Source organism: Megalopta genalis, chromosome 2 (assembly GCF_051020955.1).
Source record: "Megalopta genalis isolate 19385.01 chromosome 2, iyMegGena1_principal, whole genome shotgun sequence".
In the NCBI taxonomy this organism is placed as follows: Eukaryota; Metazoa; Arthropoda; class Insecta; order Hymenoptera; family Halictidae; genus Megalopta; species Megalopta genalis.
In genome coordinates, this window is record NC_135014.1 from 34,343,756 (window position 1) to 34,487,934 (window position 144,179).

The 144,179-nt window shown below is 43.4% G+C and overlaps 1 protein-coding gene across 1 annotated transcript; it reads left to right on the top strand.

Moving 5' to 3' along the window:
* Positions 1-54,393: 54,393 nt before the first annotated feature.
* On the top strand, positions 54,394-101,399 carry LOC117225487 (uncharacterized). The gene is made up of 5 exons (XM_033479080.2): positions 54,394-54,874; positions 58,996-59,261; positions 77,674-77,868; positions 87,059-87,216; positions 95,105-101,399. The coding sequence occupies exons 1-5, from the start codon at positions 54,870-54,872 to the stop codon at positions 95,651-95,653; spliced, it is 1,173 nt and encodes a 390-aa protein (XP_033334971.1). The 5' UTR covers positions 54,394-54,869; the 3' UTR covers positions 95,654-101,399.
* The last annotated feature ends 42,780 nt before the right edge of the window (positions 101,400-144,179 follow it).

Here is a 144,179-nt window from a genome sequence, read left to right on the forward strand (position 1 = left end):
AATTAATGAAATACAAGTTCAATTAATAAAATAAAAGTTGAATTCACAAAATAAAAGTACAATTAACAAAATAGAAGATTCATTAATAAAATAGAAGTTTAATTCGCAAAATAAAAGTATAACTAATGGAATATAAGTTTAATTAATAAAATAAAAGTTGAATTCACAAAATAAAAGTATAATTAATAAAATAGAAGTTTAATTCACAAAATAAAAGTTTAATTCACAAAACAAAATTTTAATTCACGAATTAGCAGTTTAATTCGCAAAATAAAAGTATAACTAAAGAAATATAAGTTCAATTAATAAAATAAAAGTAGAATTCACAAAATAAAAGTTTAATTCACAAAATAAAAGTATAATTAATAAAATAGAAGTTTAACATCGCATCACAGAAGTTAAAAGTAAATATTCTTTGAATTTGAAGCAACCGAATGGAGACTTCGAGTGCTCCAAACGAGATCCAAGATGAACCCGAAATTCAAATTCAAGATTGAATCGTCCAGCAGAGAAGTTTCGGAACTCCGTGCACAAAGAGAAACAATGACCGTCGAAACGCCATTGCAGCCGTAAATCAACATCGTACACAGGAGAACAACGACAAAACGGCACAATGGAAAAAGTGTAGCACAGAAGCTCGGGCACAAAGCCGCGGAAACCATGAATCGCTATTAAAATCCAAATGCGCTGCACCTTCCTGACGGAATTGAACCGACCACCCCTTCGATGACCGAAAAGGGGGTCGGTTAAAAGAGATGCTAAAGAGGCCGAGCGCGTTTCAAACAGATGTATCCACGCTTCTCCAACCCTTTGCGGTCTTAGCAACTTTCGCCGTTTCGTTCCAGCTAGTCTGTTTGACCATTTTCGTGCAGACAGTTTCGCTGTAACGAACTAACGAATAACATGTTTAGGCTCGTGTGCTTGTCTTTTGATATATGTATAGCGTGACTGGATCGCGGACTTTGTGAACCAAAGTGTATAGGTTAAGGTGGACATAACCATTTTTAATTCGTTTGTATTTCTTACGAATGTTTTCACGATATTTCGGACCTCTTAAAATTATTTAAGGAATACGTACGTTTTTATTAAATTACTGTTTACTTGCAAATATTGTCAAACAATTTCGGATCTCTAAATATTGTTTAAGGAATACACATATTTTTATTTAATTTATGTTTACTTGCGAATATTGTCAAACAATTTCGGACCCCTTAAAATTATTTAAAGAAAACGTACGTTCTTATTTTATTTCTATTTCTTACAATTTACTTGAATAACTTATGTTACATAAGTATCCACAATTTAGTACCGATATTTGCTAAAATGATCTCTTGACATATTTAACATATTATTTTTTATTTATTCTTTCATTTTACAGCGCACGTTTAAGGCAACAAATAATGTTGATTTGATATGAATATACGTACTGAATCTTCCATAATTATGGAAGATTTAGTGCGTATATGGAGTACTATATGCAGCACTACATTATGCTTCATAATAATTATGAAGCAGCACTATATTATACTTCATAATAATTATGAAGCAGCACTATATTATGCTTCGTAATAATTATGAAGCAGCACTATATTATACTTCATAATAATTATGAAGCAGCACTATATTATGCTTCATAATAATTATGAAGCAGCACTATATTATACTTCATAATAATTATGAAGCAGCACTATATGTATATTATGCTTCATAATAATTATGAAGCAGCACTATATTATACTTCATAATAATTATGAAGCAGCACTATATTATGCTTCATAATAATTATGAAGCAGCACTATATTATACTTCATAATAATTATGAAGCAGCACTATATTATGCTTCATAATAATTATGAAGCAGCACTATATTATGCTTCATAATAATTATGAAGCAGCACTATATTATACTTCATAATAATTATGAAGCAGCACTATATATTATGCTTCATAATAATTATGAAGCAGCACTATATTATACTTCATAATAATTATGAAGCAGCACTATATATTATGCTTCATAATAATTATGAAGCAGCACTATATTATACTTCATAATAATTATGAAGCAGCACTATATGTATATTATGCTTCATAATAATTATGAAGCAGCACTATATTATACTTCATAATAATTATGAAGCAGCACTATATTATGCTTCATAATAATTATGAAGCAGCACTATATTATACTTCATAATAATTATGAAGCAGCACTATATTATACTTCATAATAATTATGAAGCAGCACTATATTATGCTTCATAATAATTATGAAGCATAATATAGTGCTTCAGCGTTGTTACAGGTGAAGATCGGAAAGGCTCTGATTTCCCTGCACCTAATTTCGCTAGTCCGAAGAAGACGTTCGAGTCGGAAGAATTCGTGGCGTCAGGACGAAGGGGCCAGCACACCTAACGGCGACTAGCACTTACTACGCCGGTCCCTTTTATTTCTCTTTGGCCGCGAGTGGTGGCTTCTTTTACGTGGCCGGGCCTTGTCTGTATACGTGTATCTGTGCCGGAGAGTTTAACGCTCGGCGCACGGGTCGCACAATGCCGTGTATGGACACTATGGGCATTGTGCGAAGCGAGACCGAATGAATATGCGCACGATGCATCAAAGAGTTAAGACTCAATGGCGGACCACACAGACCCCGGAATTGAGAGGACTGTCGGCTTAACGGTTAACGTATTATTGTACAGGATGCACGTTATGTCCGGCCATCGGAACGGTTATCATTGTCTATGATCCTTTCCACGGACCGGGGATACCGGACGCGTTCCTGACCTTTGCCCTCGCCAGAAGGACGACAACCGTGCTTCGAGACACCACCGCTCGATAATTAACCAACCCTTCGCGAGTTCGTCGGTCCTCGTTGCTGGCAGCTTCGCGACGCAAACGGCTTCTGATTATACTTAATCGGTGCACCGTGGATCTTCGTGCAAAATAAAAGTTCTCTGCATTGTTGCACGTAATAGGAGACATTTTGGAATTTATTTCTCTGTTCAAACATTTTCGTGGAATGAAAGCACTGTTTTGGGAAATTCTTTTGATTAAAATAGTTAGGAAATTCTGTGTAAATTGTACACAAATTGTATATTAATTATGTAAATTTGACGTAAATTTTATGCGAACTAATAATTAATTTCTGCATTTCTGACAAAAATCAGCAGATGAAATGCAAATTAACAAAAGCACTTGAACAATTCGAAAATATTACAGTATTACTAAATATAAACCCATTAAAACGATGACAAATACAGATACCTTCTGCATCAATTAACGACGAGAATGAATATTTTGTATAAAAATCCGCAATCCAGTAACGACTGTTCCGTGAAAAAAACAATTAAAAAGCAGTACCGCGGAAGTGTAGCCACCGAATTAATTCAATAAATTCTGCCTGGCCTGAATCGAAGGTTTCAAATGAAAAATCGTCGAAAAAGAAACAATCATGAGAAATTATAGTTGTAATCCACAAATCATTTTCAACTCTCCAGCTGACAATTAATACGTCGACGATCGCTGACCCAGTTACCATCGATCCGGGACGTCCTTTGATCGCGGCGTTCACGCGCGATCAGCCATTCGTGCTCCGAAAGACAGTTTTTATTCGCAGGGACGTGCACGGAGAACAACGGGTTTCGGTGGCAGGGGCGGTCGAGGAATCGGAACAATTTCCGGGGCGCGGGCGGCGTGCGATTCCGCGGTGAAAAGTGTTCAGTGGCACGTAATGGGCGGCCTTATCGGTAATGAGATCCCGGGCCGGGGCCCCGTTGTCGACATGCATTATTCCTTTGAGGCCGCAACGTGAATTAACGAGGCATCGTTGTCGCGCCGCTGCCAGCATTCTTCCACGCCGATGAAAAATGAATGGGCGTCTTCCACTGCCGACGTCGGGCGTCGCGGCGCAACCGACGGCCCGCCGGACATGATTTTCCGGATATTAACGATCCGAGGTTCCGGGCCATCGACCACCGGCGCCGCTTCTGCAAAACGGCCCTCCCCCGTCCTCTCCTCTCCTCTCCTATCCGCCCGCTGTTTCCAATTTACTGGAACTTATGCCCGGATAATGCCGGCTTTTCGTCCAGTCACTTCCGCCGTTGTTCCTCCCCGCCATCCTGCCACAAAACCCTCTTTTCGAACGGCTCTTTTTTTACCCCCGACATCGTGCTACATTCGTTTTAAATGAAAATGGAAAATAATGGCCACGGGACGGTCGACGGTGGACGGGACCGGGGAGGTCCCGCGGCTTTATGGAGTCACTCCGCAACCTTGGGCAAGTTTTCTGCTTGAAATTACAGTCGGCGGGGTTGCCAGTGATCTCTCTCGGCTGGTGTTAATTGGTTCGTCGAGTGGAAACGGTGGGGGACATTCTGATTCCGTGACGAAGCATCTTGAGTCGACGGTAACACGTTCTCGGATTGGTACACACTCGTGTGATTTGTTGTGTTTACTGCTACCGATATACGAGGATCTCAAGATTGCGGATTGTTGCACTTATTGTGTGCGTTTTAGTGCGAGATGAGAGTATAAAGATTTTTAAATTGAAAGGTTTTGATTAAGTTGCTCATTCTTTTTTAATTCCGTGTAAATAATATCGGCGAGTATTAAGAAACTTTACACATCGTTAATATTATTGTAAAATCTTTCATATTTTCATATTAACATATTATAGCAAAACGTATATCACATTGTTTATTCTGCAATATTGTAATATTTAGTGCATACGTCGAATAAATCAAAATAATGAAAATAAAAAGAAATTTAAAAGATGAAGTAAAAATAGAAAGTTTAAGAAAAATAAAACTAATATACAATACAATACAATACAAAGTACCCTATGTCAAGGTTTACTACCCCAAAAAATATGCATCTCTGTAACACGTTTCTTAACTTTTGTCGGTAAATGTACGTACGCCGGTAAATGCAGTTAAACAGCAAAAATGCATGTCATTCTTCTAAATTAGTTTCATTTACACCGGATTGATTTTCACAAACGTCGGGAATCAGCCAATAATCCTAACAGTTAGTTTCCTTTTAAAATTTTTGCTGACAATAAGATAAAACGCAGCTCATAATCATTTTCTACTCAGTGATCGTTTGCGCTTTCGTTCGAAATCCCTTTTCCGCAGCTCTTTGGGACGATTATCACGTCCGTGTTATTTAACGAATAGAGATAGGCTTTGTCGGATTGACTCCGCTATCTACTTCTCATTTTCACGAGAATTGATTCGTTAGACAGGACCAGAAAGCCGCCGCATTCTCCGGCGCGTTCAGCAGATAGCGGGCATTAGACCCTTATCTTCCGGTAGCCGGACGTTTATGGCACGTTTTTAGGACTTTACAGACGAATCAGATTCGAAATTAGTCACTTCCGTCGGCACACGGGAGATTGAAGCACGTTTGAGTGCGTCGGAGCGATAAAATTCCTTCTGCTGCTTAATTGATGGAAGATTCCTGCGTTCGTGATTTTTATACTTTCTATTTTCGTGGATCCGAAGAGATTCCACTAAAACGATGGAGATATAGTGGAACTACCTACTCTGGTACGCGACTACCAGATTCCTATTTCATTAAACAATATTATATCCTTGCTAACGAATTTCAAAATTGCTATAGGTTTCTACTCTTTCCGATGATTATAAATCGCTTTTGTTACGATGAAACCATCAAAATAAACGTTAAAATCATGAAATATAAAGTTACCAAATTTCCTAGTAAATTAAAGATATCAAACTTTCAAAAATCGAGATTTTAAACAGTGAGAAGATTAAACGAATTTCAGAACACCATCACATCTTCGAACTACAGTAAAGTTTCTCTAATTGGCGCCCAGCTTTTATACAAAAATAGACAATTTGGGGTGAGGAAATGCGATTGTTCGAGCGTTGTAACTCGTTTTTATAGTAACCGATTGTAAATAACTATAAAAACGAGTCGCAAGGCCGGGATAATCGTACCTCCTCTTCCCAAATTATTCATTTTTGTTCCCAAGCTGAGCGTCAATTAGGGAGAATTTACTGTATTAGAATCGTTAACAAAAGAAAGAAAATTCTATGCAGCTACTGTATCTTGCAAGAGATTTTGCGCTTTTATTTCGCATGAAGATCCGCGGTCTAATTATAAAGCAGTCCTGCAAATTATCTCGATCCCGTGTAACAACAAAAACCGCTAAGAAATCCCCATCGAAGCGGATCGAAACTGCCCGGCTAAACCAAACACGGCGTAACCTGCTGCTCGAAATTCCGGCCACCTTCCGTCGCTCGCTATCTCCTCTCGATCGTCCCTCGGCAATCTCCCGAGCAGTCACTTCCAATCGTTGCCCCCCACTGAAAACGAGAGGCAAGAAGAAGAAGACGAAGAAGAAGAAGATGCAGCAGCAGCAGCAGAGAAAGAAGAAGAAGAAGAAGCAGAAGAACAAGCAGAAGAAGAAGAAGCAGAAGAAGAAGAAGAAGAAGAAGAAGAAGAAGAAAAACAGCCCTCGGGAATCGGTTAGCCGGTCTTCTCTGGCCCGGCATATCGATGTCGAACTCTTTGTTGGTCCTCCGCGATCGTTGAATAGCAGTTACAGGGAAACAATGTGCCTCAACGTCGATTATAACGGCGGCGGTCTATGGGAGTAGGGGTTGCGCGAACCTCTTCCGAGCGAGTAAGCATTCTGTATGCCGTAGCACGAGGTGGATCTTAATCCAGACTCAAAGGCGTCCGAGATGGACTCGGCGAGAAGGAAACTGGCCGCGGGTCTCGATAAAAGAGGGACGGAAAACCGGACACGGGGATGTGTTTCGGACAACAAGCACACGGTTTGGCGCGTTCCCAAAGCCGGCGCGTCCCGGCGCGGCAGGGCCCCGGTCCCTCCGCGATTTCCCCGCGATTCTGATGCAAATCGGGGTCAGTTATGGCGATACCCCGAAGCCCCCATTGAAATAACATTAATCTAGTGTGGCACCGAGCGCGCCGCACGGTTGCCACGTTCGATTATTCCGGAGGCCCTTTTTCTCTCTCGCCTCTGCCCGAGGAGACCAAAGTCTCCGTCAATGGACCGGCCACCCTTCGCCCTCTCCCCGCTCTCCTCCCCGCCCTCCTTTTTCGCCGACCTCATTGTCACTCGTATGCGCCCCCTTCGACCTGGCATACATTATTCTCTCCCGCCGCGGAAAATCGACCGGCGTTGGACCCGACCGAAGCGTCTCAAGACGGTTCCTCGAGGATGCTGAAGGGGTGCAAGGTCGAAGATTCGTACACAGAGGAGATACGCGACGGTCCGAGCCGCGGTCACCCTCGGATAGGGCGATCCGTTCGATGAACTGCCGGCAGGTTTCCGTTCATTCCTGGCGACCCGCTATTCTCGGGCCGAGGGACAACCACCTGGCCCCGGCTCGCTTTGTACGTGTTAATTTGAGCAAAATTTATGTGGATCAGAAGTCAGAGGTGTCACTGCGAAAGAAGCTATGGGACTCGGTCGACGGATCAGGTCAGCGGATGCTTCGACCATTTTTATGTGTGCCTATTGTAGACACGACTTCGGATAGTCTGCCTGAAGCAAAGACGAGATCATCTACGTGACGTCACAGTGAACCAGATGTATTAGATACGCTTGTGTGATATATCGGCAATTTCGAAACAGTGACACACACCGATGTACCAAACGTGTTTTTCTTTTTTTTTATTGAATGCTGTGTGACACTATACAGGATTATTAGCAATGATTAATACATTTGAGGTATTTAACTAAATTAAGAATACCCGAGAACAACAATGTGTACGAAAATATGTGTAACAAATTACATTAAACGTGTCGAACTGTTTTAGTATTCGACATTAATGAATATACGGCCAAGAATAGACGTAATTTTTTTTTGGAAACGACGAAGTTGGTGGACTCTCTTGCAACTACATTTATCCAAACCTCGACAAACTCGTCCACCATATCGAAACGTCGCCAAATTCCTGCCAGAAAGTCATCGCCAAATTGTAACCAACTTGGACCTCATCAGCCGCACTAATTAATTGCCTGGATCGTCCACAATGGCTTCGAATTTCTTTTGCAAACAGATCCAGAGGACTCTTCCACAAGCGCCAAGCTTGCCCAAACCTCGACAAACACGTCCACCATATCGAAACGCCGCCAAATTCCTGCCAGAAAGTCATCGCCAAATCGTAACCAACTTGGACCTCATCAGCCGCACTAATTAATTGCCTGGCTCGTCCACGATGGCTTCGAGTTTCTTTTGCAAACAGATCCAGAGGACTCTTCCACAAGCGCCAAGCTTGCCCAAACCTCGACAAACTCGTCCACCATATCGAAACGTCGCCAAATTCCTGCCAGAAAGTCATCGCCAAATTGTAACCAACTTGGACCTCATCAACTGCGCAACTAATTAGCGCCTCGGTCGCCGAACAGCCGCCATTTTCTTTCGGGAACGGAGCCGTACGATTCCGCGAAGCCGGCGCGTTGTCAGCCGCACGCGTGCACACGTCGAAACACGGTAACGCGGGTAAAAACGGTTAAGTGGAATTTATTGCGTTCTCGACAGGCTGGCACGCTGCCAGTATTGTGCTGGCCCGGCAAAGTGGGCACGTGTATGTAGATGAATACAGGCACGCGGTCGCACGCACATGCGACGCACACACGTGGGCGTTAGATACGGGCTCGCGTCGCGCCGCGCCGCGCCGGGTCCAGATGATTTACACGTTTTCCGTCGTAACTCGTGGCGGACCATAAAACCGAATTAATCGCTCGAAAACGGCCCGTAGCCGCGGGGCCTCCCGCGAATAAAATCGCCGCGTCGCGTCGCGCCGCGCCGCGTCGGCCATCTCGTCGGCACGAATCCCGCAACACCGTCTCCTCTTCGTCCTTTTCTTCGTGGTTCGATCTCCTTTTCAACGGACACCATCTTTTCCCTCGAACCGGACACGCATGAACATTTATGCGGCCACCAACCCTCCTCCTCCCCCCGCCACTCATTTTCTGCCTTTTCTCGCGGTGAATGGAACGCGGACGGTTCGTTTCTCGGCTGCTGCTCCTTTTTCAGGCGAATAGAATACATTATCGCGCGTGTTAGCGATGGCCTTCGCACGATTTCCATGGTATAGGATATCCGTGGTTTGCTTTCAGGGGGTTGTTCTATCTTCTAGACGAAAATGTCTGGGAGAGTCGTGCAAGTCACTTGAAATGGTCTAACGTGTTTCTCATAGGAATTTGATTGTAGTTTTTAATTATATCAGGGTTTGATGGAGCTTGGACGTGTGAATTAGTGTGAGGGGAATTCGTGGAGTCTGTTTGCAGATGAAAGTGGCGGATGCAGGGTGAATTGGCTGATTTTTACGGAGTCGATGTAATTCAGGCTGCTCGAAGTAATTGAGTTTCTGATAGGAATTTGACAATGTTTTATTATTAAAGAGGTGTTTGTTTGAGTTTGACCAAGTATAATAGTTCTAGATACGAGTTTGACGTCGATCAAAGTTGTTTGGAATAATTGTATTGCATTGCCTTTTTTCTCTCTCTCTTGCACAATCCTCAAATTCTAAATGGAGACCTTGATTTCTATATTTCTGACAGGAGTTTGACAATGTGTGACAGCGAGTTTGACGTCGTCTCGGGTAAAATTGCACTGGTTTTTCACGCAATTCTAAAACTCTAATCGAAGAACATGATTCATAGACTGATAAACACACAACAGTCCAAAGAACCCATGCCATCTGCACAATCCCAAAAATTGTTCGTTTTCCAATGGTTACCGCAAGCCCCTAACCGAGGCAAGAAAGAGTCTCTCCTGAATTTCTGAAACGTGCGTAACCCCTTTACGTAGCCCAGTTTCTCATGGCCGATCGAATGGATTTCGGTGAAAGGGCAGAAAAATAAAAAGCACCGAAGGGTTACCTGGCAGTTTTCACACGGATCGGGAAATAAAAAAAAGGGTAAGAATTTGCAGGTGATCGCGCAGTGACCGTTGCCGTGGGATTTAGTCGACTTTTCCCTCTTTTTTTCTCTCCCTTTCTCTTTCTCTCTCTTTCTCGATGGCAGAATGGAGGGCGATTTCCAAGGGCTGAGACGACGCCGAACCCTTTCACCCCTTCGCGCGAGGAAACGCGGAACAGTCGGCGACAGTCGGTGGCTGGTGGCTGCGCGCCGTTTATAAGGAAATTCGGGGAAAGCCTTCGACACTGTTGCCCCCGACAGATGGAACGGGGGATTATTGTTGAAAAGCGGCCAACGGATATCGAAGTTTTGTGAAACGAGAGCGTCGATTCGATGACGCGCGGCGCCAGTTCCGTGGCGGACACGACACGACGCGACGCGACGCGACGCTCTATTTGATCACGTTAGAGGCTGGAGAGGGCTCTCCGATTGCTTCGGTTGCTTGCCTGCTTGCTTGCTTTGCTTGCTTTGCCTGCCGCCGGTTACGCGATCCGTGTCGCCGTTGAGAAAATATTGCGGAATTGAATTACTTTGTTGTAACGGAACCTGGTCCGCCAACGGAAATCCCGACAGTCCGCTTTCCGCGGAGAAATTCACCGGCAGATATGGTAACGTGGGAAAAATTCTGACGTCGCTCTTGTTGGAGCAAATTCAACCACTCGTTCGCGAAAAGTTCGGAACGTAAAGCTTCTTCCATGCTGTATCCTCCATATCTGATGACAAAGTGACCAAGAAATTGGGTTTCTTATGTCGTTAATGCTTTAGACCTTTCCTTGAATTTGCTTTCCTTAGACCGCGGATCTCCATGCATTTATGACTCGTGCAAATCTTAAAAACGCAAGGAAACGTATAAATTAACAAGGACCAATCAGTATTCTGACTTTATTTTCACGACAAGTAATCTTTTAGTTTTGTAATACTAATACTAATTTTTGTAAAATAACGTCTGAAAATCAAAAATTTGCATTAAAGATCCGTAGTCTACTTATAACATTTCTATCCTATATTTACTATACTGAAATCTGAGAATATAAATCTGAATGAGTACAAATGGTCCCTTTCTTTCATCCCCCCCCCCCCCCGATCATTCTTTCTCAGTTTATCTCTTTCGCTATAAAAATGCGACGATTACGGATGTTCGTGCAAAATAAAAATCGTCTACTTCAGTTGCAAATAAACAGGAGTAAAGTAGGAATTAATCTCTTCTTTCAATCATTCGAACAGGTCGCAAATATCGCAGCACTGATCTTGAGTTCTTCTCGCGTTTCTTCTGCTCTACGTTTCACCTGCTCATTATCATTCTAAGCACACTTTATAAAAGTAAAGTTTTAGAATTTCTAATTAGCATTAATACCCTCCCGACGATAGTGTGTTAACCAATTCCAAAGTGTCCAGTTTCCAACGAATCCGGCCGACTCAGCGAGGAGAGCAAGGACACGCGATGCCTACGAGGTCCGGCACCGGGAAACTGTGGGATCCGGCATTCCCCTCATTACACCATGGCGCAGCAATCATCCTGGGTGACTGGTGTCTTTTTGCGGCGGTGTCGCGGCGGTTCACCCTCCGCCGTGGGCCGTAAACCCTTTAACGCCTCGAAAGTTGAAAGTGAAATAGTTTAGTGGCGCGCGAGCAAAGGGCCCCTCTGACAAAGGAGCGTTCCTTCTATCGGGTGTCCGGGTTTGAACAAAAAAAGAAAGCGAAATAAAAGCTGAAGAAGAAGAAGAAGAAGAAGAAGAAGCGAGAGAACGCGTCGACGTCGCCGCTCGTAAACTATGAACCCGGGTCTCCCCATTGAAAGCAGTCCAGCCGTGATATTTCAGGCCGCGGACGTTCCGCGGCGCGCGTGTACGCACGTACTCGCTCTTGCTCCGCTCCATTCCGCTCGGCTCCGCGCCGCTCCGCTCTGCCCCCCACCCCTTATAGGATTCATATTATGCAAAACAGCGCGGAACGTATCGTCTGTTGCGAATCGCGCTCCTCCATACGCCCGGCTATTTATCCTTTCGGTCAAAGGACATATATCCCGGCCTAATTGCCGTGACGCTGGGACACGAGGTACCCTTTTCTGGTCGAGTGCGACTCGGGTCACGGAGGAAATGGATCGGCGCGCAGGTAGAAATTATTTGCAATGTTTACGGCCGTTGTAGCTGCGATTTTATTTATATCGAGCTGCCTGTCGATAGAATTCTTGTGATCGATGGAGAATCTCGTGACTTTCTACGCACCCCTGCAACGTGTAAGAGAGTTGCTTGAGGGTTGTTAGAAAGGGATAATGTTTATTGCAGATCTGCATTAGGACGTCTGTGGATTGGTTTTAGGGATCAGTTTCTCTTTTCGGACAACAAGGTTTGAAAGAGCCTCGAAAGTAACCTTTGAGGGTGTAGGAGGTTTGCTTAGGGGTTTCATTTTCCTTCTATTATCATTAATTGCAGAACTGGGATTAAAGGGAAATTTATTTTTTAAAGGGGTAGTTTTCTCTATATATATCGTTAGAAGCAGATATATTTTCTGTGTCTGTAAGATTTTGTATTATAAATACAGACAGATTTTGCTTGCGGCTGTTTTTAGGATAGCTAGGGGGTTGCGCGTATTTTAATGTTGCAACATATTTCTCCAGAGAAAACGTTATACATTGAATATAATAATATACATTTAACTAATAAGCACTCATACATTTATTTTTTTTTTTATAACAAGAATAGAGTAAATAATGTACCCTTATAATAAAGAACTAGACTCAACTGTATATCACAAATATTATTTTCGTTAATTACAGTTTAGAGTCCGGACACAATTTTCACAATGTCTACACGCTCTTTTTAATACATTAAGTGCCGAATATTAGCTCGAAAAATTTACACAATATCAGAATCATTTAATTAATGACACCGAAACTAGAAAGTGAGAATTTACCGCAGGAAATATTGGTACAGCTATTTTGTATTCTACAAATCCTAATAACATTCAATTTGTTCAATATGTTATAATAAAAATTAATTTCAAAAACCTAGTTAAAAATTAGTGTCGCATTCAACGTGGACGCTTACTCGATGTCCTCTAATTAAGCAACTAACTGATGATTTAAAGTTTCGAAAAATATTTGTGTTTTATATATACTCGATTCTTGTACACATATATAGTTATTGTATTGTATACGTAGTTATTGTTAGGAATAGATACGATTCTCGAACGATGCACGTAATTTCATCTGCGGGATCATGTCCGTCGGCCAGACCTCGATACCGAATCGGAGAACGTATTATGCGATCTCATCTCTATTTTCCACGGATTTCACGGAATCTCCCATTCGGATGATACTTTCCCATTAGCCGGCGAACACTCGGGACATTGTCCAGGTCCGAGGGAAATTCGGAGGACAAATGCGGAACGTGACTATTTATTTTCGCACCCCCGTGTCCGAGCGACTCGGCGAATCGGAAACGAAATTACAGGAATTCGTGGTACATCGAATTACTTCTCCTCGCTCGATTTTCACGGACCTGTTCCGCGGGCGTCACGATCGAGCAAGATTTACGCTGTCGATCCATCAATCACGCCGGCTCCTTCGTGTTCCGAATGTTTGCTCGCAGATCGGCGGTGCATAAATCGTGCGATCTACATAATTTACTGGTCTATGAATCACTCTAAAGACCGGGCCAGGAGCAGAAACGCGTGCACACGTTGCGAACGTCGCGTTTCAATTGAATTACGCGGGCAGCCTGCGAGTTTTATGAGTTTATAAATTAACGATCTGAATGCGATTCGCGTGATCTCGCACGGAATGCCTCGACCAGGAGAATAAGAAGACGCTTATCGCGTACTTATCGCGCGCGACTAGTGCTCGCACGAGAATCGACAGGATAATCGCGGAGGATACGGGTGCTTAATCAAATTTCGGACGAACGATTCAGAAATAATGAAATATTATTTATTACAGTTTAAATGTCATTGCTTTTCAGAAAATGCATTAAAATATTGCCTACATCGATTGGAAAACACTGGAGCTGCATAATAAGTCATACTTTCATTGTAAGAAGCAAAGAATGTTATTGTTCACTGATATGTTTATCGTTCACTGATCAAGTTTATTATTAAGACGATTTAGGATCAAGTTAATCACTATGATTCTAACTCACTCATACAGGACATAGAGATCATCGACTTTGGATAGCTACCAAGGCTATCAAGCTTCGATAAATGAATTTCCAGATACCAATTCAGTCGTCCGGGGCCTTCTTGGGCAACCGGCGATCAAAATTAGGAGATCTCGCGATAGTGACCGTGATCGAGGAAATAGCCGGCGATTGCCGCGCGAAAATCGCGTGGGTGTAACCGGAAGGAAATAAGTTATCTCGTTGGAAAGCTCTCCGCGGAATAATGGATCGACGCCCTCGGCCGGCGCACTACTCGAGCCCTTTGATAAGGAGCACAATCGAGGATTCCATTAGAAGGTATTGGGTACACGGGAAAAAGATAGAGGCGAAAGGGAGAGGAACGACATAGAGTGGGAAAAAGAGAGGCAAAGAGAGAGAGAGAGAGAGAGAGAGAGAGAGAGAGAGAGAGAGAGTGGCCGGGTATCGGTGAATTCGGACACGGGCTATCCATTACGAATCCACTGGCAGAATTCAGTCCTATCAATCTTTGCAAACGCCACGTTTCACCCTTCCTACCCTTTCTCCGTCTCTGTCCGGCCGCTGGAGCCACCCCTGTCCTCCTCCTTTTCTCTCCGGGCTATCTATAGCCATTGGGTATTCGTCGGATGTTCGATGTCCGAAGGCACGAATCAGCCGTTAATGCATACCATCGACGGCCAAGTGCCAGCGGAGAAATTAATAGTCATCCCCGGTCGCCTTCTTTCTCACGTTCCCAACCCCCTCCGCTGCCGCTGCCGTCCCCCCGCGTGCTCCGCAACTGCGATTCGAAAACGCCAGCGCGTGGAAAAATAACGTTTGCGGTCGAAATGGACGCGGACCAGCTGAGAGCTGCTTTTTCTCTCATCTCGTTTTTCAGCGCGGAATGGACACCCGGTTCCCCATCGGCGATTTTGGTAATCGTGATGCTGCCTGTTGTCTGGCTCAATTTTTAGGGGGGTTGTTCGGTGATCTGCGGATGCGATTCGATTAAGTGTTTGTTAGCATTTTGCGGAATCATTTTTATACCTTTTATAGAGATTTTATCACTAATGTTTTACTGGGTTCATAAGTGATAAGTTGTCAACGATGAGCTTGAAAATTATCTATAGTATAATGTATCAATTTTAAGATGAGTATTGCGAAGCACGAAGCTCACATGTCTAGATCCTAAATTTTGCTTTTGTGATTTTATTAACCCCTTGTCGTACTTTGACGAGTGACGAATATTTCTATTAGTAATTCATTGATTATAAATGTTATTCTGTCTTTTAAAATTGGTATAAAATTCTAATCTCTTGTCATCAATATTTAAGCATTCAAGTAAATTTAGGCACACACAATAATAATAATACTTTCTCTTTCCCTTCTAAGAAACACAGTGACCAATGAGAGGCGGGATTAACTGGCGCGTGGCGGCCGAGCCAATGAGCGAAACTGGGCTCGGCTGCTTCGCGCCAGCCGATCTCGCCTCTCATTGGTCACTGTTTTTCGTTAATAACTCGCAAACAAAGCCGCGTATTGCATTTTCGCAAAGGAAAAAGTTACTTCGAATGACCTCGGGAACCTCTTATTTCTCGCTGATACAATAATTTTGGGACACTTTGTATTCTAGAACAGAATTTTTCCAAAATCATAAGTTTGGAAAATGCATCGTCCAGTAGCGGTACCCGAAACGAATGCACGAAAACGACCAAAGGGTTGCACCACCCCCCGAAAGCTCGAGAAAGACGGAGAGGGGTGTCCCGTCGGGTGGCAGAGGGCGTGATAGGGTGGCGAAGGGCGGCTGCGAGTAGAGGCGGGTAGAAACTTTCGCGAGGAATAGGAAAGATATTCATGGATCCGCGCGCGGTCTAATTATGAGTTCGCGGGATAAAGCTGGCATTATATGAGCGCGCTCGTGCATCGGGCATTCGTCGGTTTTGAACGGGCTGCGCGGGTGTAGCCGAGAGCAATGGAGCGGGAGCGCAAGGAGAGCGGCCCGCGGAGAGCGAGACGGCGAGAGGAGAGAGCAAGCTTTTGCCTGGTGCGGCAGTATAGAAACCAGAGAGAGACTTGGAATTTCTGCGTATCCAGCCGCGCGGACGGATGGATAGGCGACGCGGCAACGGTCGGATGGATGGTTAGGAAGAGTCGGCGAATATATAGACGGCGGCCATTGTGCCGGCACATATGAACGGTTAGGCGATGCCTCTCTCTATCGCGGCCGGGGGTGGCTAGGAAAGAAAGGCAGCCGGCGCGACAAAACCCAAATGTTATTCGTAATATTCATCAGCGGCGCGGCTCCATGGGCGCGCGGATAATACGACGCGTATATACGTCGCCGGCGTTAATGCGATAATGCCGGTAATGCCCGTATATATCGTAATTATAGCGAAGTCTCCACCTGCTATAGGCCGTTCAGAGACGGGATACGAATGCCAACCCCGTTTTCTTTCGGCCCCAGCTCCGACGGCCCCTTTCTCTCTCTCTCTCTCTCTCTCTCTTCCTCTCTTTCTTTCTCTGTGTTCTCTCTGTCCTCGTCTCCGTCTCTCAGCTTCCGTCTCTGTCCCTCCGCCCTCTGCCCCTCCCTCCCGGCTTTCCTCCGCTGTTCCGAGGTCGTTTGTTCGGCGCTTTTTTTTCGCGTGGTTCACGCGCCCTTGCGCGACCCGACGATACGCTTTCGCCGCTTTCGTCTCTGACGCCGAACCGGGGACAAAGGGCCGCGACATCGCGCGATCCTCTCTGTCCTCTCTGTCCTTAGCGGCGCGCGTTCCGCGGACGAGCGACTAACGAGAGAGACCCGCCGCAGAAAGGGCAACCCTGCGCGGAATCCGAAAAGGGCAACGTCGCGCGCCACCGCCGACGCTGACAGACCAATAGAAAACGTTAGATTCGCTTCAATATTCGCTTTGTCCTCCCTCTGTCGCCGGCAGCCCGCGTGCCGCCCGCTTCCTCGTCCGCCAACCTTCCTTTTCGCGACCGACGCGCGTTTTTTGTGCCCGATCCCACGCTAATTTCTTGTCTCACCTCGCCCTCGTTCCACTCCGACCTCTCTCACCACGCCGTCTCTCCGGCTCTCGCAATGCTCGACAGCCGCGCTCCCTCATTGACGATTCGCGATTATTTATAATAAACGAGCCCTTTCGGGGCGCTGTCTGTCGGTTTCACCACGGGTTTCATCGTAATTAGGAACAATCTCTTTCGCCGACGGTTTTCACGCCCGCCTTTTTCCCGCCACCGACGCTCAGCCGCGGATTCAGGACCCGCTTGGATTCGACGTTTCACCGATCTGAAATCATGCGGCGCGTTCTGCGATCCTCTCTGTTCGCGCTGTCGGGCCTCTGATGTGCATTTTGGAAGCGCGCGCGTTTTCAATCTTTTCGCGATTGTGCGCTTCCTTTCGCGATCTCTCGCGATTGATCAACGACCTGGATGATTCTCCAGTCCGTTGCGAGCGGGGGGACATTCGATGACGACGATGCTTCTTGTCCGGAAGAGGCTTTTTTCACACGGTCTGATTATCAATTCGTATTTGTACTGACAGTCTTTTTTTATTGCAGAGAATGGATTTTTATGGCGAAGAAGCTAAAACAGCACGAAGAATTCGTGTTAGTTATATTGCAAGCATTTCTGAAAATTTTCGTGAACGCTTTAGGTGTTTGTTTTTGTTATGATACAGTCTGAAAAGAATGAATAGGAGACAATTCATTTGAAAAAATCAATTTCTAGTATTTGAATATACAATCTATAAATATATTGTATGAGTTTTAAGAGACTCGTATATATCGACAGCTACAAATAATTGCCATCAACCTGTGGATCTTTATACAACTGAAACGTGTACAATTAGACTGAGACGTCATTAACCCTTCGCAATGGAAGCCATTTTAACTCTAAATCCAAAATAGTTTTCCTGATTTGTCGTTTCTAAATAGAAATAAATTCGATAATTTTCAAATTATTTTGAAACTCCGTATGATTTACACTATAATATATACTTCAATAAAGAAGTATGCCTAACAATTTCTCCTAGAAATATTTTTATAATATAAGGAACTGTAAAAGAAAAAATCAGAAACCATTCATTTTGACTGATTTGGTAGTTCTAGTACTAAAAATATGTCAGCATCGCGTTATCCAGATAATACTATTTGGTCGGGACTTTGTAAAACTACGCTATTTTATAAAATAATAGAATATGTACAAATCATATTCTTCCAAAATGTCTCAGTATTGTATCATAACAGCGACGCTGTAACGCAGACAGCGAACGCGTCAATGCCACCCCTAATGGATCTCCTTAATTTCCAGGACACTTCAGGAATATCGTGTCACCGGCTCGCGGTCCAGTTCCCAAAAGGAAGAAACTAAGACAATATGGGGAAGCAAGGATGTCAGGACGCGAGGAACGGCGGCAGCGAACAATTTCCAATCACCGGGCAAATCGTCCCGTCATTCATAAATTACCCGTTCGTTATCGATAACCCGATCCACGGTCAATCGTGATTCCTTCAGCAGTGATTACCACGTCGAAGAATCGGCTGGCTGCGATGACGTGGAGGCAAAGGGGCCACACAGGCTCTCCCGAAGGTGTCGGCTCGACACGTTTCGGAACTGTTGCCACGCTAACGAACGCCTATAAATAATAACGTTCCGCAGGCCGCCGTGGCCCCACGTGGAAAGGTGCCGGTTGATTTATTACGGCGGCCTCTCGCCGGACGACCGAGCTGATTGGTGCTGCTCTCGCAGGTGTTGCTGCTCGCCGCGAACGATGCCACGGCACCGTCGCACGTCAACGTGTTCCGTCCTGTCATCCGAATCATCGGCTCCGTGACCCCCCGCGATACTTCCAGCTCGCCTCCGCGCGGGCCCCGCCGCTCTTCGTAATTCGCGGCACTCGAAAACGTCGCCGGTATTACGGTTCCGGCAGACTTTCGGACTTGTTGCATTGTGCCAGATAATTACATTGTGCAAGATAATTCCATCGGGCAAGACGTTGCAGAGTTTGTCGAAAGGTGAGGCTACAACAAGAAGAGAAAGTGTACAGTGATCATATGTTCGCGAGGAGTTTACGGATGTTCGCTCGGTCTCGAAAGGTCGTGGATTGCGCGATGAAACGTGGAGTTGGACAGACTTTTCTTTATTTGTCACATCGAGTTTGTAATCGAACATTGGGATGTTCGATTTTATTTTAGGATTTGCTTCAATGAATTTGTTCTTTTATTCTTGGGTGACGCTCTGGGTGGAATTTTATCCAACGTGGATTTTAGTACGAGTTTAGTGAACGCGATTGTCTTAGGAGAATGTTTCTTGATGGTTTCCGACAACTGGAACTGAATTGGTCTTTTTCTGTTGGTTTCTCAAGATATATCGTAGATCTTGAATTTTATACGTTGTCGCGTGTTTATTCTCTTCATAAAGTTGTCGTCGAACAGCAATTTCAAATCACGAGAATGTTGTGTAAAGTCAACTTTTCTAGGACACAGTTTCGCGAATTAAATCGAATAAACAGATTTCACGATTTTTATTTATAGCCCTCAAATTTCGAACCTGAGAGGAAAAATTCAATTACCACGATCTTTTATGCACTAAAATTGCTCTCATTTCTTGCAGTTCCTAAATTTACATTTTAAACCTCCAACTTCCCACCGTATCAATTGTTTATACTCTGCACACAGTCATCTTCAAACTGCGACTTTCTTCGATCGACAAAGTAGAAACATCATCGTACAAAAATAAGTTAGATCGACGAATATTTTCTAAAATCAATTTTCCTAACACGAAGATTCAAGAATCCAACTAAACATATACATTCCAAGGTATTATCTTTGTCGGAGGTCCTCAAATTTCGAACCTGTTCCGAGCGTACATCTTTTTGTACATTTTAAAGAGTACAGTAAATTTGGTCGCCGCATCTGGCCAGGGTATAAGACCCTAAACGTGCGCGTCCAGGGTCAGTTTGATGGTTCCTCCAGCTGTCAGATACGTCAGGATAGCCATCCGATCCGATCTGGCCGCGGGGAAACGATAGTTGCTAATGTACGTCCCTGTGAACAAGAGGAGCCACCCAACGTGCCCGATAGGAAACGTCTTTGGTCCGGCAACTCCGGCCATTGCGTGGACCGTTCTACCAAGACGATCACCGTGGAACGCACGTCTATCTAGTTAAAGGTACCTACCCGACACGGCGATTTCTGTCGAGCTGTCCGTCCATCGACGCGATGCGAACGATTCCTCCTCTAATCACGATGATTAGCCCGATACGGCGTGTCGGGGAGCAATGGTACTCGAGTTTCCATTGTGTTTAGTGTAAATAGAGGCGGGTCGGGTGCTCATGTCATCTTGGAAAGATCGCCGGGATCGATGGTTACTTTGGTTTCTTGTTTGGACGTGTTTGCACAAACCTGGGGCGTTTGTTTAATCAATCTTGTGTGTGTAAGTATTACTATACTACAGCAAAGTCTCCCTAATTTTCCTTCAGATTGTAAAGAAATTTTGGAAGAGAGAGAGAGCAGATACGATTATTCGAGCCTCATTTTTATAGTTGCAAAATTCACATGAAATCGATACTTATTACGATTAATAATTCCTTCCACTCTATTCGTAAATTTCTATTTCAATTTTAAGTGTACTTACATACTTAAAATTTTATATATTATAATCATAATTAATATTATATATTATATTATATCTACTATATCTATCATATCGACTTTAAAGCTTCCTTCAATTTTTAACTATACGCAGTTCTATCACAGCATCCACAACGATTCTCAAACTTTCCCTAATTAATAATTGCAGTTCGATCGGAAATATCACAGCTCATTTTCCTCTCCCCCTGCGACATCGACCGTATCGATCGTCGTGCACCCCGATTCCGTCCCATAATTCCTCTCGCGTACACGATTTCGATCATTGTCGTGCTCCGGCGTTGCCATAACTTCGCTCCGGGTCCAACTTCTTTTGCGAGCATCTTCCAGAAACGTTGGCACCCTCGGTGTACCTTTCCTTTCGTTCGTCGATGTCCTTTTTTTTCACCTCGATGTCCTCATCCAGATTGAAATAACATATCGACCTTTCCGGGGCCCGGGGGCCACGAGTCCCGCAGTAAAAGGGCCCCGGCCACGGATTCTGCAATAGGAATTCCATACAATGCTAATTAAGGAAAAGGGTTTATTCCCAGCGAAAGGGCACGAAAGGGAATTTGTAACACACGTGGGTCACAATGAGAGCGTTTACGGGGCTCGTACACCACCCCTTTTGGCCCCACGGCCACCTTTTCCGATCTTCGTCCACCGGCCGACAGACTCGGGGCTCATTCTTGCCGCGACAATGCGACTTCTTCGTCGCGGCCCATTGTGCACGCCGAGCCGATCTCGTAACGGATACGCGCAGGTGAACGGCACCGCGGTTGATTGGCTTGATTATTAGAAAATATTATTTTTGCATAATCGATCGGCGATCGTCCGCGGCCAGGCAGATGTCGATATCGGCGGGAACCACCGCGACAATGGGCGCAAGGAAGATTGGTTATTGGATCACCGCGTGTGGACCGCGGTGTCGTGTTACCGTTCCGCTACCCGACAATCGTGAGAACGATTGTACATTTTCCAAATACCATTGATGCCAATGGAGAACGGTATTGGTCGGTCCTTTAATTGATATTCGGAGTCGAGGTCGAGATCTTTCCCGAGATTCTGTTATATTCGTTTCGCGACATAGAACGACATGGAATTGTTTTGTTAAGGATTTTTAGGAAGCCGATTGAAAGGCGAATTCGATGCGTTTCAGCTTGTTGCGTTTGTATGAAAACGAATGAGCAGAATTCAGACATTAGAATAAGTTTAAAAAATCATTGTAGTATCGCCGATGCATTGAAAGCTGTAATTCAAAGTTTCCAATCTAAAATAATTCAAAACTATTCCAGGGAAGAAACAAATATTTATTCGTGCATTCCAATTCCGTTCTAATAATGTTCCTCAAAATAACAAATATTTAATGTTCCTACAATTAGAATTGTAGGAATGTATTGAATTGTATTCATTAAAAAATAGACCGAAGAATGAAGCACAACTGGTCGAATCAAAGTGCAATTAAAAAGTGGACAAAACTTCATAAAAGAATAAGTCGTGCATCCATTTCTGAAAATCGTAGAAGATCGCACTAATTTATTCTTCAGTATTCATTCATTTTCTGTTTGTAAAAATAGCAAATCTTTAACGTGCTAACGAATATGTACTCCAGCGTATTCGTTTCAATACGATACAAAGATGCATTTATTTTCGAGAATGGTACTCGAATGAACGAAGAATAAAGTTTCAGGCCCGATTCTCAGAGCGGAAATCACCCTTAGAGATTGCGAGTCTACCTAAATATAGGTAGAGTCGTGCATCCATTTCTGAAAATATCGTACAAGATCGCACTAATTTATTCTTCAGTATTCATTCATTTTCTGTTTGTAAAAATAGCAAATCTTTAACATGCTAACGAATGTGTACTCCAGCGTATTCGTTTTAATACGATACAAAGATGCATTTATTTTCGAGAATGGTACTCGAATGGTTCTCACAGTGGAAATCATCCTTAGAGATTGCGAGTCTACCTAAATATTTAGTTGGATGGTCGTACAATAGACACGAAAATTGTTGAAGGAGCCTCGGTGACCATGATCGCGAACGAAATCGAGTCTCCGCGAGCATCCCTGAAAGAGCCCACCCCCGGCCGTGCACAGTGCTCGGTAAGAGCGTCTCAATCGTCTAGTAACGTTTCCAGTGGTGTACACAATTCGGGGCCGATTCCGCGGCGAAGAAACGAGAGAAAGAGGAACGTCTGTCAGGGCCATCATTCCGCGAAGAAAGCCGGGGAAAAAGCGAGGTGAAATAAGGGTGTCGAAAGTCTCGAGGCAGCCGGCCGCCCCTAGACGTCGCTGTACACGTATATACTATATAATAGATACACGTACACGTGTACACGTGCATGTATGGCGTGCACGCGGTGCTACGCCAGTATACAAGTGTCAAGAACACGTGTCACCGCGGTGCTCCCGTACTCGAGCGCTACTTTAAAGATGTCACCGCGCCGAAATTGGTCCGGATACGCGCGTCCTCTATTCCTCTGGTATCCGTTTGCTAATCGCACCCTCCGAGAATGCCGCTCTCCGTTTCCACTTTTCCACGAAAATCTAATCTTGACTCTGTTCGGACTTCACCCGTTGCTTTTTTGGCCGTGGTGCTGCGGACAATTAACCCTTTGCACGAGCATTTCTTTTATGACTGCTTCGATTGGCACGCTTCTTCGTTCTGAATTAATTCCACGATTACAAAGAGACAATTTTTATTTTATAGTCTTTTTATTTTTTTAGTAGATTATGTATGAAATATTCATCGTAAGTTCGACTCGTTCTTATAGCTCGAGAGGTTAATAATTTCACTGTAAAAAATTTAGTGCAAGAGGTTAATAGAAAAATTGACTATATTGTGAATAATTGTGATGAACTTCAGTTTCTGTAGTTCAAGCAATTGTTCTAGATCGGATGAAAGTTTTTCGCACGCTGAAATTCTGGTTTCCAGAACCAAAATATTTAATATTTTATTTCGACGTCTCACAGTTTGTCTGTTATTTTCACAACGTCAGCTTCCTATTTTCTTGTTAACATTTCTTTCCAAGTTAAATTAAACAATACAGGCAAGAATTTCATTTCGTTCAACGATGATAATACATCGTTCTAGACAACTTCGCAAGAAAAGCTGCTCACAGTATGACCGATAAAATGCATACAAAATTGCACATAAAAATCGCCACAGCAAAAAGATAAACAAAATGACATTGTTGTTCAATTTCCAACTCGATGAATTAATTTATTAGACGTTTCATCGATCGTATTACAGTGTCAGCTCGGCCGAGGAAAATTCAATAATTTCCTGTAAAAGAATCTTTATAACCAGAACAATTTTAATATCGAAACCGCGAAACGGATCGAAAGTGCTCCGAATAGACCAGACCCAGAAATCCCGCAGAAACGATGACCCAGCCGGAGCAGATTGCCAACCCCTTTTTCTTCCGGTTGCCAAACAGCGTTCCCGAAATCTTGCACGAAGAATTTCCTTCGAGGATATCCCGGTGGCGGCGTGAATGGGCTTGCTGTAGGAAAGACAAAGTGCGGCCGCGATTTAAGTATCGGCGCAAACAACGGTTTAAATTAAATCGGTGTCCGGGCCGGGCCGCGCCGCGTCGCCCGGGCTATCCGTCATTGTCGCCGGGCCGGATATGTAAATAGCGCGCCGGGATTCCGGGGATAATTATCCGTTTTTCCAGCCGCGATTTGTTTGTCGGCCACTCGTGGCCCGGAGCCGCCCCCGAAAACCGTCGCCGATCACTTTTATCGGCGGATTGGATCGGTCCACCCCGTGGGGTAGCTTCCGCGGCATTGATTAAGATATTCTCGGAGCCACCCTCTCTCTCTCTCTCTCTCTCTCACTCTCTCTATGGCTGTCCCCGTTATGCCGGTTTATTTTCCACCCCTCCGGCCGCCATCTTCCCCGATTGTCCGACGTCCTCGTCGCCGACGCCGCCGCGAATTTGCATTCCGGATTGATTGAACCTGCCGAACGAAAGAACCCGAAGAAGAGGCCAGGGGGTTGGGAGCGTGATCGTCTCCGCCAAACAGATCCTTCTTCTTCTGCTTCTTCTTCTTCTTCAGAGGGTGGTTGCCGCGATATAAATCGCCTAAACTCGACGTTTAATTTACCCTCGATGGGTATCGTCGAGCGCGACACCGATTACCGACGCCAACAGATCCGGCGCCACTCGAGGGACCAGAGTGATTCGATTCCTCGACATCACCAATCCGGTGAACAATCGTCGAATAATCTGCGATCGGTGAACGAGGGGCGCGAGATCCTGGGCCACGATCCCGCGATCTACGAGCCGTCTGATCGGCGCGCCGTTTGATGGAAACAAGAATTTGTTTACCGGAACGGGGAATCGCGTTCCTTTGTGCCGACTGATCGACGATCCGGCCACGACGATGACGTCTATTCGAGTGGCTCGCCGGTTTATGAAATCGAATCGTTTCGACAGCTTTTCTCTCCCCGCTCTCTTGGCTCGTGATGTCCTCGTTACCGGAGGATCACAGGCGATTTCATTCCAGTTTTATTGGGTTTATCACCGTCGAACTGATTCGAATTTTATTGGTTTTTAGATACGTCGATTTCACTGGAATTTTATTGGTTTTGGATACGACGATTTCATTCGAATTTTAATGGCTTTGGATGCGTCGATTTCATTCGGATTCTAATGGTTTTTGATACGTCGATTTCAGTCGAATTTTATTGGTTTTTGTTACGTCGATTTCATTCGAATTTTATTGGTTTTGGATACGTCGATTTCATTCGAATTTTAATAGAATGATATAAAATGAAAATACTATACTATATTACAATGTACTGTAATATACTATACTACGCTGTACTATACTATATTACAATATCCTACTTTTTAAGTTAAAATAGCTTCGACCGCAAAGGATTAGTAGCATAATGTCAAAATCGAGCCTGCACGAAATTGCGAAAGAAAAACGGGACAATTAATTACAAAAATGGTCTTCTCGTCACGCGGTGTCGGTTGTTTTACCAGTTAACAAATCAGGCGACAACTCGCCCCGTGTAATAAACGGGAAAGGAGGCTGGCGAACAAGAGGCGTACGTGAAATTTATCATAAAACTCGCGCGAGATCGAACGCGTTGTTTCGCGCGCATAAAACCGAGCGGATTGTGGTCCTGCGGCAAAAGTGCGCGCGGTGTGCGAGCGCTAATTGAAACGTTTGTTTGGCTCGTTTCACGAGGCTGCCAGCTTTTCGGAGGAATTTAATGGCGAGCAACAAAAACAACATCGCGCACGGCGTGGCCCGATACACGGCACAATGCCGTCGCGACCATGTGCAATTGCATTTTGAAAATCGGAGGCCCGCTGCCAGCCCGACCGTCCGATTTCACGAGTTAAGGCAAATCGCCGTCGGCCAACAATGAAGGAACACCGCGGATCGTTGCAATATTAAGTCCGCTGGAATGCGTAATTAGTAGACTGTGCGCATTCACTGCGTCCACGGCTGTCTGAATTATAGTACAGCCGCTGATTTCATAATGACTAACGAGATTTTCTGGATGGCATTGTTTAACGTCGTTTGGCGAACGGAAGTGGACAAGACAGATTTTCTGGAATATAATTAATTGGCACGAAAGTTCAATTTCGATTCCATTTTTTTATGTTGCACTTTTCGAACGATCTCGTGTTACAAATTCATTAGAGGTCATTTTTGAACGTAGTTAAGGTAAACAATAAATTATTTTGTTTTATTTACAGTATTGCACCGAACTAAAAATATAGAAGAAATTTAACAAGTATTACACTGTGTAAAATCGAGTCTTTCGTGTAGACAGTGCAAACTTATTGTCATCAATTTAGTATAAAACAAAAAATTACAAATGAGCTATACTTTCTGATATCCACTTTACCAATAAATTCACTAATATTACGATCTTGAATTTTTTTCATAAAAGAACCTCCCAGCTGCACCAAAATACGTATAAACAACTGGCCTAAGGAGACGCAGCACCAGTTAAAAACTTGTCAACTCCGAAGCGTTCCAAGAAATTTTGTTTACCTTACAAATTCCACAAGAATTTATTCGCAACCAATTTCACTTGGATAAACTGCGCGTGAAAATAACCCACGGGTCCCGCTCCTAATGATAATCCGTGAAACATGTTTGCAAACTACGTCCTTTGAACCGGAGCGAGCCCTCCGCAAGGAAAACTCGTGCTCGCCTCCATTGACGCGAAGATTTTCGGGAAAATGTCAGCAGAAAAATTTGCATGTGTTCGAAGGACGTGCATGGCTCGCCGTGCTGGGTCATCCATGAAGGGACGGAAAGCTGGTCGTCTCCCAAGGGGACGTGTCCTTTAATAAGCTGTCCGCCATTCATCCCGGATCTCCCTTTTTCAATTTTCATTGACGCTCGTGTGGTGCGTGTCACGGGCCATTAGCGCCGTAAATCCATTGATGGATTTTCCTCCTTGAAGAAAAGAAAAAGGGAGACCGGCCCCGGCGGCCGCGATAATCTCGCACCTGCACTTTTCGCATACACCCCGTGCACCTGATCTGTGCATTTTTAATACGTCACCCGGGGACGCGGATTTGCATAGGCACGTCCATCCTGAGCGCGTTGCGTCTGCTTGTCGCGTGTTAACCGACTGTCTTGATCTGCGTACAATGATTAGAGCTTCTCGATTTTTATTGTACAACCCCTTGAGGTATCATTGTCTTCTCAGTTAGGATGATTAGGATTTTTACGATTGTTGAGAAGATAGGATTTATATTTATATTATTAGTATATAGTTTTATATTTATCGTCTGCTCATATTTACTCGAATGATTAGAGCTTCTCGATTTTTATTGTACAACCCCTTGAGGTATCATTGTCTTCTCAGTTAGGATGATTAGGATTTTTACAATTGATGAGGAGACAGGATTTATATTTATATTATTAGTATATAATTTTTTATATTTATCGTGTCTCTGCTCATATTTACTCGAATGCTTAAATATTGATGACGAGAGAGCAGAATTCTATATCAATTTTTTTCATTTGAATTATTAATTTTAAATCGAAGACGTTCATAAAAAAAACCATTCACGTTTAAATCAGTTCGTGATTATAATTTATTGTTGAAATCAGTGATGACTTATTACAGGAATGTTGACAAAAGTAATTGGTGTATTATCCAAACACCAATTCTTTATTCATTAATTCTGCTGTGTTTATATTAACTTTACATTTATTTTAATTCTTAAGCGATCGTATTTAATTTTGAAAAAGATTGATAACATTCTGATTTTACAGATTTTGCTTGAAAATCATGTGACTGGTATTTAAGATCTTCACGATATTAATTTGTTTATATTTTAAAAACTGTTAAAGATGCAATTATTGCACGAGTCATAATATTCAATTTCTTATATATAAAATACACCTAAGTCACACAAAATGAAAATACCGTAAATCAGAGAAACTATTTCCAATTCAGAGTTAAAATGGCGTCGACTGCAAGGGGTTAATTGTATATTCAACGTGTATTACGCACTTACGTGGGTCGCTAATGATCCTGTAAAGTGTTTACAGCACTCAATAAAAAAAGAAAAGAAAAGAAACCTCTGATATATGTGACTGAATTTTAAACACACACACACAAACTAGGAAAACAGTAACCCAGACCCGCAGTAACCCATTCAGAGAGGCCAGTGATCAGTGTCGAATTCTCAAGGAACCCGGACACCTGGCCCCGAAAACAGAAACATACCCGCGAAGAGAAAATATTAGCCAGCCATGGGTGTCTCAACACCGAGGCTCTGTTCATCGGCAAATATTTCTCTACCTAATTTCCAAAAGCGATCCAACCACCAGCCCGGGTCGGATCACCGAACGCGAAGGTTAGTAAGCCTGGTTCCCACAGTGCTCGTTTCCTGTGCGGACCGCCGCGGCGGCCCACCACTTGACTTCCATCCCGGGACTTCCAGGATGACTTTCGAAAACCCTGTGTCCCTGGGTTTTTGTCTCGGCGGGTCCCTGGTACGAGGAGAAGGATGGTCGGTCGCCGATAACTAGGTGCACACGTGACAAAAAGCTGTTTTCTCCCCGGGGCTTATTCAGCTCATTGTGCGGGAGGGGGCCGTTGTTGCGGGCCGCGCGACGAATTCCTGAAAACGTCGGCCGTTCGTGGGTGGAGAACCGGCCGACATTGTTGCGCGTCTTGTTACGAGGAAGCCGACAATGCCGGAAGAAGCGGGCCCGGGGCTGGCTGGAGCGAGCGGGACCGAGATGATTCCTCGAGGAGGTAAGGTAACGGCCGAGCCGAAGTCGAAGGATGCGCTCGCTGTGAGCATCGGTGACGAAATCGTCCTGGCTCGGGACTCCGGACCGTGATCCTCCATTCATGCCAGCACGGACGGGAAACGGTGAATGGGGACGGCAGAATGGGAACGGGACGAGTAATAATTTCGCGTTTCTGACTCTCCCGCTGTTGGAGCTGTTGGTCTTTTCTGGCCTCTCCGCCGTAATATCCTTTTTTCGGGCGCACCGAGATTGCCTTCTTAGCGGGCCGCCCCTACCCGGCCGGCGACGACTCGGTGCTCGTCTCCTCGACCGTCGAGGACTTCCCTTTTATCTGCGAATTTATGAACAACTGAAATGCGGAATAACGCCGCCGAGGCATTGTCGGAGACGCTGACGGAACCATCGGGATTTTCTGGTTTTCGAGATTTTGTATGCGAAAATGGCGCCGCACGGATTACTGTGTTGCCGGCATCGGGGATTTGGACGGTTATGCGGAGGCTTGAATTGCTTCTCTCTGGTTCGACGATGGTTTTTAGGTCTTTCGGAGATGGTTTGATCGGTCTGCGGTTTCTGGAGATGAAGGCGAGAGTGGATATTCAAAATGCGATACCGATCTTGTTTCGAATGATTGAGAGCAGAGCTTGTAGACTTTTGAGAGCGAGGACTTTCATTTTGCTTGGTCATTGCGGGTACAGTAATGTCTCTCTAATTGACGCTCAGATTGTCCACTAACATGAACAATTTAGGTAGAGGAGATACGATTATTCGATCCTTGCGATTCATTTTTATAGTTACGAATTGTCAACAACTATAAGAACGAGCTGCAAGGCTCGAATAATCGTATCTCCTCTTCTCAAATTGTCCATTTTTCTGCACAATCCGAGCGTCAGTTAGGGAGACATTACTGTAGTCTTGAGGAAAGTCGTGAAGTTTTATGTTTTGTTCGTAAAGGAACAGTTTTATTCATCGTTTATAATGGAATATTTTATTGTTAATTTCGAATGCTTTTATATTTTTATTGCTGTATTTAAAATGGAACAGTTTCATTCCTCATTTAGAATGATACAGTTTTGTTTCCGGCTTGTTAAAGTCGGTCAGTTTTACTCTCCAAACAAAGTCGAACAGTTTTATTCCTTAAACAACGTTAAATCCTTTTCTTTATCAATCTTCATTGGTATAATTTGTGTTCACTTTACGTATATTCGTCTGTTGAAATAATCGAATGTTATTCACAACAGGAGTTTCTAATCTGTTAAAGTGGAGCCACCCTTTCACCTCCACGAAAAAATAAAATTGATCTAGTTCTGTTCAAAGACCGTCCAAGTCTGAAAATACTCAAGCCAAGAACGACTTGCTCCTTCTCCATCTAATCGTCGATGCAAAAATTGTACAAAGAATTCTAGTTCTGAAATATACGTCTCGCTGTTTCCAATTATGCAAAATTGCCATTGTCGCAATGTATCCAGCAAGTATTATGCTTCGAGAATGGGACCGGCAAGAAATTCAAAAGGAATATAATTTTCTGAAGCTGTCAAAGCGGAGCCGCCCTTCGACCCGCGTCAAAAAATAAAATTAGCCTAGTTCTGCTCTGCGAAACCAATGCAATCGTAACAGGCGCCGTATGCGAACCAATACGGAATCGATTCTCTCCTGTAGGGCAACAGTCATCCTGCAGGATTGAATCGGCGCCCGAATTAATTCGACAGCTTTGCCAATGCGAATCGGGATCAATTTCCTCTGGCTGCCGAGAGGCTTGCCAGCCGGTGTTATTAATACATGCATTAATAATCGGAGAAATTCATATCCGCGTATCGAGCCCAGACGGTAACATCTGTTTGACACGATTGGTATGCGAGCCGATAAAAAATTCATAACCGATCGGGCATTTATCGAGAATTAAGTTGCGAGCGTAGGGTTCGGCGGGGCGACGGGTTCACGGCTCAATCGATCTCCGGGACCCGCGAAACACGCCTACCGATAAATAATCGTTTATTAGCTCGTCGCCGACTCGAGAGATCTAACCCTCCCGTGGCCACGCCTCTGGAAATCGTCTCGCGCGATCCATCGGGATCGATCCGAGCATTCACTGTCGGCCAATAAATCGCTGCGGATCGCCGCCCATCGAGCCGCCGTCGTCGCGGCGACGAATTCGAATGTTAATTTATTTATTTCCACGGCTCCACGGATCCCGGTCGCAAATAAATAAGTCGCCGGCGACATTGAATTTCAATGAAAGCAATTTTTCTCGCGAGCGAGACCAGTCGCGGCCGGCATTGTGCACGCGCATCCGATGGTCCTGGGACCGTTTCGGGAGAAATGTAACGTAAAATTCGGTCGAGCAGCATGCGATATTATGTGCATGCGTGATACACTGTTTGCTGGCTCGCTTTCTGCTGGAGCACCGTGTTGAATGAGTTTATAAGGTGTCGCTATCCGCGGGTGCATTTTTAGTGAGTTATGATTGGCAGTCTTTTATGTGCGTGTCTGCCGACGGGCTCCGAAAGCTTTTCGGGCAGGAATTTCTATTCGGCAGTTGGATGTCGATTTTGAAGCTTTCGGGACATCCTGAAGACAGAGATCTTATGATTTTTCTTAACGTTGAATGAAACTGCTTGTGGATACTGTTAAAAACATCGAAAAATTCATCGAATAATTGTTTTCTCGTAGTGATTGTATAATTTAGAATTAAATTATTGAACGTCCTATTAATTACCATCATTTGTCACTAAAATATTTAAATATTAGATCGTGTCAGAATTTAGTATAATATAGTTCACATAATATTGAAAGGAGTTTAAAGCGTCATTTCTTCTTTTTCCAACTTATTTATAAAATATAGATATTTAAATTTTGCAATACTTGATCATCCCCATGAAAACATGCTACATTTGTATATTTTTATTTTCGAACAAATTTATCGAATTAGGATATAGAAGACTCAATCTATTATTTCTAAGATCAATTTTATATATAAAAAATATATTAAATATATCCAATACATATATTTAATTTATTCAATAAATATATACTTAATATATTTAATAAATATATTTAATATTGTATTTAATGAATACATAATCGAAAAATTTACTTATTACGATCCTGTAGGGATTCGATCAGTTGCTTCCAAGATGAATTTTATAGTCTCGAGAAAATTATAAATACACGAGCGAAAAATATATTTGTTACGATCGTGCGGTTATGATACCGATACAGGGACCATTCCTCGAGCAAGTTTGATCCGTGAAAAGAATTTAAGGAGCCCGAGAAGAAAGCAAAATGATCGGTGCATGAATTATATCCTGACGTGTTCCATTGATTCGATCTCTGTATCAGTTTCGCTCTTTGTCCTGGCGAGGCTACAGGATTATTGTCAGATTTATGTTAAGCCGAACGTGGCACCGGATTTGCTGCACGATACGCGCGTGTAATGAAGGTATTTTACAATTAGGTACGGTGTATTATGCTTTCGAGCTGTATAGTGCAGTGTTAATGTCGCGTACGCTGTTGAAACCGAGTTACCGGTGTTACCTGTGCACCTTGTAAAATATTTACACAATGTTCCCGTAAAATTGAACATTGACGCTGCTGTATGACACTGTTGACAATAATATCTTTGAACTCAACATCGAAAATTGTCTTAGTTCAAAATTCCTAGTTAAAAACTATTTAGTACAGAATATTCGATAATACTTTTACAGATACTTTTCTTAAATTATTAAGAAAAGAAATATGTTTTTATTCATTGTTTTGCGACTAATGCAAATCATTTTCAGTTCAAAGAATTCCATTTAAAAGATTGTTCACTTACAAGTGCTGTTGCAAATGCGACATTTTTCTCTATGAACTTAAACAACCTGTGAAATGCAAAATGAATGAGCAATTAATAAAAATTCTCCAGAAAACGTATCAGAAATGGTCATACAAAAACTTCTTGTTAAATTAAACTTCTATTATCATCATGTACTTTTTAAACAACTGCTATTGTATATTATATTTATTATAATAAATAAATAAACTTTGCAACAACAGCGTTGATACTTATAAATTCAGTATAACCTTTGCTGTGTATTCGTCCTCACATATCTCCTCTTTCCTTTTATTCCAATAATCTCGCAGAATGGAATAAAACACGATCACAATTAAAGCAAAAAGTGCCATTTTACCAAAATTCTTCAGAAACATTGCACCCGGAAATTAGCATAAACCGTTCAATTCCATTTCGATCATCGCTCAAGATTCGTCGTTGGAGGCATACAGTGGCAAAAATGGCCCCTTCGACGGGAAAACGTGTAATCCCCGCAAAGGGGGTCGGCCATTCTTCGGCGTCGCCGTTAAAACTCGATTGGTGAATAAAAGTCTGCGACTTGCTCTCGAGGAAAGTGACACGAATTCCGAATCGCCGCGAAAAGAGCAAAATAAGGGGCGTGAAACGGCACACGCGGCGTTCCTCGTAACCGTTCGTACGGCAACGGCCGATTAGAAAATTATTCATACGGTGTTCCCGGTCGTAATGCCACGGCGTCGGTCGTAAGCGTGCGCGTTACCTGCTTCCGCATGCGTGAATTCAAATATCGCGGGATGGCCCCTTATTTTTTTCTCTCGCTCTCCGCACAGTTCCTCGCGGGCCTCTCTCGCCCCATTGTCCGCGCTCCGGGCAAGTGCCATATGGAGCCCGGGGGTATTTTCGTCACAGAAGAAAGTCGTGTTCGATGCGTGTGCGAGGCGACAGGGGAGCCACCGGGGAAAAATAGATTAAAACCGGGGAGGTGGGCCGAGGAAAGATCGATGCATATGCATTAGAGAAACACGGCCGGAAACATCGATTCGACCCGATTCGATTCCGAGCCAATCGAATCGTGATTCGAGATTCGTGTCGCGGTTTTGCATGACAGTGGCCCCGGGGCCCCTGTAAGCGACGCCGAGATGCGACACGCAGCGCCGATCCACAGAATAGACGATGTCAAATCGCTCGAACCGCGCCAATTTCCCGCCGATTTTACACTCGCGCCGGGAACCATTGTTCGGGGATCGCAGGGCTTCGGGGACGATTAGCTGGCGCGATTACGGGACCATGGTTCAGCCGGCGAAGACGAATCTCGGGCGTGTCTGAGCCGCACAGTGCGGCCGATTGAAAAAATTGCGCCGAAATCGAGGAACTTTTGAGTGAAACGTTGATGCTGAAATGTTGTAGAATAAAGGAAAAATAGAGAGATTTCATTTTTGAACCTTGATTTTTGAACCTTGATAATTTATGTTAAAGCATTCCAACGTGAAATTGTGATTTATCCAATGCCATGCGTATTTGGATTTTTTTATTAAATGTTGCACATTACACTTGTCGCAGATTTTGACACGCTGATTTGAAATCCGGTCGCAAAATTTATCCGTTACTTCGGGATTTTGGCGGATTATCAAATCATTTCAACGAAGAAATCACGATTTTTGTTAGTTGTTTTCACTTAAATCGATTTGATTTAAAATTCTTCTCGGTTCGATTCTTGTTCTTAACGCACTTTCATGAGCGAATGCATCCATCGTAACCGTTCTTATTCCATTTTATTATTATTCTATTATTGGTCTTATTATTGTTATCATTATTATCACCGCGGATCTTTATACAAAGTAAAAAGTTAATGGTAAGAATCGCATGTGAGATGAAAATGTGTTTCGTCTTTTACTACTTGCGATAAGTTAAATACAGTAATGTCTCCCTTACTGACGCTCAGATTGTCCATTTTTGTGGTCAATCTGGGCGTCAATTAGAGAGACATTACTGTATAATGTAACAATAGTCTCAACATTTTTCCAGTGCCTTTACAGTTTTTTATTTGACCTGTTCATTTCTCTCATAAATACACGAAATCTGCAGTCTAATTATTACTATTGTTATTATTGATATTATTATTGTAATTATTATTATTATCATTATTACTATCATTATATATATTGAATATTGAATATTGTAGAGAAATTAAAAGAACTCTTAGTCAGTCGATGCTAAGTACATAAATAAATAAATAAATAAAATCCTCGGATGTGTGTGTGTGCAGAGGATTGACTAATGACTTCTCTTGTCCCTGAAGTCCAAATATCGATGACATGATTCCGAAAGATAACCATCTGCGGCGAGAGATCTGACGTCGAAGTGGAACGAGCAGCGATTCGTGAGTTTCGAGGCGAATTCGTGAAAGAAAGTTTCCGAGCTGAAAAAAACTGTCGGCTAGGAGAAGAGATGAGAGGAGAGGAGAGAAGAGGAGAGATTTCCGCAGGAGAGGTAGGAGGGAAACGGCGAGCAACAGAAGGAGTGACAATGCCGGTAGCAGCAGGTAACAATACTTAAGCTTGCTTCCTACAATAAATGCTGCAAAGGGGCCGCCCTCTATATCCTCGTTCATCCGCGCCTTTGTGCCCGCGGCTCGGAATCTCTCTTCTCGCCGGCAATGGGATTTATTAACAGCACGACGAATTTATTGTTGGCCCGTTATACGAAACGAAATCTCTGTTCTTCCCATTCGAGCGCGGAGAGACGATTCCCGGCTTCCTCCATTTTTACTACTGCCGCTTGTCTCCTACCATTCTGTGCACGCCCTCTCACCTGTTTACCTGGTAAACTAGATTTTAATTGTGCTAACGTGTTCGCTTCGCCCGGGGAACTGCCGCTGTTCCTGACAAAAATTCGTGCAACACGATTCACGGATTAGCGCGAGATAAATGGAGCGGCTCGCGAGCCGAGGCAGGCGGTTTTTATTAATCTCTTGCACTCGACGCCGTTTTAACTCTAAGTCCGAGATCGTTCTTCTGACCTGCGATGTTAAAGCTTCGAATAAATGCAATCTTGTTATTCTTAACAATGGATTTACGGAGCACTGGAAGCAGCAGTTTTATATTAGTTTATAAAAGTAACAATAAAACATTTATTCTGATTTTGAACAAGTATTATTGTAATATTTGAATAATTGTGAACAATCTGAACAATCTGAACAATTTGAATAATTGTGAATTAAAAAATTAGTGGCCCGTCATTTTCACGGGTTCCGTAAACCTAGTGTTAAAAAAAAGCGCATTAGTTACTTTTCGAGCAAGACAAGTAAAAATAATTTATTATAACCAGACTGCGAATTTTTATGCGAAATAAAACTTATCTTCATTGATTGCGACAAACGTTAACCGAATAGATATTTTTTTCTTCCTTTCTTTAATAATTTCAGTGGGTCGAAAATAATACATAGAATATAATACATACATAGAAAATAATACATACAATCTTTAAATCCTTTCAACATTCTCATTGTTTGAAATTTCACATATATGTATATTTTTATTAAAAACGCATGAAATCCGCAGTCTAACCATCCCTGCATTTTAAGAATACATACACGGTGTCCAGGAAGGTTGAGACCAAACTTATACTATCTATTACTAAGGACAAACAGATTAAACAAGCAATTTTAAATAAACTGTTCACCTAAACTACTGATTCGCTGAATCACTGTCAGTCTTGATGCGATACGTATCGTAAAAATCAAGTGTTTACCCATATATATAAATAAATTAAATTAAATTAAATTAAATAAACGTTCAAAATATATCTAAGCGTTGCTGTATAAAAATACAATAGAAACAGGAGACCAATTTTGAGAACATATATAAAAAAAAAAATGCACTTACCGTTTTTTCCAATACAGATGGAATATTCGAAAGAGTTCTACGATGAATTATAAATATCATTAAAAGCTTCTATCTTTTCAGTAAATCATTTCCGAGCATTCTACATATTGCTAATTATCACAGTGAAATATATATTCAATCTAGAGCATCCTAGAAAATGGGAATCAATGGAAATCATCGCGAAGAAAATTCGAAGGAATAAAAAAAATCCATGGACTCGTAGGAGCGGAGGGGATCAAGTCGAAAACAGTGCTGGAATTAATCGACGGATCGTGTCCAGGTTAAATTAATAAAAAAAAGACCTGGTTTCCAGGTCTAGGAGAAAGGCGTCGGGACGCTGACTAACACCTGCCCTCTCGACGTGTCACGGAACGCCTTTTCATTGTGTCAGACTCTTTCGATCTACCTGCCACGAAATCCTCTCTCTCTCTCTCTCTCTATCTCATCCCTTGGTCGCACGTTAGTTCCAAGATTTCAGTCGGAGAGATAGAGATAGAGATAGACAGATAGATAGATAGAGAGAGAGAGAGAGAGAGAGAGAGGGAGGGAGAGAGAGAGAGAGAGGGAGGGAGAGAGAGAGAGAGAGAGGGAGGGAGAGAGAGAGAAAGAGAGAGGGAGAGAGAGAGAGAGAGAGAGAGAGAAAGAAAGAGAGGGCGAGAGAAGGAGAGAGAGAGAGAGAGAGAGAAGGCGTCAAGTTTCATTGAGGGTGGCTGGTCCATCGAGACCAGTCCGTGGGTAGAAACGGCCTAATGGCCTGAAAATCCAAACCCACGCGCATTCCGGATTCCATCGGTCGCTCGGCCAGACCGCTGGGCGCCTTCGGGATCGCCTCCTCTTCTTCGTCATTCTCTCCCTCCCTCTCTCTCTCTCTCTCCCTCTCTCGCTCTCTCTTTCTCTCCCTTTTTCGTTTCTTTTCTTTCGCTTTTGGCGGGAACGCCGCGCGGCCCGGCATTCTGTCGGCCATTCAGCCAGCGCGGCCGATTGTTAACGCCTCGATGGAGCAGGTATTTCTATCGGTTCGCCGGGGGATTCTACGAACGTTCCCCGTGATCGCTGATGGAATTTCGAGTGGCTGACTTCGGCCGATCGATCCCAAGTTTTTTCCAAATCGAAATCGGACTTGCTCCGCTTCCACGGCGAGCTCGGTCGTCTGACTACCGTCGGTCACGCTGCCGACGTTCATTCTGTCGCCGACTTTCGATTCTGAATCGTAGTTTCGAACACGCTGTAGTGTCTCGAGGTCTGTGACGACTGGACTGCGAATTTTATGCATTTATGGCAAAAATGAATTGGTTAGATACAAAATTGAGAAGACTTTAGAAGCGTTTAAGGATATTGTTACATTATTTTCAATTCAATAAAATTATCCAAAAAGAGGAATACATTTTTGTTTGACTAATGTTTTATACAATTTTTGCAGACGATTTCTATTTCAGTTTTTATTTCATGCATTCATGATAAAAATTATCTATTTTTAGGTCAAATACAAAACTGAGAAGACGTTAGAAGAACTTGAGGGTTCTGTTACATTATTTTCAACTTGTCGCGATTGTTACAAGAGAAAAGACATCTTTCCTCAATTTATATTTCTTGCAATTAACTTAAATAATTTCTATTTTGCATAGATAATATTTTTAGGTCAAATACAAAACTGAGAAGACGTTAGAAGAATTGAAGGATTATGTTACATTATTTTCAACTTATCGCGATTGTCATAAGAGAAAAGGCATCTTCCCTGAATTTATATTTCTTGCAATTAACTTAAATAATTTATCTTTTGCATAAAAGTCCGCAATCTAATATGTTATATCTGGTCTAGTGAATAGACTGCGGATCTCCATGTGAATCAAAAATGTTCAGAGACGATTCCAAGAAACAGAAATTCAATAATAACAAATTGTCTTAACTCTAGAACAAAATACGTTCGAAGACACTCAAAAAACTACATCATCGCAGAATACCGTTATATTGGAATAGAAATACCAGTGATTCCGGTAATAATGTATCGATCTAAACGAAAGCAAAAAAAGGTAGTATTTCCGTAAAAGAGAGAGAGAGAGGGGGGGTGAGTGCGGAATCGATGGCCACGTAATCCGGGCAAATAAAATTAGAGAACTCGAGTGGAGGGTCGAAGGATCCAGTAAACGACGCCACAAAGGGCCGCCGCAAAAGAGAAGACTTTACCGGGTCGTTGCACGCTTTTCCGCGAGGATCGGGCCAGATAAGAGATCTAGAGAATAACTTCCCCTTTGTGGCGGGTCGAACGACCGTGCCCGGGGGCTGCTTATGCCCCCGTGTTCACGATTTAAAGTTACACGTACGGCGAAACGTATGTACGGGCCCGGATAATCCGATCGCGGCCGCCATTGTCGCCGGATCCGCCGGACGCCCGTCGTCGTTCTTCGCGTAAACTTTGCTGGACGATTCTACCTACCCTCCTCTCCCCCTCTCGCTCTCTCTCTCTCTCTCTCCCGCTTTCCACTTCGATCTCTCTCGCGCTTTTTAATCGATGGACCTAACGTGTCCACGGGTTAACGTTCGAGATCCGATCGTAATCCCCTTACTTCCGCGGATTTGAACGACCGATTCACGATACGCCGTTTCGCGGACGCTTTATTCGCGTTTAACTAACCGTGACCGTCCGCGAAGCAGTTTTTTGCCGCCTCGATTTATGTAGTCAGCATTGAGAATCGATAATGTGATCCGTATACAATGTTTTGTTCGCTCGGGCCGCGGCTTTTTATTGGCCGCTTGCGGAACCATTTCTCCTCTAAAGTGATTAGAACATCGCGATCGTGATCATTTCTTTCTAACGCACCGATGCGAGTGACAATGTTTTAAAAAGCGTGTAAGGGTAGTGGAGCCGGTTACTGTGCGTTGGCCAATTGCATTTGCCTTTGGTTTATTTATCGAATAGAAAACTTTCGCGCGTAGCTGGCATATTTTAAGGTCGCTGCATCACTTTACAAAAATGGATGAACTTATAAAATATCAGAATTATAGTTTTGGGTTAGTTAAGGTTATTAAATTTAAGTTATATTAATTATAGTTAATATAATTAATATAATTAATATAATAATTAATTAGTTAATATAATTTAAGTTATATTAATTATTATATTAAGTTAGTTATTAAATTTATTAAATTTTGACTATTTTTAATTTTCCGGTTTTTCACAGGCAATCAGGAAAACGACTATTATTAAAAAATCTTATATTAAAATCTTGATAATTTCAACGATTTGAAAATAGAAAACGTAAGACCGGTTTTTCGACCGGCGACGGTGGGTTCGGTGTGAAATAACGTGAAAACGGAGCGAAAATAAAAGGAAAGAATACAGTACGAGACCGTTCGAACAAACAAAATAGGTACGATACAAGCCGCTCAGGATCGATCAGCGAATATTCTCCCAAGACAATCTCGATCCCCGATCGCAGCTGCATCCCGTCGGTAATCGCATCTCGCTAAATACCTCTCGGAGATCTTGCCTCCCAGCGCTCCGCGTTGGATCCTCGAATTACGATAGGGGGGGGGGGGTAAGGAAGCAGTGGCCCCGATTTCCACGAATAAAGCCAAGACACCGTGTACATCCCGGCCGGTCTCTAAGCAATCTTCCTAATCTGGAAGATGGGCCGATAACGTCAGTCAATTGGCGATCGACTGACTCGGCTTGACTCCCCCTTTTCTCGGCGGCGTGCACGGGGCACCCTCGTCTCCTTTTGTGGGAAAAAAGAGAGAGAAAGGAAGCGACAGCGAGAGAGAGAGAGAGAGAGAAAGAGAGAGAGAGAGAGAGAGAGAGAGAAAGGGAGAGTCCGAAGGAAGGGGAAGAGAATGCGGCAAACAATCGGATAGCAGACGGGCCGGGCATTGTGCCGGGCCAAATGACAGTGGGAGATCCTTCGGCTACCGCGATGCGGATCTCTCGGTGGCTTCGACTTCCTTTCTTCGAGCGTAATGAGATGTCCCGTGATGCGTCGCAGGATCCGCGTGGATCCCGCGCGCCCGCGGATCCGATTTTCCGCGGAGAAAGGAAACGAGAACCGGGCGAATACGGGATGAAAACCGCGGGGGTGGGACCGCGCTAGCTAGTCCCCGTTGTATTCGGATGGAAAAGTTGCGTCCGAGCCGGGATCCGTGTCTCGCTGTCTACCAGGATATTTTTCGGATCGGCATTGTGCCGACGGGAAAATTTCGGTTTGTAATTCGAGGCTCTGCCGACCCGCGGACGCCATTTATCGGCGGTTCCGCCGCCGCTGCCGGCTCGCTACCCGCAATTATTCAGCTGGTGTTGGTGCACGTCGATGTTTAAACATTCCGGAAATCGTCGCCGGTGAATGGATCCGCTATGCCGTTTTCCCTAGTTCGTCGGCCAGGCTCTCGCGGCACTCTCTCCCGCGGGTAAACTAACAAATAGATACGCATTGTTCGCTCCGGGATTATGGCAGCTCATAATGGATTCAATGTGGCGCGTGGAACGCGGAAAGAGTTCTTCTTTGGGGTCATTGATCTTTTGCGGCGAGCGAAAATGAAAATTGTGGGGATGCGTGATCCGAGTGGAGTTTCAGTGGAGGAGATTTTATTGTCGCAATGGTGTACTTTATTTTATGAGACACGCCGGGGGCGGGTTTCAGTTCAGAAGTTCACGGAGAACTGTGTCGGTTTTATTCTAATTTTAACGTTTGTACGCAACGATTGTTAAGGTAAGTTTTTAATATATTTGTTTCACATCTCTAATACGACTGGAGGAAACGTATGCATGTTTAAGAAAACATGTGTGTGTGTACGTATTTCAGAAAATTTAGATTTTAAAATCATATGGGAGTAGCCTTGATTTTTATCAAATTTAAAGACAACGATGCTTAATGAAATTTCTGAATATAATTGGATCATTTCAAATACAATTTTAGATCATATAAACTAAAATACTATGTATATAGTGTAATTTATAAAAAGTGCGTATATATATTTAAGGAAATTGATAAAAATTGATGCACATCTTTATTCCATTATATGATCTAAATAGAACGATTCTTAATGTAATCTCAAATGTACTTGAATCATATCAAACCCAGTTTTAGATCGTGTAAACTTGCATACTATCGTATACTGTAACATAAAAAAAAAATAGAAAAGAACATATATGTTCAAGAAAATTGATAAAAATTAATCCTACCTCCATTTTGCTTTGAAATTGGGGTACAAGGATTTTTAATATAATTTCAAACATGCTTAAGTCATATTAAATACAATTTTCGTTGATTTAGATTGAAACACACGGTTTAAGAACCAAATGGAAAATACAAACTTACGTTCGTGAAATTCCATTTGCTTTAATTTACATAATCCTCGACGACCAACCGCAGCTTCTAAAATATCGTTCCTATTTTTACCCAGCACTGCCAAATACAGAATCAACCACAATGGCCACTCGATGAACGAGATAATGATCGCAGTCCACTTTCCACTGTTCCATGGAGCGATCAATCGAACGAACGGGGAATAGGCAGGACCGTGATTCGATGCCACGCACGGTTGCGTGCATTCGTGAATAGAAAACCGGCGATTTCCCTATCGAAGCAGGTGTACTCTAGCCCAGAAACGCGCGCGAGCCAAGGAAGAAATCCCGGATAAGCCGGGAATTCGGGATCCCTCGTTCGTCCATCGGTCAGTGAATCCCGCGTGTGTCCGTCTTTTTGTGCCGCGACGGTTTTCCGAGGGCTCACCGGCGAAATTAAGCTGATATCCGACGGGATCCTCTTACACGACATTATCGAGGCCCGCGACGCTTGGACTCGACGCCTTGTTCGTCGAATCTCCTGCGGACCTTTGCCCCGGCACACTGCGAGCTTCTTTGTCGAGGTGACTGGGCTCGAGTAGGATTCTTTCTTTGAATCGGGTCTTTTCTGTCCGGCCGCCCATTTCAGGCAACGGTGTCCGCCGGTTCGATTTGCCGTGGTTTTCTGCGAGGGTGTTAATTGCCGTGAGAAGGAGATCGATATTGGTGAGATGATTTCGAAATCGGATGGGAAATCAGAGACGTTTAGGATGAAGCTAGATGAAAATGTTGTTAACGGTGCCATTAAAAATTGTTATATCGCGTTTCAAAATAATTTTAGCGTTATCATATTTCTTTATATTTAAGAAACTGTTTAAGCGAGAACTATCGAGCTTTAAATGTAATTAAAATGTAAAGTTTGACTCTGTGTGTGTGTGTGTGTGTGTGTGTGTGTGTGTGTGTGTGTGTGTGTGTGTGTGTGTGTGTGTGTGTGTGCTTTGGTAGTTCTAGCATTAAAAGTGCAACTGTCGCATGAGTCACAAAGTTCAATTTCATACGTACAAAATGCACTAGATTATGTAAAATGGAAATGCTATGAATTGGAAAAACTATTTCGTTTTCCGTCTTAATCCCTCGCACTACAATTTATTTCACAACTGCGTTGATGGTTACTTTTTCGATCTTAATCATTTCCCTGACATAACGCGACTTTCATGAAGAACAAAACAATGTTTCTATTTAGAAAAAAGAAAACGAATGACGTTGATATTTAATGAACGAAATCATTTACAGTGCAAGGGGATAAAATGATTCTGATTGCAAAAGGTTTATACGTCATACAGTACGTGCCGCATTAATTCCCATTAGAAGAAATTCGCGAATAAATTCGCGCATCCAGTAAAAGGCTGACGGACAATCGCGCGACTGTTGCGACGAGAAGACGCAGCGAAAACTGTGGATCGGAAGGTTCGCCGAGGCAGAAACTCCGGAGGTGTGCGGAGCGTTTTTCTCCGTGTAAAATTCGTCGGACCGACGGCTCCCGTCGCCTCGGCGTACACAAATGTGGAATTCTTCTCGAGTAGGCGGCACACGTCAGGCCCGCAAGGTGTCAGGACTCGTCGCGGTTCTCGTCGGTGTTGCGGGGGCGGTCCGCGGGGTGGGACGCGTGGGTGTCGGAGCCGAAGAGAAGAGAGACGGGAATTTATCCACGAATGTCGCCTCCTTGGAACCCGTGATTTATTTGCCCGGGCTAAAAGCTTGAGAGAGCCGGCGTGTATTCCGCGCTGGGAATACCAAGCTGCGGCGTATTCTGTATTCGTGTCGTCGTATTCTCATCCATCAATTCCACGTATCGCGGAAAGGATGCGACGGAAGAGGCGGCGGTGGAGGGCCGCGCGCGTCGCGGGGGGTGCCAGTCGAAGATTTTTTTTCGCGGCATTGTAGCCCGCCGTTGTCGTCGCTCGTCGTCGCCATTCGTCTGGTTTATTCGCGGCGTCATTGTGTTTCCCGCGATGTAAGCACGGCCCTTTTCTTCGCGCGCCGTACCGCGAAAATAGGTGAACTTCCACCGCCCCCCTCGCGCCACCCGTTTCCGCGCGGTCCCCTTCCACGTCGCCACCCCTTTCCCCTATCCGCGTCGCCGGCCGATGTTCGGGAAAATGGAACCGATGAGGGGAGACGGGAAATTTCTTTGCCAGCCTCGACCCTGCCTCGTTAATGCGAGATGCTTTTTATCGACGCGGACCCGGAAAGCCGCGATTCCTTTCGGCTAATCCTAGCGCCGGATCCTCTTTCTCTCTCGCTTTCGATCGACGCGGCTTTTTATTAACCCTTGTCCTTTGAAGCGTACGAAATTTAAATAAATCCAACGTTGTTATTGTTATAAAACTTGAAGTACGTTAGTCGCGTTCAGAGCTCGGTATTCTTAGAGTTGAACGATTAGGGGCAGTTTATCCTGCGACAAGAGTGACCGATAACGAGAACATATTGTTCGTCCACTCAGAAATGCCACAAATTAAATTTATATCAAGTTCGACGATCATTTCTGAGCTACTTTCTAGCTATCTTTCGTACATCATTTTAAAAACTTCGAGGGTTGTTTTCATCCTTTAAATATGAAAGCATATCGACACAAAAAAACACGCATCTGTTATTTTTTGGTCCTTTATGGAACAGGATTCACCGAAAAATTTGCATCAGCTGCAGAACGGTGAGGTTAAGAATGCTTTCTAAAAGAGACCGAGAGACCCCATAACTCTCTCCGCGCAGCCCTTTGACTAGAATCTCAGCAAGGTGCTCCGAAAACCACCATTATATATAGTTCCCGTTGCAGAATTAATTGGAGGTGGTCCAAGCATAATGGGTGACAGTTATCTTCCGGCTGATTGACCTCTTTAACGACGCGCAGAGAGCAGAGCGCGGCGCTGCGGCGTACTCGAGAAAAACCGAGCGAAGTTTGCCCGGGGGCCGAAGCTTTTGTCGGTGCAGATTCGCATGTAAGTAGGTGGCAGGAACGATTCAACGGGATCCGGAGGACCCGGTCGGTTGCTTTTAAAGGGCTTAGCACGGGCATTAGCCCGGCATTAGCCTTCCCGCTCGGTTTTGTTCCAGCGTGATGCCTACACGCCGCTGCGCCGGCTCGCCCGGATTTGTCGCTCGACTGTTATTAATTATTTGCGGTCGAGCCCGGCCTGGGCCACGAGCCCCGAACACCTGTAGGCCACGAGGAGCCCGATTGTTGTCGCTATGCTGGACAACGGCTCAACCAGTTCCATGGACAATGAGGTGATTTTGTGCAAACACCGTGCCACGGGCCGGTCTTTCAACTCGGCCACATTGCGCCGATGGATCGCCGATCGTCCACGATCACCTACGATCGCGAATTACCGACGGATACGGCCCTTTGATAATACGCCATTTTCGACGGCGATCTCTTCGGCTCGCTGCAGTTGCAATACATAGGTTCACCGTTGGCGGACGATCTTGGGAATCGCTGATCTGGCTGCACGATGTTTAACTCTTTGTGGGGCACAGAATTTCAAAGAATAAAATAGACCCACGTTGCACGGAAATTTCATCGCGTTCCAAATTAAACGAAATTGATATATTTTTATTAGGAAAGGAATCGCATAATGTTAAAGCATAAAAAAATAATAAGAATTCGATTCAATTTGTTGTTATAGGCTGGGAATTCGAATAGTTCCACCGTGCATCACCGCGCATCAAAAAGATTGGACGTTTTTAATCCCATCGTGCCTCAAAGAGTTAACGCTAACACACACCTAAACCTTAATAATAAACCTTAATACCAGCACTAAACCTATCGAGCCGGTTAAAACGACCCGTTTCATACACTTATAACAAAAATGATTAGGTCAATTAGAAACCAATAAGAACATTGAAAGAATTTAGCAAAAAGACCGATGAATTATTTTCGACTGAGTAAAATGATTAAAAAACGAAATAGATGTTTGTGTGGCTCATAAATCTTGCAATTAGCGCGGACAATTTTTATTTTGCATAAAAATCCGCAGTAGAACGACGACTCACCTAACGTTCATCGATTTATAACAGTATTTAGTACGAACATAAACTATGAGCATTGTACCCTTGTTTCTCATTCAATTCACCTACTCCTGCCATAAACGCATAAAGTCAGGTACCTAGACGTGTCAGGTACCGCAACAAAGCGTTCTACCGATCGCAAGACCCGAGTATCGGTCGAGAGAAATCGAAAGCTCGAAGGAGTTCCCCGAACGGACGTAACTGGTCCGAGCGAGTTCCCGGGTCTATTCGCAGAGATCGTCGGGAAACCGCTGATTTTTATTAAACTATTACTGCCGAGTTACTTGACAGAAGCCTTGTGAAAGGCGGAAACAAGCAAGCCACCGGTCGACAATCGGGCAAAAATGGACGGCCTGCTGAGCGCCGACAATTCCTGCGCAGCCTTTCGGCCGAGACCTAAGTTTTACCGGTGGCCGGCCTTTGTTGTCATTCTCTCGCCATCTTTCACGACACCTGCTCCTCCACAAAACAGTAAGATAATGCTGAAAGGCGAGACCGGAGGGCCGGCACGACCGTGGACGTTCTCCAACTCAGAGATCAGCTGCAAGGACCCGGTCGCCGGTTCCCGCGGGAGTTCCCGGTTCCGGGCCCTCGAAATCGCCACCTGGGGGCAAATAAAATTTCTTTCATTTCCCTTAAACAGCCTCTTCCTTCTTTTATACCGGTATCCTCGACCTTAGCCGGCCCGTTTAAACAGATCAGAGATGACCTGCTGCAAAAGCTGGTGGCCGCCTTTTGTCGCCCAGCAGGCTCGCATTAACCATCCGACTCATCGCCACAAAACTGCGGGATCCTTTCGAGACAATCGGCTCGGATCACACGGCTGTCCTCCCTCGTTCCTCCAGGCAACGCTTCGCCAAATAACAGACACCTTTGAAAGAAGATGCTAGGACCTGCACGCGTCACAAGTTTATTATATTATTTGGCAGGTATAATCTCATTTTCTACAGTCAAACTGCTCTGACGCTGATTGCGAGTTAGTTTGTCGATTACTGCAAAATTCTTGTAAGAAGATCAGGTTTGTTAATTTAGCTTATTTTAGCAGATGATTGCTTTCATGATTCGCTCTGATAATGGTGATCTATTGTGTTGAACTCGATGGGAGGGGCTACTGGGTGAAATTGATCACGAAAGTAGCCAAGTTAAATTAAGAAACTGTTCGAATTTCTGTTATGATTTTTGAAAGAGGTTCGATAAAGATTTGTTAAGATATGTTTTAAATCTTGTTTGCATTTTGGAACACTGTATTTTAACATAAAAGTATCACAGAGGAATTAATTTCTAATAACTTCTGTGACTTTCAGTTGATACAGAATATTTATATTTTACACGAAGATCCACAGATTAATGATTACTTAATACGTTTGGTTTTTAAACCTTCAAAAAATTTCTATTCTTCAGAAAAATATCTGTTCGAAGGACATATTTCCACCTTCGTGATATCGTCGCTTAAAATTCTGAACCCTAACTCTTCGTAATAATGTTATTTTAAATTACATTATTTTTTTGAACTTATAAAATTTGTTTCTACGATTTTTGTCATAATACAAATTTTTATCCTGATAAATATGTAAAAAATTGTTATCCCAGTAAGTACATAATACATTTATATCTTAATAAATACGTAACAAATTCTTATCCTAACAAATACATAATAGATCCATAATATAGATTTGTAATTAACATAACAGATCGCATAACGGATTTGTGATTACCGCATAAATCTAAATGTTTCGAACTCCGACACGCAGCGGTCCTTCTTCCAGATATACTTTAAAATGATTAAAGTCGAGGGCTAGAGCATCGTCGTGGAGTAGTCGCGTTCGTGGCAATGGTGCGACAGGAGGAATCCGCGCGGCAATAAATTAGATTCTTCGACTTCCATCGGGGGCCATTAATAAGAGGGATCATCTCCTCCAACGATCCGTCGACATGTTCAATTTCACTCGACGGCCGACAAGCTGGAGAGGCTGCGGTCTGCCCTGATTTGCCCGAAAGTTATTATCGCCTCTCATCATATCGGCGTGTACAGCGTGAGATTTACACTTAGGGCGGTTATTCAACGTCGAGGATCCCGAAGGGAGAGAGCCCCGGGGTCTGGTTCGCAAGCGAGCCAGCCACGGCGACGGCTCTCTCGACCCCTCATCGAGGGTGGTGCCGGGACCCGGCCGGCCCCCTCCCGAAACAAAACATATTGTCCGAATTTAATTGTGGATGGGGTGCATTAGATATTCATACGTTACATGTTCCACGACGCGTACAACAATATCGACGCACCCGGCGCCGCGCCGCGCCGCGCTCGGGGAGTCAGCACGTGCGACGCCGCTTCTGAGGGGAAATAAATCTCCAGGCCGATAAACACTGCCACTGAATCGTCGTCCAGCGGTCTCCTCTATCACCAGGATTTTCGCGAGTGCTTGATTATTCGCCGGCCAACACGAATCGACGCGACGATTTCATACGAAGTTGCGTTTTCGTCGCGGTCGTACCAACGACGTTCTACAATTTTTTCTGAAGAAACTGACCGAGTTGTTGATCTGAGATATCTTGGACGTTGTTGTCGGTCCTCGTTGACGTTATTCAAATTCGTCCAGTTCCGTTTACCTGAGGACACGGCCATATCAGCTGTTCGCGTTGGACCATTAACTTTCACTTTCCCGGCCATAAAAGTGACAACGTTCTAGAATTTCTTGTAAACGAACTGTCAAATTTGATCGATCTAAACTTTATACCTGTTTTTATTACCGTTGTGACACTTTCGAGAAAATCGTCAGTTCCAGAAATTTTCTCATTTCCGTTTACTACAAAATTTCGTTCACGCCGACGGTTGACTTAAGACACCTCGCGCAATTCTGTCTTCAGAGATTGAACATTCGAATTAGGCACGTTTCATACGGTTATTCTTGCCGGAGGCAGGACAGAAAAGGTGATCCACTGTCCCCTTCGTCAACCGCAATGACATTCGAAAAACAAAATGGTGTTACGGCCAATTTCCTCGCTGACCGCGCAACTTTAAATGGCCCGCGAGCGGCGCAGGGACGATTCCATGGTTTCCGCGCGCCGAAAAGGTTCAATCGATGTTGCGCGGTGACAAAAGAATTCATAGACCGTCGGTTTTCTCTGTAGACACTCGATTCCACCCTCTCTGGTCCATCGATTCCCTCTTGTTTATTCTCAAGTGGCGATGAAGGGCGGTCGAAAAGGGGGGCGCCCGGCGGCCGGCCGGTCGATCTGATAATTTCCCGCGAGCCCGGTCGTTTTCCGTGCCGTTCGAACCGTCCCGTTCGAATTCGCGCAATTTGCACGGTCACGCGAATCGAGGACGCTTTTATTTCGAGCGAATCACCGCGCCCGCGGCCGACGGATTTCGACGCATTAAACGCGATGAGTTTGCGGATCCGCGACGCACCGAGTTAGCCAATATGCTCTTTGTACGGGGCGACGACGCTCGCTTGTTCGTCGCTCATTGTGCACCGAGCCCCGTAAAAACACAATTTGTGTGTAATTCTCGCGGAAAATTGTCGCGCGCCGCCGCTGCCTGGGCGACGGGCATTAGCGCCGGTCATTGAATTGTTCGCCGCGCCGAGGAATAATTGCGAAGCGCGTGCGTGCGCTTTGCGTGTTTGCATTCTTCGTCTTTGTTCGCGCGAATATACGGGACAGGTGTACGAACGGATTTTGTCACAGGCTTCGAACGTGTTCGAACCATTGCGCCATGTTCTGTAGATATTATTGAATCAGCTCGAAGCATTTCCGCGCTCGCCGTTCCCGAGCGAAGATATTAAAATGTCACCCGAAATTTACAGCGACAAGCTAAAGGAACGAGAGTGTTCGGCGCATTCCGTGGATTCTTTAACTTAACCACAAATCATCCCCGGGAAGATTTTCTTGGATGCTTGAGTTATGGCGAGAAAGGGGCGCGGATAGTTTCAAACGAACACGTCGAAATTTCGTCCCGTGATCGACCTTCATTCGAAACATCCAGGAAAGAGATTCGAACTTAGAAAATGGTTGCTAATAGTAGGGTAATCAAAGACTGGACACCTGGAACAGTTTCTTGTGGTTTCTATCTTTCTAACTTGGTCGAAAAGAAAATTTTATTATAGAACTGCTACGTTCTTCGAAAACGCGACGTCCATCATTCTGGAGCACATACAAATATTTCTTGTAAAAAAATACGATACCGTGCAACCGTCGTCGACGCGATTGGAACTTATTACGAAATCTAATAATATCTACTCCAAATAAATAAATAAATAAATAATACCATACTTCTTACTCACAATAAACTACATTAACCCCTCTCCTTCTGATAGAACGAGACAATTTTTATTTCTTGTACGTTTTTATTGACTTTCAATCGTAGACTTCGATAACAGAAGAATCAATTTCTGTTTCGTTTTCGAAGAAATAAATGGTCATTCATATTTAATAGGTGATGTACGAGAACTTCGTCAACTGGGCATTAAAACCACCCTTAAAATCCGTCTCAACCGTCTCCCAGAATCATCGCCATAATCAAGCATTCGAGATATCCGCGGCAAAACCTACCGGCAACAGCTCCACGGTATCGGTGCCGATTACCCGCGGGGGTGGTGACCGATAAAAAATGTGTTCGGCCGAGAAGAGCCGTAGAATGAGGTACCATTTTGCGGGCCGCGTCGCGGATGAAGCGCGAAGGTGTCCTCCGGTCGGAGGGAGCAAGAAAAGGAGCCTATCCTCGGCGGGCGGAAGGAGGGGTTGCGGTGGCAGGAGGTGGAGGCACGGCGAGTGGTATCGAAGAGAGAAGAAGTCACTTTCTTATTTCCATTCTCAGCAGCGTTCTTTCGAGTTCGACTCGGCGATAGCGGCGGCCACCATCTCGCAGCGTGTCCCACCTTCCTTCCACGTCGAGCCAGGCCCCCACCACGCATGGGCTGGAACAGTTGGTGGCCGGCGGTGGTGGTGGTGGCAGCAGCGGTGGTAGCAGCAGCTCTCTACCTGGCTGTAGCTATCGCCCACCCCCGCGTTTCTCCTCTTTCTTTCGTTCGGTCCGGTTGTTTCCCGACTCCTTCCAGGAGGCGCGACCCACCCCCGCGGCACACGGCCGCGCAGCGATGCTGTATTACGTGGACGCAAACAGGTCTCCATTATTGGTGGGAAGCAGAAATTATTGCTGAGAAATTCTTCGCGAGCCGCCTCTCACCCTCTCTCTCTCTCTCTCTCTCTCTCTCTCTCTCTCTCTCTCTCTCTCTCTCTCTCTCGTCGAGCTTTAAATCTTCGGGGTTGAATCTCACCTTCTTTTATTGATTCCCGACGGTTGTACCCGATTCCGCGCCTGGGAATCGATAAACTCCTGTTCTTAACACCTGACAGGGCCGTTAGGCTAGGAACTTATGTCTGCACACCGTTACTTGATCCTTCTGCCGCGGAAAATAATTTGTTGCTGGGTGACTCTTTCTGTTTTTCAATATAGTGCACGTTTTATGCTTCATTAGTCGATAGGTTCCTCTGTACAAATTTCGGATTTTTACTTTTATTTCTTTTTTTTTTATTTTAACATAGTTTATGTTTGTCTACGTTACGTTTGTCTATGTTACGTTGTGCTGTTCTTTGCGACGTATTTTGCCAAAGGAATTTCTTGAAAATGAGTACGAATTCTGGGGACATTCGTGTATCCTTTTTATGAGCCGAGTTTATTCGTCCAAAAGGCCAGATCTTCTTTAAAAAATGACATTTATATATCCATACGTTAAAACTCGTGGGAAAAAGTGTATCGTAGGAAATAGGTCAACTTTCCATTAGATAGACATCCTTCGAAAAAAGATACGGAGTTTTCGCCATTCAATTAATAATCCAACCTGATAGATATGATCGTCGATAATCGAAGTGTAGATATTGGTGTTTGTTTTTCGAATTCTTGGCTTCGCGTCGAATTGATACGGTGATTCATCAACATGATGGATAGATGAATAATTGATTTCGCGGATTTCTTCGCTGAATGTGAAAAGTTGAAATAAGACGTGATAAGTTGACAGAACGATTTTACACAGTGTTTCTGAATCTTTATGCAGAGAATGAACATCTTGTTTATTGCTCCTGTTGTCTGCTGTTTCGGATTTCGTTGATCGACATTCGTGTTACCATAAAAGCGTGAAATCCGCAGTCCACTTACCGATAACGTGTGCACAGCATGTTTATTTAATAGGAATCCATATGAAATGTGGCAAAATTGAGAAGAAAACTAGACGAAGAATTTTAAAATAGAAGAACGTATTTATGACGGGTGATCAAAGAACCTCATCGAATCGTTGAATGATTTATGCTCACGTTCCGCTGACGTTTCCAATGCGGACAGCAATATTACCCCGGCGACCACATCGTTACCATCATAGAAGAGCTAATTTCTGCTTATCTCGGAGGAGATAGAGGGTTGTAAATTCACCGGGGCGTGAAGAATAACTCATTGAAGCGGTCGGGGGACCATCAACACCTTGTCGTTTATTCTTCGCGTAATCCGACACCCACTACCGTTTTCGGTAGCCGAAACAAGGATATCAAGTTTCGGGACACTTGAGCGTGTCCCGTGGACCACGCTGTATCGCTTTCAGAGATTGTTCACCGACGTGAAGTGTTAAACGGACGCGAACAGATCGGTCTTCATTAGAAGTGAAAGTCGAAGTATCAAACTGACCGTAGAAATTCTATCGATTATTCCGCGAACAACGGCGAATTCAATTTGATGCAAACACTGTAGACAGCGTGCAGACTGTTCAATGCCTATTGTAATTTCTTCGTTTCCGATACCTTTGCTGTCTGAAATTTATACATCGATGTTCCGTGCCTGACGTTGAACAGAAAACAAAAAGTCGCAATCGTCAGTAAAATAAAATAAAACAGAGTAAAATAAAGTAGAACGAATTAAAACAAAGTAAAGCAACGTAAAACAGAGTAAAACAAAGTACAACAAAGAAAATAAAGTAAAATAAAGTAGAACAAATTAAAACAAAGTAAAGCAACGTAAAACAAAGTAAAACAAAGTACAACAAAGAAAATAAAGTAAAATAAAGTAGAACAAATTAAAACAAAGTAAAACAAAGTAAAACAAAGTAAAACAAAGTAAACAAAATAAAACAAAGTAAAACAAAGTAAACAAAATAAAACAAAGTGAAACAAAGTGAAACAAAGTGAAACAAAGTGAAACAAAGTGAAACAAAGTGAAACAAAGTGAAACAAAGTGAAACAAAGTGAAACAAAGTGAAACAAAGTGAAACAAAGTGAAACAAAGTGAAACAAAGTGAAACAAAGTGAAACAAAGTGAAACAAAGTGAAACAAAGTGAAACAAAGTGAAACAAAGTGAAACAAAGTGAAACAAAGTGAAACAAAGTGAAACAAAGTGAAACAAAGTGAAACAAAGTGAAACAAAGTGAAACAAAGTGAAACAAAGTGAAACAAAGTGAAACAAAGTGAAACAAAGTGAAACAAAGTGAAACAAAGTGAAACAAAGTGAAACAAAGTGAAACAAAGTGAAACAAAGTGAAACAAAGTGAAACAAAATAAAACAAAGTAAAACAAAAAGTAAAACAAAGTAAAATAACGTAAAACAAAGTGAATCAAAGTAAAACAGTTCCGTGTAAATTAAGATCATTGCGCTCCAACAAGCAAATCGTCTTAATGAATAAACATAGTCTAAACGACTGCCGACACATTTTATATCTCCAAGAAATTTCGGTTGCTAGGAACTAATTCGTTCGAAATCTTTTTTCACAAATGTCTGCAATGTAGCATCGTCTTCCTGAAAACCAGTGCATACCGGATCGCACACAGTTTCGTCGCATAACATTTTAATTCATAGCACCAAAATCAATCGCCTTTCACCATTTTCTATCGTCGGACTTGTTTCTACACTCCGCAATCTTATTCTACCCCGACGTTCCGCGAAAGCCCGCGAAGAATATTCCGACATTGAATTCCTGAACTTCTCCCATACGTTAAACCATTTTCCGGCCGAGCCATCGCCATTTTTAACGAGCCCCTCAGGTGCATCGCTGCAAAGCGGCGCCGATCGGACCTCCATTTCTCGGATTTCGCGACCGGCTGCCAAAAATTCGGGAAGGACCCGAGGCGAGCGTGTACCAATCGCGGCAAGTAGTTGCGGTGTTGGCGAATTCGCGGAAAGAACTTTGAAACAAGGGAACGTCGGGAGAGGGTGGACCGGGCCACGGGACCGGGAGGGTATCTATCTCGCGATCCTCGTCGAGAGGGCCCCCCACCCTCGGGTCGCAGGAAACGCGGGTCGGGTTCGTTATCGACGGCCTCGCGGCGGCGGCCAATCGTGCGCCCGAGCGATACCGCGTTTACCAACGAGGCTCCGCCCCTCGGCGTTCCCGATTCGCTCGCTCGACCTTTTTCCGCTCGGCCGCCGGTGGTGGGGAGGGCACGACTGGTTGAAGGGACACAGTGGACCGGCTCCGGGCGACGGGTCGTGCGTGCACACTCCCAAAACTATCGTCCGCAGAGGCACATTGAACGCCGCGCGATTCTGTGTCTCGTCCTCGTGCTTCGTCGCAGAACGCGATTACTACACCATCTTCTGTCTCGCCAGTTCCCATGCGGAGCAGCTAATCGCTAACAGTTGACCGAAACCGGAAGCGAGCAGGATGCCGACGTAACCGACCCGCGCGTCGCGACACGTCGCTAACACGCAGTGATAGCGTAACAGTGAATCAGAATCTTCCTCTCGGACATCGATAGTGGAACGCCTTCTGATATGACAGTGCAGTGACTCGACCGATCTTGTTGTTTATTTGTTCGTTAAACGCCTTTCGACGGACGCGTTTCAATTCACCGGGCTCGTTGCCGATCGTTGGGGACGAGTCGGTGAGGCCCAGAGTCTCAACCACGGCACCAAAATTGAGCTGGACTTGCACCAACGGGCCGCCGGCCACTTTATGAGGTGAGTTTCGCCGGTGATTCTTGGGATTGTGTGCGGGGAACGCGTTCCGGGAGAACGTATGCGAATCTCTCGTGATTTGGTGCGGAAATGAAGTGATTATCGTAATTCAGGGGATGTTTCGCTAGGCGTTTCCAGATATTCTGTGGAGTTCTCGATCGGAGGGATCGAATTGCGAAATTTTTGAGACACTGAGTACAGTGGTAATAATTTGAAATATTGATTTGGAGAATTTTAGAGCTGCGGGTGTGTTTAAATTAGCTTCGAAGGGAGTTTGAAACTACCCTTTGCTCCAGTATCTCGCTTGTTGAATTTAGAGAGACTGATTTCTAGTAGAAGTTATGAATCAGAGTTTTATATTTGTTTAGCTGCCTGTGAGACTGTATTTTCTGTAGCAATTATTCCCAAAATTCAACAATTTGTTCAAAGTACGCAAATTTTGTAATGTTGGAGTTTAGAATCGACGTAAATATTTGCATCGGTGACACTTCTTCGGTGCTAAATAATTTTGCAACAGCTTCCAGAGACAAGGAATGTAGGTACACCTTTTCGCGAGGATATTGTTTACTGGCAAAAATTTATAAACGAGCGATTATTACGTTCAAATAAATCGAATACAGTCTTCTTCTTCTTCTTTGCGATTTCGTCGCTTGAAAAATGACCATTGCACGAATTATCAGCGACCAAATTCGCGAGTGAGGATATATAAACACAGTTTCACTAGTGCTGATCAACGCCGACAGTGACCCAATTGTTACACATACTGTTTGATACTTCTCAGTTTAGATTCGCAAAACGAAGTATTGAAGAATGCGCTATAATTACAAAGCGAGGATTAGACTAAATTTATTCCACAATAATGTTTGCAGTAACGTGTTTCCTTTTCATAAAAGTGCGTTCTGTTGTTGGCTCGAGTTAACCAGACCAGTTTTCTATTACTCCGTCTGGAGCGTTGTTTTTTCATTGTTGTATGTGTCCAATGTAATCGTACAAATTTCCATATTATTTTATTCCATTAAATGGAATAAAAATTTCATGAATATTCATTAATATCCTCGTTCATATTCAACTGATAAACCCACCCCTGAAAACGTCACTCATTTTCAATAACTTCAATTAATTTTCCAAGCACACAATATCTAGATATTAACGTATCTGTATACGTTGATAAAAATTCACTTTATAGCTGATCCGATGAAAAATCCTGAACCAATGTTCCCCGATTGATCGAATTAAATCAGCCCCGCGTCTCGCCTCGCGTCGCCGCCTTCAAATCGGCCGGATCCACTCCTCGGATCCTTTAAAAATCCTCCGCAAGGATCTCGATCACTCTACTCCCGTCGCGAATACAGATTCCCTCATAGAGAGCAATAAATTGCTGCGTGTGGGTTCGTGGGTCGTTCGAGCCGGGATCTAAACATTCAATTAGCACTTCCTAATCCCCCGTCGCTCGTTGTCAACAGCCATTACTTCCAGCATCTTCTCTCTCCCCGTTGTGCCACCCCCGAGCACCCTTGGGCTCTCTCGCAAGCAACCGCTGGTGCTTCCACCCCCTGCCACCCCCTTTTTCTCTCTCGCTCGTTCCCTCGCACCCTTGCAACCTCGCTAACCAACGTATCTATTAATCCGAGCTGAATGACACTCGAGGGTGGTCCTGGCCGAGGGGTGGTTCTAACCCTACAAAATCGTAACTACCGCCCCCGGGTTAACTCCCTCAACCACTACAGGTTTTTTTTCTTAATGAATGCTCAAGGAGATCCGCGTGTAATTGTATTAGTTCGAGAGGAGAACGAGAGAGAGAGAGAGAGAGAGAGAAAGAGAGGGAAGGAGAGGATCGTAGGAGTCGCAGACGGAAAAGAGGGACTGTTGGAGCGAGGCGTGCAGAACGAAGGGTGACATTTAGGGTAAAAAGACGGCGGAGAGAGGCAACGCGGCGAGATTGGTTAATGGCTTTGATACGAGGAAAGGATAAGATTAATTTGCTTGTGAATCAAAGAGCAAACGAATAAGCAATTACCAGGACCGTGAGGAGTGGCTGCACGAGTGCCCTCGCTCGGTTCTTCTGCGTGTCGGTGGCGCACAATTAAAAGCCACCAGGCTGGAATGCCAGCGTTTTCAGGGAAATCGTCGTGACCGGTTCAAATCCGCTTTAAACGCACGCTTTGCTACCCGGTTAGCCGGTCTAAGGATAATCTAGGTTTTGCGAGGGCTAATTGCGTGAATAACAGAACACAATTCACGGAATTTCTAGAACCACAGAAATAAAATCCTTTGTGCGAACTGGATACAAAATTATTTTAATAACATAGTGTGCAACTTTTTATTTGGTGTTTGCATTCTCTAATCACAGGTTTGTATCCATTTAATCCTGCAATGTTCTGCGGAGTTCGAGAAATTTCGATTTTCAGACAATAAATAGTTCAGACAATAAAAAGACACCAGGCTTACAATACTATACAATACTATACAATAGGCTTAAACAATAGATTCTACTGACTACATTTTCATCGTAAAATACACCCTAAAATTGATTATAATATTCTACAAATACAATTGAAAAAATATTCAGAATTTGCATACATTTATATTTTCATTAAGCAGAGTTTCTCTGGAGTTTGATTTAAAAAAAGAAAAACAAATTGAGGAGAATTTCTTTCGAGTTCGATGCATTTGTACTTATATTGAAGAGAGTTTCTTTGTGGATGTTGATACATTTATAATTTCATCGAGGAGAATTTCTTTGCAGTTCGACACAATAATATTTTCATTAAGAAGGATTTCTTTGCAGTTCGACGCATTTATAATTTCATTAAAAAGAATTAGCAGCATTTTTATCTTGTTTGAGTTACAACGAGCTCCATCGTCGACGAAACAATTCTGATTTTTACAAAATAGTGAAAATACAGATCTACAATCCGCTGAAATACGTGTTCCCTTTTTATTAATATTATTTCGATTCAACTGAGAATCGTTACTAGACTGCGGATTTTATGCATTTATGACAAAAATGAGTAGATACAATTTGTGACAATGGAAATACTGACAGAACTTAGAATCAGCTACATCGGTATTATTTTCGACTCACTGAAATTATTCAAGAAATAAATGTAACAATTGCTGGAGAAATGAATTTTGTTTCGCATAAAAATTCAGTCTAATTATAAGAGTTTCAAAAAAAGGAACAGGCGAGCTGTTCCTTCATTACTTTGCGCGTTACAAACAATAACCTAATATTTGAAATATCCAATAAACGTTTAGAGTAACCAAAGTATTAACACAAAACTAACCGAACATTAAAAGCGACTAATGTGTGCTGTTCTACGAATAAGACAAGACTGAATTTATTTCATACTCCTCACTACTTTAATTACAATGGATATCGAATTAACAAATTGATTGCAGAACAAGTTTCGCACAGAAGAGTCTTTGTAACTTCAACGATTTTAAAATACATCATATGAAAGCGGTGATTTTGACCGGCATGGTGGGTTCAGCGATACAATTTGTCTCACAATATAAATGTGTCCGACTACTTAAGAACTATTGCAGCAAGAATTACCACGGTTCTCTTTGCAAAGATACCTATCACATCCGCGTCATTTAAAGATCGTTCTTCATCTTCAACCCCTAAATCTCTGCCAAGCATTTGAAAGATCGGTCATCGCAAGTTCCCAAAATCGTGCTAATCGCCATAAACAATCTAAATCCCGATCTGGTCGGTCGGTGTATCAGTGTCCAAGACGCATCAAGAGGCTAAGTATGCAAGATAACGTCGTCGAGATCGTAAATCAGATGGGGACGACGTTTGTCTCCGACGGAGAGCGTCGGTCGGACCCGGTGTCGAAACAATGGACACTCCACGATGCCCTCGGGTCCCTCTCTCTCTCTCTCTCTCTCTCTCTCTCTCTCTCTCTCGCTTTCTCTCTCTCTCTCTCTTGCTTTCTCTCTCTCTCTCTTGCTTTCTCTCTCTCTCGCTTTCTCTCTGACCATCTCTCTATCTTTCCCGGTCTCTCCGTTGATCCTCGGTCACTCGGACTCGAGGTCGTCGGTGGCTGTTTTCACGTAGGCGTGTCCCATTAACGTGCCCGCTGGGGTTACTAATTGGTGGCTGCGTTTAATTACAGAGCCGGCGGCAACATGTGCGACGGCTCCTTCACGGAGACCCTGCGCGGTATGCAGGGTATGCCGAGTACGTCGCCACCCGGTGGCGCGGGTGTCGGCCCCATGGGGGTTGGCCTCGGCAGCCCCCTCGGCCCGACCACGAAGAAGACGCAGGTGGAGCACATTAAGAGGCCGATGAACGCGTTTATGGTCTGGTCACGGCTCCAGCGACGGAAGATCGCGCAGGAGAACCCCAAGATGCACAACAGCGAGATCTCCAAGAGATTAGGTTAGTATTTACGACTTATCGATACTCGAATCACGCAGCTTTCGAGATAACTCGATCGAACTCGTTCACACGGCTTCCGTCGAGACTAATGTCCATACTGTATTGTCTTGTCTCAAAAAATCGAGACAGTATCAAGAGATTCCACGTCCAGTGAAATCGTATGATAACGCGCGATATCGTAGGAAACATGATACAGTAGAACTTCGATGATTACGAATTCAAAATTGATAGTAAACACGTATCGATTCTGCTGTAATCTAAAGTGTATACGTTCTGAAGTGTGTTAAATATATTACATCATTCGAACTAAAAATACAACGAGAACAGCTAATTCTGATATCTCAGAACGACCGTGCAATGAAACTGATTAGTAGACGGCGGATTTATGTGCAAAATACAAATTGTCTGCATTAGTTGCAAGAAACAGAAACTAAATACAGTAAATTCTTAGCGAGTAAAAAGTTAAGTTAAATTGACGCGAGTAAATTCTTCGTAATTGCACAAAGAATAGACAATTTGAGCCTTGCCACTCGTTTTTATAGTATAGATTGTCAACAATTATAAAAAACGAACCGCAAAGCTCGAATAATCGGATCTCCTCTTCCCAAAATGTCCATTTTTGTGTACAATCCGAGTTAAGTTAATCTTACCTTAATCGCTTGAACAGATTAAAAATCAGACATTCACGTTTTAAAATTCTCTGAATCTTTCTTCTATTTTAAATTGCAACCACCTAATTTTGTCATGAATGCAGAAAATCTGCAGTCTAGTGATTGATTTGTGGTGCCTTTTCAAAACAGCAATACTGCGTTTGCGAAATATACCTGAACAAATAAACGTATTCAGCGATTACTATACTGCGGAATTTATGCATTTATAATAAAACCGAGTAGGGCGAATACAACACATTAAACGCAAGATAAAAATTGAACCACGCCGTTCGATTATTTTCAACTGATTAAAGAAAAAGTTACGGATAAAAATAAATGTTTATTTAACTTCTGTTTGTTGCAATGGAGGTAGGGAATTTTTATTCTGCATAAAGATCCGCGGTGTAGTGATTATCCACGAAAACGACGTATCAATCGGAAGAATTATAAGATATACATTTGGAATTCATCATTTTGACCGATTTGGTAGTTCCAGTGTTAATGACGCGCCATTTCTGTTGAACACTGCCGAAACAAGGACCGACAAGCAGACTATTTCCGCAAGATAATCTGTGTGTCGATACAAAACGGAAGTCCTAGCACGTGAAATAAAGATTATGGAATTGGAATTTCCGCGAGATTCTTTCGAAATTGATTTCAAACGAAACTTTACGAAACCGAGCGCAGTCTCCGTCAAATGGTCGCGTACCATAAATCACCTAACAGAACAATTCCGGCCGAAAACATCTATGTCATCGCCGCGACAACATTCATCGGCGGACAAAACCCGGCGAAACGCAAAGAGAACCCGTCGCACAGAGCGTTCGTTCTTCCAGCCCCGAAAGCAATTAGCGAATCCAAACGGGCGCGGCAAACGGAGCGCGGTTCAAAAAAATCTTCCCCCGAAACAATCGTTCAAAGCTCATCCGTCGAAATAGCGAGCTAGCGCGTGAGCGAGGTGCGAGGGCCCAAAAGAGAAAGCACGCGCGCGCGATAGCGAGAGAGAGAGAGATAGAGAGCGAGAGAAAGAGAAGAAAAAAAAAGGTATACAGAAGCGAGGAAGGAACGCGTCGCGTCGCCGCGAACACAGCAGCGTTAATCGCATTTTCGAGATTCAAACACGACGGATTGGTTCGAACGCGCGGCGCTCGGCAGTCTATTCGAACGCGGCAGTTCCTCCCCGCGATTCATCCCTTTCAGGATTCCTTGCTTTGCGTGTCGACGGTCCAGCGCGACTCTGCTCTGCTTCATCGACACACGCTCGAATTATTCGTCGCCGTCGACACACGGTTCCCGTGTGCTCGCGCGGGGGAAAGCGCGCGGGGTGAACCGACGGGAAAAGAAAGGGAGATAAAGACGAACGGGGACGAAGGTATTCCGGTTGGTATTTCCGTTAAATACCCGGGAATCGACAAAGCCCAGTTCCCGCGGCTCCCCTCGAAGCTTCTTTATCCGTCATTTTCTTCCTCGCCTCGGTTCTTCTACCCCCATTTTTCGTTCCCCCGGCGACGGCGAATAAGGGAAGTGCCTGCTCCTCGGCAAAAATGATGCGCGCACGCTCGAACCACCTCCCTCCGCTGATATTCCACCCCTTCTCTCTCTCTCTCTCTCTCTCTCTCTCTCTCTCTTTCTCTCTCACTCACTCACTCCTCTCCTCCCTTCGATCCTCTTCTGCCTCCTCCGAGCCGCCCTCGCCCCTTTCTCTTCTCCAGCTTGCACCCTTTGTCGAAGCGACACTTTTTCGTCGCTCTTTTACCGCCATGTCCCCGGCGCGCTGCGTACATTTCTGCTTGATATACAACCCCACCTGAACGCCCGCCGCCTCCGCGCCTTCTCTCACCCTCTCCGCACCCCCGCCGATCCCTCTCCGCAGCCCCGCCGTGTCCGCGCTACCCGCGATGGCTTGTCGGAGCATTTGCAAATTTCATCCTGCAGCCGCCCGCTTCCCTTCGCCGCCCACGCCTCCCCGGCCCTCCTCTCCCGGCCGCCCGTTCTACCCCCGGCCCGCCCTCCGACCCTCTCCAGGCGCCGAAAGAGCGCCGCGACGACGACAAAAGAGATCCGAGGAACCGATGCGCCTCTCCGCCCGAGAGAGCACTCTTCGCGTGAACGCTGGAATCTCGCGAGGAATGCTTCGGCTTGCTTCTCTTCCTTTTCGTCGTCGTCTTCTTCGTGTTCTTCTTCTTCGTCTTCTTCTTCTTATTCCTCTTCTCAACCGACTCTCGCGGTTTCCGGGGAAAATGGTAACTCGTTTGGTGGCTTCCGGTCAGGGGAGGGGCAGCCGGTGCCACGCATTGTCCTGCAAATGGACACTCGATCGCAGACCGTTTTCGGGATTGTGTTTCAAGGTTTTCGCTCTCTTTGCACGTGCGACGCTGATGCTGCTGCGGTTTCGGCTGGATCGGTTGATGCGGCGAAAATTCGTCCTACAACCCGCGGGACGAAAAAATAGCACGCTTTAAAATCAATTTTTTCTTCGTGTAATATGCAACCAAGGTTTTGTTTCTATAGAAATTTGCAAGATTCCAGTATAAACGTACACAGCGGATGAAGTAAAATTGGACTTCGTCAGTCGAAAGAATTTTGTTCGATGAAAAGAGAATTTTTAAAAATTGTTTGCACTGGCGAAATTCAATTTTATTTTATATGCGACTGGCAACAACGCGAACCGATTTCGATAGAATTCTCGGCACGCGTACAAGTTATGCAAGAAAGTCGCAAGAGAGCCCCTTGAAATTTGTGACTGATAAGAAACCTGGCATTTTATATACCACGCGACAAATTTCATTATACAATCGCTTTGACGATTGTTACTCGAAGCGTACAATTCTTTGATGATCACGCACGATCGATTACGCAAGACTTTCTACTTCGCTGTAATCGACAGTCCGAACAATCACATTGTAAACATAATTATTCCTGTTGCAGCGAAAAAATAACTCGTAAGATAACTTGTGAATTGTTTCAACAATTGAATCGTATAATCTAAACTGTAGAGATATATTTCCAGCATTTTCAATTCAGTGTTAACACAACGAACCCTCTGGTTCGCATAGAAAACCTCATTTCACTCTCCGAGGAAGCAACAATATAAAGAAATTACATAGATAACCGTGATTCGATAACGAGCCAAATATTTCCACGTTTCGTTATCGCTGTCGCACTTAACTCGGTTATCCGGTCCCATCTAAACGTGCAAGAAATCCGAAATTCACACTCGCGCGGTCGTCGCGCCGACACCGAGAATATTTTAATCGAATCGTATCGCGTTCGTAAATTCGCGAAACAAGCCCGTCTTGAATGAAACTATGTAGATCTCGAGTAAACACTTTTCCCGCACGATTGCCTAAACGATTTGCCGGGGAAATCGGCTCCACGGTCGATAAATCGGTTACTTTACGGTCGCCGCGAGAACTGTACAGAGTTCTAATAACAATAAAATTTCTGCGGCAGAATCTTGGCGGGCAAGGAAACCTGGTCAAGCTTTCCACCATGGTGATATTTCCATTCCGGCACGGTTTCGGAGCGAGCTCGGCCGGGTTCGTTTGCCCAGGCTCGACAAACACCATCGACTTTTAGTTGGCGGACTGTTCAGTTGGAGCACGCGAACACGCGAAACCGCCGCGCCGCGTGTTAGATAGTTGGCCGACTGAAAAGTTTGCACTCTGTTGCAAACCGTACTCGACTAAACTATATAAACGGCTGGTCAACCGCGATCGTGCACGCCTACGCGGGTAAATAATTGAGTGCCTTGCCTATTTCGCTGTCTATGGTTTCCGTGTACCGGTCTGCACTCGTTGCTAATTGGAATAGACAGGCCATTGTTCCCCGAAAAACATTTTGGTTCGTACGGAATAGCTGTTCGGTTGTCCACGATGTAATTTCGTTTCGTCGAGATGTTGGAAAAATCCGAATTCAGCATATTTTGCCGATTAAAACGAAACAGCAGAAGATTTCGAATCTACCGAAAAAGTCGAAATGTTACAGAACATTAAATCTAGAATTATGAATATAGAATTAAATGTAGAATTAAATGCAGAACATTAAAAGTTTTAGAAGAATAGATCATCGAACGAAATTACATTCCGAATAATAGTTTATCATTGAATTCTGGATATTATTGTTCGATCGAATAGAGATAATAATTTTCGTAGAAATTAGTAAGCGATTAAATAAATGCTATGGAAACGAAAGTGGGACGAAAATATTCAAAATTCTTGAATGGACGCACTTCGTGCATGTAAATTGTTGTCGTTAATTTTCGCTTGCGACTCGAAACCCAACTTCTATTAACACATATTTAGTCGCTGTTATCGATAATTGGTGCTCGAACGAGCGATAAGACTAATAGCGAATTATCGAATGTATTTGCGTCGAGTATCTTTTTAAATTTAGTTGAAGAGACGGAGATCGGCCGAACAAATGTGTCGCGCAATTAGCCGCCCGCGACGCTGTAATTAACAGTGCAAATAGGCCGATACCGGTGTCTCGCTAACAATAAGCAAACGTGTTCCCCGTCATCGTGCAAACAATTACACGCGAAGCCAGCGACTCGAGCGGCGCACTGTGGAAAAAAAAATCGTAGAACTTTTGATGGGATTAAGACAGAGTGGTGAAACTTTTTTCAAATTGAAGGCGGAACGATGTAGGATGCGAGAAAAGTAAGGATAATGTGTGGCGAATTAATTTTTAACTCGGGAACAACCGTCGAAATTGACGTTTCTGTGAATATTTAACGTTTGCTCACTTTTGCTACAAAATCGTAGAACTTTTGATCAAATGAAGCTAGACTGATGGAACCTTTTTTTAAATAAAAGCTGAATTGTTGTAGAATACGAGAAAAATAAGAACGAAAGGTGACAAATAAATTTTTCAGTTGAAAACAATTATTGAACTTGGCATTTCGACAAATCAGCCTTTGGAAATTGTACGTTCGGTCACTTTTTCTACGAAATCGCAGAGCTCCCAATAAAATTAAGTTAGCATAACGAAACCCGATTCAAATAAATGCAGAAATGTTATAAAATTTGAGAGAAATAAGTGTAAGAATTAACGGGCCAGTTTGGGCCTTAAAATTATTTATAGAAATCGAGCTATCAAACTAAATTTTGATTCATCGAAAGATGAACTTTGCTAAATATTTCCAAAGCGAAACCCTATCCTTCGCTCTTCCTACTTATTTTTCTCTCATTCCGCAACATTTCAACTTCAATTTAAAAAAAGTTCCATCGCCCTACCACAATTCCACCAAAAGTTCTACGACTTCGTCGCAAAAATGTCCCAACATCTCCGCTGCATAAACACAGACTCCGCCGCGTTCGCGAAACGTCGTCACCGATAGTCGACTGCCAATTTTACGACGTCGATTAGCAGATGACCATCCCCGTTTATCTTTCGACCGGGCAGTTCGACACGTTTCACGATCCTCGGGGCGCAAAACTGTACCGGAACCGAGATTGAGGGTGCGACCTGGACGTTTCGTCGAGTGGAGGAGATCGCTCCATTGGGAAATAGCCGAAGCTAATCTGGTTATTGGACTCTCCCGCGATCGTGTTTCTGCCGCGAAACTTCCAGGTCCTCGCACTGCCAGCCATCCTTTCTCTGCTCGTCCGCGGGTTCTCCTTCTTTGAATTTGATTCGATGAAACTGTCCCCGGCGTGGTTACTCGGTCTCTTTGGTTAGCAATTTAGGGGACGCTGATGAGAATCGATGGGATTGAGAGACGCACACAATCAACAGATTGACTGTCTTATCACGCTTCACCAATTTGGCTTAATTGCGTCGACTGAATCGAAGCCTTTTTACCATTCCTTTTTACCATGTGTTGCGTAAAACTTTGCATAACTTGCATCTCGATTTTATTACGTAGACGTATGGAGATTGTGCATCGTTTTTTTAATTTGTTCGTTGAATGACTTAGGGAGTGTGTTTCTGTGAATCATCGATTTAGGCGCAATTGAGGGCATTTATCTTAAATGTTAATATTAGTTAGCATCGTTAGAATTTGATTCCTAACGAACGGCTACTAGATTGTCACGCATGTGGAAAATGGGGAACATCGAACACAATGAAGAAAATAAATTAATAAATTCGTACTAGACTTTGGTTTTTTAAAAATCTCCTGCAATATGTTTGCAGTTAAACATTCTATTGTACAATATGTTCAGACATTTCTCAAATACTTTATTTACATCTGATTGCATCGGATATTGATACATTCATTCGATCCAAGAAAGTAAAATCTGTGAAGAAGCTAAATTCGCTAAAAATAGTGAAGAAGCTTGTTTTTTAAGCATCGCTTGAAATTCAGTGGATCCTATCGGAGGGCTAAAGGCGCAGGGGTTAACGAGACACCACGGAAAGGTCGAACCAATTTTAAGCCAGTCAGAAAGTCGCTGGAAGAAGGGAAATCGAGTCGCTCTCGGGAAGCGTAGAAAACGCAGCGACTCCGCTCGACTCGAAGGGTTAAATAGGGTTGTCCTTCGGCGCGCGGGAGGATGAATGTCCCCTTTCCTCCCCTCTTTCTCTCTCTCTCTCTCTCTCTCTCTCTCTCTCTCTCTCTCTTTCTGTCGCTCGCAGCCCGGTGGCCCTCTATTCGCTTCAACGTCGATGAGCGCGCAAAACCGACAAGTCGTTTCTTTAACGCACGCGAAAGAACTCGGAGGACGAAGAGAGAGGCTACGGGAACCGACAGAAATACTTCATTACGATGAAAGCTTTGCCTCCAACCTTCTCGAGTCTCCTCTTCCCTCCCCTCCTATCTCCTCCCGGAGCTTTTCACTCTCTCTTTCTTTCTGGCCAGGTCCCTCCGCCCCCTCGCGCCATCCTTGTTCCCGTGTTTGTACACACCGCGCTCTATCCACTGCATCCACACACCACCTTCCCTCTTTGTCAACTTTCTTTCCCACCCCTGCGTGCCTCCTCCCTCCTTCTTCCTTTTTTTCTTCGCTCGTCCGTTCGCGTTCGCGTTTGTGTGCACGCGCGTCCGCGCGTGGATTCGCCTATGCGTTTGCACGAACGTGCGTTCTCTCTCTCTCTCTCTCTCTCTCTCTCTCTCTCTCTCGTGCTCCCTTGTATTGTAATAGTGCGTGGCGTTCTCCGTGCGTTTTTACCGGACGACAATAGGCCCGGGTATTTTAGACGATGGGCGAGAAGAAGGAAAGCAAGGACGACACGCGAAGGGGAATTACCGGGATCGATGCCGCGGTGGGACGACGACTGTATATCGCCGTTTCGTCTGGCCGCGTCCTCAGCTCCTGAGTAATTCGGTCCGAATGATGTCGCGAGAATATGGCAGAGCCGTTTTAGGGTGATCTCGAAGACCGGGTTCGGTTTGGTACAATGAATAGCGGCGAGGTTCTACGTTATTGTTCGGCGATCTTTTTGGGGGTGCTGTCGATTAATGAATAGATCTTCGTGTAGAATGAGACGTTTCTGTGTCAAGTGCAAACGACAGAAGCTAGGTAAACATATTGTTGCTCTAATTCAATGCCCAGATATGTCTAAACAATAATTTTTGAAGGAAAAGGCATTTAAAGTTTTATTTTTCCGATTATAATTTGGTAACTATGAATTGTAACATGGTTTTTAAATAATAATAGTATTGCAGATAATACTATTTGGTATGAAATAGTAGAATATCTCCAAAGCATGTCTTTTTTTAAATGTTTAAAAACGTTTAATAATCTCAATATGTCAAAAATAATGTAACAATATATTCAGACTCTATAAAAGTCTTTACAGGTTTGTGTTTCATTTACTCTTTTCTGCAATAAATGCAAAAACTCGGTAGTCTACTTATTGTAAAAACAAATGCACTTTAATATTTTTTCATTTGAGGCTTTGTTTTTGAGAGAATTAGTCTGACAATCTATCCGATTCTAGGATTCTAGACAAAATTCATCGCTTGCATGAAAATCTGCATTCTTATTACAGATTACTGAAAAAAATCTAAATTAAAGAACGATTCTATTAATGAAATAACAATTTCGATCTCACGCCACAGTCTCTCCTTAATACCAGACTGCACTGTTTTATGCACTAAATGAAAAAAGAAGCTCGAACTAACAGGACGATTTAAGAAATTTCGGGGTGCCGATATATTATCGTGAATCTATTAAAATTGTTACAGGAACAGAGAATTTTCTATTTGCTGTTCATTTCCCGCAACGATCGTAAATCGCTTTCACTTCGCATAAAAATCCGCAGTCTCCTTATCACGAAAAGTTTATCAAAACCGTTGTACGTACCCTCTGTCTCTACTCGCGACTTTTCGCCAGCATCAACTTAAAACTCGAAATACCAAACATAGAAATAAATGTCGAAACACAAGTTCTAAAATAGACACGGCGACGTTCCGATTGAACGACAAACGCAAAAACGTCACGGCGTGGGAGTACCGGTCGGACAATAGGGCGCCGCTCGAAGGAACAAGAAACATTCAATTCGTATCCCCGTTATCAGCATTCGCGCGCGCGTTAATTCCATTCACAGCTGACTTCCGTTCTTCGCGGAAGTTCGCGATTGTTTCCGTCGCGAGCGATACAGTTCGAGGTTCCATCCCCGCGAAATTCACGGCGCGCCTGGAACTGGGAGGAACGAGGTGGGGAGCGGGGCTGGAATTTTCGGTTTTCGCGTAATCCTGAGAAAAGTGGATGTAATCGTGTCTAGGACACCAGCGAGAAGACAGAAGGAGAGCGAAAGAGAGAGAGAGAGAGAGAGAGCGCAAGATTCGCGAAGAAAACAATTCGCGGAGGACCCCGACACTGCGATCCTATAGAATCGCGGGAACAATGGCGCCGTTGCGACAAAGGCGGGAACACAAAACGCCTGCACACAGGTACACGGCAGTCCTCCACCCCCGTTTCTCTACCCTATATCTCTCTTACTCTCTCTCTCTTACTCTCTCTCTCTCTCTCTTTCTCTCTTACTCTATCTCTTCCAGTAGTCTCTCTCGGTCGCGCTCCATCTGTCTCCGCGTGATTAAAAATGATCGTCCCCGAGCAAGCTTTAAGCTCTTCAGCCTGAAAGCTCTCTCCTTCTGCATAAGCTGGATACGCTATTCCGCGAGAGACTCGCCGGGGATCGCGGACCAACGGGAACAATCTCGGCAAAGTGGCGAGAAAGTGTTCTTGAGGGGTGTTTAGATTAATTGGCGAGTGTATTAAACTGCGCGTCGTTAAGTCTCTCCTCGGCGACTGGATTGCGTTTCATCCGGTTCTTCTGCACGTCCGACACACAATTTTTGTCTTCTTTAACTGTTAACGCCTGGTCTGCCGTTACCGGGTCTTTTTGACTCAGTGTGTTTAAATCATCGCCTAATTAGTCAATCCTCGGCTAGTCAACTGAATAAATGGCTGTTAGGAACAAAAGTCAGATTTGTGTAGAAAGTAAAGTGATTAATTATTAAGTATTATAACTCGTTAGATATTATATATAATTTATAATAATTACGATATGAATAAAAGAGTAATATGAATGACGATTAACGATTATAATTCAATATTTTATTAGGCACACCTTTTTATGGAATATTGAGTGTGCGGTTTGACTTTCTGTGAATTTAATGTCGGACGATTTATGAGACAATGTTGATAAATTTTAACTGGAGAAACTGTGAAAGATTTACTAAATAACAATGAAATAACAGTGACATTTTTGTATTTCATGGTTAATATAACAGTGACAGTACCTATTCTCGCTTGCTTAATTTTCTTGCATCTTAGAAATTAACACGTGCCATGAATGCAGAAAAAGTCGCAGTCCAGCGTAAGACATAAATTAGCATACAAACAATCAATGACGGTAAACATCATTAACACATTCAGCGCCGACAATCAACCACTAAAATTCCCACAAAGTCGATGCAATTTAATTAATTAGATCGAAATTAGAAAGTTAAAATTTATCAGAGCTCTTTTATATCCCAGCTAAACTCAGTTTTTTCGAATATGTTGCAAGAAAAATGAATGTTCAAAATTGCTAAAAAATTAATGTCACCCATATGGGGTGCTGAACGTGTTAAGCTCGTCGTAAGAATTTATTAATGCTTTCGAAACCGAACAGCGATGTTCTCATCGCCGGAGTCTTGAACTATCTTATAGCAACACTTCATAAAAAAATTGTGCATCTTAAAAAACGCGGGCGTCTTCCTCGCGGCTAATTAAAGCACTAATTGAGACACGTTAACAACACGCAAAAAATCCGATAAACAGAAGTATCATGTGTGTGTTACACCGCGCCTTCCGTTCGGATCTTTTTGCTTCGTTGATGATTTCTTTTCTTTGTCCGACCGTGGAAGAAATTATGGCTGGACAGAAATGTTGCAACTTGCCACGTATAAATTAGCGGATCGGGCTACGTTCTCTCAATGATAGGTTCACGTGGTTCCCGTTGCCGCCGGCAGGAAACAATGGCGTGCTTATCGACCTTAACGATCTGTTATTCAACACGAAAGGCTGTTGCCAGTATTAATGAGTCGTGCACGTTGCGGATTAATAAGCCGCGTTATTATCCGTGTAACAAAGTAGTTTTTCGCGGCGCACAAAGAATCTAATTCGAACAAATTGCCTCGTTATCGGCGAATGCGTCGCGTTTAGCAGATCGTACGTAAACGTCGCTGCGTGCTTCCTGAATGGGAAATTGGATCTTTGACCCTGATCAGAATTTTTCTTTCACGATGTATCAGTGTGCGACTGTAATTTAATTGTGAACATCGTTCTTGTTTGCTTGTTGGCAGAATATTTCATGCGAATTGTATGTATTTACGCCGTGAATGGGAGGAATAAAATTGTCTGTGTAGAATCAGTCGTGCGTCAAAAAAGAACATTCACCTTCTCTTTTCAATTACTTAATTCTTGAGAAATCGCTTCTCGAGCGATACCAATTTTTCGCTAATTTAATACGGTTGAACTGGAATGTTTGGGATTCTTAAAATGTCATTTTCGTTAAACAAATGGCTGAGATTTCGAGGGAATTTTTAGAGCCGATTTTCGCAACAATGTACTGTTGAATAAAAAATTTATTGTTGAAATGTAGCTATTTGTATAAATCTAGCCTTGAATCTAGCAAGTCAATTGTACGTCAAAATTGAGTTAAATATCTCGAAAAGCCGAAGAAACTAGGAAAATTAAAGAATCATTAAGACACTGCCAGAAGTAGATCAACTTACCCCGCAAACGTGTTTCCTGCAGGACACGAAATAAGTGTTCCTTCTAGTGGCACTTCCACTCAGACCGGAAACGCTCTCCGATGAAACGTTTTCCAATTTCCACGCTTCATTGTCAGGAACAGGTTTCGAAGCAGAGTGGGAATGCCGATCGATCGACAAACATAGCGAATGCTCCGATGCACGCTTCAGCATTTCTTATTCTTTATGATAAAGATCCGCAGATTATACTGTTGTTGTACTTTCTGCAATTTCTCAGTTTCGTAGATTTTTCATTAACCTTTTCACTCGAAGAATTTTCTCAATTTCTCACCGAGTGAACTGTATTCATTCTGGAAACAATAGGTATCGAATCAAATCAGATATAAAATGCTACAACACTAGAAATGATTGCTCTGTTCCAATAAAATTTGGTATAAAATAATAATAAAAGTGTATCGATATAAATGTAATATGTTCATAGTATCATACCCAGCAGAATTCAATTTAGAAAGAACTCTCATAGATTAGAAAGACAAACTAAAAATAAACTAAAGAGAAACTAAATAACAAACTAAAGATATAATAATACAAGAAATAATAATCTCTTTAGTTTGTCATTAGTTTATCCTTCTAATCTATGAGAGTTCACCCTAAATTGAATTCTGCTAAGTATGATACAATAAATATATATAATATACAATTACATTTTTATCGATACACTTTTACACTTTCCTACCAAATTCTATTGGAACAGATCAATCATTACCAACGTTGTAGCATTTCACGTCTGCGTTGATTCGATACCTATTAATAGGTAATGAATTTAATTTTAGGTAATTAATAGGTAACTAATAAACAACGTAGGATAAAGACTGGCCACCCACGACGGAAATTCTAAGCCGAAAGGGTGAATAAAAAGAGGCTATTGGCCAAAGAAATTGGCATCCGGCGGCAGCCCTTAAAACTAGCCGACCAAAAGGCCAAAGGAGCATGAAAGACAGCCGGAGCGAGTAATTTGCAATTACTCGCGAGTCGGTTCCGCGGGACGGCTAAATGGGAGCAAAGAGTCCGTGGGTCAAAGATTCGCGGACGGTTCCATTCTTCGGGGCCCGAAGACACGCGGAAGAAAGGGGCTGGTCGGATGGGACGACTGGGAGACGAAGAAAGGAAGAACAGTAGCGGGGTAGTAGCAGCGGTAGTAGCCTAGTTTTGCCGGGGTGACAATGAAGACGAGTAAAAAGGAGAGAGGAACGAAAGAAGAATGGCATCCAGTGGCTCGGTAGCGGTGGACTAATAGCGGCTGCCTTCAGAAATAGTAATGCCGGGTGCAATAGCGAGTCGCGGCGCGGCGGTGCGGCTCGGTAAAAGCCGGGAGCGGAGGTTCCCCGGCAATGGCGCGGTCGCCATGGCTGTCCTCGCAGGTCCGCGGCTTCTCTGCCACCCCCGTGGCCCCTCGACACCGGGCTTCGTTTCTCTCCTTCGACCCCGTCCATTAATTAACAGGCTTTGTACTTTTAAACGATGTTAAATAAACGGCATTGTCCGCCAGCGAAAGGACTGAAAAGCAGGCGGCATTGTGCTTTAAGCCCGGTCCTCATCGTCGAAGTCGACGTCGTCGTCGTCGTCGTCGTCGACGTCGTGGCCTCTCCCGCCACCGTCCGGGTTCTCTCTATCCAAAAGCGCGGAAAGAGAAGGAAGGAGTACTGGCCGAGAATACCAACCTACTAATACCGCCGGTGCCAAGGAGGCTTTGTTCTAAACAAATACGCCGACCCACCCTCGACCAAACCCTCTCGCGTCCCCGGCCCCTTCTACTCTTCCTCCTTCCAGGACACCCTCCAACCGCCCCCGTCGACGTCCCCCTCATCGTCGCCGGGCACCAGCCCCTTGTTCGCCCGTGGTACCTGCCTTTGCACGGGAAAACGTGTATCGATTCGATAACCCGTACTGTAAATAGCGTGGAAGCAAACCCTTTCGGTCCGCACGTGCGACCGGACGTCCTCGCGGATCGATCCCTCGCCGGTTTTCTTCGGATGTCGAGCCACGATTTTTCCTGGTGCCAGAAAGTCTCCGGACTCCGATGATGTAGCTTGTCCAGGACAAGATCGACTAATTCGTTTTTCTCTGAATTTCTTCCGTTGGGCCTTGATTAGGCGTCTGAGTGACAATTGTCATGTCTCGCGGAGTTCTTCGAATAATTTTATAATCGATAAATATTTATCTGAAATATAATCGTTCGAACGAATTCCTTTCGGTCGAATATTTTCTTCGAATAACAATCATTCGCGATTCGTGACAAATTATTCTATTTATTTATTCGAACACTTCTTCGGTTTTTATTTGAATGAATCATTCGAACGGAGACTGTCAAATTATTCGAATGATAAAGTAATTGTTGATCGTTCTGTTTTTACGTTACTTTTAAGCGTGCGTTCCATTTTGATGCATACGTTGCATTCTCAAAATGTTGCCGTCTAACTCTGCTGACAGGAACACCAGAAAAACGACAGAATGCGGTACAGCTGGTAGAATAGAAGACAAAAAGGAGATAATGTACGAGAGGGAATCCGTGAAATAATAGCGATACAAATATTTTTATGAACCACTGTGCGCGAAACGAACAGAAGCGTACAGTGCAGTTCGTCGAATAAAAACGGAACAGAGGAGGAGCGTGATTATTTCAAGAGAGCGAGCGAGAGAGAGAGAGAGAGAATCCGGATAAATAAAAGCGGAAGTGTATTCGGTTTTTTGTTCGAACGTATCGGAAATTCCCGGAACAAGGATTAAGAATGGTCCGACACCACTCGGCCGTTCTCGAATGCGTTATCAGCGCGCTCCACATTGTCCCGGAAGACAAAAATCTCGGATGTTCCTCCCTCTTTTTCTCGCATTCGTTCCTCGGCCGAGCATTGTACACCACCACGTGTACGTATTGTTTAGCCCCGGTTCCCTCCTTTCTTCCCCGCTCTTTCGCTGTGTGTGCTCCACTATGCCGAGCAACTCTTTCCATTGTTGCTGGCTGCTGTCAGCAACAATAACGAGAGAAGAGTAAAAGATCCATCGGGCAACGTGAATCCCGTCCTCTGCCCGCTCTCCCGTATCTGCTCCGGTGCGCCTCGAATTTCCGGTAGTGTATCTCCTCTCTGTATCGAGGAACTTTCATCCCCCTTGAGCGATTCCTCGACAGACCCGGTTCTCTGTGTCCGCTGGAACGTGCTCGTTCTTGATATTACTCCTTGGCCCCGATTCTCTTTTATTCCGCGGCAGCCACGCCGCGCCGCGCCGCCCCTCTCCGCACCCCTTTGTCTCGCGACTTTTCATTTTAAATGAATATTCGATCACGCCGATTTTTAGCGACGCGTTCTCCCGGATCAGGCCTGTTTCTCGCAGCTGATGTTTCATTCGCGAGGCATTTGATTCGACGCCAGAGCTTCCGAGCCCTGAACGCGACAAATGCACACTTTTTGATAATACATATGTGTTTGAACAAAGAAAATCGAAAGATATATCATAGAAAAACAACAGTCTCTTTCTCAGAACAGTTTTAACGAATCAGAAACTCGTGGTGATTCTGTAAATGTATGACTTATGTATGTTTAAGTACATAAAACGAGAGGCTGTTACTCGGACATTTTTTAAGATTTTGCCATGTGAAAATGGTCAGAAGTTATACGATTTATGCACTTTTAAATAAGGTATTCGATCAGAGACGGAGGACCGTCACATTCTTCGGAAAAAATTCCTAAAGTTCACAATGATCTAAGTAACACGAAAATACGTACATACTCAGTAGATTCAAGCTATACACAATAGAATCTATTGCAAATAGTACATAGCGAACTATAAAGATTGAAGCACTTGTTTATGAACTATTCAGACATTGCAGAGCACGGAAAAATATTTCTACGATTTTCGTACCGCCAGTTGAAGAAAACTATGAACTGTTTTACCTCGAAACATAAACCGGCTTAATAAGTACCAAAACAATGCAACTCGCTTGTCGAGCTCACAGAGACAATTCACAATGTAGAGTCTACATTGTAGACTCTGCATCGACGAAACAAAATCCCATGCATTTCAAGAAGAGTCCGCAAAGTAAGATAAGCAAACCCGAATTGTCCTCGGAAAACAGCGGAGCGCGAAGACTGCAACAACGGCGCGAGGCTACGAAACGCGGAACAGGGATCAGAAATTTGCCACGCGAAACAAAGAAGGGCTGAACAACATGGCGACTGGTGTTCAGAACAAACGATGTTCAAACTGTTTTACAGGAGCGTGGAGCGTCGAAAGGTGGAGGTAGCGAAAGGGGAGTCGTTTACCCGAAACAAGCAATGTTTTCGCGGCAAAATGCTTCCGCGTCTCTCCCGCTCTTGCTCTCTCTCTCTCTCTCTCTCTCTCTCTCTCTCTCTCTCTCTTTCTCTCTTTCTCCTCCCTTTCCACTTTGACGTTGTTGTTCCTTCAGCGGTAACGGGTCGATTGTTTCGCCGAGAATTAATTACCACTTGTTCTCGGGGCGCTAGCTGTAGCTGCGTGAACAAAGCGCGAAGCGCTTGCATCCTGGAAACGGAGCCCCGGATCAAACGAGAAACGACGCGGCGCGACGTCGACGCCGACGACGCCGACGACGACGACGACGCGGTTGCAACCGCCGAAACAAAGGGCATCCAGGTCGCGCCCAACTCGCTCGCAACAATGCTTGCCGATGTCGAGACGCTAGCGTCTTTCTGCCGTCGATCTTTGATCTCGCCGTGGGCGGAGAAGTCCGCTCTCTGATTGGATGATGGTTATGGATATAGCAGAAACTGGAGATGAAAGTAGCAATTTGAGCTTGGCGTAGGAGCTCGCGAAAATTATTGCGCTGGCGGTGATCAATTTTTGTAGCGAAATCTTGCTGAGCTGGCCGAGTTTGTCGCTGTGGCTTCGATTGGTGATAAGAAGAATCTTTGTAGATAATTGACATTTTCTAAGGATATTGGAGGGGACGGAAGTCAGATGAAGATGCGTTTCTTCGTGTAACATCCCCATACAGATTTATTTTATATTTTTAAATGAGTACATAAAATTTTAAAAATATATAATTAATTTTATATATTTAATATATATATATATATTATATATTTAATTAATATATAATTTTTAAAATATATAGATGACGAAATCATTTATTGTACGATTCAAAAATTAATCTTTAAACTAAACTATTATAGCTTCCTCATTTTATTGGGATCAGTAAAGAGTAAAAATGTTGACGAAGTAATTGATAACACTTATTCATACAACTTAGTTTTTCAATGTCAATTTCAATTTAAATTTCATTATCTATTAAAATAAGAAAGTAACTATGCAGTTCCTACACCCTGCAGTCAATGCACAAAAGTATGATAAAGTTTACCTCGTTCACAGTGATTTCCACAATATACAATTTTCATTTCGACGCGAAACTTCGTTTTTCACCTGAGACTTCATTTCCAAAAATCTGCGATGTTGTCGATTATCGAGCGAATCGAACATAATAGACAATGAAAACGGTTTTCTTGGATGGAGCCATCGACACGGTGAATCGAGTTACGGCCGCGGAAAGTGAAAATGCAATTTTCCGACCGGACAATTGTCAACGAGGCGGATTTAAATGAGGCGCGATTACGGCCTCGTCGATAATTCAGCCATAACGGCTGCCGCTGCCGGCGGCGTCGCCGTCACACAACACGGCCGTTTCGCCGGGTAAACACAGCGTCCAAATGCCTTTTATAGTCATTGATCGAACGCGTGATCCAAGTGCCTATCGTTCGTTTACAAACTGCTTTATTCGGGCCCGCAAATACGCAGTTTAGAGAGCGAGAGAGAAAGACGGTGCTCGCTGTCGAAGCTGTCGTTCCTTCCACTGCGATTGCGTGGATCGTAAACGACGATCTATTTGTTAATAATACGATTCTTCTGATGACTTACATCCGCTTTATTTCACAATAAATAATCTTAATATCCTATAAATATTTGTTAAATATATTCAAAGCGAAGGCAATCAAATTTAATTCCTAACAAGTAGACTGCGGATCTCGTGCATTTGCGGCAAAAATTAATAAATTCAGTACGAAACACTAGAAACAGTAGCATTATTACCAAATAATTAAAATCATTAACACGTTCCGTGCCACGTGTACCATCGATGGTACACGCTTGCATGTTTACTTAGTGAACTGAACAAATTGTTTACAAGAAATTTAGAACCGAAGAATCAATTTCCACCGCAAGAATGGGCGTTGATAAGTTTTTGTTACGTTGTTATGTGTACGAGAATTAATAATTGCACGTAATACATCAAGTTTTAGTAAAATATCAAAGTGTGAAGATTCGAGTAAAAAAAGCTCGGCACGGAACGTGTTAAAGAACGAAAACAACGTCTACGTAGCTCCCGCATCTTGTAATTACTGCAGACAATTTTCATTTCGCATAAAAATCCTCAGTCTATTAATAAGTCAATAGTAAATGTTCGATGTGCTTTTGTAAATAGAAAACTGACGAATTTTTCAGTAGCAAATCATTTTCTATTGTGCTCGCGCAGAAACTGCATCGCGCTTCGGTAGATCTAATTGGCGAAACTAATCGATTGTTCCAGGAGCCGAATGGAAGCTGTTGACCGAGGACGAGAAGCGGCCGTTCATTGATCAGGCGAAAAGGTTACGAGCACAGCACATGAAAGAACATCCCGATTACAAATACAGGCCGAGAAGAAAGCCGAAAACTTTGCGGAAGGAGGGCTACCCTTACAGCATTCCGTACCCCAGCGTGCCAATGGATGCAATCCGAGCTGGTAAGTCGGTCGTTCCATCCGGCAAACTTATTACTGCAACTTCGAAACTGCACACCATCCACTTGGATCCTTACCGTAACTACCGGCACTTCTGATAAATCGGCAAAGTGTTCAGGAAGTAGCTGCGAGTATCGGGAAGCTTTCGAGCTTTACTCCGAGATATCGAATTAACATAACGCGGCCGTTTTACCCGTTTGCGGGCCGCAAGAATAATTTCGTACGTCTAAGTCTCTTGTATATTTACTCGATTGGGGATCGTTGCGCAGTCTTCAATATTTTCTGCATCGAATGCAGGAAGAGGGGAAGTTGAATTTTTACACACGTCGAAAGAATTTAATCTTTTTTTACATTGTTACTTTACTTACATAAGTAGATTACTATGGTTCTTGGTCTATAAAAGAAGACTCGGACACATTTTATTCGACGATACATTTTTGTACACGTTATAAGAATTTAACTATTTTACGTTGTTCGACAACAAATAAATTAGTATAGGACTCTTGTCTTTTTTTTTTAAAGAGACACGGGCACATTTTATACTGAGCTTTGCTTTAAAACGATAGATTTTAAATAGTTCTGTTATTTTCACTATTTTATTTCACGCGTAAATGCATAAAATCAGCAGTCCAGTCGATGATAGAAACAATAAAAATTATAAAAAAATTAATAATAAAAATTCAATAATAAATTTCAATAACAAACGTTTCCTTTCTACTGCTACGAATTAATTACGTGCAAAGAAGTTCTAAACATTACGTCGGTGAAAACTCCAAAGCATTTCCTCCCTTTAATTTCATATAATCTGCTATAATACTTAAAACAATTGAGAAATACTGAACTGTATATTCTAACCTATCATGTGATAATTATTAATGACTACAGTCTAAAACAAATAATCCAAACATCAATGCCTGGCTCAACGTGGTACCTAAAAGGGTTAAACCGTAGCCCGAAAAACATGGAATCGTAATCCCATAAATTGCTTCGAATCAATTTTAAGCGGCACTCGTGCCCATAGCTGCTCGGGAAGCCATAATCACGGGTGTTCTAAAGGCTCCATTGAGACTGTGCCCATTTTATTACGCCTGCGGTGAAACAATGCGATTACGGTACGAAAGGACAAGGCGGGATCGATCCTCACGGATCCAGGGAAACGGCACCGGGGCCTGTAGGTGTGTTGCGCGCCGCTTGCGGGGGAGTACAATGTGGGGGGAAAGAACAGTTCGTCTGGTAGGGCTCTGATATTCTTATCTTTTCGGCTCGCGTTTCAGCGGCATTGTTGCCGGCGATGCCTCCGGGATCCCTGGTCGGAAGTCTTATAATAGCGATTTCTTCGAGGTCCGTCCGACTCTCGTTTCCTCTGCCATTTTCTCCGGCGTCTCGTTAATGGTTCACGCGTTTGCCCGTTCCGCGTCAAAGACACGTACACACCGGCCCTTTTTCGAGGCACAGGCCCGCCGCGGTCTTATTATCGCGGCTACCCGATGCACTTGCACAAACACAGGCCGCACGAACACTTGCGTTTGAACTGCGACGCCGGCACTGGCCGCCGGTCGTCGCGCAACTGTCATTGTCGGGCTCCTCGATTTTCTAAAAAAATCGCTGTGAAGTCTCTGGAACCGGTGCTAATTAATTCCCAGCTCCGACGATCTTCGTCAAACTTGCGGAATAATGATACAATGTAATCGATGTTGGCTCATAAGAATGAGGAGATCGAATTTATTTAGATTTTCTCTGACTCGCTGTTTGCTTGCGGATATTTGTGATAAATAAACATTTAGATTCAGATAGAAGTGCCTTTATTTTCTAAATCATTTCAGTAAGTTGGAAATATTGCATAGACAATGTTTTACTTTTTTTAAATTGTTAAAATTGTTGAAGTTGTTGAAATCGTTAATATTGCAGAAATTGTTAAAGTTATAAAATACATGTTGAAATTGTTAAAGTTATAAAATACATGTTGAAATTGTTGAAATTGTTGAAGTTCTAAAATACATGTTGAAATTGTTGAAACTGTTAAAGTATTCGATCGAATTCGGATTACCAAATGTAAATTTCTAAAGAATCGTTTTCCTCTCGCTAATTGAACTACCTCAATAATAACATCAAGTTTTGTATTATATAAATTTCCACGGACTCTCGCGATACGGTGAACGTACAAGAACGAAAAAAAGAGAACGCAGTTCTTAACTGCATATTGTTCACGCAGTAAAAAGACGCGATGATGACGGCAATAATGTTACGATAGGAATAGCTGTCGCCGTGAACGGGCAGCGTGTTCTGCTCCGATTTCAGCGACGGCTCCTCCCGGTCGAACACGTTCCGTGCATGAAAAGAATCAGCATAAATCTGAAATATCACGGATCGTATCGGAATAAACAGGCACCGGCCGATCATTTTATTATAATTCCGTGGAACCTGTGGAAACGAGTGTCTCCGAGCAGCTCGTAACTTCCCTCTGCGTCCGCGTAAACGCGTTCGCGAGCACTCTCCTCCTGCTCAGGAATATCCACGGTTCATTCATAAACCCTGCCGATCCGTAGTATAGCCGGACAAAATTATTAATTCCGGCAACGGCCCGATTAAAGCCGGAATTTATCTCGTCGCCCACGCGACACCACGAAAAGTGATCGGTAATCCGCGATTTATCGGTCGTATTCCGCGTCTTCCCTTCTTACCGTCGCCTTTATTTCCTTTTCTTTCCACCAGTTGCCAGCCTTTTATTTCGCCCGAGAGGGTTTTTGGTACTTTGTCCCCGTCGTTTTCTCAGACGGCGAATAATAAAAACGACCGCGTAGGAAATTGCTTTTCATTTAAATCGTTCCACGGCAGATTCCCTCCTCTCTCTCTCTCTCTCTCTCTTTCTGGAAACCTGAACGCAGATTTGCGTTCCAATTACACGCTGTTCGCAATTGATTTCGTATGTTGCTGCTATTGGTCACGGTTCTCCGATACAGGAAACGTGTGTTGCACCGGGCTCTGTGGTGAATCGATGTTTCTCAAAAGTCTACTCGCGAAATATTTCTGGTTACTCCGAGTTCAGCGTGGATTTTTAGTCTAGACTGTGAATTTTTTGTTTTGAAACTGCTAAGGTGGTCGAAGAATTTCGGAATATCGTTAATTTATTTTGATATATTTATTTATATATTTATTTCTATTTATTTATTTCTATTATAATATATTATAATATAATTGACCGAATTGAATATACATATATATACATTACTGAATTATATATATTATAATATATTATAATATATATAATTATTTATATATATATATATATTAATTATTTATTTATTTATATTATAATTTTGTCTACGTTAACAGTAATAGTACAGTGATGTAAAAGAAAGCATTAAACATTATAGAAAGAATTATTGTGAAGGATTATAGTGAAGCATTACAACGAAGAACATTATTATAAATAGGGAACTACAAAATAAGATGTATATTATGCTCGATTAATTAATTCGTCGAAAGGGAATACACATTTTGCTTCAACTGGCTTAGCAAGTTCATTAAACTTGCCCGGCACGTAAAATGAATTATTGTCTCTAAACCGCGACGATTTTGGTCGCAGCCGCCGCCGTTCCGATCCGCGATAAGAGAATCTGCTACCGATTCCGCTCCTCTATTCTCGTTCTCCATCCACCGTGCTACATAAACCCCTTTTTTTCCCCGTTCGGCCGGCACGCCGGTTCGGACGTTGGCGGACACGTCTCCCCGCACGGTGGCACGCGCATAAGACAAGCGCGTGGGTGGCTGGGATAAATTATCGGCTTAGGCTGGAATTTCTGACCGCGGTTTCCGCTCGTCGCAGATAGCGACTTAAGCACGTAAGTTAAGGGGGAAACACGCCGTTTCTACTTTCGGTCGTGTTTCTACTCTCGATCCTCCCTTGGCCGCGATAAACTGTGCGCCTCTGCCTAGCGATTCCCCCTGATCTAGCACAATCGATTCCACTCCTGCCGCGGACACCGTCGTAAATCGGCGCATTAACAGCCGTAACTCGCCGATTATCGACTCGAACGCTATTCCGCGCCGGAATGACGCGGACGCGATTTTTCGGACATTTTTCTGCGATCTTTACGGTCATTATTTACCATTTTACGACGGTTTTTATCGGCCCGAAGGGTGGAAATGCACGATCCTCTGGAAATATAATCTTATTATTTAAATGTCGAGGATTGTTCAAATTGCGGATTTTTATGGAAAATCAAAATTGTCTCGGCTAATTATAGGAAACTTATGTCTGATAAAAATGTATTTCCTCTTTCGGTCAATTTAATATTGGAAACGCGTTCTGAAATTGTTCTGACGTTTTCACGGTTCCGTATTTAACCTAGTTATTCTAGTAAAAAAATGCATAAAATCCGCAATCTAGACATCAGTCGTTCCAAGTTGATTGTAAGAAACTTTTAAGAGGCTGTATTTACGTTTCTGTAGATTCTTAGAGAGCTTTGTCTCTGACTAAAAATTAATCACTGGTCTGCGGAGCTTCATACGAAATTGCCATTTTGTTTACACTTTTAAATGTTGCCATTTCTTCGTGACGAGTACAAAGTGTACTCGTAAGTCAGTCAATTTTTTAAGAAGAATATATACTTTGATATTCTTTGTAAAACAAGATATTTTATAAAAGTGTTGTATTCAAATAAAATACGAATAAGATTAAACATGTACAATATAATTACAGTAATTTACGTACGTTTCAAAGAGATTGCAACAGCTAACTAGCCAATCACAATTCTCCTTGAATTCACTTTCGTGTCTAACAAATAGTCATTGCAGCTTTTTCCAGATCCAAAGATTTTTATGCAATTTTTATGCAATCATGCCAAAAACGAGTAGATCAAACTGAAAACGTTGAGAACAATTAAAGAAATAAATGTCTGCGAAGTTCCTGCAGCTCGCAGACACTGCACATATTTTTTTTACTGTTGCCTAAAGATCCGCATTCTAATAATTTTACGAAGGTTGTTTCGGTTCAGTTCGAGAATTCTTGGATAATTAAAAGACCCTAATGTTATCGACGAAACACTAAGTCATGCATCAAGGGATACGCAGCATGAACTGATAAATTTCCTGGTGGAAGGCGAATGAAGCGATCACGCGACGGCCCCCGCGTTTATTTTCAAAAACACGGGTCAAAAGTTATCGCGAGGATCGGGAGGCCTCGAAGGGCTCGGAATAAATCGTCGAATAAGTCCCTTTGGCGCGGAAGGGCAGCGCTTCGTGCGGACGATTCATTGGCCTTATGCACGCGAGAGTATAAACATGTCGCTGGCTCATTATTTATCGAATTGTCTTAGTGGCCGGCCCTGTTATCCTCAAGACCGTCTATAATTGCGCCCCGGGTACTTTGGCGGTAGCACGTGACCGCTCCACCGGGATTATAAATGGCCAATAGTGATTTATACTTGCAAACAAATCCGACAACACAATATTTTTCTCCATGAATTTCGCCGTCATAAGACTCAATTACGACGGCATTTGTAATAAATATTAATTTCATTTTTATTGTGATCAGCAAACGAATTTTTAGGTAGCACAGAAATATTTTACCGATGGAAATAATATAATAATATAATATCATAATATATATTGATATTATATCATTATTAGATTGCAGATTATTGTGCACAAATTTTCTGCAAGTTACTGGAATCAAATAAAAACATTCTGTCTAATAATTTAACGATAGAACTGCCAAACAAATAAAGATAACTGGTTTAGAATCCTTTCCTTTACAGTTTCAGATATTATAAAAATATTGTTAGGAGAAATTTTTAGATGAACTTCTTTATTCAAGATTTTTTATTCAAGATCTTTATAAAATTAATTTACAAAAATTAATTTCGTTCCCTTCACGTAAAATATAAAACCGTTTTAATTTTATAGAATGTTTTAATACTTTGTGAAACACATTTTCAAGATACGTTAATTTACCTACGAACATTCTACTTTCTTGCTCTCTTTGATAAAAAAGTACTTTATGTTTGTCCGTAAATTGAACGAATCTTGAAAATTAATGAATCGAAGATTCGATTCAAAATCCGAAGTATGAATTTTGCGATGAATAATAATAAATACGTTAAGGATAAACGTTCCTCTAGAATAAAACGATTTTCTATTTGACATAAAGGGAAGGGACTTAATCCGAGGGTTATTTTTGAGGCTTAATTACTGAGTCGATCAGAAACGTGTCGCGTCGAATTAGTCGATCCCGCCCGTCGATTTCAATCCGTCTGGCCTTATCTCGAATTTGCCGTAAAGAATTTCCCCGCGGAATCACGGGTAACAGATGTTCGATGAATCGACGTTCCTCCTTGCGTACACACGCTGCTCGCTCTCTCTCTTTCTCTTTTGCTCTCTTCCCCCGTCAGTTTACACAGATTTGTTTGACGTTCCGGCCTCTCCATTGTCTTCATTGTTGCCCGCCTCATACTGGATTACGTAATTTTGAATTTCTCCGCGGCGCGGCGCACAGCGAGTCAAAGAAAAACGGGAGAGGGTTGGAACAATCGCGCGAAATTATGATCGTGAATGGCCGATAACTGGAGGGTGGGTCGAGCGGCGGGGGCGCGAAAGGGACGGCGACAGGCGAATATTCGATGCATGAAATTTCCATTTGGCTGTCACATGGGAACAAATAGTTGGCGCGAAATCGATGCCGCGACCAGAATACCCCGATTCCGACGAATGTATCAAGATTCGCGGCGAATTCCATTTAGTCCGGCCGGACTTTTCGCTTTTCCGAGTTCTTTTCTCCCGCGTTAACGCGATACACGCCGCACAGAATTATTCAAATTCCCGCGTGCAGCCGGAAATACGATTTTTCTGCTCATTTTCGTTCGACCGTGCGCGGTGAAACAATTGCCATTTTCTGGCGAAAACTAAACGAAGGATTCTCGTTGTTCGAGGCTTCATTGGTTTGATCAGGCGGTTGACGTTTAAAGCTTTCGCTTCGTAAAGCGTGATGAATGGAGAACGGATGTTTATGCATTTACAACGTGTACGAAGTTTTAAAATGCAAGAGAACAGCATTTTTACTTTCGTTTTGCACTGACTAATTTGTTAATTGACAACGGAAATTTTTCTTTCACTTTAAATATTGTACAATGACTTATAAAAATGAGAATTTCCATAATGATGAAATAGGAGCATCGCAAAACTTTCTGGTATCGTTCATTTTCACATATTTACAATATTTATTTTTGTACATAAAAAATAGACTTCTCATTTTCGTAGGTCATCTTACAAAAATTCGAATTAAAGAGAAGTTTCCTTCGTCAACTAAAAGCTTACTCGTGGTAAAGAGAAAATAAAAATGTCAATTATACGTTCCTTGTCAATTTATACGTTCTGTTGTATTTTAAACATCTGCACTTACATGAGCGTTTAAATTAATTTATGCTATATTCCTACTTAAAAGTAAAATGAAAATATAAATTAAATTCTTACTTAAAAGAACGAAACACCATTCACAAACTATTGAACAAATTATTGCCAAAAACAGAATCGCGAAAGTACAACATCAGCCATCTTCACCGTTAAAAACCCAAATGCGAATCCTATAATCTCTCGATTATTATCGTCACCGTGGAAATCCCGGAGCCAGAAACGTATATTAAAATGTTTCTTCGTTTCTTAATTTCATTAATTTCGCCGCGCGTCGCTGGGAATGCACGGTTACAAAATCGCGACTAATACGCGCGTGAATTCCTCGTTGCCGATCATAAATCTCGCCGCCAATCATCCCCGGCCTTCTTCTTCGTTCAAGGACCGCGGCGCGGAGGCATCAAGCGACGTTTCTTCGTCACCGTAGAGATTCAACGTCGCTCCGACAATGGGGCCTTCGTTGCTATAGGTATTCTTTCGCCGCGTTTCCGTCGTTCGACGACGATGATCGATAAGCCGGCGCTCTTACACGTCGTGGTACACGCCGGCGGCCCCCCGATATTAATCTCGACGAAAATGCACGCTTGTTCGGTTAATCATTGGCATTGTCGGTCCTCGAGAGCCTGGGATCGAAGACGAAGGAACGCTCGCCCGGATCGCGCTCGATTAGGTTATTGTCGGCGCGCCGTGCGTTTCGGGAAAACGGGACGCTTTTGTCTCCTGTCTGTTCCATGATCCTGATCCCGATCTCGATTATTCCGTTTCACGATCTGCCAATCGGATAACCCCGGCGCGAGCTGTATTCGAGAAAATACGCTCTTCTTTCGACGTCAACTTCGGTCTTTATAACGATGTTTGACATTTATGTCGTGTATATTTACGCGCGTTAGCTATGCTCGGCATGTCTATTGTGCGTTTCGCGATTGTCCGATGTATTCTACTGTATTGTCTTCTTACAACGAAGTGGCCATTTTGTGTCTTCAGATGGATTTACGACGGGAGGTTACATTCCGATTTACAACTGCTACCGGTGTCCGTTTATGGTACCATTTTTACGCTCTTGTTAATAAAATGAATACGAAACTATATCAGATACAAAACCATGGTTTTACGTTATTTTTAACTTAATAATTGTTAGAAGAGACGCTTTCTACTGAATTATATCTGTTAAAATTAGCTTAAACAATTTTTATTTCGCGTATAGATCGATCTGGTCCGGAGCTCTTGTTCTAGGAGTAATTACTATAACGACCAGACTTTATGTAAATTTAAAATGTTTTCCAATAATTGCGAACAATAGGAACCAAACGGAAATGGCGTCCTTTTTTAAATAGTTTCAATAAGATGAAAGCAACCCTTGGACACCCTTAAATCTTTTTAACACTAAACGAATCAAATTCTAAAAGTAACTGACATGTATGTATCGTCTTATAAAAATTACAAGATTGAGCTTATTTAAATCTTTCACGATTTTAACAACAGTGCGTGTAAATTCGTGCATAAAGAAATATGTTCAATAATTTCCAACGGAAGCGAAATGTATTCATAATTTCGATAATTATGAGACGAAAAATATGAAACCGGTCATTTGATCGGCGCTGGTGCGTTTCGCGTTAACCTTTCAATTATTTGAACTTCCGTGCACTCGGTTTTATCGCGAGCGCATAAAATCCGCAGTCTAACGATGAGAAACGATTATCTCGCGCGAGCGAATGATACGCGAAAATTGAGGATCGCGCGATTAACTGATAAAATTGTCTGACGGATTCGATACGTTCTGTTACAGGGATGGCCGGCAGCATGGGACAAGCTGGAATGGGCTCGTACTACGGTCCTGCCGCAGCTTATGGTTCACTATCGGCGGCAAGCATGGCTGCGGCGGCGGCAGCGGCTGCCCAGCAGTCTGCGGCGGCGATGTCCGCGGGCCTTGCGGCACCTGCTCAGGTGAGTCGACCTCTCTTGTAAATAAATACCACTTGCGAGTCTCCGTTTCGTGTTTGCCCAAGTACCGAGCCCCACTTGTGGATTTAGTACGGTCCACTTGCAGTAGTACCTCGATCGTTGCACATAAACTGCTCCGGGAGCGCGTTCATCATGGTCCACAGAATTGCAAGGTTCACAAAATCTCACGTTTGCAACGTGTTCACGATTTATGCGCTTCATGTCATTTCGAACGTTAGATGGTCGCGTATTATTTATCACCGACAAAATATTCGTTTGCTAAAATATTTCCAAATTCATGGATGAAATTCGTCCTACATTTCGTAGCCGCTGCTAAGAATTTGTATACAACGTTTCATTAAAATAACGAATAATTATGATTTATGTACAATGATTTGTTAAAATAACGAATTACAAGAATTTCTATACAATTTTTTGTTAAAATAATGAATTATAATGATTTCTATACAATATTTTGTTAAAATAACGAATTACAAGAATTTATATGCAATATTTTGCTAAAATAATGAATTATAATGATTTCTATACAATATTTTGTTAAAATAACGAATTACAAGAATGTATATGCAATGTTTGGCTAAAATAATGAATTATAATGATTTCTACACAATAATTTGTTAAAATAACGAATAATAATGATTTCTATACAATGATTTGTTAAAACAACGAATTATGATGATTTCTATGCAATGATTTGTAAAAAGATAACGAATTACAAGAAGTTCTACACAAAAATCGCGAATCTGTGACGTTCGATAAAACATCAATGGAACCCAAAACAAATCGAATCGAATGAAGCAATGAAACAGAAATAAATGTGCAAGGATGTGCAATTCAGAGACGATCATGCAATACCATTTAAATTCTCCATAATCGCGCAGACTTATGAACCGGTTCTCCGTGGACTACGAACATTTGTACGCTTCCACGTGAAAAATCAGTTCCGTTAAACAGTAATTTCTCTAGAATCGCCACGATTTGTCAAGTGCATCAAAATGCACACGATTGCGCGGTGTCGACACGGTCACGCTACGATTTCCGATCGCGAGAGTGAAACGAATCGTGACAAGAGTTTCCGCAAGACCCGCCGCGATGGACTGTTGTTCCTCTTCTTGAACAAATGCCGGGTGCACCATAGGCGAACGCCCGGCGGCCGGGCCCCGTGGCGGTTTAGAAGATTGCGACAAAGCGGACGGAGTTGCGGGGAATTTTAATTGCGCATTGTTACAGGAAACGCCTGTTTTCGTTTATCCCGCGGCCGAATTCAGCGCACGTTGCGTTCTCGGCGTTGGCACGCTCGTTTGAACGGTCCGAGGCGTGCGGGAAATTAGGAAACCCGGCGTTTCCTTCAGTTCGAAGCGTTTCTAACGGCGGTGCTGAGACGTTCTTATCGCCGACTAGCTTTCGAAGTCAAAATTATCCCGTTGGTCGCTATAAGACTCTACAAATGTTAAATGATTTTATTGCAGAGACAAAAAGTCGCGCAAATCGCAAAATATATTGTATATTGCAGTCAGAATGTTGTAGAAAGGACGAGAAATCGTACAATGCAATCAGAAAGCTGTACGAATCACGAAACGATTGTATAGTGCAGTCGGAAAGTTATTCAAATCACAGAACAATTGTATAGTACAGTCAGAAAGTTGTTCAAATGTCGATAAATTATACAGCACAAACAGAAAGTCGAACTAACTTCAGAAAACTGTGTAGCGAAATCAAGAAGTTGCAAAAACGTCAGAAGATCTTGTGGTGAAATCGGAAAGTCGTACAGATCGTGAAAAAATTAGACAATGCGATCAGATGATTCTACAAATGTCAAGAGAATGATTGAGCACGGGGCGGTCATTAAAGAGTCTATCAACGAGCTTCCGGTAGCTAGCGTGTCAAGATGAACAATTTCATGAACAATTACACGATCGAACGACCAAGGAGGCATTAGTCTCACGTGGAGTGATTCTATAGAGAAGACAAAACAATGATTCCTCGGACGACAATGCACGATTCAATCAGGGAACAACACGGTCGATCCACCGCGGTGTATAGAGGGGCGAAAGGAGGGGGGAGGGGATCGGCGATCACGATTTGTCAGACACGAAAAATGCGTAAGACACGCTCGTATGGGGAGCAGCGTTATCGAGATGCAGGCGAAAAGAGCCACCCACGCGGTTATTTCTTCGTTGTCCCTATTCAGCGGAATTTGACGTCGGAGGAGCCGATCGGGAATCTCGAGATTTATATTCGCTCTTCGGCCCCTTTCGACGGTGTCGTGGAATTTTTCATCGGAAAACGAAATACCGTCGATCGGAAGATCTCTTTTATGTAAAGTTGTACGCTGTGAGGGTATACATACTTTCAAAGAATTCTGCATTTATCGAAAAACGGAGATTAGACTTTCTGTGATCTTAAATCGATGAATCGATGTTTGGACATCGTCTGGAATATTAGTACATATTTTTCTTTTTCTTTCTTTTGTTATTGTTTATGACATCGAGATATGATGTAGTTTTTCAAGGGAAATATTTTGGATGTTTTTTAAATTACCAATGTTAGTGCGTTCGAAACAAGTAATCGTTGTAAACTGTTCACCTGAAAGTTAAATTCATTGAATCTCCACACGTTCAATGTAAGTTGGGCTTTATTTTTGTTATTGTAAAAGTGGGCGTTTAGTCGTGTACATGAATTAATTAAATTATGTTAGAAGTAGCAGCACGTAGAGCAGAGTTTCTAGATACTAATAATTAGTAATCACTATAACTATTGATATTAACAATTATAATAACTAATTATGATAGTACTAGCTATTTATTGGTAACTTACTAGCTGCCATTGAGTTATATTAAACTAAAAAATCCTTGTTTACGAAATATCAAACAAGATCGTACATTCCCCCGCGTACCATTTAATAAAATAATCTGTTTCACATTTATTACTTTAATACCATCAAAATTATAAAATCTGTATCGTAGAAAATTGCGAAGTCTATATTTTAATCCACGTACACGTATTACAATCAAAACTGTGATATAAGTTTCAATAAATTGAGTCTTGTCATCGTTACGAGTTTATATTCAGTCAGGTTTAGGTAGGTTTATAATGTTAAAATTGTTTCTGCACATTGAACTACTCGCATTTCCGATTCTGGCTGGAATAATGTGTTAGAGATTCGCAACGCGAAGTCAAGTCCGGAAGATCGAGAAAAGAGATGAACGAAAAGCAATGCTGGATCTCGGCTCGCCTCCAAAACAGCGACCGGCCCGAACAAAAAGCCGAAAGAAGCTCTCTCCAGCGGCGTTACATCACGAAATCGCGGTCGGTCGCCAAGCGAAAAGATAGCCAGCCGGGCGAAATTGCTCGTCGATCGGATGTCGATCGAGTCTCCTCCGGTCTCGAAACAGAGTCCGCCGTGGCTAGATCGTCCGAATGGAGCCGAGGTGAAGCGAGCAAGAGAGAAAGAGAGATAAAGATATAGATAGAGAGATAGGCAGATAGATAGAGGGGGAGAGAGGGGAGAGAGAGAGAGAGAGAGAAAGAGAGCAGCGATAGAAAGAGGAAAAAAGAGAGAATGAAAGAGGGAGATAGATCGCTGATGAGAAGCAGCAGGAGCAGCGAGAGAGGATATAGGAAGAGGAGAAAGAAGAGGAGAACGATGCGGAGGACGAGCGTAGGTACGTTTCATTCGTTGTCGCAACAAAGGGGCCCCCGGGTGGCTTCGCAAACAGAAACCGGAGACCGTGGTCTGTGTATGAATTTCCGCAGCTGGGTACGGGAGACAAACAGATAGCTAGTTATTTCTGCATTCAACGGCTGAATGGCCGACGCGTCTGGAACGACGCACCGACGCGATACAGCAGACTATTATTGGCGAACCGGCGAGCACGAGCGAAGAATTCCAACATGCGCTGCCTGTGCGCCTGTTATCGTCCCTTGGACGGAACGGCGGCGTCATCGCCGTCACCGGACACACCGTCATCGGCGTCATTGCCCATCGAGGGCGACCGTCTTCCGATCGGCCATCGTTCCTTCCATGCCTTTTCCGTCCGCGAGCCGAAATTATCCGCGCCGCCGGCGGAGAAAAGCTTTCTAGCATCGGAAATGTTGAAATGTGCTTTCTCATTCAAATGAAGCATCGTAATAATTTCACTGCGGATTTTTATGCAAAATAAACACTGCGTTGATTAGAAGATAGAAAAGCTACATTTCTTTCTTTTTCGAATTACGTTATCGAGTTCGAAATAGTAGAACGGTATTGCCAAATTCTTTAAACGCTTTTATTGTTCTGTATTTGATCTGCTTAATTTTGTCAGAAATACGTAAAATCGGCAGTATGGTAATAATTAACAGCTGTCGTCGAGAGCAAACATTGCATCCGCCAAGAAGATCCTGCTTAATGAAATTCTGTGTGATCAAGGATGCGCAAAAAAATCTTGATTATGTTCAAAAGGAGTAGCTGCACTTTGAAACAGTAGATCGGAAGAATTACAAAATACTGATCTACTGAAATGATTAAAACGGGATAGAAGTTCCTAAGATCCTCAGCCTGATCATAACGTAAACGTCACGATACAATGATCAGAATCCTAAACGAACTGGAAGTAAGAGTTATTAAAGATAAAAAAATGAAGCTCGAGGAGCTAACAAGAAAATCTTGAGAACGATAATGAACTGTGTGCACTATGTGCACTAATGTTGGAAGCTTGAACAAGCTGAAAACTACAAGAAGCACCGAAGATCGAAGGTAATAGAACAACCACTAAATTACCGGGGAAGAGAATGCTCCGAGAAGAACGACATATTTAAAATAGAGGATAAGAATCTTCGAAAGAAGAAGAGCATAAATCGTGCGCGGTCAGAACGGCACAATGAGGCGATTACAAAAGAGGATCCACGGGATGCACATAAATTCGAAGACGAAAAATTCGCGCTTCAATCGACTCCGACCTCCATCGACATTGGCCCAGGTCGATCCATATGGGCGCAATGTGGGTGAAATATCGGCGACCCCGGTGGTGCAACAATGGCCCCCACGGTTGACTTTCTCGGTCTAGTCGACTTTTCTGGCCCCGGGAGCGGAGAGAAGGGCCATTTGGAAAATAAAGTGTGTTAGCAAAAGACATTCCATTCTCCGACCAGTCTTTCTCTCTCTCTTTCTCTCTCTCTCTCTTTCTCTTTCTCTCTTCGTCTCTCCGAGTTGCTGGTGCGGTGCCTCTCCTTTCTGCACGTCGTCCCTTCGTTCTCTGACGACACATGGCAGCGAGGAGAATAGACGCTTTTGTGAATGAAAACAGAAGAGAAACGTTTCGACGTTATTGTACGGCTGAATTGTGACATCGTGATGGCGGAGGATAATTAAGTCTTGCCGGGCAAGGTCTGGAGTGTCCGGACTCTAAACGAGAGCTAGAGAAACTGTGCAGCGGGACTCTCGAATGTTTCCTGGCCATTTCATAGCTTCTGTCTTATGAAATTAAATGTACACTGACACGCTCGACTGTCTGAAACGCTCGGCCATCTCGCTATTACGACTTCCATTTCCATTATTATATCTGTTCACGTTCGTAGAAGAGACACGTCGTAATTGCAATTTTTATTTTCTACTTCAATCCAGTGGTGCCTCATTACTTATACCAACTTCTAATCGATTTCTTTCTCGCGGAGAACTTTACCTTATTACGAATCCGTCGCGATGACGTACAAAATATAATTAAAGGATGAAAAGTATGACTGATGGATTGATCAAAGACATAGATCCTATTTTAGAATCGCTGGTCCGTAGATTTCACGCAACAAAGTTTCTTACAATGGATGATTTCCTCAGTCGGGAAATTCAGAAATTATTTTGTAAGCAATATTTATTAGGCAATATTTTGCTTTCTTGCGTAAATTCACTTTAAAGAGTGGAAATCAACCCTCAAATATTCGACGTACTTCTTATTTTATTGCTGTAATTTGCAAACTGTACAAAATAAGAAAAGAAGTTGATTCTTTTTAAATGCGCGACTCCGAGCCCGTGTTTAAAAAAAAAAGGAATTTGTTTATAATTCTCAACGATAGGTGGATCTTTCACGAGTAAAAGTAAAAAAAGTACATTTCGATACGATTCATAGTTTACGAGATAAAAATCCCTAAGTACAGCCTATTTACGCAGAAATTGGTAAAAATCGTAAACTTCGGAGTCCTGTATCTTTTAAACAAATAAGATATTAGTAAAATGATGACTTAAACTCCCCATAATATCACCTGTAGCACATCATATTTAAGTTTGAACTGTGTGGCTTGGAATGACTCTTCTGACCCCGCTGACTTGTCAATTGTTTAAGCAATGAACAATGGAACCGTACAATTCGCTTCTAATATTTATTTCTGCGAACTGAATCGAGGAAAGTCCATAAATTCCATTATCGAAGACCCAAGTGATTCGCGCGACAGCGAAGACGCCTCGCGCCTACAAAATGGCCACCGGCTCGGAGGCAACCGCCGGTTTTTCACGCGTCTCGGGGCGATTAGGCGGCGATCATGATTCCATAAATCGGTGAAACGGCTCGCCGAGTGTTCCCATGATGGCACAAAGCGTCGGGGAATGCGGGGAACACTTAATTTCCGGATCCATCCGTGGCCGGGGCCTCGAGGGCCCGATATTCGCGAGGAGGATTTTGAGGCGAGAGGAACCGAGCGGTAATCAATTGGACGTAGCAGGGAGGTGAGACGAGCGAGGCAGCTAAGACTGGATGTAAATCATCCGGACAAAGCCGCTTAACGATCCGACAAAGGGTCCCGCTCTCGGTCCTCGTCCACGAATTATAGAATCGGGAATACGCGCTGCTCACGGGACCTCTCTCGCCTTTTTAAGTATCCTCGCGGGTTTCACGCGCCGGAACCTTCCACCTCCTTCTCCACCCCTCCTTCTCCTTCCAGCTCAGCCGCCGCCTCATCCTCGAAACCGACGGCTCGTGGCCACCGCGCCGTTACGAAATTTATAGCCATTGGCAGCTTTGTCCTCCGCCATAGAACAAATCTCCGCGCCTCGGATCCGCCGATTTCGCGATTTAAGAGCCCGCACCGAGTCGAATCCGCCACGATCGCTTCTTCCCGCACGCCTGAAATACCTCCTGACCTCCACCCACGCGCGATTTTATACCTCTTGCTCCCTGGATTTATTAAAATTGATCGGTGACACGGGATCCATTAGCTACGCGCTAGGTCCTCTTCCACGGCAGAATGCCGAGGAATGCTGGCGGGGATCACCTTTGGTGCCGGACCCATGGATCGCTTCGTTTTGTTGTTCCCTGGTTTGGAAACTGGCGAACGCTTTCGGGAATTTCGAGGACGATTTCGCTGTCGCTTGACGCATTATTAAAAGAAACATCCCGAATAAATGTCTCACGTCCTCGAAACGTTCGCGATCATTTTGACGAGGTTCTCGAATCAACACCCTGAAAACTGGCATTGCAGGTGATGCTTGACAAATTCGACGACTAGACGTCCGATACGACGAGAACAATATGCAACATTTAGTTATAAAAGTATTTAAATAGAAATGCAAACGTAAGCAAAGACGACGTGCCTTCTATTCATCAATTTCTCCAAACATGTTTTTGAAAATACTTCGCGCATACTCGTTAGGCTTTCCCTTGCTCCAAATGTGACAGTAATTTATTTCGTTTAATTGCCGAGAATTGGTTAATGGACGATTTAAATACGCTGGGTCAAACCGACCCGGTAGCCGCACTGCGAGGCTAATATTATTTCCCAGCTGTTTCAAATTGCACCTAATCGTTTTCTTTACAATAGCGTAAAATCCACCGATCCTCCGATTTACCTGACCCCGACCAAACTCGGGCCCGCTAACGAACCCAAATTTTGCTTAACGTTGCAGGTGGTCAGTTCGATGGACGCGATGAAGTACTCGATGGAGGCGGACAAGTATCGCGCGGCGTACATGCCACCCAGCACCCTGGCAATGAGCATGTACTCGGACCCGAAGTACCTGGACTCGAGTCCGAAGTCGTACCTGGACCGCAGCTACCTGGACTCGGCGAAGGCGTACTTCGAGCAGTCGAAGTTGTACATGGACCAGAAGCCCTCGATCACGGATTACAATCGGCCGAGCTACGAGCACAACAAGCTCTACGAGGAGTCGAGCCCCGGCAGCGTGGTGGGCGGCGGTGGTTCGACGAGGTCGCCCGCGGCGGAGTCGCCGGACATGAGCAAGCAGCACGAGAGAACCGAGCAAGGCTCGTCCAGCGCCAGCTCCACGTCGACGTCTTCGGCAGCGAGTCCTGGAGCAAGCCTGCCGGCCTATTACCCGGGGCCCGTTCAGAGCAGCGGCCTGCTGGGACCACAGATGAGCCAGTACAGCGGCTACCAAACCGCTCCAACACCGGGGAACGAGTCGTTCCGACGACCTCTCACTGTCATCTTCTGACCCGATAGAACGTAGCTCTGATCCTACTTCGAGGAGCAGTTTCCCTAGAGAGCCGGTCCGCGGGACTGGTCCGGAGGTGTTCGGAGGCGAAGCTGTGAAATGTGATTACTGTCGGATCGAGGGCCCGCGCGGTTGGAATGCGTCGGCTCGGTGACGCCCGGTGACGCGGCACGGCACTGGGTGCCCTAAGCGCGAAGCTACCGATGCGGAAAGTCGACCTGGACGTGTGGGCTTCGGAGGGTCTTGTCGGGCTGCTGATACACGACCGCGGAGAATGTCACAGTTCTCTACGGGCACCGCTCGAGGAATCGGCTTTCAAGGGAGGTTGCGCCCGCGCGACGTCCGTCGCCGCAAACCCCGCGAGAAACCCTCCTCTTGCCGTCGTCGGAGGCTTTTCCTAAGCCCCGTGGTGGTCCAATCCGAGCCCCCCAGGCGCCGAAACGCAAGTAAGTTAGCGATGCTTCTCTGTGTCAACGGTCAGGAACCGAGCCGACAGAGTCGGGAAACGGCGGACACCGGAGGTGGCTCCCGGACCAGCGAAGAGGACCCAGTCTCACTCGGCCCGCGAGGCGAATCCAGGGCCGCCAACGGTTGCGCATCGCGTTGACAGCAACAACGAAATCGAATCGCTCCGTTCTAACCAACCGTAGGCGCGGAGCAAGACGCAACGATTATTTATCAAGCGTACGGCGGGCGACGAAAGTATTCGAACGGCTTTTAAAGCGGAATAACTTGTTTGGAACTGGACTTGAACGACTCGATTTTTTTTTCTTTTTTTTTGATAAGGGTTAACGCGGTTAACGCAAAGTCAAGTTACAACCGTTAAAGGATCTTGAAAATGGGTTGCTCATGCTTGTTCGAAAGTGTAAAAAATCGGGACAGGAACTGTGATTCTTGCGATCTTTGATTATTTACGGTTCGCATCAAGATTAACCGATTTCGACGAAATTTTCAGCACGCGCATAAGTTGCCTCTGTCGTCTAAAACGAAAATTCGAGTCGTTTGGTCCAGTTCTAAAAAAAGTTACTGCGTTTTGAAATGCGTTCGAATACTTGCTCTCGTTACCCACTGTAGATCTCGCCGCCGCAGACGAGGCGATGCAGAGAAATTGTACATAATCCCTGTGTAAATAGTGTAGCAAGGATTATCGTCGCGCGCAACGCTCGGAAACCGTTCGCCTTCTGTCGCCAACCGCGTTACCTCTCGTTCTGGAAACATTACAGCACTGGGATTTTCGTTCCTTGGAGATCGAACGATTTATGCGGACCGAGTCAGATCCATTTTTTTTTCTTTTTAACTGTGATCAATTAATTGTAACTTGTAACAGAAATTTTTACGATTTTCGGTTTCTCCAATTTGAATACACGCTTCAATTCGTTTCTCTTCCCTCCTTTCCGCTCCCATTGTCCCCCTCTTGTGCAATCCCTATTACAATCAAATCTCTCCTCGAAAGAGGAGAGTAGTTTAAGCGCTTTTGACATAACCGTGACAGAATATTCTGGACATAACTTTGACGCAACAAAATTTCGTCTAGTGCCGAAATTATATTAATATTCGGAGTAACCTTTTCCTTAGCTACGAAGCCATCTCGCGTTTATGTTCGGTTAAATTAAAATATCACTTACGTACTTTGTTGATCTTCACTGTACTCCTTGCTTCAAAATTTCATATGTTACACACGAGGTGTCGTACACACTAGAAAATTGAAACGGCCGTCACGATTAAATTACTTATTATTTTAGGTCCGAAAAATTAGTAAATATTCTTCAGACGTTCTAAAGTAAAGGTGAACAGCGTTTTCCTTAAAAATATCACTGTTACGTAATAAAAAAAAATCCGGAAAGTTCTCACTTCGTGATTTGTTCAATACTTCGAACGCGGCTCGAGTCCGTCCCGACCATCTGTCAAAGCCTCGTACTGCGGGCTCTCGAACTTCGTGCCGTCACCTCTCATTGGTCAGTGTTTTTCGTTAATAACTCGTAAACAAAGCCGCAGATTGCATTTTCGCAAAGGAAAAAGTTACTTCAAATAACCTCAGCTACTCCTCATTTTCGGCTGTTAAAATAATTCTGGAACACCCTGTATAGAGATGAAGAAGTTTATGTACAGAACATATCATTCTCGGCTCGGACTCTACCTGGAGTCGGTCTGTATAAATCAACCATAAGTCGTTTCTTTCTGTCGGTTAGTTTGCTCAGCTGTAACGCCACGTGGTCTTGAAACACTCTAATCAAGGATTAGGTGACGAGACTGGACACGGCTTAGAGGTCTTCTGGTTTGACCATCGGAATATTTAATACTTTCAGACATGTGAGGAAAATTTTATTTATAAAAATTCATTATCCTGGGAGTTATGTCAATGATCGGTTCTTTATGGATTTGGAGTCTTCGAAGGACGTCCTTTTGGAGATCATTGCTATATTTTTCTTTCAGGTACTGTCGTAACCGTGTTTCGAAACTCTCTTATCAGAAAATTTTCATAGCAATGTTTAGTAACATCATTCTCTACTTGAATCTGCTTCTGTTGAATCATCATTTCGAGGGAAAGGATACTTGAAAATAATTGCGTGAAATATTTAATTTGACGTTTGAACTGTCAACATACGAATTAAATTTTGACTAGTCTCTGTAAATAATCATCAAAGAATATTATTTTGCACAAACGTCGTTGAAGTTGTTCAGAAATCTTTGCAAAAATAGTTATTATTACTTATTGCTAATTATATTGTATTATCTAAAAAACAGAAATAGCGCGTGCTTTGGAAAGTCCAACACCGTAAAGTACCGTCACAACCGTCGCAACGGGGTTCTTTTTGACAGCTGCTACGTTTACACATAAATTTCTGCCGTATCGCAAGAACATTGTAAATAGTTCAGATGGTCGAACGAAACGATGACAATTCGTCAGTTACGTTGCAACGGAACGAATCGAGAGAAAAAGAAACGACAGGATCCGCGACAGGTGCTTCGACGGTGTGTAGAGCTCGCAGGACGAGATCCGTCGCGCGGCCGGAAACCGGAAGGAGAACGCGTTTGCCGCGTGTGCGTTCGTATCGTAATCGGTGTACATAGACGGCCCGGAATCGTTGACGAAATTCTATCGCGTCCCACGAGTTTCTCGGTTTATCGGCGATCGATCGCGATCGTCCGGCAACTGGCCTAGACTAGAGATCGTGGTTTTGAACGTGCATAAACCCTCGAACGGCGGACCATTTTCGCGATTGACGCCATATCGACGATATTTATAACAATTCTGTGCTTTATTCAGCAATACTTCGAAACATATTTTTGAAGATATTTCTGGCAGATTTGTTAGCCTTTTTTGTGTTGTTCCTAATGTAACAGCATAACATTTATTTCATTTAGTTGCCAAAAGTTGACTAATCCAGCGATTTATGTATCATTCCGAGTCAAAATTGGCCCAGCGACCGCCTCGTGAGGATTTTAAAGTCTACGTGTACACGCGCACCTCGTATACACGTATGTACTTCGGTACGCGTCATAGTAAGGACACGTGTCACGCGTAATTTATTTTCTCGCGGTTCGAATTCGTTTTCCAATATGTATAGCACACATTGTACACGTGTAACTAAATACACGTGAAATAGTGCACGCGCATTTAAATACACGCGAAATACAAATAATACTAATAATAATGATAATGATTCACGGTTACACGTGTTCTCAATACGACACGTACACTGATCTATGTGTACACGAAGTTCACCCGCGCGTGAAATAATAAAATAATCTCATGCGTGAAATAAAAATCTCTAGTCTAGACCCTGTCCCCTAGATACGATGTTGTGCGTGTTACGAGCGGGGCTTGGAAACCGAAAAGCCGAACCGTTGCGAAATCCAACGGGAAAAAAACCGAAATCGTGAAAAGTAACAGTTGAAAAATTTCAATTCCGCGTCAGCGACGAAATTCTTCTGGACTGCGAATCCTACGAATTTGTGACAAATTGCGTGAGTCAGATGTGAAACAATGCTGTTATTTTTAACTTTGTTGAAATTTTTTGGAGGCAAGAAATCCAGTTACACTGATTTCTCCCTAATTCGCGCTCTGATTGCGCACGAAAATGGACAATTTGGGAAGAGAAGATACGAATATTCGAGCCTCGCGTCTGGTTTTTCTAGTTGTTGACAATTTAACTATAAAAACGAGCCGCAAGGCTCATGTAATCGTATCTTCTCTTCTCAAATCGTTCATTTTGGTGCGCAATTTGAGCGCGAATTAGGGAGAAATTATTCTACATCGAAATCCAGATATTTGCAATCGATGCGAAAGATTTCGCACGAGCACCGAAATTTAATAACATAAACTTAACATGATCTTGACATAACCTTGCATCTCGTTTTTATAGTTGTTGACAATTTAATTGTAAAAACGAGCCGCAAAGTTCATGTAATCGTATCTTCTCCTCCCAAATTGTTCATTTTGGTGCTCAATCTGAGCGCGAATTAGGGAGAAATTATTCTACATCGAAATCCAGATATTTGCAATCGATGCGAAAGATTTCGCACGAGCACCGAAATTTAATAACATAAACTTAACATGACCTTGACATAACCTTGCATCTCGTTTTTATAGTTGTTGACAATTTAATTGTAAAAACGAGCCGCAAAGTTCATGTAATCGTATCTTCTCCTCCCAAATTGTTCATTTTGGTGCTCAATCTGAGCGCGAATTAGGGAGAAATTATTCTACATCGAAATCCAGATATTTGCAATCGATGCGACAGATTTCGCACGAGCACCGAAATTTAATAACATAAACTTAACATGACCTTGACATAACCTTGCATCTCGTTTTTATAGTTGTTGACAATTTAATTGTAAAAACGAGCCGCAAGGCCACGTAATCGTATCTTCTCCTCCCAAATTGTTCATTTTGGTGCTCGATCTGAGCGCGAATTAGGGAGAAATTATTCTACATCGAAATCCAGATATTTGCAATCGATGCGAAAGATTTCGCACGAGCACCGAAATTTGCTATCCAAGAGCCAAAATCGTTGTTACGACAGTTTCCGAGCCCCGTTTACGAGCGAGAGGTCGACGAGTCTCCCGTCTCGACTTCGCTTATTTATTATCAAGCTTCCTTTGTTCTCGTTTTCCGTGTTGACTATTGAGTTTCTGCGGGCACGTAAGCCCGAAATCCGGGACAAGCTTTTGCGAACCGGTGAATCGCCGAATGGTTCTCGCCGAGACGATCTGTATCGAAAATCAGCAAGGATCATCCGGACGCCCTGTGTCGCCAGGAAACGCGTTTGTAAAATATCGTTTTTCCCCTATCTGTCCCCTGGTCCCAGACTCCTCGCGCGTTATTTTCTATGTCGGGGCACCTAGTGCTACCGCCTGTCGGTCGACCTCCGTTGTTTCGTTTTTCCTTTTTGAGTTTTCTGGTTGGTGTCGTTCGGTGTCGAACGACTTCGTGAGAAAGTGACGGAGAGAGAGCTTTTATAGATGTTTCGTGAGTATGTAAGAAGGACGTTAGAGAGGGAGAAACAGATGGAAGAATGAGAGAGAGAGAGAGAGAGAGAGAATCTTTTCGATGCTCCGAAAACGTTCACGCCCACCCCCTACCGTTGTACGACGTGTAACCTTTGTATTTGTATCGTTACGATAAATCTTACACAGTGTACCGACTATTCGAGTATTACAATTTAAAGCGGCAGACGTAACCTATAAATATTGTACTGTAAGTGAGAAAGCAAAAATAAACGTTAAGTATTATCCTTCGAAAGTGGTACCGTCATCGTGTAATCGCTCCCCGATCCTTCAATCATTCTCGAATCGAGCGACTTTCACTTCTACCAGTTCCTATATTTCAATTTCTGCCTGGATCTATTCAACTCTACCTTCAGACACGCTGAATTTATTGACAGATGCTTAAGCAGTTGATTACTTAATCAGTTAATCACTTAATCAGTTAATCACTTAATCAATTAATTACTTAATTCGGAAACCTCGACAATATATAAAATACATTGGAAGCGAGTCAGTGGACTTGTTTGTAGAAATTTTTCTTTGGAGGCATTGAAATATAACATTGAAAAATAAATTAGAAGAAACATGAATTAGAATGGTTTTATAAAAATCGTGGACTGCTCAATGGTGCACATCATTTTTCAACTTGAAAGGTAGAAAAAGTAGGAACCTCTGAAATATCATTTTCTAGGTTAGTTCAATTTTTTTAATTTACAATCCAGCTTTAGAAGACTCTACGTAGATTTATAAAAATTTTGATTTGACAAATAGACTGGGAAAGCATAATCTACGAAAAACCTCCATCACTATACAGAATTATTATGAACCATCGTAAATAAATTTACAAGGGAGTAATAACTTAAATAGTATAATATAATATATAATAATAATAATTAATATATTATAATAGTAATTAATATATTATAATATATTAACTTAAATATTATAATCAAACGTAGAGGACATCGGACGAAGTCGACTTTAAATTTAAAAAATTTCCCATTGCGTTGGCAACAACAATTTCTGCTTGGGACTTGATCAACAATTCATCAACATTTCAAGACAATATCACAGAAGTTCCACTTTCAAAAAGACCGTCCTGGGACATTTCTCGACGGCGACAAAATGTATCAGGTTCTGAGAAGAAAAACATCGAGTCTAGCTCCGGATCCACCGGACCGCGAACAATAGTCCGAGGAACCGAAATCCAAGATCGACAGGGGCCCAGAAATCCCCGGAAACAAAGAGATCGCGTCCCACTGCCCGGTCGAGTTAACTGTGCGCACAATATCTATCGAAATCTGACACGCGGTCGAAGCGCGAAGGTGAAAAAGTGGCAGGAAAGGTCTCGCCGGGTTTGCGACTCATTGTAGGATCCCGAAAAGCGACAGCTGCGATCGCGGCTGGCGTATCGTGATCCCTGGATCCATTCATTCGTTCGCACCTCGGCGACACCTTCCTCTGATCTTGTCTTCCTTCACGGTTTCGCCGATCGTGAAAGGGACCGGTGCGTGCCGATGTGAGAAAGTTCTCGAATCAGCCTCGTTTCCGTGAAACGTTTTCTAAGAGGTCCGCCTTCGAGAATTAAAAAGCTTCGAGAATCTCAACGCTTTTCCTATCGGTAGCTAATTAATAGTTCTCAATTATTCTGCTATATAAAAAGGAATGTTAAAATTCTTTTTCTGTATAATAATTCCATAGAAAATTATTAGGCAGCTTAGTACGGGAGGGGGGACATTTATTGGTGCACGATTGAAATAGTTAATGCCAATAGACAATTTATTAAGTAGTCGTGACAATTAGACTGCGGATTTTCGTACGAGATAAAAATTATCTACGCAGATCGCCGGTCACAGGAGTCAAGCACAATATATTTTCTTCTCTAATACTGTTAATAAGTTCAAATTAATAGATCAACGTTCTTCGTTTCTTTTCACCTTTTCACCGTTTTAAATTACACCGTTCACTCGGCCGATTACAAAAACGTATTTAAATAACCGAGGTTCCACTGTGTCCGAAAAAGTCTTCAAAAGATTGTCCCCGATACAGCACAGTCATCTAGAAAACGAACGAACAACTTGGTCATCGAATTTCATTCCGAAACCACAGAGCCGCAGAAGTGGTGCGAACGCTCCCGGGTTCATCTTCCATGCCGCGTCTCCGGACTTGCGAAATCCTTACATAAGCACCCGGAATCCGTGGCCGGTGTCAGCGCTGTCACCTTAATCAACGGGCCGTCAAAGGGCCGGGAGTGATTGGTCCGCAGTGTCGAAAGCTGGCCATTGGCAGAGCCCAAGGTCTCTCTGCGTGGCATAAAAGAAAAGGTAACGAGCAGTTAGACGGCTTGGCAGGGGTCTGTCGGCGGGCAGCGGCGGCAGCAGCAGCAGCAGCTCGTTTGTTTGCCGCTGGTAACTGGATAAAAAAGCGCAGCGGCCACGGTAGCACGGCCTCCTCCGCCCAGCAATAATGAGGCGGCGCTCGTGAGAACGGTGATTACCGACTTATGCACGCCTCTTGCCGCGACAAACTGACAATTTTCACCATCATTATCCACTCGAGGGCCTGCGCCATTGTTTCTGATCTCTGGAGAGCCATTATGTTGTCGAGACGCCGCGCCGCGCCTCGCCGCCCGTACACGCGTTCACGCTTAGCGACACGCTCCCCTGCAGCCTGTGCTCTCTCCTCGGGCCCTCTCCTCGGCTTCTATTTAGGTTCTCCTGGACCCGGAGGAGGCAAGGACAAGCACGGGCAAGCCGAGACGCTGGCTACCTTCTCATTAAATCCATTATACCGAGTGAGCAGCGATGAACTCGAGCCGAACGCCCGTCAACCGCGGACCTTTCCTCTCCACCGGTTAGACAGATCGTTTAGGTGGAATCTAAATCATCCTCCTTCCCCGTCCTTCGACCACAGCCGGGCCTTCCCGAGGACGTTCAACCCCGATGCACCGTTCCCGGTAACCACTCACGACTTCATTAGTACCTGTTGACTTTGGAATGCTCCGCTTAGAGGACTCGACGCGCTCTCCAGCCTCCTTCTCTTCGTCCTCCTTCTCTTCGTCCTCCTTCTCTTCGTCCTCCTTCTCTTCATCCTCCTCGTCTTCCTTCTCTTCTTTCTTCTCTTCGATCTCCTCGTTCTCCATCTCTTCGTCGTCCTCCTCCTCCTCCTTCTCCTTCTCCTCCGGCTGGCCAGATTCGGATTCGGTTTTTTGTGGGTTTCCTGATTCCCAGCCCGGGAAGAAGCCGGGGGCCCGTGAAGAGCTGATAGGGATTTGATCGTGGGGATCACGGTCGCCTTTTGTTGCCGATGGGGTTTTAAGTGGTCCATGTAAAGGTCCTGTTACCACGGCACCGACCCGACCGATGAAGAGGTTCCGCCGAGAGGATACGCTCCGCGGGAGGCGGAGTGATTTAAGATGGCGTTGAATGCCCCGGTTTCAGGTGAAACCTGTGCGCCTCTTTCTCGCTGCGATTTTAATCCCGGTTTCCTGTCCGCTGCCGCACCGACGGCTGAAATATGCTGATCCGTTTCTATATCGCGTTCACTGTTTTCGGAATAACGAAACACCATTTTTGGTTCCATCGGATCTGGTCGCTACCGATGCCGTTCGACCTTGTAGCTTCGGCGCGAATTCTCGCACTTCAAGTGGAAGTGATTTTGGGACTGAAGTGATTTTAGAGGCGAAGTCGATTTATTATCGAGGATGTAGAAGCGTATAGTATTGTTTGTTAGTTCTAGTAAACTGCTATCTATTAAAAAAAATTACTCGCACACTTGGATGACGAGAAATCCCAAAAAGAAAATGCAGATAGTCGTGTCAATTTAATTTAAAAACGAATGTTTCGCTGATGTTTTATTCTTAGTTAGCGTATACGATGTTATAAACTCGAAGAATGAAACTTTCACTGAAGGATGAAATAGTAATAAATTATTGTATTTTGTTTATTATACAATAACGAAATCTAACGTGTGTTATTCGATGAATATAAAGTTAACTACGCTCCGAAAACAAACCAAAGGCACAACAATTGATCGCCCAACAGTAACCGGCTCCGTCACCCTACTCACTTTTGCCATGAACGCATAAAATCTCCAGAGTCTACTAATCAGAAATTCGCGACGTGCATCGAAAAGCGATACGACTTACAATATACAGTAATTTCTCCCTAATTCGCGCTCAGATTTCGCACAAAAATGGATAACTTGTGAAGAGGAGATACGATTATTCGAGCCTTGCAGCTCATTTAAAAGTAGTTACCGTTCGTCAACAACTATAAAAACGAATAATCCTATCTTCTCCTCTTCCCGCATTGTCCATTTTTGTGGGCAATCTGAGCGCGAATTAACGAGAAACTACCGTAATCGAATAAACAACTACGATTCTAAGAGATTCGAAGCGGTTTCCATGGAATTCCGCGAACGAGCATAGCTACCGGTTCTAATCTACTTTCGATCCAGCTGAAAAAAGGTATTCTCCACGGAGCATCGAAAGAATTCGAGCCACTTTCCCAGGTGATCGAGGCGTGTTACAACATCCGATAAGACATCCGTGACGAAGGCCGGCTCGGGGCCCGAACGGAGAGACAAAGTCTGGCCGAGAGGATTGCGTCAACGTCATCATCATCATCATCATCATCATCGTCGTCGTCGTCCGTGGAACAGGTTCCCGGGAGCCAGTTCTTCGGACCGTTCACTTTTCATCTCGTTAGAAATCGCCGCAAATCGGCCGGTGATTGTCTAGAATTCGGCTACCGGTGCTCGACGTGAACGACGGACAATTTAATTACTAATTATACGTGCCGTCAGTCCCGCGACGAACCGGAGGATCGAAGCTGCCCGACAGCATCTGACCCTCCTCGCCTCCCTCCTCCTCTACCCCCCCCCCGGCACCACCGCCCACCCTCGTCAACTGTTTGCCGTTCAAAAGACGCTGCGGACGGTTTTCTCATTAAATTCATTATAGAACGACGAGCAACGGGTTGAACGAGTGGCTTTCGCCAGTTATATACCTTAAAATCACTTAACCGGAATGTAAATCAGTCGCGGTAGCTCGTCCACCACCTCGCGGCTTCATTAGCGTGGATCCGCCATTGGCATTTCGAGCCTCCGCGCCGCGGAACCATCCACTTCCGGTCGACGGTTTCCCCGGACGTTTTTCCTGGGCCGTTCCCCGGATTAAACTTGAAACCGCCGTGAAGGATTAATTACTTTCGACATAGCGGAGCATCAATGCGGGACCAAAATCGCGGGAACCACGTCTCGCCCTCGAGAGTCATCGACAAGAGTTATGATAATCGCGTTAGGTTACTCGCTGGTTACCTATGCGAATTACCGGATGCGAAGATGCGGCAATTAACCGCGTTTATTGGAGTACAAGCTTTAAATATCGAGGCTGGATCGCGCGCGACGGCAATCATGGTTCTTCGCCGAACATTCTGGTTCCTCCTGAAAAATTGCTCAGTTTTCTTTTTCTGCTTGTCGTGTACCCTTCGACATGTGGCTCGCGGTTAGCCGAACGACTCTCGAGAGTGTTCCAAATACTTGCGGCTGATTTCGGTAATTTTTTCCGTTCGGCTTGCCGGTTCGATCGACAGCTGCTGTTCGCTTCAACAAATTCTGACGTACGCGGGAATGATTTTATTGGCGCACTCTTGCCGGTATATTTTAATATCTTCGGAGGAGGAAGTATAATTTTCATCACGGAACTTGTTTCTTTTTACATTTATACGTCTCTTTACGCAAAATAAAAATTGTCGGCGGTAATTAGGAGAAACGCGAAATTGGGAGAAAATGTCTTCCCTCCTTTAATCATTTTCATTCGCTGGAAATAACGTATAACAACGTCCTTGAACTCTTCTACTGTCTACACAGCTTTTCGTAGATTTTTGTTAGAAATGCATAAAATCCGCAGTCTGGTTACAGTTTATAATAAAAATGAATAATAAATTACTTCTTCATAATCATTAAAGGCATTTTAATTTTGCTCTGTCAATGTTGTTGACTTCTATCAAATTTCATTCCATTAACCAACGTTCCGCCGATTTTTATCAAATCTCCAGAAGCTGAAGCGACTTTGCCGAATATTTTTCTCTGGATTTAGTGCACTAATATTTAATCCTGAAACGAACGGAACGCATCGCAAGTTTGTTCACGCAACGCGATAAATAATTCGAATAGCTCGATTCGATTTTCCAACGACAACCACCTCCGGCGATGCTTAATCACGCGCCCCTGTTCACTCGAACGCGTTTTACACGCGCGGCCTCGACACGAGCCGCGAACGGTATAATTAATCGTTGATCATTGTTCAGGGGAGGCTGCCGGGGACCTCGGCGTTGGTTCAACCCAGATTGAACCCTGCACTCGAGGAATCGACTCCATCGGCCCTCTTCCTTCTGCCGTCTTTTTTCCTGATTTCTTTCAGCGACCCGAGGCTGCCACGCACCGGAAGGAATTACATCGACGGCATTATAGTTAGGAGGGTCGCGGTAAATAGGTTGGAGTAGGTCGGGTTCTCGCGGATATTTTTGCCGTACGATTCAAATGGAATTCTTCAATTCCTCGCCAGAAACTGGATATCGTTTTCGCGAAATTCTTCCGCGAATCTGCAATGTTTGTTATTTATTTATTTATGATAAATTATGCATTTACGACAAATCATGAGCAGATCGGACGCGATTCTATGTGAAATCGTGCTTCTTACGTGGATCTACTATGTTTGCATGAATTACACGTATACGAACTTATTTATGGTAAATTATGCATTTATGACAAATCATAATCACATTCAATGTGACTTTAAGTGCAACTTAAATTCTATAAATGATATGTAAATATATTTGTGAGAAATTATGCTTTCTTGATCAATGCTACATTTATGACAAATTATGCAATTATGGCAAATTGAGCATTTGTGCAGCTGTAACTTAAATAAAAGGGTTGAAAGACATTCGTTCAGAACGTCAATGTAATATTTTTCGCTTATTGAAGTTCATACAGAAAGGCCATGGTTTGAAAAATCGGTGCAAATAATTTTAATTTTACTTTGATCGAGGATCTCGAACTCGCGATTTATGGCAACGGTTCTCGCCACGCGCGTGACAATGCGGGTCAAGGAAGAACCGTGAAAAATGGCGCCAATCGCTCGCGAATTTCGAACCTCAGTGTGGTCCGGAACTTCTTCTTCAACTTCATCTTATTTCGGTGCTCGACAACAAAACGCGTAACATCGCGATTTCCGCAGTTTACAGAATTGTGCGCAAAAAGAAACGCAAAAACCGGCCGTAGGAATTTGTTTCTGACCGATTACCTAATGAAATGTTTCCACGCCCGTTCTAATTCGCAAAGGTGAATTAAATGTACAAATTAGAACCTCTCCGATGCAATTATTTCTAAACGGATCACAATTTTTCTATTTTTTTCTTTTCTTTTTTGAGGTATTTGCTCGTGACTAGACTGCGGATTTTATGCATTTATGGTAAAATCGGGTAGGTACGGTGAAGGTATTATTTTTAGTCTATTAAAATGATTAAAGGAAGAATGAACTTGTTACTTGATTTTTATTCCTAGCAACTGATGCAGTCAATTTTTATTCTGCACAAAAATTCGCGATCTAATCGTGACAATTGATGAGCCACGAATTGTTTCTCTGTGATGGCGAATGATCTTGGCGGGGCTCGAGGGGCGACGGGGTTATGGCAAATGTTTGCTCAGCAACGATTGACTCCCATAAACAACCCGGGGATTACTAACTCTGTGAGCCACCTGCTCGAAATAATTACACCGCAAACAACCGGTCCGTGTTCGCCGAGATTAGGCGATAATTCGTTGAGCACGCCTCGGTTGTTATCGTGGCATTAACTGTCCCCTTTTCAGAGCATTCGCGACTTATCATTTGCTTAGCGCTGCCATAGTTGCTCGGTCGGATATGCAACGTGATAAACATGTTTCCAGAACTAATAATCTCCAACCTTTTTACCCTTTCCACGGTTCTCGATTGCGTTTACTTTGTCATAATTACGCCACGTCCACAATCCAGTACTTTACATTAGACTGTGATATTTATTTCTATTCTGCATCATTTTTAAATTCATTGAACAATTTCCTACAAACACATCTGTACAATCTAAATAATCATAAATTACATTTAGAGTGCAATCTTCATTGTCATAAATTTAAAAAATCGTAACACAATACAATAATTCGAATTGCAGTAATTATAATTTTATTATCACAATTATAATTGAATCACAGTAATAATAATTGTATTACGATAATTATAATTGAATCACAGTAATAATAATTGTATTACAATAATTATAAATGAATCACAGTAATAATAATTATATTACGATAATTATAATTGAATCACAGTAATAATAATTGTATTACGGTAATTATAATTAAATCACAGTAAATAATAATTGTATTATGATAATTATAATTGAGTCACAGTAGTAATAATTGAATCACAGTAATAATAATTGTACTACGATAATTATGATTGAATCACAGTAATAATAATTGTATTACGATAATTATGATTGAGTCACAGTAATAATAATTATATTACGATAATTATAATTAAATCACAGTAATAATAATAATTGTATTACGATAATTATAATTGAATCACAGTAATAATAATTGTATTACAATAATTATAAATGAATCACAGTAATAATAATTGTATTACAATAATTATAATTGAATCACAGTAATAATAATTGTATTACGATAATTATAATTGAGTCACAGTAGTAATAATTATACTACGATAATTATAATTGTATCACGGTAATAATAATTGTATTTCAACAGTTACGCGATCAGGCACGATCTCAATATCTCAGTATAATGGTAAATAAAAAAATTTGTAACACAATCTCAATTATCATAAATTAACAAATTTGTAATAGTATCGTTTCGACAAGTTTCATATGGTTCCAGCGTTAAAATCCTCGATTCAGGTGTCGCATCGCAATGTTCAAACACCGCCGCAGACAAGGTAGCCTCACCTGGATGAAAAGGGGCCCGTGTTCGTCTTCCGCGGCCGCTTTTTCATCGAAACTAACAGGTAGTGAATTTCTTGGTTTCCAGCCGGCCGTGATACACCCGCCGGATAAAACGTAGGAGCTTTGTTGCCGGGAATTCCAGGCCATCGAGGAGCTGGCACGCCGGTTTTCGGTGTATGTAAATTAGCCGATGGTCTATTCACACCCGTACACCTGGTTGCGGCCTCCCGCTGCACGGATGCTCATACGTGGATGCCATCGAGGACGTCCCACCGCGATTCGGAGGCGAGCCTCGTTCCATTTTGTCGCTTCTCGTAGCTGTTACAGACGATTTTCCAGATCGTTCGCGGTTAATCCCGGTTGATTTATGCGACCCGCCCCCATTTAGTAATTGCAACTCCAAGGAACTGTCGCCATAAACAATATTTGCAACGTGACCGCTGTTTCCATCTTCTGATGCTTCTCACACTTCTTTTATTAATTTTCAAAGTATTGTCGACAATACTATATTGTGGACAAGAGAATCCTAATGCAAGGATCGTCCAAGAATTGTAATAGTCTGTGCTAACAAAAGAAATTAGAATACTTGAATTATTTAATAAAATATGTAATTACAGATTGAATGGATTTTTTATATTACATTAAATACACTCAGCTAAAAGAATTCAAAAAGTATTTAAAAAATGTTAAGCGCATGTAAAAATGTTGAATGTTTAGAGTGAATCAATATCTTGTTAAATAAAAATTATAAAACGTTTACAGAAGTCGTTGCGAGCCACAGTATAGCAGCAAATAATTTTGTATCTTTAATTAATCTTATTTAATTGTGTTTCTATATTTATTCAAAGAAGCCCACACACACACACACACACAGACACATACAATAGAAAATGTTGATCCCCCATTAACGTGAATTGTAAAAGTTATTAAAAGCAGTTGCATTTATTGCGATTGGCTCGTACTTCTAGAACAGAGAGTATACATTTCAGTCGGATGATTAATTACATCCGCTTGTAAGCTATGCTTTTTATACTAATCGTGTGTCAATGTGGTCAAAGGATTGTTGGCTCGACGAACGTTAATTTCTTCTCATTCTTTTTACACGTTTGCCGTATATTGCAAAAGCTGGCTGCACAACGAAACGGGCCGGCGTCGATTCAGTTTTTTGTGGAACGTCGTTTTCATTTTGGGACTTCGTTAACTTTTTTACCAGCGCGTCGAGTGGATTCTCGACAACGGTACCTCAGGTATTAAGATTCGCAAAGATCTATTCTTAATTTCTTAGGCTGTCGACTCGATTATTGATTGTGGTTCCGTCGCATTAAACGATCGATTGTCGAGTCGATTACCGACGGCAACGACGACGAATCGACATCGCGACGCGGTGACTCATCCACGCGGTGAATTGCTTGGGGGATGAAGGATTGAAATAGGGATCAATGCCTCGCACGTGACCTTTCGAAAAAAACCATGCTTTTGTTGTTTCAATTTTTCTATTTTTTTTTTTTTAAACGTCTGCCAAAAAAGTCGCCAACAATGACGAGTCGGAAGAAACACGAGACATTCATCGTTTTTCAATAGCTTAATTATTCTATTTAATTTTTGGTGTGTTTTCAGATCAATGAATCAGTATCTCAACACTTCTACATTTATTCGTAACAATTTCTGGGAGCTAGCAGGGATTGATTTTATTTGAACAAATATTTAATGCTTTAATGCAATGAACGCATAAATGAAAATGCAATGACATGATTTTTTGACATTTTCAGATATTTTCAGACATTTTCAGAAACTCTTAGACATTCTTAGACAATCTTACAATAAAAAACATTATAATATATTTTTGATCGTATATAAATTGTAGTGGATTTTTAATAGAAATCGAAAAATTAATACAAAATTTTATAAAAATGATTATATATCATTTTATCGAGGATAAAATTTGTTTAAAAAAAAAGAAATAAGAGAAATAATTCTTTTTAAACATTTGTAGACATTTTCAGACGTTGTTCGAAATCCTTCGAAATAGACTACAGCATGAAACGTACGCATGGTCGAAATTAATGAATAAATAAATGAAAGACGTCAAACGGACTAACAAGCTAGACGATTATCTCTCTGAATTTCATCAGGGCCGCTATCTTCCGCCCCCAAGCTGGTCCCGTTCTTTTCATCGAAAGGACGCGTTTCCCCGTTTTGTTTCGGGACAGAAGAGGGGGCGTAAGTGCGCGATGGCCCTCGTTATATCCGGCCACACGTATCGGGCAGATCAACGCGCGGAACCCCAATCTGCGGGATCCAGATAACGGTGTGAATCGTTACTTTATTGAATCCGCGAGCGGCGGCGGGCCCTTTCGCGATTTAAAAGCTGGCAACAATGACACCCTCCTTTCAATCGGCCGCGCACACCGATATCTGCCCGGGGGTGGCTCGTAGAAAACGAATTTTCGAAGGGTTCGCGTTTATCGCGGCCGACGCGTGCTCACCGCAGTCCGCAGACGTCTTATTAACAAATTAACCCGTGGGAGCCGGCTGAATTTATGTCTTTTTTGAACTGTTGGGACTGTCGGGCCTATTATCCGAAGTGTAGGCATGCTGAAATTATGCTGATCTACCTCAGTAGTCGATTTTTAACCTGTTTCTTGTACCAAAAAACACATTAAATAAATTTAAGGACATTGCTACCTTCTCCTAGATTTATTAAAATTATTAGAAGAAGGCATGCATTTTTCAACAAATTTTGGAATTAATTGTTCTTCTTTGTTTCATTTTGTCCTGGTTTGAAAATATTTTATTAATATTAAACCTACCACTGTCAGCCAAATGACCGGTTTCACATTTTTGATTTCATAATTATTGAAGTCATAAAGCCGCTAAAAATTGTTGAATATATTTCTGTATTCAGGCAGACACTATTCTAAGAATTGTGAAAAATTCAAATAAATTCTATCTTGTAATTTTTATAAGGCAACACCTGTTAGTCGCTATTAGATCTCGGTAGGTTTAATGTTAAAAATATACGAATACGTCGTAGCATCGGGAAAAATTGCAACTCAAATATTCTTGATTCCTGGATTTCTTCTGAATTTTTCTACGAAGCTTGAGCGCGATTAACAAGCAGACCGCCGCATCTACCCCCCGCACAGAGCGTATTTGCCACTTCGCCGCGCCGGCGATTGGACGACAGCGGCTAAGACCGTGAAAATTAACATCGAAACAGGGAATCGAGTGAACAGGGGGCGGTAGTCAAAGCCTCTTCGATCTCCATTCAGCATTTTTCGATTCGGCGCGGAGGGTCGGAAGGCGGGTCGCGGGGCCCGAGAGCGATAACCGCGTGAAAGCCTTGATACAGTGTAATTGCACCTCGCATACCGATCAACAATGACCTAATTTACACTTTGAAACTCGCCAGGCAGCCCCGTCGCCGTCAATTTTCCCCCTTTCAGCGGAGCGAATGACCGCGGAACGCGTTGACACGTTTGCCGACAGAAAACGCTGGATTATATGCCCCGCTCGAAGCCCCCCCTCCCACCTCCCCGCACTCTCCCCCGCACCCGAACCCCCTCTCCAGTCGAGCCTTTCTCCGTTTCTCACTTATAAACAATTTTCAGCAGTGAAACGACGAACATTCAAAGGAAACACGCCGAGTGGAGCGTGCACGAGTTCCCTTAGCTCGGTGCTAATTCACGTGTGACGCGCGATAACGAGCGCGAGCGCGTTATTAGCTGGAAATTCTGGTGAAACCCTGTTGAACCGACGAACCTGCGAGAAGGAAGGGGGATGGGGGAGACGGCGGGAGCAAAGGAGAGGGAGGAGAGAGGGGCCAGCAGGTGAGAATAACGATCATAATAATTCTTGCTCGCAGACAGAGAGCGATTGCTTTGACTGGGTATTGATTCCGATGAAATGTTTTATTTATTACGCTCGTTCGGAACGCGACCGTCTTGAAAGGCCTGTTCCGGAGAAACTCGAGGCGATGATAGCAAATTGAAAATTGTCTTAGCGTGAATGATGCTGAGGACGAGCAGGGGAATTAATAATGCTACAGGGCGACTGGCGGGAGTCGCGCGAAGAAGCTAGGGGGTAAAAGGCAGCCCAGGCTCTACATTTTCGTGTAGCATTTTATTTATCTATATTTTGTATTATTTCACCGATTTTACACTATAGCTTTGTAATTTATTGAGCATTCCGGTGCTGACTAAAGCAAATATAAAATCAGATATAATTTTTATATTATTTCTACGATTTTGTATTATATTCTATAATAATTGTATGAATTGAATTTATATAGATCGTATTGCTTGTATTTACATTGGATTTATTATACGTATTATGCATTATACTCTTTGAGTGCTGATTAAAATGAATCTAAAATCAAGTATAATTTGTATATTATTTCTATGATTTTGTATTATATTCTATAATAATTGTATGAATTGAATTTAGATCGTATTGCTTGTATTTACATTGGATTTATTATACGTATTATGCATTATACTCTTTGAGTGCTGATTAAAATGAATCTAAAATCAAGTATAATTTGTATATTATTTCTATGATTTTGTATTTTACTTGTACTTACATTACATTTACATATTATATACATTTTACATTGTACAAATATCACAATTAAAACAATGCGACTTAAACGAATAAAATCTGCAATTAAAAAGCAATTCACAGAGTACATCGTAACTAAAATTAATAATCAAACCTCCACATGAAAATTGCTGGAATCACTCGATTACAATCGTCGGTATCAACGTATTTGTTCAAATATTCTGCGACATTTGGATTTTTACATCGCGAGACCTAATCTCGAAAGTGTTAATAAATTTCGCGTTGTCAATGATAAAATGGAGCAGAATATTCTTCCGGTGCCGGTTCCGCGGAAGAAGGAAGCAAAACGTGGCACTACCTGCCCTTTTGTTGGTCGAAACTCATTGTTGGCACGCTGGAAAAACGTTCGATGATGCCGTCCCGATCAGTGACACATCGGTCGTGCCCCCCCCCCCCCCAATCGCGATCGATTGAGTTTCCTTCGTTTTTTTTTCTCATTCATTGCCCTCAATACGGTATCGAGAACAAGAAGGGGGAGGGGGGTCTGGGTTACGGGGCAGAATATTATTTCCTTTTTTTTCTCCCCGATCGAACCCTTTTTTTTTACGTTGCAAAGGGACCTCGATTCCCGAGATAAACAATCTCTCTCTCTCTCTCTCTCTCTCTCTCTCTCTCTTTCTCTCTCCATTTCTCGACGGGTTACGTCAGGATTTATTTTTCTTTTGTACGAAAAGCAGGCCGGATTTCTTGAACGTTCGACACGCGTGATCGGGTTCTTTCGGCGATCCTTTCCAGGTTGTTCCAACGATCGGATAATCGATTCGATAATGGCGGACACGCGTGAATTTTAAGGTTCGTTTAATGTTTTTTTCCTTCCGTTTTAATGGCGTCAGAGGTGGTTGATAATGGGTCATACGATAAAAATAACTGATCAGGGTTTGAACCATTTGACAAAGTGGAACAGAGCTGTGTTTTAGATCAAGTTGCCTCGAAACAATAGAAAGTTTTGTCAAAAAACCAAAATAATAATATCGTTTTTAAATAAAACAATACAAATAAAGGTCTGTATTTTTCATATTGGAAAGACATGCATATTTTCGAAACAGAGAAGCGAGTTCTTCAGAAGCTAGTTTTTTTAGAAGTTAATTTTCTTAAAAGCGAGATTTCGTTGTGATCTACTCTAGGTTGTTTATTTCCATACAAACCCGATAGAATTCACAGAGTTACTCAAACTGAATAAATTATTATAAATTAATCGCAACACACAACTAACCGTTTAAAATCGTTAATCGTCGATCAGATTGTGCCCAACTCTGCTGAACAGAAGACTTATTTTATTCGTGCCCCTCATCGGAACCCAATGGTAAGTGAAGAGAAGAGATAAATGAATCATCATCGTCCGCGATTACGGACTGCTGATTGTAATCAAGATGTAATGAGAAAGATGATGTAACCAAGATTACAGATTTATTCCGGCAACGATTAATCGATTAATTACCACGATTACCACGATCACATTTCATAATCGATTCCAAAAGCAATCACGAAATACATAATCGACGACAGCCGAACCGTGCTGGCCACCGTTCTTTCGTCGATTCGAAAACCTAACCAGAGAGCGTCGGAAAGCGATCTCGGCGTGTCTCGAGATATCACGCCGTTCTAAAAATACCGGGCTGGCCGTCGACGATTCCGTCCGATGTCCACGCACAATCGCCGTTAATTATAATTAATTCAAGGCTGAGACAGTCGGGTTTCGAGGGGATTAAAAGGAAGATGGCCAAGAGCGAGCGGGCAGAGGTGGCGAGGATCGCAGGACGAAGTCGCATATTATATCAGGTCGATGGGGTACGCCGGGCCGTCGCGTCGTTTGTCATCCGACTCGCTCTTACGGGGCCATTCGTATTTTCTAAGCGCGAGAAAAAGAGAGGAAGAGGAGCCCCGGTCCTGCATTGTCGCCGCTCACAAAGCCCACAAAGGAGGACGTGTGAATCAGCAGTAATGGGGATAATGCAAAACTACGAACCAGCGAGGATAGAGGGAGGGTTAGGGGTGCGGGGATAGAGACCGAGAAGATTGTCCCGGGTGTTCCGCGATCGATGGACAGTCGCCTTGAATCGTCGATGCCTTCCAACTCCTTCGATAGTGCTGGACACTGTCTTCTGCAGCCGGAGTGGGGAGGACGAGTTCTCATGTTTTCGTAATTGTGTCTGACGGATGTTTCAATCTTGCTTACAAGATATTTCAATTTTATTTAGGAGAAAGTGAGAGAATTGGGAACCGAAGACGCGAACTTGGGGGATGGCGTGTTGCGTTGGGATGAGCTTTGTCACAGACATTGAGCTGCGGAGCCTATCAGTTCGTTGCGTTAGCTTGATCTACAGCTAGATACTATAATATACTATAATATACCACAATATACCATAATATACCATAATATACCATAATATAACATGATATACTGTAATATACTGCAATATACCATAAATATACTATAATATACTGTTACACTATTATAATAGATTTTTATTTTATTATTATTTATTTTATTATTTATACCATAATATACCATACTATACCATAATATAACATGATATACTGTAATATACTGCAATATACCATAAATATAGTATAATATACTGTCACACTATTATAATAGATTTTTATTTTATTATTATTTATTTTATTATTTATACCATAATATACCATACTATACCATAATATAACATGATATACTGTAATATACTGCAATATATTATAATATACTGTAATATACTGTTACACTATTATAATAGACTTTTATTTTATTCGGTAACATTCTGCCACCTTTCAGCTGTCCATTTAATACTAGATTTACGGAATCCGTCAAAATGACAGGTCACTAATTTTTTAATTTACAATTATTCTTATCGTAAAGATACATTTACGAGTACGCTTGTTAAAAATCAGAATAAATGTCTCATACTATTACATTTATTAACTAATATAAAACAGCTATTTTTTGTACTCCGTAAATCTAGTGTTAATTACATATGCTCGAACACTTGAATTTCGTACTTGTTCCAATAAAAATTAGAAATATACTCGAGTACTTGAATCTCATACTTGTTCCGATAAAACTTCGAAAAATTGTACAAACGTATGAACGTGATTGTCCGCGTACCGGTTCGACAGGAGCAAGCAGAAAAAGACGAAGAATTGTGCACGGGTGGCGCAGAGGAAGAGAGAGAGAGAGAGAGGGGGGGAAGAGAGAAAGAGAGAGAGAAAGAGGGAAAGAGAGAAAGAGAGAGAGAGAGAGAAAGAGGGAAAGAGAGAAAGAGAGAGAGAGAGAGAGAAAGAGGGAAAGAGAGAAAGAGAGAGAGAGAGAGAGAAAGAGGGAAAGAGAGAAAGAGAGAGAGAGAGAAAGAAGGAAAGAGAGAAAGAGAGAGAGAGAGGGTTGACGATCGGTAAGAGACCGATCGAAAGATTGTTTAGCGGGACGCGAAGAACGAGCGGAATCGAAGATGGATATAGCGCGCGAATAGGTTCGCCGGCTGCGTTCATTAATCAGAAAAGCCCCCTTTTGCATCCGCCATAGAGATATCGATTGCCTCGGTTCAACGGGCTGTATACAGCTACTTAGCTCGCCGAGAACCGTTCGGAGCGCGTCGGCGAAGCGCCGGATTTCCAATAAACGTCATTAACACTCGTCAAGCTGCACGGGTATACGCGAGCGACTACGATCTCGCGATCCCGGCGCGGAAAATTCGCCCGAGGCTGGCGAAAGGGTTGCTGCCAGACGGCCGACGGAGGAAAATTAACTGGGAATCCGATCGACGCGCCGCGCCGCGCCACGCCGTGCCGGGCGGACTCGAGTCATTCGAACGATCGGGCCCGTGAAATTCCTTCGAGCCGGTGCTTTCGAGCGATTTTTTAGGGGTGGAGGCGCTAATAATCCTTTATCGATGAAAACGACGCTTTTGTCTCGCGGAGGCTCGACTCGTTGTCTATCGAACTTGATTATCGAGTAGGAGAATCGTGAAAATGCATTCTCTTCATTTAGTTATCGTGGCAACGTTTTTGATTGGCAGAATGTATTCGAAGATGAAGTTTCTATTATTATAATTAGACTATCTTTCTACAGAATATAAATTGTTTGCATCGATTGCAACAAACTTAATCTTGTTTGATCTTTCCCTAAATGACACATCTCCATTCTTGTAGGAACACATTCTCTTAAGTTTTCAGCAGCTTTTTCAAATTTTATTAAATGCACGAAATCTCCTAATTGAAATAATCCCGTAAAGTTTGCGTAGAGAAAATGTTTTCTTATCAAATACAGAATAGGAACTACTGCAGCTCCGATGACGAGATTCTATACAAATGTTCGCGTTATGTAAAATGCATACGTAAGGGTACTTTACTTTCGCAATAAAATTGCGTTTAATACATTCGCTGCCAGCGACGTTCACTATCCCGTATTTCACGTAACAGTAGTCCAATTAATTTTCTACACGTTGCTGTCACGTAGCATAATAATAAGAAAGTCCATAACTGTCGCTAGCTAAATTGTCTTAATATTTCACGGACGAAGAACCTTGTATTTAGTGAAATATTTTAACAATCAAAGGAAAACAACGGAAGATCGATGGTAGCGAATGTAAGCGACAGACCTTGTGCATCAACCAAGTACATTATTTTCTTGATGTTTGTTTTCGACAACATTACTATTCCTTAACGAGAACAAGACTGAATTTATTTAGACTCTTTACAATTTTTATTATGATTCATGCTTGGATCAACCAACGTATTCAAGCAGAGAGCATTTATATATTTTATTTTAGCGTCAAAAAGTACACTAAATTCTACCTAATTCACGCACAAATTGTGCACAAAAGAATGGATAATTTTGAAAGAGGAGATACGATTATTCGAGCCTTGCGGCTCGTTTTTACAGTTATTGACAATCGGTGACTATAAAAACGAGCCGCAAGATCAATTAGGGAGATTCTTTACTTTAAAGAATTTACGTCCGAAAATTGTTTAAACAGTACAGTACTGACAACAGACATCTGTCTAAAAATTGCCACAAATGGATCGCTCGAATTGCAGCAATAGTTCGTCGAAAAATTCGCAACACATGGTGGCTCGGCTGCAACACGCATCGTTATCATCGCACCTGCGCCGCATCGGGGGAACAACAGATATTAATTACGATTGAGAGGGACGTCTCGCCGTCCGAGGCAAGATCTCCAATTATCGGTGGTACCACGCGATCTCCGGGCCCGATCGATCGGCCCCGTAGCCGGTCCTTTGAACTTGTAGCGGCCGGTTTTCGGATTCCGCGTCTACCAAGGCGGAATGAAAGCCGGCCGAATAACACCGGTGGCCTTCGCTAGACACCCACTGGGAGTTATTAAACGATCTACAATGCTTGTTGCCGCGTCACCCATCTCTACCGGGACCCGTACGGAGCCGCCACGGCACCTTCAGAAGCCGTAATCAAATTCGTCGGGGATCCGCTCGCCGCGCCGCGGCGATCCAAGAAACGGGGCCCGCCGGATCATTCGGTTTCTCGCCGATCACGCCTCGAGCTGCCGGCTTTTGTTGCACCGCGATAGCGGGCTTCTGTTTCTGTTCCGGAGCCACATTGTGCCCCGACGTTGATCGCCGATCGTTCGTCGGCGATTCACGCTATGCTGCACTGTGGTCTGGTGTGAGATCATTTTTGGCAAAAAATCAATTTCTTGGACCTTAATTTATAGCAAAAATGTTTCTTCCAACGAACTGGTAAGCCTAATCGATAAGCAGAATGTTAATTTTATCAGATAACTGTGTAATCAAATATAACGTTACAAAGTTAACATTTTGATATATTGAGATTTCAAGCATTCGATTTAATTACACGGTTAGGAGCATTAAAATACTAGTCTGTTCTATATCTTGACGTTCAATAGTGCCTATATTTTGGTCATTTAATTACGAATTAGGCAGATCTTAATTAATATGTAAGCACATAATACAAGGATGATTACAATTTAGACTCTGAGAAAGGTTTTAAAAAAATATGCTAGACATCAGATGATGAAGAATAATAAGATTGGTCGATAGAATCTACTGTGCAGATTGGTACAAAAATGTTTGTTGCACGAAAACCTTCGGTCTTATTTCACATTTTTACGAGCATAGTAGAAGTTGTTAGAGAGAACGCAGAAGCAGCTGCACTTTCGGAACGACGAGAATTGTTGGCATCCTTCTCGCGCGCCTTGCAAATTCGCACGCGCTGTCTGAACGCATTAAACTCGACGGTCTAATCACCAACAGCACGCTCCTAATCTTCGTCTACAAAAGACACAGGCAAATCCGAGCAGGCCCCCGCGTTTCATCAGAGGCCATCGATACATCGAGCCAGCCTATTCTCCGTCGACCTACACAGCCCCTTACAACGTTCTCGCTCAATCAGAGCGGCGATCGTCGGGAAGAACGAGCAAGAGAGAGAGAGAGAGAGAGAGAGAGAGAGAGAGAGAGAGAGAGAGAGAGAGAGAGAGGTGAAAGCAAGCAGCGAGAAGAAGACAAGAGAACAGAGACGAGAGAGAGAGAGAGAGGGAAAGTAAGGAGAAAGAAGACGAGAGAACAGAATAGACAGGGGGATGGAAACAAGAAATTAGTTTCGCGCGGGGGTTCCGATCGAGCCACATGACGGTCCTGTTGTTTGTCCACGGCTGCCTTCTCGGTAGCTCCGTTCGTTACGTGGTGGAAAAGGTAATCGAAAGGTCAGCACAAGAGAAAGAGCCGGGATGAGGGAGAGAGGCGGACGAAAACTTTCTCTCCCTCGGTGTCTTTCTTCGAGGCGTGCCGGGGTGCAATCGCGTAAACGTGTATCGTTTGTAGCCGTCGGCCACCTGGAAGCGATCGAACCTCGAACAATCGTAACGCAGAGTCACGATTGCTTCGAAGAGTGGAGAAAATGAACGAGAAGGAAACCGGCGAGAAAAAGACCGAAGTTGGAGGGGATTGCTGTCATTGTGTGCGCGGGAGAACACAGAACGCGATCGAGTGGATGAAGAAACGGAACTCGCTGGATAACGATTGCGTTCGATCGCGGACCCGAAATTGCTTCGTCGGATTGGCCGGAATGATATCTGACAGCCGGCCGTATTCACGGAAAAATTTTAGCTATTTATACCGAACTCTTTAATTATCGTGGGAAATTATTAATAGATTTCATCGAGGAAGATATTTGATTTAGGACGATAGACGTAAGGGGATGATTTTTTTGTGGAGAAACTAAGAAGTGAATATTCATGAAATTTTTCGGAGAATTTGTGTTATGTTTTGGGGAATGTGAGCTAATTTTTTTGTTGAGAAATGTTTAGTACAAATGGCTATATTAATATTTTTGTAGAACGTAGAGTCTCGTTTCTAAAGCTGCATACATTGAAGCCATTGTAGCCTTCACTTAAAGTTCGATAAAACGGTGGAGAAAAATCGCACCTCGATTTTTGAGAGGTCGTTGCAAAGAGGAAACTTCCTTCTATAACGCAATATAGAGATTAATAGCCATCAAAATTTTTTACACTCCGCAGAGTCATAATATAATGAAAATAAGTACCACTATGCACGCTGACGACGCTCTCAGCGAACGCGATAAGATTGCAAAAATAGAGGCTTCGCGCTTTGAAACAAGCCAAGACAAACTTCTACTACACAAAGTAGACTCTATCTACAACAATTAAAAAATCAACAATTTTTCGAATCTTGCGGATATTATACATTTATTACAACGATGCTTGGGTGGAACATAAAACGATGGAAAAATTAAACGACTTTAAGAATACTGTTACAGTATTTTCAACGTATCTATTAAGTATCATACCTATTAGAAAAGAAAACAAACTTTTATTTTACTTTAATTTGTTGCACTTGACGTAGACAGTTTTTATGTTACATGCAAATCTGCAGTCTACTAAGAACTACCCCTCTGTCCCGGAAAACCACAAAGCACACAATTTTCCCCCAAAAATTTGCCCACCTAGATCAACACCATTCGTTAACGCTCCCCTAACATCTCACACGAGCGTGATCCGCAAAGAATTTATTTGAGCCAGCTCCTCGCACAGAAATTACTCGGCCGACAATTAGATTTCGTTCGCGTCTCGTGAATCCGGGGGCACGGCACCGGCGATCGGCCCGATAACCGTCGGCTGTCTCCCCCTCGGGCCCCGCCATTCACCGATACAGGATAGAAGAAAGCTTGCGAACGGGGCGCAGCCTCTCTCTAATCCTTGTTTTTATCGAGGCCGGGCTGCGTTGGTCGAGTACACGCATGTGTAGCCGCGTATAGGCGGCGACACACCGGGACACAATGTGTTCTTTAATTCTCCACTTTCGTGGCCGACGCTGGAATCCCATAAATCGCCCGAAAATTCCCACCGGGGGCATCCGTGGCCGCATCGTGGACGTAAATTACCGGCTTATTTCCGCGGATACACCACCACCACCACCGCCTGCATCCTGCGGCCACGGCCTGGCCACTCTGCTGGACACGCCGGGTGTATATGGTGGCCCGACGGCCGCTCGGATAAATAAAAATATTTATACCGGGGCCGCGTGCACTCGGACACTAAATTAAACCTCTCTTTCTCTCTCTCTTTTCTCTCTCGAGCTCTCTTCCCTCCTCTCCTTCCCTCTCTCTCTCTTTCTCTCTCGATCTCACCCTTTCTATTTCTCTCTTGCCTTCTCTGTCTCTCCTGTCTCTCTCTCTCTCTTTCTCTCTCGATCTCACCCTTTCTATTTCTCTCTTGCCTCCTCTGTCTCTCCTCTGTCTCTCTCTCTCTCTCTGACTCTCCCTGTCTCTCTCCTCGTCTCTCTCTGACACCAGTATCTCCTCTAGCTCCCTCCGCCCCTCTTCTCCTCTCACGCAGCGCACGTTTCCCCTCGCCTCTCGCACGTACAAGCGCGTCCACCACTCCGGCCCGTTACTCCATCTTTGATTCCGCGCGTCCCCCCCTCCCTCCCGCCGCGGAGGACTCGATTTTTAATTTCCTCTTTTTCAGAGTTTCTGTTCCCTTGTGCACGGTGTCGCAACGTGCCCTTTTCCCAGCTCCCGTGGGCTTTAATTTCACGAGGCTGCGTCCTCGGTCTGCTTGATTTTTAATCTTCCGCCCGTGCCGCGTTCCCTCCATTCTACGGACTTTTTCCTTGCTTTGTCCCTTTCTCCTCCCTTTCTCTCTGTTTTCGCTCTCTTTTTTACGTTTTATTCGATTTTTAATACGCCACGTCTGGTCCCGGACGCGACCGTTGTTCGGGGGTTAACAGCGCCGACCGTTTGTTTCCCTCTCCTCTCCCGCCCCCGCCCCGCCCCCTCCCGTGATTTTCCGTTCGCTTCCGCGGACCCCGAAAGTCCCGTTGATTGCTTGATTTTTAATTATACTTGGCTTCCGGGGCTTCTCGAACGGTCGCCCGGATTTTTGGCGGTGCGACGTTCTCTGCGGAATTTCGGGGGCCCTTCGCGTTTTCCTCCCTTGGGACGCTTGTGGTGAACGACGCTTTTCGGATTTGATCTCTTGGCGAACGGATGGGGATGTGGTGGAAGATTATGGCATCGAGGAAATCGAACTTTATCGAACGTCATTTCTGAGCAATATGGAAATTACGTGCGGATTATGTTGAACCTTTTATTGTGCATATGATAGGCTCTATTTTATGCATATGGTGTCTAGGTTATGGTGTCCAGTTGGACTTAAAAATACATTTATTATAATAATAATGACGTAGGTGATGTAATTATAAAGATCATGAGATCTATGGTAAAGTTAACCAAGAAAATAATACCTCAAATTTTTTAGAAACATTTCTATTCGTATCGATTGCAAAATTGTTTTTTGTCATTACTTTATCACCTGTTATATCATATACTTCGTAAACGAAGACTATATTGAAATCTCCATAGTCGAGATTGTTCATTCAAAAGACCAGAAGTTATTTAAAAATGGAGAAGTATCTCTCGAAGCAAGTGGGTGATATTTTGATTAAATAAACACCATTTGGAAAAAGGTATAAAACAAACTAAAACTTTACTAAACATTTTCTGTAAATCGGGAATCGAGAATCGAGAAGCGAGAGGCGAGAGGCGAGAATCGAACAGCGAGAATTGAGAATCGAGCAGCGAGAATGGAAAAGCGAGGATCGAGAATCGAGAATCGAGAATCAAGGATCGAGAATCGAGAATCGAGAATTGAGAATCGAGAATCGAGAATCGAGAATCGAGCAGCGAGAATGGAGAAGCGAGGATCGAGAAGCGAGGATCGAGAATCGAGAATCGAGAATCGAAAATCGAGAATCGAGAAGCGAAAATCGAGCAGCGAGAATCGAGAATCGAGCAGCGAGAATGAAGAAGCGAGGATCGAGAATCGAGAATCGAGAATCGAGAATCGAGAATCGAGAATCGAGAATCGAGAATCGAGAGTTCACTGACTACTCAAACAAAACTCTACAAGAATTATAGGGCTGCCTAACGAGTTAAAAAGGGTGCAACTATTTATTCGCGAGGTTAATATATAGTCGCCTAATAACATTGTATCAAGCATTCGAGAAAGCGAGAGGGAGAGTGAATATGAGAAAAAGACGGGCAAAAGTGTATCGTCGAGCGTGTTCGTCCGGTCCCGGGAGTTCATACAGCGTGGCGACCGCCTTGCCACCTAATTTATTGAAATAACGCTAATTTATCGCGTGTCCCGCAGGCCAGGAACGCCTTCCACGAATCCACGAAATCTATCGAACGTTACGTACCTGCACACGCTCCTCGCAGCGTCTATATGTATAATTCTCCCGTATAGCCCCATTATTGGTCGCAGGTGCCCTCCCAGCGTCCCGACGCGTTCCCGCGACGATGTACAGGGTGGTCGGCACAATTTCGCGCATACTTAATTGCGGGCACAGGTGTTACGAGCCGGCACGCTCGCGTTTATGAGATCACCGTTCCGCGCGATCTCGATAACCATCGCGGGCGCTTGTTTCTCGTACGGGTTGAATAAATACTTTCTGAAATAAACAAGTCATATTTTGATAAATTGTCGTATGCAGGAAGCAGTAGGTTGCGTGCCGATTATTTGCGGATTTTGTGCGTTTATTCTGGCAAATGAGGAGCAAATTCGTTCGTACTGCTGACGAAAGGTGCGAGCTTATTTTTTCAACAACCGATTGTTGCAATTCAATTTTGGATAAAGATCTGCTATCTGCATATTAACACTGAATGAAACGCTTCTGATCGAATGAATGGTATCACGGTTTTTATTTTAGAATTATTGGAATCGTAAACCATTGGAAATTACCGAATATATTTCCCGTTCAGAAATTACTATACTTTGTACAATACATGTTCCTTTGAATAATACAGTCGTTTATGAAAATGATCAATTAATAATTCCATGATAAATTCCTCGAATCCAGCTCACTGTCTAAAACTAGCCACAACCCCTGAAGCGTGTTTTACCTCGACACGATTTCATTTCATAAAAATAACCGCATTTCGCGAACATCGCCGCGTCCGCGTGCCATTCTGTAAAACGTTCCCCCAAGACTCCGGAGCGTGACGTCATTACGTGCATACAGTTACCTTAAAATATAATATTCGTCCGTCGGTATCGTTGTGCGGCATTGTGGCCGGCCGTGTATCGCGGACAATGGGGCATCTCGGGGCCGAATAATAATTCACCGCGCAATAATGACGCATTATGTCGAACGGAAAAGAAAACGCGGGCATAGAATGCAATTAGGGAGCACAATCCCGTTTGTTTCACTGGCGTTCCGGTGTTTGTTCAAGGAAAGGCTCCAGCCGGCGGAAAGAAGGAAGCCGGGCATTAAAATGCAGCGCGAAACGAGAAAAGTATTTTTCGTCGGATATAATAATTAAAACGCGAGGCGGGGACCGGACACAATGGCGGGCGGCCGGGCCGCCGGGGCCGCCGCGAATGTTATGCCCTTCGACGGTTATTGTATCGGGCCGGTATTGTCGGCCGGCCGGGATTTATGGTTTATAATGCGGTAATTGTACGGTATTCGATGTAAAGTTTATGATCATAATGCCGCGGGTGTTGGAGCCCGGCAGAAATCTGAAAACCGTCTGACAACAATGTCTCTGTGTGGGTGCTCGGTGATGTGCAAGCTGCATTCATCGTGTTTGCGCCGCGAACATGGACGAACTCTTTCAAAGACATTCATCCACACGTCGGCATTTTTAATGTCGAACTAAAGAATTTACTTTCTGGGCCCGTGTCGCGTTAATTTCGAATGTGCTGCGGGAAACTGCGATTTTCGTTAGCCTCGATTGTTTCGAACTTATATAACAATGTTAAACGTTTTCGATCAAATTTCCAGTATGCGTGAAAATGATTGAGATCTAGGAATCGCATTGTTTCAATTTTTTTTTTTTGATCAGTTAAAGAACGTGAAATAACGCGAGTTTCTTACGTTTTCTTCGTTCCTACCATTTGCAAGTTTTAAACAAAATTTTGTAGACGATATCTATAGTAGTTTAAGGAAAAAAACAATTTCAATGAATTTTTCGAATGGAATTTGATTCAATATTAGCAATTTAAATAAGTTCTTCGAATAAAATTTGATTCGAATAATATTTCAAATAAATTCTACGAATAAAATTTTATCCGTTATTCGTTATTCAAATAAGATATCAAATCAATATATTTTATCAAAATGGCATAATATATATATATATATATATATATATATATATATATATATATATATTATAATAATAATAATAATAATAATATATATATAATAATATTATTATTATATATAATGTAATAATATTTTATCAAATGGTATAATAAGATTATAATTGAAATGGCATCTTCTGCAAAGGGTTAAATTTCTCAAAGAAAGAAAAACAAAATCTGTGACGATTTCCATTTCGCACGAAGATCCGCAGTCTATTTGTCACAAAACGTGTATAAAAAAAACGTCACACGGTGTCTCCGATAAATAATGTCTGAATTATCTAATCGCATTATCGGACGTAATTAAATCCAAGGAACAATCCACGACGATTCTCGTCAGTTTCGGTGGGCAAATGTGTGTGAGAGAATCGGCAAGCGAAAGAAAGCGGAAAGAGGAGCGCAGAAAAAGGAAACAACGGGGACGAAAAACGGACGATGAGGGAATTTTCCCGCGACTTGGAGGACCAGCGGGGGTGGTTCCGGAGGGAGGCCGCGCGCAGGATGGAATTCTCGACGTCCCGGAAAAATGTGCATTACGTGCACGCACCGCTGCAGCCTCGGCTGCAGTCTCTGCCCCTCCCCTCTCCCCCGACCCCTGGCCGTGGCGACGACTTGGAGAGGACGAAATTCCGAATTTTCGCCAGCGCTTTTTTCACAAAGCTCTCTCACTCGAGAGAGACCAGCGCACAACAAACGAGACACGGCCGCGCGCGCATGTCGTGGGAACAACGGGGCCGCGCTCATTTTTCGGGGGACGAAGGAGTGATTAAGAGTGAATTAACACAGTGGCGCGGACCACGGGCTTTTCGAATCGTCCACGGTGAACGCTTACAAACACGAGAGAAACACGGCCTCCGTTTACTTTCGCCACCGCATACATATTTCGACCATTCAGATTCGGAAACCCCTTGTTTTATAATATCAGGCTCGTTGATCTACAAAATATCCGTGTTATTCGCGACTTTAAAATTCCATTCTTTCATCTGGAATATTTAACCTCTTGCAATACGATTTCTGTAGATCAGTCATTTTTTCTTATTAATAAATATATACACGATTTAGAAAATTGGTACTTATTGCACGTCTACGTTAACAGCAATCGTCAAGTATAGAGAATAATAATAAATTGTATTTTAGTAGCCATTTAAACTGATATTTATTGTACGTCTACGTTAACAGCAATCGTCAAGTATAGAGAATAATAATAAATTGTATTTTAGTAGCCATTTAAGCTGTGATATTTATTGTACGTCTACGTTAACAGCAATTGTCAAGCATAGAGAATAATAATAAATTGTATTTTAGTGATCAATTTAAACTGATATTTACTGTATGTCTAAGTTAACAGCAATTGTCAAGCATAGAGAAATAATAATAAATTGCATTTTGGTGCCATATTTAAAAGTCGCGAATAATATTCATATTTACTAGATTAGGTTCGATATCACGAGTGTATAATGTGTTATTCCATTAGTAAATATAGTAATTGTTGCAAAGTGTGCATAATCAATCGATCGATCGATCGATCGATCGATCAATCTCATAATTGTAATATTTGTCGCAAGTAACATATACCGAGTGAATTGCTCGTAAATGTATATTTACAATCAGAATAATCATAAATAAAGAAATTGGTGAACCGGCGTTTCAATAGGTTCCGTAAACCTATTGTTAACAGAACTGTTGGAGGGCAACGATGTTGTATGGTCGCGTGGACCGTTTGTTTTGATCTCGAATCGTCGGCAATGCCGCAGTCGGACGGTCGAAGGCACTGTGACGCTATCAGTTTGTAACCGTCGATTTTTCAGTTGAATTTGTCTATTTAACCAGTTTGCTGTGTTTGACGAGTATGCTCGTCATGGAGAAGTGGCAGTTGTATTTTGTGTCATGAGGAGTATACTCGTCGCGCGTAAAAAGTAGTGACCATTGGCCATTCAAATTGTAACTTTAGTGAAACCAAAAACATATTCTCAAATTTCAAGATGCTCAGAATATTTTGAGACCAGTCCTACACGAAGATGATCACATTGTTATAAAAATAAGAGATTAGAAATTATTATATATATTATTATTATTATTACTATTTATATTTTTTTACTTTCAGAAGTATTTAATTTTTTCTGCGTTTTTCGTGCATTATGTATGCAGTATATGTTAATATTAAGTGAATAAGTAAACATTAGTAATAAAATTTTTAATTTTATAAAATAAAACCGTCTTTTTGATCCAATATTTTAATAGCGAGACTTACTCTGTATTTGACGAGTATACTCGCCATCGCTCGATTCTTGCAACACGTATGGGTGCGCGCTCTGAAAAGAAGGCGCCACAGCTAACTGATTAACGTGCGATGTCTACTTTGTCCTAATACGCTGTATTTTTCAGTTTCGTCCGAGCCGCAGAGCAGCGTGCATTTCTTGCCTCGTTCCACGGTCCTTCATACGTGTTGTTCATTACGTTAGTTATTTTACGTTATATTATATTATAATATAATATATTTCGCTGAACACGCGAGTACACGCTGTGTCATAATCGTTCAGTTTGAATAAACATTTTATTATAAGGATCAAACCGCAACAAGAACACACTGCTGACGACATGAACGCATCACGGCACGAAGTTATGAGACGGCTCGGGGACGACATCCGCGGCCACCCCATGAACGCAGCCCCGTTCGCCACCGCCGCCGAAAGAACCCGAGCGAGAGGTAGCTGTCCTCTTCCCTGGATTCACGTTCCAGCGACCAGCAGCGAGAGGGAAAAATATCGGTCGCGGTCGCATCGGTGAGCAAGGAACGAACGTCTCTATACAAGAGGAGAGAGATCTCCGAACGCGGCGCAGCCAGCCACTTGGCATCCGTTCGCGTCGCTCGAAATGCTTTTTTATTAACTCGCACCTGAATGACTTTCCTCTCTTCCGTTCTCCTTGTCCCTTTCTCTACGACGATTCAGACGCTGCCTGAATACATTCTCCGCCTCAATAAGGCGCACCGTTATTCGAACGATGGAGAGAGAGAGAGAGAGAGAGAGAGAGAGAGAGAGAGAGAGGCGCGAACAGAGAAAGAGAGAGAAAGGGGGATGAAATCGAGGAAAGTAAAGAGAAAGAGAGAGAGAGAGAGAGAGGGAGGGAGGGAGGAGGGACGTCGCCGCTCTTGTCGGTAATTATTTGCCGAGATGTAATAAATTGAAAGCGAAGCAGCGATAAGACGACCAACCCGAAGACTTCAGCCTTACCGGGCTGGCCTGGGGGAGGATTGCGACTTTTCAAGTTAATAAGTCCCCGGGCTCCCTTTCTTTGCCGGGAGGTGTCGGTCTTGCCCCGCCGCACAGCGCAACGAAACACCTATTTTCGTGGACATCGTCGGCCAAAATTAATTGTCCAAGTTTTTTGCCGCAGCTTCATTAGATCTTGGACAAGTGATCGTAGCATAAGAAAACACAAGGAAATGTAATTTATGATCAATCTCAATGCATGCGAATCTGAATGTTACGAAAATTCCGGTCTTTTTGTTTTCCAGTTGCTCCACTTTAAATAATCACTGCCTAAATCCTGTCAGTTTATAAGTTCTTCATGTTTTATATATTGGATGTTTTATTAACAATTTGGGCTATATTGTGCTATAAAATAACGATTGGATACCTTGTTAACAATGATTTTCTACAAAAAACATCCTGATTTCATTTAAATCTCATCGTTTAACAACTGTATAAAATCAAGATCGATATTACACCCCATACTACTATAATTCAACTAATGATATAAAGTTTTAATCAAAACCGCCGAAGATCTGAAATACCTAAATTCACTCTTTCAGTGGCAAGGTTTCAAGAAGTGGAAAAATTAGCTGTTGAAAGCTGCGATTAATAAAATAAAATAAATAACATTAACGTACCAGCGATTTATTTGATTCAGTTGCCGAAAATTGAGTAATTAAACGATCTGAATACTCTGAGTCGAAATTGTCACAGCCACCGCCCCTTACAAGGGTTAAACGAACATACCTATTACATAGTAGAAGATCGTCGAGATTAAATCCGCTGCGAACGCGAAGCTAACACGCCTAAACGCAGTCCGCACGCCGTGTACAGGGTGTCCCAAAAATGTCTCGCAATCCGAAAGTGACGGGTTCCTCAGGTCGTTTGAAGCAACTTTTTCCTTTACAACAATTTTCTCCGAGGCACCACTAAACTAGTTATTAACGAAAAATAGTGACCAATGAGAGGCGAGCTCAGCTGGCGCGAGGCGACCGAGCCAATGAGCGGAACTGGGCTTCGTGCGCTGATTGGCTGGGCCGCCTCGCGTCAGCCGTACTCGATTCTTATTGGTCACTGTTTTTCGTTAATAACTCGTTAACGGTGCCTCGCAGAAAATTTTTGTAAAGGAAGAAACTGCTTCAAATGATCCGAGGAACCCGCCATTTCCGGATTACGAGACATTTTTGGGACACCCTGTAGTTTCGCGACGATCGCCGCACCCGTGAGAACGTCTCCCGAAAAAAGGAAGAACGCGGGCACGGTGACATAGAGAATTCACCTGTTCCGAGTACCGATAAACTAACCGCGGGATTCAGGGCAGCGGGAGATATATCGCGGCGCGGTTTTCAGAACGCGGCGAGCAGGGGCCGAATAAAAAGTAAAGGGTCGAATCGGTCCCGCGCGAAACGGCTGTTCCTTTGCACGCGTACGTTCATGCGGATCTACGGTTCAAAGGGAGGGTCTCCTTAACGACCGTATCAATTCGCATTTTCTCCCATTCACGGACCTCCTAATCCTCGCCGCGGCTGGATACGTGTGGCAGACTCAGGACCTCGAAGAAAGAGACGGAGCGTGAGACAGAGAGAGAAAGAGAGAGAGAGAGAGGGAGAGAGAGAGAGAGAGAGGAGAGGAGAGTTCTGCGGGAGGAGTTTTATGCTCGCTCCTGCGCGGCCCGTATCCACCACGGACGACATAAATCGTCGAGCGTGTCGACTTGCTCGCCGGGAACCCTCGCGAACCACGGAATCGCAGTCTGATACCGTGCTGGCGTGGAGAGTTGGCGAGAGTTTGCCAATATCGATTAATAAACATGGTAATTGGTGTCCTCACCTGCCGCAGGATATTTCAAGTTGCGATCGCGTTTAATCTTCCGCTCGCTTGTTCTCCTCTCGAGTTTGGCTTGGATGGACGTCCCGGTTAAACGAAGACCGTGCCTCCGAGTAGATCGTGGTTATTTTTATGCAAAATAAACATTTTATACCTCGATTGCAACAGACAGGTGTTACAGGTGTTACTTATATTTTCATTCTTTACGTTTTTACCGATCTTAGCCTTTATATGAGAATTGTTGCAATTGTACAGACTGTTCCGTGGAAAATGATTCAGTGTATTTTTTCTTTCATACGTGCATGATTATAAAAATGGTGGAAAATGGTCTGAGTTAATTTAATCTTGTCATTCATACACAGTAAAACACATCGGTCACTTTTAACACATTCACTGTCAACCAGAAGATTTCTCATCGTGTCCATGACAAGTCTGTCGCAGGTTCATTGCTGACAGAAAAAGGATTTATTCATTATTTTGTACTTATTCTTATTTTTTCTTATTATTTATATTTATCTTTACTATTATTATTTTTACTATTATTATTTTACTATTATTATTTTCTGCTATTCGAACGTTCTATTATGTAATCATTATATTATTATTTGTTTTGATAATGTAATTAGATAAAATTTAGACAATAGATATCAGTTTAGATTCGAATGAAATTTTTAGATGCTAGAATGCTTCTGTATCGGGATATTACAAAAATAAAATAAACCGATTGATGGAAAGCGAACACGTGAACGCATCTCGGCCAGACCAAAAAACGTGGCCGAACGCCGAAGAAAGCGACGGAGATCGTCGACTAATCCCGACAACAGGGCCTCTTGACCGATTTTATCCGGACGAGCTGAAACCGAATCACCGAGCCGCCGTTATTCCGTTTCTCCCGGGGGAAAAAAAAAGTACGAAGAGAAGTCGAAAAACGGGAGAACTTCCGCGGCACAATGGGCCACGAATTTTTCGGGAAGTTCGCCGGGCGAGGATGCGCGTACAAGTCGAAGAAATAGTTTCGGCCGGTTTGTCCGGCTGAAAGGTATGCAGGGCTGAAAGCCAGCCAACTTGGACCGGGCACGGGGCCGAAGGGGACTCCGGCTCCGGCAGTTAACTCACGGAAATGATCCGGAAGATCGGAGTGCTGGCTGCACACGGGCCCCGTGGTCGTGTAAGAGCCGCTTCTGCCGGTCGTTACGCGAAAAGAACCGTCCGAACTTTCCGTTTTCTCGAGCGAAACGGAAACGTTTTTCCGCAACAAAAATCGCGCAGCGCCGGCAACGGCGGCGCACGCTGCTGGCCGGCCCTCCTCTCCTGGCTTCGAATGCCTCGTAAACAGGCTAATCGAGTGACTACGGGCTCGGATATTTTCGGGGGCTGGAAGTGTACTCGAGATACCTGATTCCCGCACACCCGCCGTCGCCGTCGCCGTCGCCGCAATCCGCGATTGTTATGCCGCTCGGCCCGCGACCGAAACTTTTCCGACTTTTCGGTCGCCGCGAAGAACATTCGGCGAACCGTGCTGAAATAATGAGAAAGTGGAGGGACCCACTTCCGCGATTGGTCGTCCGGGAACCGCGGCCAAACGGTCTCGGCGAATCGGCTCCGGAACAAGCAACGCGCGCCCGAGATCCGATAGAAAATGTAATTTATGGTACCCCTTGGTTGTTCGGACGGTTTTCAGAGGAAACTTGATTCACTGGGATCTTATTCCCGCGCTCTATTTCCGCGCTCGGATGGTACGGCTCGTGAACTGGTCGCGATGCGAACACTCGTTTTCTGCGGTTTATGATACAGACGTTGGCGGTTTGCTACGTTATCGGATAAAAAATGATTGAACCTTAGCACTCCGATGTGGCCAGTACTGTAATCGTGTAAAATACACGAGTAAAAACACAAAATCTTTTATTTATTGATTCTTATCAATTCTTATAAAATTTCGCAGCAGTATAATGATTTTTATTCCACTGGCTTGGCAACTAAGTTCCTGCCGTTTTTTTTTAAATTTCTTGAGAGTTTATTTTTCAATAATTAATTAATCAATAATGTACTCTTCCTCGTTGTTTACAGCTTCTTCCCAAGGCTCAATAAGATTTTCGGTACAGCTTTTGCGACCTTAGAACCTTAAGTGAAAATAAAAAGAAGGAGGTGTCGAAAATGCTCATTTTTCTCGACTTGACATTTCATTTTAATGATCTGAAAATTAACATAAATTAACTCGATCGAAAAAGCAGAACATAGATTCCAGTAGAACAAAACATCCCCTTTCGTACGATTTGAAACATTATACCGAAAACACTTGATGACGTGCGAAATGTTAAAATTTAAAAAAATGGCAGAAACTTAGTTGTCAACCCAATAATTTAGAAAAAGTTTCAGAGTGCATGTGATTAATAATTCATTGTATACGTAGAGCTTCCTCTTATTTTTTATTTCCGAGAGTCCGTCGAATTTGCTTTTCAATGATTTTTCCTGATGAATACGTAAATCCTGTATTCTACAGCTCGATCAATCCTCGCGATGACTGGGTCAATTTTTTCCATTGTACAAACATCCTGTAAATCGTGTAGGTACCGTGAAATAAAAACGGCAAAATCATCGAAAAATGTCCAGAATATTATCATGGATTTATTACGATCCTTAAGAACCTAAACATACGTTTGTTCAACAGCTGTGCCGTACAATTTGTATTTTGCAGGAAACGTTTATCTCGCAGAAAAATCCGCGCAGCCTATGCGCGACGACTATTGATGCCCGAAACCTTGATACTTTTATACGCGGCGTAACCGCGACGCGGGACAAAAGTGCGGGAAACAATCGCGGAGAATATCACGGTCGCGCAACGAGTATAAAATTAATTCTACACAGCCGGCACAGAACGTATACACCCGGCATTTTCAATAGACCATAAATCACGTCGGCACAAACATTTTCTTTCCTTCGGTTAGAATTTCTTGGAGCGAAGGGTGGCTCGAATCGAACGCATTGAAAATGTAAAGGGTAGTTTCCCCGCGAATAATTCCGGCGTTTCTCGGCGACAATGTAACACGAAGACATTGTTGCGGAACATAAGCGACGACGTGAGCATGTAGACGCGAACGCTCGCTCGCTCGCTCGCGCACCCGCGCGCGCACGGTCGCGTTTTCAGCGCGATCAAAAGAAACAAGAAAATAAAGCGCAGCTTCCACAAAACGTTGTGCAAGCATAACGAACAAGTCGCGGAACCTGCGTATCCAGGCAATGTAATTTTTCAGTGCAGCAGAATCGCGTTTCGCATTCTTATTATTTCAATGAACATTGTCCCGCGGTGACACATTGTTTCATCCCCCTCCCGTTTCGCGCGCGCACCCCCGCGGCCCCGTTCCTCGGCCGCCCCGTGGTCGACGCGCGTGCGGAACCCGAAGCCGATTCTATATAAAATAACATAAAATCTGTGTCGGCCGCATCGAACGAACAATCCGCCGACAAAACGGCCATTGTCCCGCCGGGCGTTGCGACGCGCGTTTGTCGCGGCGCCGAGCGCGACCATAGTCAGCGAACCGCGCGCGCCGTTAGGCGACCGAGGCTACCCTTCGGTCTTACCGCGCCCATGCGTCCGCGCACCCTTAAGATCCATTTAACGTCCAGGAAATCGGAGGAACAACGAACGCGTTCCGACGAACAACCGAAACGCGCGCGCGCTTAACAATCGTCTCGCGGCAAGAATTACGTTTTTCCCGCCTTTTCTCGCGCTGCACGCTCGTTTGCTATACTCCGGGACAATCGGGGGAACAGTCGATTATTCGAGCGGAAATAAATGGAAAGTAAGGAATATGTTTTTTCTCCGCTTGAAAGCTCTCCGGCGGAGAACGAACTTTGGATTGCGAGTTTTGTGCGGAAGTTGAGAGTTTAGTTGTGCACGGAATCCGTGGTTAATTTTATACGTTGCCCGGGGTGATCGTTAGCGAGCTGTGAATTTTTATATTTTTACAGCATTCTTCTCGACGTTCAGCAAGGTGGAGATCTTTCTTATCGCTTCGGTGCTGGAAATACAGAGACGGTTTCCGTAAATTTAGTGGTTATAAACATTGAAATTCCTTTCGAATCAACCCCTTAGTTTTAATCCACAAAATATGAAGCCAACTTATGAGGGACTCCGTATCCCATCCAGGAAACTATACGTGGCTCCAGGTCGTCCTCCACCCTCGCTTCTCCCTCGTCCCTTTTTCCACGGCAGCAAACGGCGAGGTTCAGGTACGGCTTAATAAACGACGGATTTACATATTTTCTGGATTTAAATGGCGCCGACGTCGGCACCGTCGAAAACTGGCACGTGCAACGAGAAATAGGGAGCAAGAGAGAGAGAAAGAGGGTGGGAGGGAGAGAGAGAGAGACCCTTTTCCTCGTTTCCGACCCGCAGGAGCAACCAGGGAGACGTGTAATTACCCATTATCCTGGCCTCCACGACCATCGTTCCTGGCACTTGTTCCTAGGAGGGAAATCTCTGCCTCTAAGCTCGTCCGACGCCTTTTCGACCGCCCACGCCAACCCTCTCCCGCGTTTCCATCGTGACACGCTCTTTGTCCCGTATATAGAGTTCTCTCGAGAATTTCGGCGGCCCCTAATTATCCGTTCGCTGTTCTGTTTTAGTCCGTTTCCTCAATTTTTTTTTCCACCGCGAGAATTGTTCGCTGCGTGGCGGCGCCGGCGAAACGGCCGGGATCGTTCCGACAAGTTGCTCTCTTCTTAGTTCCTTCGTTTTTCCACGACGCGAGGCTGGCAGACTTCTTGCGCCTTCTGATTGCGTCATTTATCCGTAGAACGATACACTTATTTTCGTGTTTTCTGTTCGGTCGAATGATCGTCTCGTTGCGTTCTGTCTTGTAATGTTGAGCTCCGTGAAATGACGTCGCACAAACAACCCCCGCAGGATCATTCCGCAAGATAATTATTTACCTTTGTTTATCGGAACGTTCGATGGAAGTTTGCTATTGTGTAGGGCAACACGGTTTTCAATGGACAGATAAATTGATGAATTTGCGTTTGTTTTTTATTGAAAATGAAGCAGTGAGATAGGCGAAATTTGTCAGTCTGTTTTTAAGGAACGTAAAGATGTGTAAAGAGTAACGTTTTCTTTTAACAGACAATAAACAAGGAAAGCGAATTATAAAGACTTTGGGAGCAATTAATTTTTGAATTTTTGAAATATTTTATATTTTTTAAAGAGTCAAATGGGAATTTGGGACAACAAAATTTGTTTATTGTATGAAAAACAAAAGACTAAGTAACACATAGTTACTATAACCTCTAAATTACGTATTTATGTATAGTATTTAATTATAATATAAAAACCAAACCAAAAATATCATGCTTGAAACATGATGATTTTGTTGTGTTCAATTTACAGATGATTTCGAAATTTGTTCATTTGTTGAAATGAAACGAAACACAAAATACACTTCGTCTGCTATAAACAATATTGACTGATATGTATAAAATAACATTAAACTCTCAAACGCACCTGATACATATATCCTTCGCGCAAAGTGTGGTGTATGTAAAATTCCAAAATCCCTAAATGGGAATCGTGGCAATTAATGGTTTAATATCTCCCAAGACAATTTAGCACTAAACGTACCTAATCGGTCGAAATGACATTTTCATTTCACACAGTTCTTTTTTCGTATAATTTTTATTTTGCATTTATTCAAATCGCAAAGACTCTATCGTAGCAAATAATTAAATCAACATCTGCTATACTTTTATTTCTCCTCTGATGTCACGTGATTTCACGTGACGTGACATTAGTCCATTTCTACCATAAATCTCGTCGAGTTTCGAGCACATTAACGCGAGACAAAGCGCGCGTCTTCCTAATCCTTTGATCTTTCCTCGCTGAAGAATTCGCCGCCCGTCGAAGTCACCCTAAGCGATCGTCGCCGCCGAAAATCATGCTATCAACGGGCCGGAACAGTGGTAACCGAGCGATTAACGCAAAACCAGAATCGCATTGTCACGCGTCGCGGGCCCGGCGCTGCTAAAACGGAACGCACAAACGCGAAATCAGTCGGCGTCCCTTAAAATTCCGAGCGTAGCACACCTTGCCGCGTGGATGATGGGGTGAAACTGTCGGATGGAAAAGAGACAGCTAGGGCGCGGCGCGGACGATAGACAGGCCCCGGATCGAATCTGCATGCCAAAACCACGTCTCCCCCGGATGCCGGCAATACCAAGGCCGATTCGCATAACGCCGCGGGTTTCTCTCCTTTTGCTCCGGCCCACTCATGCGAGCGTCGCGTGCAAGGGACGAAGTTTGTCGCGTGCTGGGTAGAGAATAATTCCATTCACCGAATTTTCCGACTGACCGGCCGCGAGCTATAGCGTTCTCGTCACCGATCGCGGAAAACGCCGGAAAATTTGTGCGGTCCGCGAGCTCTGCATTAGGTTCGCGGTAAGAACCCGCGGCACTGGGTGTTCCAGGTAGGAAGATGTTAGTCGATTCTTTCATTGTGTAGGTTTTCAACCCCTTTTATTTTGTCTTTAATACTAAACGTATCAAGCGTTAAATTAACTGGGATGATTTTCCTTGTAAATCTGACGTGATTGAATTTATTTGGATTTTGTGCGATTTTTATTAGAAAATATGCTTGAATAGAGAAATTGATTGCGTCATTTTCCGTAGAAACATCCTTGTAGTTTTAGTAATTGTTGAATACACATTATGAAACGGATCATTTGACCGACACTTTAAAGAGTCTAACTTGTAATGGAGATTTCTTCACAATATTTAAGTGTTCAAGGGAATACACGATAAATACAAATTGTCTTCTTCTTCTAAGAAATTATTATAATTAAAAAACTTCTAGTCATCACAACTGGGAAGGCGAGAGATTAATTAAGATACTAATCATTTCACTACCTCTTGAAATATTTAAGGTTGTTCTGCGGATTTTACGCGGTTATGGAAATTGGCAGATGAAGTACAAAATAGTAAAGATATTGGAAGAATTTAGGATCATCCTGGCAGTACTTTCAATTTAACTAAAATTATTAAGTTTATCGCACCCCTGGCTCTATTTTGCCTCTATTTGCAATCTATTTTAAACCTCTATTTTGCATAAATATCCATAACGATACAATGGAAAAACGTTCAGAACAATTCCAGAAAATGAGAGGCAGCAAAATAAAGAAAAACCAACGAAACGCAGAAATTGGTAGATAAAGTACCAAACAGCGAGGACGTATCTTCAATTAATCAAAACAATTAAGCCTTAAAATAATAGTTTCTTTTACACGTTGCCGATAGAATCGAGAACCTTTATTTTGCATAAAAATCTCAGACGACACTTGCAATTGTCACTGGCCGAGCAATTCTAAAAACTGAGACAGAGTGTTCGGAGGTCAGGAAACCAATGGGGCGGAAATCAAGTCCCGGTGACCACAGACGAGCTCGCAAATGGCGGACGAGCAGAGATCGCGATCGGCCGTCCGATCGCCACCCCCGCCGCGTGCCGGAAATCGAGACAAAAGGGCTCGAAAACGGAGTCAGCCCGGTGTATATTTGTTACAAAAGGGGAAAGAAAGAAACGAGGAAAGAAAGAGGCGAAAGAAAAGGGGGAGGCTGCGGGCGGGAGGGTGAGTGGGAGTGGGGCGAAGAACGAGAAAGGGGAATAGGGAAGGAAACAAACTCAGAGAGCCATTCAGACCCGGTTTATTCTCGTTCGTCTCGGCGGGCGGCATAATGCTCCGTGTTCCGCGTTTTCTTGCGAGGCGCGGCCATTATGAGCTGACGAAACAAAGAAAGAGCATATCTATTATGCTGGCCGAGCTGCCGCCGCGACGCCGCCGCGGCTAGGATTAATCCGTTCTCTCTTCTGTCGTTTATAGAATGCGAAACGCGACGACGACGCCCGGCGTCTCGCGCGCCCCTACCTGTCGTCCTGATACACCTTGCACGATAACCAGGCCGCATTGTCGCCGGATACTACCGCGATTACGTTCATTCGGACGCGGCTCGATGCTACGGCAAGCTTCTCCGGCGAGGAGGAGACCCGGGAGGCCGAGTATCGACGCGAATCGCGACGCGAGCCGGGGAATATTCGAAGAGTCTGTGCCAAACCGAGGCGAATTTGTTATTGGCAGAATGCGGAACTTTGTACAAAATAGAAATTGTTTAAGTTAACCTCTTGTCGTACCATTTTCATCGCAGATGCAACGCTTAAGTTGCAAGTTGATAGTCGAGTTTAGGGCTCGATAGATTCGGTGTTACGATTTATTGAATTAGACAAGAAAAGGCTTTGAATCATCTTTTTTTCTACGTCGTTTTGCACGTGGGTTGATATGGATTAAGCTGATTATGTGCAAAATGTGTTTAGGACAATTCTGACATTGAAAGCTATTTGGAGGCTGTACGGAGGCTGTTCGGAGGCTGTTCGAAGGGTGTTCGACTGCGGATCTTTCTATAGGAATTAAAATTTTCTTTCTGTCTTTTTACTATTTTCACCTTGTTGCAATCATTAAAGAAAGAGTAAAATGTCTATCTAAATCCTTGCAGTTACTGAAAAAACTTATATTTTGCTAATACTTTGCAGTTCAATAAAAACCCTTGTGCTGTCAAATGGATACCTGATTATTATAACTCTTTTAAGAATTTTTCATGATCTCTGGGGAACATCATAAAAGTGATAATAATTTCAAAATAAAGATTTATATAAAGAATCATGCTTAATGATGAATCACGCTTCCGTTTAACGTTACTATGTGCATCGTAAATCGTGCAGTTCCGCTTCGTTCGCATAAAAAATGTGAACACTGACACCGGTTATCAAGCCAGCGCGTGCACGATCACGAATCGAGATCTGTTTGCCAACGTCACGCCGGTAAACGATGCTTTTTTCCGGAAGACTAGTCGCAAGGAACCGGCGGGCCATCTTCCTCCGACAGGGCTTGAAACAACCGGATCGGTGATTAATTATATCGACATGCCGTGAACCTTTTTTCTCCCTCGCCCGATTCACTGGGACCGAAGCACCGGGTACCGCAGATTCGTTCAGACGCGACGCTTCCTATCTCCTCGGCGACTTGACAAATTACGGCGGACTGAATGACGCAACCGATGATGACAAGTCTTTCCAATCTTCCCCAATATTTAGACCCCATGCGAGAGGACGGGACAATATCCTATCGATAACTACGCGATCCTTTTTGTTCCCTAACTTGTCGTCGCTGGCCCTATCAGTTCCGTGAATGCGTCTTCTGTGATCAAACTTTTACCGCAGGAAACGGAATGATTCATTTTTGATACTCAATGTTGATCGTTGAGGGCTAACCGATTACTAGACAGTAAATTTTATTCGTTTACAATAAAAATGAGAGGCTGAAACAGAAAATTCTAAAGACATAAAAAGACTTCTATCATTTTATTACGCTACTTTTGAGTTATTAAAATTATTAAAGGAAACAATTTCCACGCATTCATGGCAAAAATGAGTGACTGAAAATTCTGAAGGCACAAGAAGAATTCGACCATTTCATTACGCTACTCTCAACTGATCGAAATTATTGAAAGAAAGAATTTTCACGCATTTATGACAATAATGTGTGGCTGGAATATACTAACAATAAATTTAGCCAGTAAACGGTACACACGTTGGCAAAGAATAACACTCCATCTATCTCGCAATCAGGAAATTGTGATTTCCGCCACTATGATTCTAATCCACTCATTTAGTAGATTATGTATGAAATCTCCCTCTGACTCGTTGTTACAGCGCAAAGGGTTGAAAGAGCAAGCCCAAAGTGCGAGGTGCCACAATGCGGTTAATCCAAGTAAATCGCTGATCGCGGTGTTCAAAGCGAATCGAAGCGGATCGGCAACTCCGTTGCGCAGAAACAGCGAGGCACACGCGTTTGCCGGTGGAACCCGTCGACGAACAGAGTACACACAGTCAGGTGGTGGTAGCGTGTGCCGAAAACTCGGGGGAGAGGCTGACGCCAGAAAAATTCGAACACCAGTTACGCCTTCGAAAGAACGCGGCGTCCGCCCTCCCCGCGCCCTCTTGTCGCAGGGTGAAACGAAACGGCGCGTACAAGCGTGCAAGCGTGCAAGCGCTCTCGGGGGTTGCAGACATGATTCGGGATGGATTGTGGGCGGCTGGAGGAGGACAGCTGACGGGAAGACACCGTCGGCTGGCGGGAGTGAGAAGGAGAGAGAGAGGGAACGAGATGATGCAAGAGAGAGAGAGAGAGAGGAAGAGAGAGAGAGAGACGGAAAAAGAGAGAGGGAGAGAGAAAGGGTGGAGCGAGCGGGACGGAGAAAGAGAAAAGGAGGGTCTGTTTGCAGGGTGAGTTGATACAACATTAACAACAAGTCGTTAGAGAGATGAGGTACACTCGGTGGGGTTGCTGCATCGGTTGTTGGGCGGCTGAGAGGGGGGCGGGGACGGCGACGGCGGCGCTGTAGTCGTGGACGGGGGCGTGGGGGAGGAGGAGGAGGAGGGTTCTTCGGTGGAGGCGCTGTGGGAGCTGGAGCGAGTGGGTGGAGGTAGCGGAGGGGAGCAAGAAGGTGGAGTGAAGTTGGAGGTGGAAGAGAGAGTGGCACAATGGTCGTCATGGCAACACCGTACGGTTTCGAAACGCGGCTGCGAAGAGGAACAAAGAGAAACGAATCGAGAGGGAGTGAGAGAGGGGGAGAGAGAAAGAGGGTGATAGCGAGAGCTGGAGCGAGAGAGAGGGAGAGAGAGAAAAGGTGTCCGTAGGTGTAGGCGAAGAAGCTGGAAAGAGACACAGAGACGCGAAGAGTGCGTCCCAGGCAGAGGAAGAGAGGGGGGAGGAGAGAGAGAGAGAGAGAGAAAGGTAGAACTCTGGCTCCGACTCAGGGACTCTATTTCCATAATCTGCCGCTTTGTCGATTCTGAATTATGCGACTACGCTCCTCCTCCTCCTCCTACTTCTTCTTCTTCTTCCTCCTCCTACCTCCGGCGTTTCTCTCCCTCCAGAGTTCTCTTCTTCCTCCAACCTTCTCCGCAGGCCTACCCCGTCCACTCCACCTCTTTCGCGTGCATGCACACACACGCGCGCAGACGGGGACAAGCAGTGTCGTAGCCGCCCCTGAACCGAGTATCCGATTATTTGCTTGAAATCGATTTCACGTGTTCGCCTGCTCGCCTTTGCATTTGTACAAACGCGCCCATACAACGAACACACCGACCGCTTTGTGCAATGTCACGGGGTGGCTCGGTCGTCTTCCTCCTCTTCTTCTTCTTCTGCTTCTCCTGCTTCTTCTTCTTCTTCTGCTTCTACGTGCTCTTGTCTTCTCCCTCCGCAGCATCGCAGCAACGCAGCATCGCTGGGAAACGGCGAAGCGACGCTGGTCGTACAGACGACCGCATTGTCGACGCTTTTGTCGCGAACCTTGTCGACGCCGTCTCGTCGCCGCAAGCTGGACTGATCTCTGATTAGGAACCTCTCGCCCCTGCTACACTTCGCCCTACACCTCCTTCTGGTCCTTCTCCGTCTACAAGTAACGAGACCGCGCTTGATTTCGGAGCCGCTTTTCTTCCGCCCGACTCCCCCGGGACGCCTGTTACCGCTCCCGGCCAACCTCCAAGGGGTTCCCAGCTTATGTTCGTTTGATGGGCCGGGACTGATCATTTTAACACGGCCTGTTCTGCCGCGGGAAATCATA

Bases quoted from the DNA above. Each gene is read 5' to 3' on its own strand.
- LOC117225487 (XM_033479080.2), top strand. The intron at 59,262-77,673 runs GTTAGTATTTAC...CGATTGTTCCAG, and splicing joins CGAGATCTCCAAGAGATTAG to GAGCCGAATGGAAGCTGTTG. The intron at 77,869-87,058 runs GTAAGTCGGTCG...GTTCTGTTACAG, and splicing joins AATGGATGCAATCCGAGCTG to GGATGGCCGGCAGCATGGGA.